The sequence below is a fragment of the Polypterus senegalus genome, chromosome 1 (genome assembly GCF_016835505.1).
Source record: "Polypterus senegalus isolate Bchr_013 chromosome 1, ASM1683550v1, whole genome shotgun sequence".
NCBI classification, from domain to species: domain Eukaryota; kingdom Metazoa; phylum Chordata; class Cladistia; order Polypteriformes; family Polypteridae; genus Polypterus; species Polypterus senegalus.
In genome coordinates this window covers 81627604-81749499 of record NC_053154.1, presented here as the reverse complement: position 1 = coordinate 81749499, position 121896 = coordinate 81627604, and the positions used below count along the sequence as shown (strand labels likewise).

At 39.9% G+C, this 121896-nt stretch overlaps 1 protein-coding gene across 3 annotated transcripts; it reads left to right on the top strand.

Annotated features, from left to right (window-relative positions):
* Nucleotides 1–400: 400 nt before the first annotated feature.
* Nucleotides 401–89824, top strand: chrna11 (cholinergic receptor, nicotinic, alpha 11). 3 transcript variants are annotated; one of them, XM_039752160.1, is made up of 10 exons: nt 402–782; nt 1541–1680; nt 10732–10776; nt 25527–25636; nt 38783–38862; nt 39271–39438; nt 65659–65853; nt 74455–74541; nt 80120–80229; nt 88975–89824. In XM_039752160.1, the coding sequence occupies exons 1-10, from the start codon at nt 731–733 to the stop codon at nt 89752–89754; spliced, it is 1767 nt and encodes a 588-aa protein (XP_039608094.1). In that variant the 5' UTR covers nt 402–730; the 3' UTR covers nt 89755–89824. The 3 variants fall into 3 exon arrangements, with proteins under 3 accessions (XP_039608102.1, XP_039608094.1, XP_039608110.1); XM_039752176.1 differs by lacking the exon at nt 402–782 and adding an exon at nt 1133–1400; XM_039752168.1 differs by lacking the exon at nt 74455–74541 and having other exon boundaries at nt 401–782.
* Nucleotides 89825–121896: the final 32072 nt, after the last annotated feature.

The following is a 121896-nucleotide window of genomic DNA, read 5'->3' as shown; positions in this document are numbered from 1 at the left end:
CTTGGATGGGTTTGCAGTGCTGATAGATGTGGTGCAAATCCATCAACATCGCTCTCGGAATAAACACAACCCTAAACAAGCAGAAGATCTCAAAGAAATACCCGAAAAACGCTGACGGTCGGATCGCTTTCCAAGTAATTCTGCAGACTGATAGGTGTTCATTCGGAAAGGTGATCTATCACAATTAGCAGAAACTTTACTGTTAGATCCTCTTACATGAAATAAGCTAAATGTAAAACACATGCAAAACCCTTCCATTCGCTTCCCATCATCTGGATCCACATAACCCTCCTCCCTATAGCCTCATGTCACGCCACGATGACATCCTTGAGTAACGGATCCAAGCGTGATTAAAACTGACAAGAAAGGCTGCTGAATTGGTTACACCGGGGCTTAAGCCGGGCGTTATAGCGGATCGTTGTGACAGCGCTTTTTCAAGAAGACGAGAAGAGGCAAGAAGTGAAGGAAAGCCGGTCGCTGCACATCTCCGCTCCCAGACCCTCCCCCTCACCCCGCCCCCTCCAGCTCGCAGCCCCTACTCCTCAGCCTGCTGTCAGAGCGAGCACGCGTGAGGGATTATTGGAGTGCCGCTCCGCTCTTCTCGTTTTGCCAGCGCTGTCTTTTTTCAGGACTGATTTTGCACATCATCATCCCTTTGCCTTTCTGTCTTTCTTTCACTTGCCGGACTCCCATTGGGAGCGACCCTCTGCCCGCCTGCTCCCCTGAGACCATGGGGCTCCCCTTGTGCCTCCGCTTGGCTGTCATCGCCGCTTTCCTGCCAGGTACGTGCACCGTTTGCATCAAGCTCTGAAGAAGGGGAGGCGGGAAGGGAGCTCAGGCTGACTGGCAGCCGTTTAGCCGCCTGCCTACTAGAATCATACAACAGTGATGTTGCTATCAACATGGAAGTGAGGAGCTTCTTCAGTAATGGTAGCGGTGGAATCTTGCAGCTGTGGCATGTGTGCCCGTGTAGGCAGAGTGCCATGCTGCACTTAGTCAGGATGCAGCTATCGCGATGTGCAATTTTCAGTCGTGTGCCACCGCAGCTGTTGGAGCTGTCCAGCTTCTTTGCAAAGGATGTCACCAACACTGTCAAGTTCGTAAAGACAAGTCTGAGGGATTCCGAACCTCCATGTTTCTCGAATCTCCCGTAAAACTGATTTCAACGAATTTCTAGTTTATCACTCTTTAGTGCATGACAAGCAGGAGCGGCAGGGTTTACCTGCGGAGTTCCACTTGGATCAGCTGCTGAATCCCCCTATCTGTGACTGTTCCAGCTTTTCTGCTCTAGTAGAATTTGGGCTTCCAAATTTTGCTTCCCAAATATACCTAAAACGAGGACTGCAAAAGTCTAATCTGAAATGAGAAGATCGCCCTCACACTGACTAGTCACTGAAGAGGTGGGCTTCTGTGCTGAAGAGGGGCAGCCATAATACCATTTGCAACTTGCCTGGCTGCTTGATGATCCATTTTTAGAGGGCCCCTCAGTTGAAATTTTTGTATTTTAATGTGCTTTTAATTTTTATTTTCTTTCTTCCAGTAACCCTCCAAGGTCCACACCAGCGCACATTGCTCAAAGAGCTACTCAAGGACTACAACAGGATGGAGAGGCCCGTGGCCAATGACTCACAACCCCTCACAGTACACTTCTCTCTGAGCTTAATGCAGATCATGGATGTGGTAAGACAGCTCGATGCTTACTAATCTGTGGTAACCTAGAGTCTACATTAATGAAACAAATGGATCAGCTGGGTTGAATGGTGGCATGTGCATGTGTATCAGTGACACACATTTGAATAGTTGCAAGTGGGATGTACCCCTTTGTGTGTGTCGCTTATTCTATAGCATGTTTAACTGCATATTTCACCATGGCATAAGTGTTGTACCTCTAGTCATACAAAACACCAAAGCCTACTATTTTCTTTTGCTTCGAAAAGCTGCAAATGCGCATCATGCACTGGGACTCCACATCCTTTTTAGACGCCGTCCAGGGCCAGTAGTTAATGTGGAAAGTCAGGCAGCCGTTAAGAATAGCAGTCTTAGGATGATGGCACAGATCGGTACTGTCCTGTGATAGATAACATATGTTCAGGTACACTTGTAGCTGCGTATGAGTTTTAATATTGCCAGTATGTATTTGTGTTGCTTTACAAGTGTAGAAGTATAGATGAGTGGCAGAGGGAAGTCAAGAGACTTGCAAAGAGCTGAGAGTGAGTCGTAGATGAAATGAAATTCTTGTGGTTATAAATCCAAATGCATTCACCAATAGGCTACAATGCCTAGTCAAAACAGAAAAAAGATGACCGTGGTTAACCAAGTTTTCTCATAAATATCAAAGAAAACTGTCTGAGAGGGGTGGCACGGTAGTCCACTGGTAGCGCTGCTGCCTCGCAGTGAGGAGACCTGGGTTCACTTCCCGGGTCTTCCCTGCATGGAGTTTGCATGTTCTCCCCGTGTCTGCGTAGGTTTCCTCCGGGCACTCCAGTTTCCTCCCACAAGCCAAAGACGTGCAGGTTAGGTGCATTGGTGATTCTACATTGTCCCTAGTGTGTGCTTGGTGTGTAGGGGGGGTTTGTGTGTGACCAGCGGTGGGCTGGCGCCATGCCTGCCTTGTGCCCTGTGCTGGCTGGGATCAGCTCCAGCAGACCCCCGTGACCCTCTGTTAGGATAGAGCGGTTTGGAAAATGACTGACTGACCGATGAACTGTCTGGGAGTTGTAGGAAAATGTAATCACAATTCCAATTCTGGTTGCTATTAACTGTCACAGCTCATTTAAATTAATTTTCTCTTTTCTTTATTTTTTGAAACCCTAACCACAACCCCGTCCCCATTCACAAAACAGCATATGGCAAGATCCCACCTCCATTTGTCAGTTCTCTTTTGAAGCTTGTACCAAGAGGGCAGAGTCCTCAAGTACTTCTTCCCTAACTGCCTCATCTGAGACCTCCTCCTTTCCAGACATCTACTGTATGCTACTCACATGAGATTACTTTTTTATGTCAGACTTTATTTCAATCAAGTTTTTTTTTTGTACAACATTTCAATAGCAGCAGTTAATTTAAACAGTATATGTCCTGTGTTCCAGTAAAAGTAAAACCTTAAAGTGACCCTTGATTTCTCTTACATCTAATCATCTAATCTTATATCAGATATCAGAAGTAAAGCTGAGGCTGAATGTATAAACATGCATAAATTTCAACACATTTTTAAAAGCCACCTTCAAAACTCAATAGCAGCTCGCTAACTGATGGTAAGTCCAGCCAGCACACAGACATGAGAAGAACTTTCTTAGCTCCTGTGAATGAAGTCCGGCTACAGACAGACAACACCAACAACAACAACATAGATAAAATTAGGCAATATTAATTAACAGAGAATAAAAGTAAGGTCCAAAGGCCAGGGAGAACAAAAAAAAAACAGACAAGTGGAGAGAAAAAATAAAATCTGCAGGGGTTCCGAGGCCACAAGACGCCCCAGCACCCTCTAGGCATTCTAACTGACATAAATGACCTCAATCAGTCCTCATGGTATTCAGGCTTCACATGGAAGAACTTGATGATGATGGTCATGTGGACTTCTGGCCTCTAATCCATCAATGTTGCTTTGATTGGTTGGCGGTGGTGCAGATCACGACCACAAAAAAATGGAAAAAGGAACAGCAGAGAAAGTAGGGGTTAGTACAGATTTCCGAGACACCAACGACACACGATGTTCAAATGCACACTCTATTTATTTGGCAGTTCTTTCTTGCACACAACACAGTGCCCAAAACAGTCACTTTCTTTGTTTCTTCTGCTGCCTCTACTCCTCTCAAGCTCCATCCTCTGCCTCCCAACTCCGGCTCCTGAATTGGGGGCTGCTGGCTCCTTTTATAGCCAACCCAGAAGTGCTCCAGGTGTTTGATGACCTATTTCCCGCTGCATTTCAAGGTATGGCAGAATAACTGCCCACACAGGCTCAGGAACAACTGCAGCACACCCTGGCAGCACCCCCAGATCCCAACAGGGTTGTAGAGAACTCCATCTCCCATGGAGCCCTGTGGGAATCTGAGGCACCACTGCCACCCATGGGGGCTGCCATATAGCATCCCGAGGGAGGTATTGTTCTGTCCATGCTTGCTCCCCGGTCCCCTCAGTGAAGAGGCGTCCCATCCAGACAAGGACCCCGGCTGTCTGTGACACTCCACACATATAGTCATCAGGCTGGAATTCAGACCCAGTTTTGTAGAGCTGTGAAGCTACCACAATAAGCACTGTGCCAGTGTGCAGCCTCAGGTACGACTTCTTCCTTTATTAATGATAAATTTAGAAGGCTGAATAGAATTTGATTTTCTCTTTGAAATTATAGATCTTTTCTGTGTGGATCAATGTCTAAATTAGTTCTCAGTTAATTTGATTAGGATTCACAAAGTAACATAATAAAATGTGTAGCTGTAATGGTGGAAGTGAATACTTTTTATTGCCTACATGTTTTCTTTCATATTTTCTCACTGTCCCTTATGTTGGTTTTACAAGGGATCTTCAAAAAGGTCTCACATTTTTGTTTTCAAAAAGGATTTAGTTATGTTGCAGATATTTAAAAAATATTACTTCTTGGGGTATTCTTCTTCTGCTTCCTTTAAAACTTATACTAGCTGCCTACAAGTTCTGAATGCCTTTTTGGTTGGGTGTACTGTTAGTTATGCGTGGCTTCTTTCACTTCATCATCACCAGCAAAATGAGGGCAACTGTTGGTTGTAATGGGATTTTATTTAATGTTACTCAGTTGTGAGCAAGAACATTTTCCCCAGCCTCCTTTTCTCACTTCTCTTCAGTGGTTGAGAATGACTGCTTCCTCAAATGCTCTTCTTCCTTCAGACTTTTTTTTCTATCTTTAAACATTTCTGTCTACTTGTATATATTTAATTTAGATAGTGCTGGGACTGAAAGCATGCCTAGATATAAACTTCTAATTTAACACCATCTACCTTCAAATATCACACAACACTTCTGTGTTCCTTTTAACTGTGAACAGATATATGTGCAGTGATGTTCACGCCTAGTTAGCAACTCACTCAGTGACAACAATGTGAATATCAGCAGGGTACCAGCCTCTCAGACTAAGGGTTACAATTTTGATAAGGCTCAGCAGACGTCCTTCACAAGAATAATATTTAATCAAAAAAAAATGTGGAAACATTTTGAAGAATTCATATACAGTATCAATTGTACTTCATGAATGGATGATGCATTTTACTAGCAAAAATAAATGAAAGAAAAAAATGAATGTTGAAATAGTCATTATATATCATATTTAATTGTAAAATCAACTAGGCGGCTTTGCCCCCTGCTCGCTTCACTCGCCAACCCCCCAACCTGTGCTACACACCAGCCAATTCGTGTCTCTGCTGCGCACATATGTGAATTTCACTTTCACCAAACAACAAATCTTTTAATTCTCACGGATAAGCCTCTTCATCAGAAAGAAACACTACTTTTCCTTTATGACAACACAAATTAGATGATCTACAAGTCTCCAGCTTAAAGGTTAAATCCGAACAATACTGTATATTCAAACTCTTTTTCCTGTTCCGTTATTTCACCGAGTAATAATTTCCGTTTGTTTGTGCTAATGTGATCTTTACTATCATTTTTTTGAGACTTTCGAATTTGAGTTAGAACATTAGAACAATCTAGACGAGAACAGGCCATTCAGCCCAACAAAGCTCGCCAGTCCTATCCACTTGTTTCCTCCAAGAAAACATCAAGTCGAGTTTTGAAAGTCCCTAACGTCTTACTGTCTACCACACTACTTGGTAGCTTATTCCAAGTGTCTATCGTTCTTTGTGTAAAGAAAAACTTGCTAATGTTTGTGCAAAATTTACCCTTAAGAAGTTTCCAACTGTGTCCCCGTGTTCTTGATGAGCTCATTTTAAAATACAAGTCTCGATCCACTGTACTAATTCCCTTCATAATTTTAAACACTTCAATCATGTCACCTCTTAATCTTCTTTTGCTTAAACTGTAAAGGCTCAGCTCTTTTAATCTTTCCTCATAATTCAACCCCTGTAGACCTGGAATCAGCCTAGTCGCTCTTCTCTGGACCTTTTCTAGCGCTGCTATGTCCTTTTTGTAGCCTGGAGAACAAAACTGCACACAGTACTCAAGATGAGGCCTCACCAGTGCATTATAAAGGTTGAGCATAACCTCCTTGGACTTGTACTCCACACATCGTGCTATATAACCTAACATTCTGTTAGCCTTCTTAATGGCTTCTGAACACTGTTGGGAAGTTGATAACTTGGAGTCCACTATGACTCCTAAATCCTTCTCATAAGGTGTACTCTCGATTTTCTGAACCGCCCATTGTGTATTCAAACCTAATATTTTTACTTCCTATGTGTAATACTTTACATTTACTGACATTAAATTTCATCTGCCACAAATCTGCCCAAGCCTGTATGCTATCCAAGTCCTTCTGTAATGATATAACGGATTCCAAATTATCTGCTAATCCACCTATCTTGGTATCATCTGCAAACTTAACCAGCTTGTTACTTATATTCCTATCTAAATCATTTATATATATTAAAAATAGCAGCGCCCTAGCACTGACCCCTGTGGAACACCACTCTTAACATCGCCAGTTCTGATGAGGTTCCTCGCACCATCACCCTCTGCTTCCTGTGTCTGAGCCAATTCTGCACCCATCTAAAAACATCACCCTGAATTCCCACTTCTTTTAACTTGATGCCCAACCTCTCATGTGGCACCTTATCAAATGCTTTCTGAAAGTCCAGATAAATAATATCATAAGCTCCACTTTGATCGTATCCTTTTGTTGCCTCCTCATAGAATTCCAACATGTTAGTAAAACACGACCTCCCTCTTCTGAACCCATGCTGACTGTTCAGAATAACTCCTGTCCTTGTCATGTGTTGCTCAATCTTATCCTTAATAATTCCTTCCATTAATTTTCCTGTGATGCTTGTTAAGCTTACTGGCCTATAGTTGCTTGGATCTGCCCTGTCACCCTTTTTATATAATGGGATGATATTTGCCATTTTCCAGTCCTTTGGAATCTCTCCAGTGCACAGTGACTTCCTAAAAATATGTGTCAAGGGTTTATATATGTACTCACTAGCCTCCTTAAGAACACGAGGATAAATATTATCTGGGCCTGGTGATTTGTTTGATTTCATCTTATTTAATCTGAGCAGCACTTCTCCCTCTACAATTTCCAAATCCCTCAGTACCTCCTTAGTAGTTGTGTTTACCTCTGGCAGGTTATCCACTTGCTCACTTGTAAACACCTCAGAAAAATGTAAGTTTAGGGCATCTGCTATTTCATTGTCTGTATCTTTTAATTCCCTTTACTATTCCTGATGAACTTGACCTCCTCCTTAACTGTTCTTTTACTACTAAAATACTGAAAGAATCTCTTGGGGTCTTCTTTCGCCTTATCTGCTATATTCCTCTCCAACTGTCTTTTAGCCTCTCTGATATCCTTCTTAATGGTTGCCCTCATGTTCTCATACGCACGGTTCTCTTTGCAGTCATTAGTCTTATATGCCTTATACAGCAGTTTTTCCTTTGCAACTTCTTTTTAAATCTTTATTAATCCATCGTGGAGTTTTTTAGTTTCCTATTACTTCCAAATTTAGGTATGTATCTGTCCTGCATTACATGTAAAACATTTTAAACCTGTTCCACTGCTCCTCGACTGTCTCCACATTTAAAAGCTTATCCCAGTCTATCCTACTTAGACTTTGTCGCATCTGCTCAAAATTAGCCCTACTAAAGTTCAACTTAACAATTTTAGTCTTTGCATCTGTACTCTTACAAAATACTGAGAATTGTATTACATTATGGTCACTTGACCCTAGTGGTTCAATCACCTCTACACCCTCAATTCTATCCTGATTATTACAGAATACTAAATCCAGACAGGCTTCACCCCTTGTTGGTGCTTTAACATGCTGTGTTAAAAACAGTCGCTGATTACTTCTAAAACTCCTGCTCTTGTGCTCCTCCATCTGTAAGGTTATCCCAGTTAATATTTGGATAATTAAAGTCCCCATGACTATAATATCCCCTGTAAACTTGCCTTTTGATATTACTAAAAGATGTGTGTTGAAATTACTGTCTGAATTGGGTGGTCTATAACACACTCCTAAAATGAGACCTTTTTCCCTAATATTTTCCAGGCGAAGCCACATGTCCTCACTAAGATGGGGCTCATCATCCAACTGAAGATGACTTACATTTAATTCCTGTTTGGCATAAACAGCAACCCCACCTCCTTTTCTGTTCTGTCTATCCTTCCTAAAAATGTGTATTCCTCTATGTTACACTCATCCCCATCTTTGTTATTTAGCCAGGTTTCCGTTATTGCTATAATATCATAATTATGCTCTGCTACATACAACTCCAACTCACTTACCTTATTTTTGATACTTCTAGCATTAAGGCAAGCTATTTTTAATGTGTTAATCCTTCTATCTTTACGTGTTTGCTTAAAATTTACATTACTATGCATTTTTATTTCTACACCATTGTTTGTTCTTCCATGTATAGATCTAAATCTGGCCTGTCCTAAACTCCCTGCCCCCCCATTCCCTAGTTTAAACAATCCTCGACTAGCCTACACATACGCCTCCCCAATACATTGGTGCCCCTCCGGTTCAGATGTAACCCGTCACGGGAACAGGTCCCATCTGTTCCAAAAGGAGTCCCAATGCCCCATAAACCTATACCCTTCTACCCTGCACCAAGATTTGAGCCACGCGTTAAGCCTTCTAATCTCCTCAATCTTACCTGGACTGGCGCGTGGCACAGGCAGAACTTCGGAGAAGACTACCTTGTCAGTTCTGCTCCTCAGCTTGGTACCTAACTCTTTGAATTTGGATCGCAGAACTGACAGACTACCCTTATGTATGTCATTTGTTCCAACGTGGACAATGACAACTGGATCCAACCCCGCTCTGGCCAAGAGCCTATCCACCCTTCCAGGGAGGTCTCCCACCTGTGCTCCCGGAAGGCAGCACACCGTGCGAGACTCTCTCTCTGGAGCACACCTGTGCTTCAATCCCCCTAATGATTGAGTCCCCAACTATCACTACCTCTCTCTTTTTGGGAACTGGTTTTGAGGTGGCCCGTTGGGGCTCCTCAACCCTGCCTACCACCTCAGAATTATCAGAGTCACCGTCCAGCTCCGCCAGGACATGATAACGGTTAGACACTTCTAATTCTGGGGTTGATGCTCCCGGACAGTGTGCACCCTTTACCTTACGCCTTGTGACCGTGACCCACCTATTCCTACCTGTCTGGTCTGGAATCTCCTCCGCGCCACCTTAGGGGTGCACACTATCTCTCTAAAGGACACCTGGGCCAAGTCCGCCAATTCTCTATTACAACGCAGGTCAGCCAACTCCTCCTCCAGTTCAGCGACCCTGAGCTCGAGGTGCTGGATCAGCTGGCATCTCTTGCAGATGTAGCCCTCATAGACAACTGGCTCTTCCAAACCATCATCTAAAAAGTCCAACATCCAACAGGACTTGCATTGCACTGGCCTCATTATTAAAATTTGACTTGGGATTACTAAGCTGCCTTAACTAATTTTTTTTGTTATCTCTAACCTGCTCTGTATGTGTATTACGCCAAAGTTTTTGCGTTCTTTACGACGTTCTACTTTGTCATCTACTCTTTGTCTTTTATTTCCGGCCCTGGGTGTGGTTAAATCCTTTAGCATAAAGTCTCGTCTCGCAGGATTTGAAACTATCTCTCTGTAAAAGTCGCGTCTCATCCAAGTCTAAAAAGCTTATCTTGTCCAAGGATTTTTTTATATAATGATGAGACATATTGGGTTTCATTGTAAATAGAGGGGCATTGTTTCCAACTCACATCATGTAAATCCTCACTCAGTTTTTATTTAAGGTTGCCATCTGGGTGGAGTGTACATGTTACCTCCCCAAGTCTTTTTGTTTTTTCTTGTGGGAACTCCAGTTTCTTCACAACATACACAAATGGATGAGTGGGTGATTAATAATTTCAAAACTTTAAATCAATTCAGGGTTAGGCTTAGGCTTAGGTTTAGGGATATGAGTGCATCCCGCAATAGGTTAGAACCATCTTTCTGTAAAGTTGTTTGGCACCTCTCGCTGGTATGGTAGGCTTTTATAAACTGGGATGAGAAAACAAGGTGCAGACTGTGGATAAGATTAACATTTTACTGGTAGAGAGCTATTTGATTTTACATTTCCAGTGAGAATTACAACAGACTTGGTGAAAGAATATTCTAGATTTGCATTTCCAGGGAGATTTAAAACATCATCAGTAAAGAAGCCATTCAGTTTTGTATTTCCAGAGAGGGTTGAAACACAACTTTTGACACAACTATTGAAACAGTTGTTTTCAAAGTACTGTTCCAGTGAGAATTAAAACATGTTTAGTGGGAAAGCTTTTTTGAGTGAGAATTATAATAAGAATGGGAAGTGGTTTGAAACAATGTTTCAAAAGTATTGTTACAAAAATATTTGTTTAGGATCTAAACGTTTAGTCTAAAAAAAGAGTAGGTTCCTTAGCTGCTTCTTTTATTTAGGGTAAACATAAGGAGCATTTACAGTAGCATCCACTTTCTGACCCACTTCTTCCAAAGCAAGACATCAAAATTTGTTTAAGGAGCATGCCAGGAAAGATTAAAGAAGCTTTTTGATTTGATGCTGCTGCTTGAATTTATTTATTTTTTTGCAGGATGAAAAAAACCAAGTGCTGACAAGTAATATCTGGCTTCAAATGGTAAGTGCAATACACCATTGAATTATTGTGATCTGTAGCTCTGCTGCCTCTCCCTCTCCTGTTCCTTTGCTCTTCTCTCAGTATGTTAGCCTCATTAAACTGTCCCAGTCACGGATCAATATCAATGGCTGGAAGTCAAAGGCCAATGGCTCCCACTGGGCCTAACACTCTTATTCAGTGGTACATCCCCACATGTCAGACAAATCCAATGTCACATTACTCATGGCTGGCCAGTTCATAGCACAACAAGATCTGGGCTACAAATGACAAGATTTGTACTTTAGATTTTTCTTTTTGAAGTTATTTTCTTTGGTGCTGTTGATCTTTGCATTACATTGAAGAGATGTGGAGAGTGCGTGCTTTTATGTTTTCTGTATACTCTGTCAGTTGTGTTTTTAAGCAGTAAAGCAATTCTGGGGACAGACACACAATACACAAGCATTCTTTCCTATTTTCATTATCTTTCACATGTCTTTTGATCGAGACCTCCACTTTGCAGACACACATATACCATTTTGTAAACAGGCACAGCTATCCATCTTTGGACACCTCTTTTGGATTCACAGCCAGTACTTGAGTGCAAGGCAGGAACCAATTTTGGATGGGATGCCAGTATGTCATGTGGGTAACTTAATGTACACACTTATTCCAGTCCAATTCAGAGTTTCCAACCTTTACACATCGTCACAATGCTGACAAACAGACCAATTTTGTTATAAACACTTATATGCTCAGCTAGGTTTACTGCTGACACATTTACCAGAGCACATCGTTCACACATATGCAGGATGACTTCATTGCTTTCACCAGGTTTAGCATATGTTGCTAATTTTACTTGACTTCTTCCTTGTGCACAAAACCGAAAAAATGGAAATTAGTAAGTGTGACATATGGTAAGCAATATGGCATGCTGAATTAACATTTAGAAATACTGCATCTCAAAATGCATTTTAGATATCTTAAAAGAATACTCCACCCAAAAATGATCATTTGTATCCTCTGTTACCCCATGTTGTTAGTAATGGCCGACAAAAAAATGAACCTCATGCTTTTGTGGAAAATGAAACAGAATTATTGATGCAATAGGCATCATTGGGGACTAATACTGAGCAAACAGGAAACAATATACAAACATCCATGGAAAAAATCTACATTTACATGTGTCACATAATCCAGTCATGTGTGCACAACTTCGCAAACACATGATAACATATTATTGAATAAATCACTTCCAGAGAATTCTCTCGTAAACGGCTGCGTAGTGCATTTGCTTTTGAATTGAAGACTAGCCTCTTCCTGCATCCATTAATAGTTAATCCACAACACCATATTTCTGTGCTTTTCAACAGCAGTCTGTCAAAACTGCACCACCTTCTGTTTGTTGAAACACCGCAAATATGAAGAAATGCAACGCATATGAGGTGGAATCCAAAAAGAACTTTATGGCAAAACTTACTGTAATTCATTTTTAGTGAACTTCAAAATATTACTCCTTGAAATGCAATAATCTTCTCCCAGTGCTTTTCCCATTCCTGGAAACATTTCCTGTACTCATCTTTTATTACTAAGAGCCTCTTGTATATTTTCATGGATTGTTTCTGTGGTAGCAAATCTTCCACCCTTCAGTCTCAATTTTAATTTGAGAAATAAAAGGAAGTTACAGGGAGTGAGATCTGGTAAATACTAGGGTGGCAGAAGCAACAACAACATTGTTTTTGTTCAAAAACTCTTTGACTGACAACACAGTGTGTGTGTATCCGTTTCCATGGTGCAAAATGTCTCTAGACGGTTTTTGATGATGCTTTCCTACAGATGCCACAGCAATTCAATGTAACGTCGCTGATTAACAGTCTGTCCTCTTCTTCTTCTTTCGTCTACTCCCATTAGGGGTTGCCACAGCAGACCATCTTCTTCCATATCTTTCTGTCTTCTGCATCTTGCTCTGTTACACCCACCCAAAGAAGAAGAAGAAGATACTCTTGAAATCCATCAGTAATACCACACAAAATCAAGAAAATGTAGCTGATCTCTTGTAGTTGGGGTATGGAAAAGATTTTAAAATCCTCTAACAAATAAGGCCCTCTTTTCATAGTGGAAAAGTTAGACTTCTGAACAAACTTACAACAGCCAGTTTTGTGTTTTAGGTTTGCTTGGCATGTTTTTCCTTTCCAATTGTCTTTTGTTTCCAGACATAAGCCATTATAGTATTCCGATAATTCTTGTGTTTATCAATAAATTGTGTTGTTGTACTTGTTCTTAAAAAAGTGACTTGGTTTCCTTAAATTAAGTCAAATGACCAGTACTCAAGTTTACTGAGAAATATAAGAAAAGGCATTAAAGTAGTAAATCAGAAATGTCTAATAAGTATTGGCTTGGTCAAAATAATTAATTAAAAAGCAACATTTGTCATTTCCCTTGCCTTTTCTGGCTTTTTCATGCAAGGCACCCCCTTTTCCAACAACAAAGGAAGAGCTAATGGACAATTAAAGACTAAGTAAGCAAATGTAAGGGCATGCTCTTGAAAAGAATAGTTTTCTTTCCTTTTTACTTTATAACACTCGACTTGGCCGGGTGACGATATGGAAATTTGCCATTCTCATCTTCATCACGTGAAGCACTTTGAGCTACGTTATTTGTATGAACATGTGCTATATAAATAAATGTTGTTGTTGTAAAGGGATTAAGAGGAATTTAGTGATAATGCGAATCAGTATGTGCACATTAAAAAAAGTTTGGAAAAGAAGAGACAATTCAAGCAACATAACAACATTTCCCATTCACCCAATTTTCCAAAATATCTTTGAGTTGACACTTGAACATTCCTACAATGCTGCTTTCAACTGGATTATGTCACGTGGTACCTCATTCCAAGTATGTTTAGTTTTCTGCATAAAGATATATTGCCAAACTGTCAGACTGATAACCAGTTTCTTTCTATATCCTTGTCTTCTTGCTGAAGAACAGGTTTTAATACAGTATATCAAGTGGTATAGAGATTATGCTTGCACTGTCTGTATTTTGCTTTTGCAATTATGTATAGGAAAAATGCCAGGACAGTAGAGTCAATTTAAGAATATTGTTTTATAATGATAGCACTGTGGCTAAGTGAATAGCACTTCTGCATCATGGATCCGTTATCCTGGGTTCAAATCACACAACTGGCTTTAGTCTGTATAGAATTTGCACATTTCTTGTATGATGTTTTCTGCTAAAGATGTGTTAATTAGATTAATTGTTGACTTTAAACTGGCTCAATGTGGATGTGTTTGAGGACTAATGTCTTTTTCAGGGTTGTTTACTGCTTTGTGTCAGGTGGTGCCAGAATAAGTTCCAACTGCCAAAACGCCTGAACTGCATAAATTGGGTTTGAGTATTTATGTACTACACGTGTATACAGTACAGTATAAGTGAGGACAAATCAGAATTTCGCAGGCAACCTTTCCTATTAAAAGAGGCAAGGGAGACCAGAGCTGCTACGAGAAGCAAAATGAGCAAGGCCAGAACCAACCCTGTATGTGAAAGCAATTTCTTACTGGGCACACTCATGCACAAACCTCTTTTACTGGGGCCAATATAAATAAATTAAAATGTCTGTAGACTGTGATAGAAAACTGGAGTTGCCAGAAAAAAAGTCATGAGAATCCTAGAAGAATATTCAAACTTGAAGGACCTAGGAACATAACCCGTGCTCAAATACTACAACTTCTAGTGGTATCCAGTTCACCTCCAGACATGATCAATAAAATGTGATAAATCTTCTTGAGGATGTTAGCTGGTAGAGACTTGGATAATAAATGACGGGGCAAATCGAGTTTAGCACATTGTTTATATAACAGATTTCTCCAGAGTCAAACCACAGGTCACTGAATCTTGCAGTCTACGGTCTTTGTGCAGAGTGCAAAATGAAGGAGGAACAGTACTGCTGGGTGAAGGCTTTCCTTACCTTTGACATTGCAGGTGGAGCTATCATCAAACTGATTGTAAAAGTCTCAAACTCACCCTGTTTTGTGTAAAACCAAATTAATATTCGGCGATATCTGAAAATAAATTTTCGATATTTTAAAATGCAGTCCAGATTTTCAAATAATAAAAACTCAGTTTCAGACATCTCAAAATAAGTTCCTCATTTGCAATACATTTTGAGATATCTCAAATGCGTTTTAAGATAACTAAAATACATTTTCAAATATCAAGACATCTCAAATACATGTTGAGATATCTAAAACTCATTTTGTTATAACACAACTCATTTGTGTAAAGTTTACTGTTCTTTAATAGGACTTCATGTTTTCTTTGTGTAGCGTTGAGATATGTGGAAATGCATTTGAGATATCTTTAATTTCATTTCAGATATATGAAAATTGTGTCGAGCTACTACTGTATATATAAAAACAACTTCCTGTCTTTTTAAAGACATCTGAAAATGTATTTCTGATATATTGGAATATATTCTTTTTAAGGTGTCTCTGACCGAGCTGCTGTCCATTTTAAGATATTAGACAATTTATCTCAGATACAGTGTCTAAAACTGTATTGTTAGGATCTCAAATGTGGGTCAATGTGAAAATATTTGAAATGCATTTTAAGATATCTTGATTGCATTTTGAAAAACATTAAAATGCCATCTAGACCATCTTAAGATACCTGAAAAGAATTTCAGTATATTTTAAAATAAATGTTTTGTTCAATTCAAGATATTTACAATTAATTTCAAGGTATCTTTTTGGGATATCTCAAAATACACTGGAAGTGTTTTCAAGATCTCATAAAATCCATTTAAAAGATCTTAAAATACATTTCAGATATCTTGAAATATTTTCTATTTAGCAATTTTAAAATAATATTTCACCCAAAACTTACATATTTTTTGTATTACTCATCCTGTGTTGTTCATAGTAATAGCCGAGAAAATGTTTTAATCTCATTCATTTATAAAGAATGGAGAAGACAAAGTAACTGACACAACAGGCTTCATTTGAGACTAATGATGAACAAGCACTGCATTAAAATCTTAATAAAAAAAAATTAAGTTTACTCCTGTCGCCTAATCTACATACAGATATCCAGTTGTGTGCTCATATTGTCTTAAACATGTTGTGGAGCCCAGACACAGACAGGCGGACATCGTTTTAATCAACCACACACGTTTATTTACACGACTATTATTTACAGTGAAGCACACAACCCCAATCTATATGCCAACCAATATGCCTCTTTCTCTTCAGGCTGCCTCCTTGCCTCTCCTCCTGAGCTTGTCCTTCTCCCACTCCCGACTCAAACCAACGAACGGAGGGAGGCAGCCCCTTTTTATGACCACCCGGGTGTGCTCCAGGTGCCTCCCAATTAGCTTCCGCCGGCACGCCCCAGTGTGGTGGAAGTACCGGCCGTGCACCCAGAAACACTCCAGGTGTCCCCGATCCTCTTCCCCCCAGCACTTCCGGGTGTGGCAGAAGTGCTGAGGTCCAGGGCTCCATAGGCATTGGGGCGCCCTCTGGTGGTGACCACGGGCCCCTACAGGGTTGAGCTTCAAAGCTCTGTACCCATGGTCCCCATAGCCACCAGGGTGGTCGCCCCCATGTGGTCTGGAGTAGACGTAAGAACTCCTCCGGCCTCTCGGCCCCGGCTGGGTCGCCCCAGCCACCTGTGACAATGTGTATATTTACTAAAACATTGTTTATAGTACTAAGGTGTTGTACCGTGATAGCCATTATGAATGTAGAGAAAAGAGTTAGCCAATAAAAGGTGTCATTTTGCTTGGCTTTTCTCTAAAACATTGTTAAAAGATATCACTTTCTGAACATCCTCCTATAATTGGATAGTACATGTCCTCAAGCAAGAATGACCTTTTCAACTAAAAACCTGCCTTCCAACTTCACTGGTCAGTAGTCCTGCCCTGTAGCATCTCATTCATTGACTACCCTTACACTCACATCATATCAGCATTGCAAAGGGTACTTGGAGAGACATTAAAAATGAAATAAAAGCAAGTGAAAAAATTAACAGGTGAAAAGTTCAAAGTGAGACCAAAAAATTCCAAACATTTGGTAATAGCATGGGAGTAGGGTGCAGTCATTGAAAATAGTAGGTATCATATGCCTACAGTCTGGTTAATTAGTCGGCCAATTGGCAGCGTGCAAGGTTGATTGAGTGAGTATTTCTGGTGTTTATTCTAATGTACAATTGTGCACGTGACTTGGATGATTTCTTTCTCCAAGCCACCAAGGCAGATTTCAATGGTCAATGATGATTGCATGTTTCAGTGCTGATAAACTTGTTCATAAAGAGTTGTTCCCTGCAGACAGACTGTTAATCAACCCCGCCACAGGGGATGCACAATCCAGTGTGTTTCTTTATACCAGTACCAAGCCCAGATAAGTGGGGAGGGTTACGTCAGGAAGAGCATCCGGTGTAAAGTTTTGCCAGATCAATATGCAGACAATGAGCCCCGGGTTAACAACGGCTACCACCAGTACTGTTAGCCAACAGGGTGCTGGTGGAAATTGGGCTACTGTTGGCTGAAGAAGTAGAAGAAGAGGGGGAGACGTGTCTGGAGGTAGAAGGATAGGAGGAAGGTTAAGAGAGTAGAACTGAGGGTAGGAACTTTGAATGTTGGCAGTATGATTGGTAAGTGAAGAGAGTTAGCAGATATGATGGAGAGAAGGAAGGTTGATATATTGTGCGTGCAGGAGACTAAATGGAAGGGGAATAAGGCCAGGTGGATCGGAGGTGGATTCAAATTGTTCTATCATGGTGTGAATGGGAGGAGAAATGGGGTAGGGGTTATTCTGAAGGAACAGTATGTCAAGAGTGTTTTGGAGGTAAAAAGAGTGTCAGACAGAGTAATGATTATGAAGCTGGAAACTGAAGGTGTGATGATGAATGTTGTTAGTGCAATGTACTGGATGTTGGATGTTTGATGGATGAGAAAGAAGATTTCTGGAGTGAGTTGGATGATGTGTACCCAAGGAACAGAAAGTGGTGATTGGAGCGGATTTCAATGGACATGTTGGTGAAGGAAACAGAGAAGATGAGGAGGTGATGGGTAGGCATGGTGTCAAGGAGAGGAATGAAGAAGGTCAGAGGATAGTGGATTTTGCAAAAAGGATGAGCATGGCTGTGGTGAATACGTATCTTAAGAAGAGGGAGGAACATAGGGTGACTTACAAGAGTGGAGGAAGATGCACACTGATTATATCCTATGCAGAAGAGCCAATCTGAAGGAGATTAAAGACAGCAAAGTGGTGGCAGGGGAAATTGTAGTCAAGCAGCATAGGATGGTGATCTGTAGGATGACATTGGAGATCAAGAAGAAGAGGAGGAGAAGGAGGGCAGAACAAAGGATAAAATCCTCTTCCCTGGCAGCTGGCCTCCTTCTCCCAATATACTCAGCCTCTCTCCTCTGCACATGTCCAAACCAACGCAATCTCGCCTCTCTGACTTTTTCTCCCAACCGTCCAACTTGAGCTGACCCTATAATGTTCTCATTTCCAATCCTATCCATCCTCGCCACGCCCAATGCAAATCTTAGCATCTTTAACTCTGCCACCTCCAGCTCTGTCTCCTGCTTTCTGGTCATTGCCATCGTCTCCAACCCATATAACATAGCTGGTCTCACTACCGTTCTGTAGACTTTCCCTTACACTATTGCTGATACCCGTCTGTCACAAATTACTCCTGACACTCTTCTCCACCCTGCCTGTACTCTCTTTTTCACCTCTCTTCCACAATCCCCATTACTCTGTACTGTTGATCCCAAGTATTTAAACTCATCCACCTTCACCAACTCTACTCCTTGCATCCTCACCATTCCACTGACCTCCCTCTCATTTACACACATGTATTCTATCTTGTTCCTACTGACCTTCATTCTCCTCTCTAGAGCATATCTCTACCTCTCCAGGGTCTCCTCAACCTGCTCCCTACTCTCGCTACAGATCACAATGTCATGCATTTCAAGAGTAGTAAGAATATCAATATTGTCACATGTACAAAGTACTATGAAATTCTTCCTTGCATATTTCACCAACATACAACACGTCACTTCCCTCCAGCGCCATGGGAAACAAGAACTATTTAAATATGCAACTTCATTTTAATTGACGGTGAACACAAATCAGCTTTCCTGATTTACTCCTTACCCCTGTTTCTATTTTCGTATTACCTGAAATATTACTTCATAATATGACAGTCATTTATATAATGTGCTAAAAGAATTCAGTTTTGAGGAGGCTAGGAATCATTACAGGATACAGTTTACAGTATTGCAGTAAAGATTACAGTATTTGAAAAGATCACTTGGTTTCTTCATATGTAGGTTAAAATCAAAAACCTATACAAGTGAAAACTTTACCTGATACATTTATTATTTATCCTTGCTGAATAGTAGCCTGAAAAAGCCCTACAATGCAATGATTGGCCGGCTGTTGAAGAGTACAGATAAAGCATTTAATGATACCTTGGGTTTCAATGTGATGTTTGGTGTTCAGTTTATTGTCTTCTTGAAGACAGTCCAGATTTTAATGTTTACTGTGATGAATGTGGCAGAGTTTGCACAGGGGCCCTTGTGACCTCTGACTTTTTGTCCTTCTTTCTGGTGTAGTCAGAGATTTTAGCGTTATTCCTCTCACTGCATCTTCTTCTTTTTCTTCTTTCAGCTGCTCCCATTAGGGATGCCACAGTGGATCATCTTTTTCCATATTACTCTCACTGCACCACTCAGTATTTATATCACTGTATCTGAGTGTGAATCACAGCTCTACAGCAGCTGATCGGAAAGAGAATTATCGGTATACAGCATCAAGCACACATTGCCTCAGCCATTTGCTATTTGAACTGCTCTCATCCGACAAATGCTTCAGAGTCTTTCCTGTACTGACCTCGCAGTTCAGAAACAGTTTCATCACAAGAACTCTAAACGCACTCAATTAGTCCATCAACTCTCCTTGTAGTACTGTTTGTACTTATAAGTACAATCACCTCACTGGAAACTTGCGATACAGTTCTAATATTGCACAACCTGAGCCACTTTATAAAGCGCGTATTTACATATGATGACGATATCATTTTTAAGATGAAATGGAGCAAAATATGTTTATTATATTATACAGATAAAACTTTAACTTTAACTACACGGTGCCGCAGCGCTAGCCAGGAGCTGGAACTTCGTTCACGGATTGTTCCTGCCTCATGCTGTATTCTTGCTTTGGCTAGCACGACACTGGAAGGACAGATGGCTAGAATAATTAAACATTATGAAGATATTTCAATGTTCCTTAAAAGTTTTGAAGAATCGGTGTTCTAAGCTTATAGATGGCTTTACAGCTATTACAGAGCTGATTGTGTGGCAATTTGGTATTTGGAGAAAGAAACAAGAAAGGACAAGAATTGGGGGTTAGTACGTTTGAAAGAGGCAGTACTTCTGTAATAAAGTATTTCATCGAAGGTCGCGCATTGTACAGTAATTATGTCACGCTCAGGGGCCTCATGCATAACACCGTGCGTAGAATTCGCACTATAACATGATGTAAGCACAAAAGCAGAAATGTGCTTTCGCACAAAAAAATCCAGTTTCATAAATCTGTATATTCGCCAACTTCCACGTTCTTCCGCTACATAAATCCTGGTCAGCGTGAAAAGTAACGCACATGCACGTGCCTGCTGTCCCGCCCCATCTCCTCCCAGAATTATGCCTTTTTGAATATGCAAATCAATATAAATAGCCCTTAAGATCAGCCTTCTGTGAAAGGACAATGGCAAAAGTATGAGGGAAAATGGAAGAATTTCAGCAAATACCAAGTGGAGGCAAGGAAAAACATACTATTTGTGGGTTTAAATAGTGGTAAAAACAACAAAAGGAAGTTGATCGAGTGACATAGCATGTTGGAGAAACTCGAAAGCTCACGTTCACAAAGTCACACAGTGCCCGAAATAAAAAAGAAGTTGTCAGATATCAAAGTTGCCGTGAAAAGGAGAGTCGCAGCCCACCGTCTGAGTGTCATATGAAAGCTTATTAGGGTACAGAGAAAAAAAAAGGCACACAGTGGGGGGAAAAAAGCATGAAATGTCAACTTTAATCTCGAAATTTCCACTTTAATCGCATAGTTTATTTTGTCATTAAAGTAGAACATCATAAACTTCATCTTAAAATCGTTTAATTAATCAGTTTCTCAAATCACATCGTAACTAAAGTAGCCCGTTAAATGCTTTGTTTTGTATTTGATCTTCTTTGTGCTCTGTGTGTGTGAATCGCTACGTGCTTCTGGGCTTTCTCTTCCTCCGACAGGACACAGAATCCATTACATTCGTGATATTACAGCTCTCTGAATAATTAAAATACTGAGATGTATATGTGATATCATTTTCATGATGATAGAAGTTAAATCATGTTATTAAACATGGGAACACGGTGGCACAGTGATTGTTCATGTCTCACGCAGGATAATTGCTGCGCCATGCATCCGAAGGCTTATCTCCTCATGTTATACATGAAATCAGAATGGCAGCGAAGAGCTGGGCTTCACATGTTAGCAGAGAGTTCTTTTGTAGTGCAGTGCACCACTTGGCTTTGCCTTACCTTAGCACCGTAATGTTGCTTTCTTGACCTATTTACATTTTCCTCTCTGTCACTTATTTCACCCTTTCATCTGCCCTTGTTTTCTGATTTGCAGTTGTAGGTAGACATTATTATCAAGATATGTGCAGTGTGTACAGACACCTCTTTCTTATGATATAATATATTGCAAGTACCTGATTGGTGTATCACAATCATTTTTGTTAAATTATTTTACATATTTTAAGTGTCTATTTTGTATCTTTTCTCCAGGAGTATCATGAAAAAAGGGAAAGCCCAGGGGCTACACTGGGTTATATCCAAATATCATACTAAATACAAGACAATGAAAATGCAATCTGTCTGGTCAGTTTGACACTGGCAGAAACATTTTTCCAGATTCAATAACTCTCCAAAACTTAAATATTTATAATGCCATGAATATTCACAAAGAATTGGATCCAACAACAGCAACATTTATTTATATAGCACATTTTCACACAAATGATGTAGCTCAAAGTGCTTTACACGATGAAGAACGAGAAAAAAGACAAAATAAATCAGAAAATAGAATTAGGGAGCACTAATTAACATAGAATAAAAGAATAAGAAAAAAGAATAAAAATCCCATCACTTTTTCAAACTGTATACTTTAATCTTACTAAAAGATGCTCCTGGCTTAGTGTATTTAGCTTCAGAAGGAACATTGTTTCTCACTTGGTTTCAAGGCCTTATATGATAATGCAGCATTTTAAGCAAACATTAATGATAAATAAACTGCAGCTGGACATAATTAGTTGCACTGTGGGTGACCACAAATGAGAATTCAGACTAATAAACGTCAAAGTTTACTATGTGAAGTGGCTCATTAGGTAAGCGCTATGCTCAGTAACATCTGAATGATTGCTACACTTCATGCAGATGTATTCTTCTTTAATTTATTGTTCATTTACAAGAAAATCCCCAGCTTTTCCTACATCTACACAAATCCATCATCCACCCATTTACCAGACTCACTTAATCCAGTTTTGCAGTCACAACAACATCAAATACAAAGCAGTAGTCTTCTATGCCTAAGTTTATGGTGCGACTCAAACCACCTACAACTGAACACCAGCTAAACCAAGGAGCTGGTGGTGGATTTTAGGAGGCCCAGGCCCCTTATGGACCCTGTGATCATCAGATGTGACTGTGTGTAGAGAGTGCAGACCTATAAATACCTGGGAGTGCAGCTGGATGAGAAATTGGACTGGACTGCCTATACTTATGCTCTGTGCAAGAGAGGACATAGCTGACTATACTTCCTTAGAAGGCTGGCATCCTTCAACATCTGCAATAAGATGCTGCAGATGTTTTATCAGACAGTTGTGGTGAGCGCCCTCTTCTACGTGGTGGTGTGCTGGGGAGGCAGCATAAAAAAGAGGGACGCCTCACGCCTGGACAAACTGGTGAGGAAGGCAGGCTCTACTGTAGGCACGGAGCTGGACAGTTTGACTTCTGTGATGGAGTGACGGGCGCTGAGCAGGCTCCTGTCAATCGTGAAGAATCCACTGCATCCATAAAACAGTATCATCTTCAGACAGAGGAGCAGCTTCAGCGACAGACTGCTGTCACTGTCCTGCTCCACTGACAGACTGAGGAGATCGTTCCTCCTCCACACTATGCAACACTTCAATTCCACCAAGGGGGGTAAACGTTAACAAGTTATTGTCTGTTATACCTGCACTCTTTAATTTAATATTGTTTTTTATCAGTATGCTGCTGCTGGAGTATGTGAATTTCTCCTTGGGATGAATAAAGTATCTATCTATCTATCTATCTATCTATCTATCTATCTATCTATCTATCTATCTATCTATCTATTTTATTGTCTTTGGATTTTAGTAAACACTTTGAGTTGGAGTGTGTATCTCTTGCACAGGGCTTGAACGTCAATTTAAATGAATGAACAATCCTGATTTTAAAAGACTCCTTTCCATAGGTAACATAATCCCAAAGCAATTTACCCATATAAGATACAGTATCGTACAATTATTCACAAATATATTTTTAAATGTGAAGCACAGGCAGGTCAAAAGATTTGATCTGGAGTTACAAGCAATGTCTGATCCTCGTTGTTTATTGTCCAATTCCTTAACCGCTAGGCTACACTGCCCGCAGAATGTAAATTGCAAGAATTTCCTGATGATAAACATGCAACACCCCCATAACTGAGGCACCTTGAGTGTTAAGTTTGTGTATTCATCACTTGATCAGACTAACATAAAATAGTCCAAAGAGAAACTCTTCAAGCCGAATAGCAACTCTTGATTGACCAAATACCAGTGAATAAGTGTGCTACACATTGGTTATGCCAGTGGTTCTCAATCTGTGGGATGGGCTCCCCTAGGGGGGCACAATGTAACAAAAAGGGGGACGCGAAGATGTGAAAAAAGAAAACAAGAATCAAAAATATGAAAAATACATGTATTGAAACCAAAACAAATGAACTTAAACTTCATTCTGATACTAAAAAAATAAATATAGAGGTAGATAAATGTAGATAAAAGTTAAGTAGGTATAATAAAATATGCATCTATGATATATCATTAATTAAAAAAGAACAAATTGGTATTATTGGGATCCTTTCAAAAAACCATTAGGGGAGTGCGATTAAAACTGTTATGAAAACTTGGATCGCGAATACTTAAAGGTTGAGAAGCGCTGGGTTATGCAAACCCACCGAGTGCTAGTTCATGCCTCACGCTGGTCACAGTGCTGATCGTGGCTGTGCCAGATGGAAATCTATGGCATTTCTGTCTTTTTAATCTTAAAGTCTTTAGTGATCTTAAATTCAAATGACCCCTTAGTATTAAACACCAAGTATAGCACTGTTTAAGTGTAATTTTTAAAAGAATATATGTAGTCACCTGGGTGGTGAAAGGACTAAATACATGCAAAAGAAAAAGAAGAATAAAGGTAATGCACTGCTTATATCAGGGGTGGGCAAAGTCATTCCTGGAGGGCCGCAGTGGCTGCAGGTTTTTGCTCCAACCCAATTACTTAATAAGAAGCACTTGTTGCTCAAGTAACACTTCTGCTTCACTTTAGTTGTCTCGCTCGTTAAGATTTAAACCCTTATTGCTTATTTTAGTCTTAAACAGCTGTGTTCTTGGTTTTATTAGCAATAACATACAGATGGCAAAGAGTCCAGCATTTCTCCATTTAGCTGGTTTCCATTTACACCCGTGTGTATTTATCATGCACTATTTGGTTTAACTAAATACTTGGAAGGAAAGCAAAGAGAAAAAGTGAAGGACTGAGAATTAATTATCCATTTTAGACATCAAATCATTTGGATGATATCCTTAGAAAGGGGAAGAAAATGTAGGATATGAGAATGGTCTGACATGGCAGAGTTAAAGCACTAACAAGCCATGAAATGAAATTATGAAATTATCGGCAAGAATTGTTTTCTAATTAAGCACCTGGGTGGGAACAAAAACCTGCAGCCACTGCAGCCCTCCAGAACTGACATTGCCCACCCCTGTCTTATATCATCTAACCATTTTAGCTATGAAGTTTACCCATCCATCCATCATCAACCTGTTTTAATTCAGTTTATGGTGACAGGTGCCAGAGGTTATCATAACAGTGCTGGGCACAAGGCAGAACCTTTGTCTTGGATGGAACACCTGTCCATCACAGGTATAGTGTTAATTAAAAGTGTCACTGATTATCGCAATCAATATACTTTTGAAATCTGAGAGTACCCCAAAAAACTAAAGACAGGCATGGGGTGGCCATGAAAACACCACATCAACAGTACCTCAGCCAGGAATTTGAAACAATGACTCAGGAGTCGTGAGGCAGCAGCATCAACATATGCGTGAACCACATCAATTTTCAACATTGTAAATAATGTCATTAAAGAGTGATCTTAATAATGTAAGTGTTTTAAATCGACACATCTTTTGAGATGCAGTCTTTTCTAGTTTGCTGAAGTTTTATTCTCTCAAGGTATTTTAGCTGTGGTATGTGATACAAATTGGTCCTGTGTTAGTGTGTTGTATACATGAGTGAACCTATGATGAACTGGTTCTTTGTTCAGAGTTGGTTCTTGCCTTGCACCCATTGTGGCCAGAATAGGATCTGGCTCCCCGGGACCCTGAATTAAACGGAAGTTTGTCAATTTCATGTTAATTTATTTTTCTTTTTTTAGTACTGGTATGACCATTACCTACGATGGAATCAGTCTGACTATCCAGGGGTGAAGAATTTGCGTTTTACCACAGACCAAGTGTGGACTCCTGATATCCTGCTCTATAACAGGTAAGAATGAAGAATATTTAGAAATACATAATGCAAAGAATAAACACTGGAAGTTGCTTAAGACATACACTATTTTTCTCCATCCATTTGCAGAACCTTCCTAATACAATTTAGAGTTTTGGGGAGCTAAGGTCTATCCGAACGGTACATGATGCAAGGCTGGAAGCAGCACTGGATAGTTTACTAGTCCATAGCAGAACATCTCACCATTTTGGTCTTCCTTGTTTCACAAAGTGGAATCATCACCTTCTTTAATTTGAAATGTCATGACTCTTCTTAATATTCCCACAATTGTCATTACAGGCTCATCTCCCCACAGATCCACATTTGGATTATGAGGGTTTAGAAAAATCATGGATGTATTAATAGATGTTGCTATAACCTTTGGCATATTTGTGTTCTATTAAGTGCTTCTTCCACTCTTGTGCTTGATACTGAAGGGATAGGTTCTAAATTTCTGCCACCCTATAAAGAAAATTAGCTCACAATTAGCGTGAATCAATGGGTTTTCATATCACATAGATAACAAAATATTAATCATACATTTTACTAAAAAAAACAGAACAACCAGATGGGTAAAACTGAACATATCAATTGATTATGCTTTGATGCTTTCTAATGAACAACAGAAATGCAGCCCAAGCATTTTGTAAAAATGACAGACTTTTTTTCAAAAATTGTTTGAATTACCATAAAATAAAGAATTTAAAGTATTGCCAATATTATAATGTTTTACAAAGTCATTCAAGGATATCATCCACTCGTGGCATCAGATAATTAGATTGGGAGACTTGACTAAGCCGACAGAAGTCATTGCTAAGCCTCCAACTCCCGTTCAGCTTGGGTACCAAAACAATGAGGCTAGACCAAGGACTATAACTTTATTCAATCACACCAAGGTCAAATTCCACCTCTGCTTACTTTGTCTCCAGGAGTTGATACAGGCACTCTCAGATAACCACTCCAGATTCAGTCACAATTTCATGTGCAATCAGAGTGGTCCTAACGAATTTTTCACTCACCACCTCTGGGACAGAAAGGATTACTGCTTTTAATACCATCACAATGATGCCAAAGTTAAGAACTGGTTTGTGAGCAAAGTAGAAATGGGTCTGACTGGAGTGGGTACTCCAGGTCCTGATCCCTCCATGTTTTAGCAGATTGACGTGATACACCCATTTGCTTGCTCTATGATGAGATTGTCACACAAAATTGTCGAGGAGCCCTTTCCTCTCCTTAACTCCGTAAGGGCCCTGCCAATGAGCCAATAATCTGAAATGAGAGGTGGGAATAAGAACCTTAACACAGTCTCAAGAGCAGAACTCATATAGAGACATGCCATGGCTGTAACAACAGGTCTGTTGTGACTGCTCTTTCTCCATGTGCTCTTTCAGAATAGACCAAATTTTCAAGAATCTATCATGTAACTGTGCGATATAATCCAATATATTTGTAGAAGGGAGTACCTCTTGCTTCCAACCTTCTTTAAGTATGCCTAATAGCCACAGGGTTGTCGTCTATACACTAGTTCAAAGGGTGAGAAGCATGTTGTGGCTTGGGGAACTTCCAGATGGGCAAATAATATGAGGGGGAGTAACTGATCCCAATGTCTCCCATCCATGCTGTCCACCTTATAAAGCATCTGTTTGAAGGTGTGGTTGAACTGCTCTACTAGACCATCAGTTTGAGGATAGTATACTGAGGTCTTTAAGTGCTTAATCCTGAATAATTTGACAACTTTTCTGAACATCTCTTAGGTGAATGGTGTCCATTAGTCTGTTAATACTTTCTTAAGGATGCCAACTCATGCAAAAGGTAGGTGTGTGTTAGCTTACGGACTTGATGCTAGAAGGTCCACAGGACAAGTAACAATGACTGCACCTCACCCTCATGTTCAGCTATGTGATATATAGTACCCTATCATTACTAATAACAAAATGCGGTGCCTGTGACATGGGATGTTCAATACATTGACTGTTTACTAGAACAGCTGCATTTTTGGCAAACTGCCTTATTCCCTTTTAAAGGAAGCTGTAGTTGACTGAAATCACATCAGTTATACCAGAGGGTGTGGCATCCAAACCTGACATCCCAGCACCATGCATGGATATGTCACGCTGCGATGCCATGGTGTCAGTCATGTCACACTGAGTGGCCATGTGACTCCTTGATGAAGCCGGCTGTAAGCACAGTGTGGAAACAAATTTGGACAAGTTTTCCCTGTCAATAATAAGGCCCAGAGAACACCCTGGAGTGGATTGGGTTATGCCACTTTTGATGTCTGACCAGTCTTGCCCCTATATCACCGGAATGGATTTCAGAGGACCACAACCCTTACTGACCTTATAGTACCTCTGTAATTGATAATACATGAGGCCAACCTATACCACTGAGTTTTCCCATGTATACTGGTCAGACTGGTCTTCCCACTGTTGTGGGAGCTCACTGTTAACAACAGTCAAAATGTTGCTGCCGGAGTCTATAAGTGCTGTAACCTTATGGTCATTTACTACGAACATTCCTGTACAAGGAAAAGGTTAGCAACTGCACAGTACCTTCTTCCCTTTGCCCAGCTGCAGTCCATCAGCTCATCGAGGTGAGGGCAGTTAGGAATGGTATGCCTGGCCTCTCCACACTTGAAACAGTTGGGGAAGGACATGCGCTTATCCTTAGGTTTCATCATAGGCTCTGTGTTGCTCCAGGGAGGTTCACATCTCATCCGGATGGTTTGGTGAATGGACCGTTCTGCACACTTGTTTTGCGAGGTCACCCTGTTCCACTCATAAGTCTCAATGAGGGCTTCCATGTTCTTAAACTTTTGCAGCTAGGTGAGGAACTCGAGGAGGATGTTGAACAGGATGTCACAAGTGACCTGCTCAATGACTTTCTTTGAGTCGTTCACATCCAGTCTCAGCCAATGCCCTAGTTTTCCCTAGATATCAAAAGCTTGGAAGCCTGATGACCGCTCTTGGTCAAATTTCCACTCCCTGCATGCCCTAGCCTGCTTGTCCAAGGAGATACTGTACCTCTTCAACACCTCAACTTTAAGGCAATTGTAATCAGTGTCAGCCTCCTCATTAAGGTCATAATAGGTCAGTTGCACCTTGCCCTTCAGGAACAGTGCCAGTATGTCAACCCATTTCACTTGCACCCAGTGTTGTTGGGTTCCGGTGCACTTTAAAATAAGAAAATAGGCCTCATTGTCATCATTCTCATGTAATGGTAACAATACCTAGGATGAGCCTGCAACTGGTCTTGGTGGAGACCCACACATGCCTGGTTATACGCCTCACTCTTGGCGAGCTGTGTCCACTGTTCCCCCACCTGGACCAATAAGGACTGGATCTCGGCAGCCATGGTGGTGGTGATCAAGTTGAGGTCTTGCTGTTTTGGCATTTTCCCAGCAAAATTCTGCCAACTATGCCACTGTAAATAAGGATACCACCTTATTAACCCCATATACTTGAAGATTTGGCAAAGAAATAAAACACATCTTTACAGATATAAGTTCAGAACAGAACTGAAGAACAGAAGTCGAATGTTGGTTTATTTGGAGGGTAGACGGGAAGGTGCGGGTCAAGGAGAGTGGAAACCGGAAGTGATGTCATTGGTGGTAGATTCGTCAGTCGGCTGGTTTGCAGAGGGAGAAAGAAAGAGAATTAGAGCATGGCGCCAACCCCTGCTTTGGCGAGTAATCACACTTACTCAAACCTGTAAGCTGTCTCCCATCAGCGTGTGTGTGACATTAGATAGATAGATAGATAGATAGATAGAATTTTATTTGTGCCCAGGTATGCAAATAAATGAATTACACACTTAATAATGAATTGCCTTGGAAGGAGTCTACTGAGGGTTATTGCTTTGGAGGATGTGGGACATTGCCATGAACCCTTTAAAATATTAACCAGGTAAAATAAGGTGATGGTGATGACCACAAGACTTTGCAATGACTTAATAGAAATACATTTTTTTTGTGATCTAGTTTTTGATCAATATATCTATTTTATTAACTTTCACGATCAGCACAATGCAGAGTCCAAATCTGGGGGGTATGCAAAATTATACCAGGACACAGTAATGCACACCCCTACATGCACTCAGACTCATAACAACACAAAGGGAACATATGATACACACAGACAGAAAATCAGGGTAGACATTAAACTATAGTGAGGTAGCAGTGTTAATAACAGACAATTGCTGTGATCATATTTAAAACTAGCTATTATTATTATTATTATTATTATTATTATTATTATTATTACAAAGTATAACACACACAACACAATTGATCTCAGCCCTCTTTTCTATTATTAGTCACATTTTATTACATTTTAAAAGTACAGTACATACAAATACAGTACAAGTTTATCGCTTAAATATCATGTTAAACATTTTTCATTTTTTAGGTGTTGCTTTAATGCAGTATTCATTATGAATTTACGAATTAAACAAAGAGAATATAAAAAGATGTAAAGCACCTTTTTTTTTTACATTTTTTAAATGTTGACCTTATTTAAGAAAAACTGCTTTGCACGGGTGAATAGACCTGTTAGGCCCTGTACAGTAAATTTTAGTTTTGAAAAATGATAAGCCATTCAAAGTAGAGAGTGATATAAGATGCTTCCAGCCGAACAAAATTAGGTAACAAGCTAACCGTATATCAAAGTCAAAGTCAAATATTAAGGAAATGGTTCCTTTCAGCATATACTAAAGAGAGCGACGGGTGTGCGAGGATTTGCTGAAATATCAAGTGCTTTGGGATGTGAGTTAAGGGCAAAGGCAGAGCCTGTGGCCATAGGAGTCCAGCACTAGAGTCTAATCTCGGGTGCATGTGAAATTGTATTAGTCCATGCCTCGCACACATTGACTTGGAGTGAAAATGAGTTACAAATTACTGTTCTTATAACAGTGGTCAGCAGCAATGTCATTTTCTACATCACTCCAACAATAATTTGTGCGCTTCACAGCTCCATATCTTGGTCACAGAAAACATGAAAGTTGTCAGCACTTTGCCAGCATTTACCATTCCTGTAAGCAGACTTATTGTACTGCAGCATTTAATATTTACTTCAGTAATGGGTACCCTCACATACTGTGTACATTTGGAAACTATGTTTTATAACCTAATCTAGCCAGAACCCCATAATATGGTTATGACTTGTAGTGTAAAGATCAGGGAAGCCACAGCAACTGAACCAATATAACAATGTAATATCTTGGGGTGACATCCGGCAGGCTGAAACACAGCATATCAAGTTTATGGTTCAAGCCATGTATGATGTCCTACCCAGCCCTGCAAATCTACATACCTGGGGCAACACTGGGTCTCCAGTAAGAGCTGTCTGAACTGGAAAGAGCTCACTGGAGCACATCCTCAGAAGCTGCGCGGTAGCACTTAGTGAGGGCTGCTGCCGCTAGTGACACAACCAGGTGCTTAAGTCAGTGGCAGAGGCCATCTCTAGAGCCATGGCTAATAACAAGATCATCTGCAGCCGGAGGGGCATCACCTTTGTCAGGACAGGAGAGCAACATCAGCCACAGCCTTCACTAGAAGTGGCCTGCTCACCTCAGTGTTGGACTGGCAACTGTGAATAGACTTGGGCAGACAGCTCAAGTTCCCAGACCACATTACACCAAGTTCTTTGAGGCCAGACATGGTGTTAACATCTGCCTTTTCAAAGCAGGTGCTTATAGTGGAGTTGACAGTCCCTTGGGAGGACCGCATTAAAGAGCTAACGAGTACCATGAAAGTGGCTGGAATGCCCGTTGATGAGGTGTACAAGCTTTGCTGGCCACTCTTTATACAAGATCTATACCCTGCTTGGCATCACAGGAGCTGCAAAAATGATGAGCCATAAAGTCTACCATAGAGGCTGTAGGTGGCTTTGGATCGGGAGGTCTGAATCGTGGGCTGTTGTTGCTGGGACACAAGCCAGGACCTAATCAACCATGGCTGAGTCATTTGAGCGAGGGTATCTGATGTTGCGAGACCTCAAACACCCAATGACCACAGGAAACATCACTGATGATGTGTCCCAGTGCAACCTTGGATGTATCTTTAAAGTATGCACAAATTCAAAACAATGAGGATAAAGGGTAAAGTTCACAAAGACAGGGCAAAATGAGGCATAAAACAAAATAGCTGAACTAAGTACTTTTTGAGGTAAATATATTGATCACATAAAATTAAACACATAAAAGCCTGGAACAACGTATATGGCTGTTTTGAATGCACTGATTGGGACATGTTTTAAGAATCCTGTGGTGACACTGGTGAATAGACAAACACTGTAAGCAGTTATAAAAAATTCTGTGAGGACACCATAACTCCCATTAAATCAATCAAAATACTGTACTGTATATCCTAACAATAAGCCATATAATACCAGAGATTAAAAACTGATAAACACAAGAAGTTAAGCATTACAACATGGAATATTAACTGAACAGAATGAACTACAGAAGGAGGTAAAATAGATCAGGCAAAGCAGAAGTATGAAGACAGAACAGAGAGTGAATTACGGACTGGTTACCTAGATTGATTGTAGAATGGCATGAAGAAGATGGCTGCCATTCACACAAAATGCAATAATCATGTTGAACTGGCAATAGTAAAAACTAACTATGACTTGTATCAAAAATTCAATGAATTCTATTTAAGGTTTGGGACACAGAATTTTACTTCAGAAATTAATCAGCAAAAGAGCAGACTCAGGACTCGAGCCAGGAGTCAGTCCTTCTTTGACCAGAATGATTTCAGATAGGCTCTTAAACAAATTAAAATCAAAAAGAGTTCGAGCCCAGACAGTATAAATGGACATGCAGAGCAGCTTTCTCCAATTTCTCTGAGATATCCGGATTTACAGCAGGTGGCCTGACTCTGAAAACAGGCAAATGTTATTCCAATAGCAAAAACTACACACCCAGAAGTCCTACCTTCTCATATCCATCCATCCATTATCTAACCCGCTATATCCTAACTACAGGGTCACTGGGGTCTGCTGGAGCCAATCTCAGCCAACACAGGGCACAAGGCAGGAAACAAACCCCCGGGCAGGGTGCCAGCCCACCGCAGCCTTCTCATATCATGAAATCTTTTATGAAGTTAATTAATCGACAACTGCTTAACAAAAACAGGTCTATCTGGACCTGCACCAGTTTGCACACAGAGCAAAGAGGAGGGTGGAGGATGCCACAGCAATATTGTGATTTAACTATATGAGCATTTGGAACAACTGAAAAAACATGCTGCTTATTGGATTCTCAACAGCTTTTAATACAATCTACCCTACGTCTTAGTTGGCATACTGATTGATAAGTTCTGTTCGGACCCTAACTTGGTGCGGTGGATTCTGGACTTTTTGACTAACAGAACACAAAGAGTAAGTGTTAATGGCTGTTTTTCTGATAGTCTTACCTCTTCTATGATCCCCCCAAAGCTTCCATCTGTCTCCTCTTCTGTTTATCTTAAACATAAATAGCTGTAGGAGTTCATGGAAGGACAGGCATCCTGAAATTGTGAGTCTTCTACAAGACAAGAAGGACAGCCATGGACCTATTGTTGATGGGTTTGTTCAGTGGTGTGATCGTTTCTTTTTACAGCTAAAGGATATGACTATATGACTATAGATTTTAGATGCTTCCAACCTCTTATATTCTCAGTAATAATAAAAGGGGAGGACAAGGTAGAACAATACAAATATCTAGGGACACTCACTGATAACGGGCTAAACTTTGATCTTAACACAGAACAAATTTGTAAGAAGGGGCAAACATGGCTTTTCTTTCTTAGGGAACTCAGTTGAATTAAAGTGGATAAAAACCATAATGACACTTTTCTTAATAAGATCTTTATTGGGTTTAGTTTTACATTTGCTTTTTAATGTTGGTTTGGCGAACACAGCCTTAAGAATATAAACCATCTTAATATCACTAAAAATTAGCAATTAAATTATTGGCTCACGGGCGGCACGATGGCACAGTGATAGCGCTGCTGCCTCGCAGTTAGGAGACCCAGGTTCACTTCCCGGGTCCCCCCTGCATGGAGTTTACATGTTCTCTCTGTGTCCATGTTTCCTCCCACAGTCCAAAGACATGCAGGTTAGGTGCATTGGCGATCCTAAATTGTCCCACAGTGTGTGTGTGTGTGTGTGAATGCCCTGCGTTGGGCTGGTGCCCTGCCCGGGGTTTGTTTCCTGCCTTGCACCCTGTGTTGGCTGGGATTGGCTCCAGCAGACCCCCGTGACCCTGTAGTTAGGATATAGCGGGTTAGATAATGAATGGATGGATGGATTATTGGTTCACAGCAGACCTCTGTCACTGAGCTGGATTACAAACAGGTTAGAAAGAAGGCCGACTCAATTCTGTCAGACAGTTGCCATCCGGTTTTTCCTAAATTTCAGCTCTTGTGTTCAGACTGCAGATTTAGGTTCCCAAGGGTAAAGAGCAACAGATTAAAGAACACTTATATTCGTAGAGCTATACACATTTTGAATTCTGTTACTTGTAAGGATGATGCTTAATTCTGAATTATAATTATGTGTACTGTTTAAGGTAATCATTCTTCTTGGTACTAATCTTGAGAGCATGTACTCACGATAACACTAGTCCTCAGTTGTTGTGACTTAGCTTACTTGCTTGTCTCTGTGAAACAATGTCTTATGTTTTGTATTTTCTGACTGCAAACAAATTTCCTTCTGAGATAATAATGTCATTGGCTCCAGCAGACCCCTGTAACCTTGTAGTTAGGATATAGCGGGTTGGATAATGGATGGATGAATGGATAATAATGTAAGCCTAACCTTACCTAAGTAGTTCAGCTGAAATAAGAAAGTAGTTTTATTTCAATGACTGCCATGAGTGTCTCTGTTTGTGTGAGTGTGGCAGTATGCACAATTGTCTAACACCCTCGTCAGGGCTATTTCTGTCTGATCCTGAATTACATTTAGCAGGTTTCAGAATGTTATGTTATGAATTGTCCACTAGTAATAACTCAATAATTAACACATCTCCAGAGTTCTGGGGTCAAATCCTGGCCTACACACTGACTGTGCTGAGTACATTTCAGTTCAATTCAATTTTGTTGTCCCAATAGGGAAATTTGGTTTGTCAGCAGGTTTTACAGAGAGACCATGACATAACATTAAAAATACATCAGCAAAGAATGCAACCATCAAACATAAACACAGTACAAATAATTAAAATATTTAAGTCAGCATAATACTTACGGTTGAAAAATTAGATCAAACATATTGGAGACTACCATAGCAAAATGGCTGTTTATTAAAAGAGGTAAAATGGTACAAAGGTAAGCCTCTTTCAGTCATTTAGGAACCTCTGTTCATCAGATATGCTAGGCCTTACACCCATCTATCTCTGCGTGTCTTGTTGCCTTTTTTCTTCAGATATTCTCACCCTTAACATTTGTTTTACTTTGTGGTTTTTGCTTTGTTTGATCATCAGACGTTCTGCCCTTACATTATATACACTCCCAGTCAAATTAGAACGCTTATATTTTTCAATTATAAATATCCTATTTCCTTTTTTTCAGTCTCTGCTAACCTAAATTTTAAATTTATACCTCTGTCAGTTTACTGCTTACATTTTCACCATTTTATGTCATTCATTGCATTTTAATTGATTCAATTTGAAGAAAAACTGGAATGTTCTAAAACATTTGACTGGTAGTGCAAATGGATAAAAATATTCATCTAAATGTAAAGGATTTTATTACTCAGATTTGTTGAACGTAAATCCGTGCAAGGCTGCAGGACCAGACAACATACCTGGCTGAGTGCTCAGGGAATGTGCCATTCAGCTGAGATATTCTTTAAAGACATCTTCAGCTACGTACTATCAGCACATGCTCCCAACCCTCTCTCAACATTTCCCTGAGACAGGCAGTCATCCCCAAATGCTTCAAAACCACTACCACCATACCAGTGCCAAGGATGTCCTCTGTCTCTCTGCTCAATGACTATCACCTTGTACCACTTGTATTTTTATCATGAAGTGCTTTTTGATAGGCTAGTTTTGGAAAGCCGAACTTCCCACATCACATGACCCAGACCAATTTACCTAGTGCCCAAACAGTTCCACTGAAGGTAGCATATCATTTACTTTTCATCCGGATCTGTCCCATTTGGACAGAAGAGATACTTGCGGTATGGTGCCTTACATTGACTTCAGTTCAGCTTTCGACACTATTATCTCTCAGAAGCTGATAGGAAAGTTGAGTATGATTGGCTCCAGCAGACCCCCGTGACCCTGTAGTTAGGATATAGCGGGTTAGATAATGAATGGATGGATGGATTATTGGTTCACAGCAGACCTCTGTCACTGAGCTGGATTACAAACAGGTTAGAAAGAAGGCCGACTCAATTCTGTCAGACAGTTGCCATCCGGTTTTTCCTAAATTTCAGCTCTTGTGTTCAGACTGCAGATTTAGGTTCCCAAGGGTAAAGAGCAACAGATTAAAGAACACTTATATTCGTAGAGCTATACACATTTTGAATTCTGTTACTTGTAAGGATGATGCTTAATTCTGAATTATAATTATGTGTACTGTTTAAGGTAATCATTCTTCTTGGTACTAATCTTGAGAGCATGTACTCACGATAACAGTAGTCCTCAGTTGTTGTGACTTAGCTTACTTGCTTGTCTCTGTGAAACAATGTCTTATGTTTTGTATTTTCTGACTGCAAACAAATTTCCTTCTGAGATAATAATGTCATTGGCTCCAGCAGACCCCTGTAACCCTGTAGTTAGGATATAGCGGGTTGGATAATGGATGGATGGATGGATAATAATGTCAGCCTAACCTTACCTAAGTAGTTCAGCTGAAATAAGAAAGCAGTTTTATTTCAATGACTGCCTAGTTTTGGAAAGCCGAACTTCCCACATCACATGACCCAGACCAATTTACCTAGTGCCCAAACAGTTCCACTGAAGGTAGCATATCATTTACTTTTCATCCGGATCTGTCCCATTTAGACAGAAGAGATACTTGCGGTAGGGTGCCTTACATTGACTTCAGTTCAGCTTTCGACACTATTATCTCTCAGAGGCTGATAGGAAAGTTGAGTATGACAGGTATGAACTTGGTCCTGGACTTCCTTACAGTGAGACACCAGATAGTCTACATTGAAAACACCATCTCCAGTACCATTGTGCTGAGCACTGGTGCCCCAAAGGGCTGTGTACTCAGCCCACTTCTGTTCTAACCAGCTGCATCACTACCTGGTTTGGGAACTGCAGTGTTTCTGACCATAAGGTCCTATAATGGATAATGCACACTACAGAAAAGATTATTAAGTCCTCTCTGCCTTCCATTGAAGCATTGTATCCACAAAGCTTACAGCAGTGTGAAGGACTGTTCCCACCCCTCCCACAGTCTCTTTGTCCCACTGGCAGAATGTATTGTAGTATCCGAACCAGTTCTGCCAGGCAGTACCACAGCACTAAAATCTGTGCTGCCCGCCACCCTCAGATATGCTCCTAGTAGTTTATTTTATGCAGGACATTTGTTACACTTGTCACTACTTTTGTTTTTTGTTATTAGTTTTACTGTTATTATTTATTATTTATTACTATTCTATGTCAAATTATTGCCATCTATTCACTTACTGCTTATTAAATGTTAATTATTTATACATCTATTACACTATACAATAGTTCTTTACCTGTCTTGCCCTTGTCTTCTGTTTGTGTTTATGTTGTACTATGGCCCTTTTTTGTGCCAATTTATGCTGCAATACTGTATATGGATGGTATGACAATAAAGTCATTTGGCTTGAATTAATATCTGGTGGAATTCTGGCACTAGCTGAAAAAATCATCAAAATAGTAAAAATAGTTTGTTGATTTTCTGCAGAACAGCCCTAAGCAGTTATGAGATTTTTGTATGTACTGTTAATCCAGAGAGGCTGCCATCCTGTCAAGGTCATGTATAGGATTCCCAAGTGGTAGAGTTCAAATGTCCCTTCAGTTACATTTATAGTTCTGATTTTGATGTGCTTCCCTTTGCAATATCTTTTCAATAAAATATGCCATGATAACAGTGGTAATGGTATGCCATTATGTACACATAGACCTTGAACATCATGGTGTAATTTACTAAAAATAAAGGATGCTGTACATTTTGCTCAAATCCTCCATTGAAAGCATTTCCCCTGAGAGCTCCCTCTCATTGTTTTTCTGCTCATGTAATTTTTCCATCTAGTAGTTGGTTAATTCCAATTTTATGTGCCTTTGGAAAGGTCTGTGTTTAAACCAAAGCATGTAGCTGAAGGATACATGAGGCTATGTTTTCTTTTCTAAAATCTGGTGTACAAAAACCCATTCTTTTTTCAGCACGTTTAATACAGTTCAGGGGCTTCAGAAACTAGCATCTCTCTGGGCAGACCACACTTGGAGGGGTGCTAATTCAATGTAAGGCACAGTGTACTGCTGCCTTTGTGTAAAAGTGATGAAAAAATGTAATTCACCTCAAAGCCCAGATGCAAAATTCCAAAAATGTTAGAGTTAGGCTTAGGAGTAGGGTTAGGGTAAGACTTTTTTATTGTTATTTTGTTAATGTTTTTATAAGTGATAGTCATTTTACATTTACATTTATTTGCTTAGCAGACTCATTCATCCACTTTGTAAAGGACTTACATATGAGGTCCACATAATTGAGTAAACATCAGTCTGGGGACCGTTTGGGAAATAAGAGTAACAGGACAAGGGCACACAACTAATCATCACATTTTGCCAGTCATGTCACATCCTACACTTCTCAAAATTGTGTGTATAACTTCTGCCTGGGTGATGCGATCTTGAAAGTAAAAAGAAGCACATGTCAGTAATTGTACTGGAATCTACTGTTCTTGAGCAACATTTACAAATATTCTGTTTTGTAGTTTTCTGAATCCAGAATTTACAAATTGGGATTCAGGATCTGACGCCTATCCATGCAGGAATGGGAGCAGAAAGCAAACCTGGACAGAACGCAAATTCACCATATGATGCAGTTTGTAGAAGAATACAGCAGCATCTATTTTAGGACATGATGTGTATCATTGTGGCTGAAAGCTTTATTATATTTGTCCTGACATCAACTTAAACCCTAAAAACTCTGCTTTTGTTTCTGTCCCCCAAATGTAGTGCTGATGACCGTTTTGATGCCTCTTTTAAAACAAATGTACTAGTGAATTCCAGCGGATATTGCCAATACCTTCCTCCTGGTGAGTGTAATTTTGGCCTGCTTCAGTTTGTGTATGCATTTAAAAGTCATCATCTGTCCTTAAATCTGGCTTCATCGTCCTGCTCTGTTTTGCTTCTTCCATTCTTTGTATTCTTTGCTCTGCTTTTTCCAATGACTTATATAAAGTCTGATGCTTCCATCTCTGTCTTGTTATAATTAGCATAACCTTACTGTACAGGTATATTATTTTATTGGGATTCAGATTTCAGCACAGTAGGGAGGTCATTCTCTGACTGAGCTGACAGGTTGCTGCTGAATAAAAATTCCCTTTATTCATGTCTTTTGACATTTCAGTATTTATGCAGCATTTTGTCCTTTTTTACTGTTAAGCCTGTTCAGTGTGCTTTCCTATAGTATATGTCAAGCTCTGTTTTCACTCCATGGACAGGAATCTTTATGAGTACCTGCAATGTGGATGTCCGCTGGTTCCCTTTTGATATCCAGAAATGTGAGTTAAAGTTTGGCTCGTGGACCTACGATGGTTGGCTGCTGGACCTGCAGATGAATGATGCAGATATTTCAGGATACTTACCCAATGGAGAATGGGATCTAATAGGTAAGCAAGCAATAAAGCCTTTTTTTCACTGTCATGAAGGCATTATGATGACTTCTTCAGACTCACACTGTCATTGTCCATCCATCTATTTGATATTTGTAACCCCACTTTCCAAGTACTGTACACAGCATTGCATGTCTGCTAGAGCCTTGTGACAGTATGACAAATGCAGCAATAAATTAATCCACAGGCATAAAAAAGTACAGCAGCAGAAGAAATATAAAATAACATAAAATAATTCAACCCAGTTTTAGTGGCACTGGATGAAAAGCAGTAACCATCCCTGGGTGGGGCAAAAATCTTTTACAGGAGACAAAATAGGACAGTTTGGAATAACCTGTTAACCTAACATCAGGTAAAACCTGTAGACAGAGAGACAGTGGGAAAAAGCATGCAAACAACACACAGCTAACAACCAGGCACAAAACTTGAACCAGTAACACAAGACATCAGCCCTAACAATGGGGGCATCCCACCATCATACATACAAATTCAGTTTAGAACTACCAATTTAAAAAACAAACACAACTCAGTTTGATATTTTTCAGAGGTTTGGTGAATAAGGACTGTCAAGCTATGCTAGGTCCAATAGCCTCTTTACAATAAAATTGTTCTTGTGTGTTTAGGAAATGGGAGAAAGTGTTTGAACCCAGAAGAAACCCACATTGACACATTGAAACTTCGCACAGGCAGTTACCAGGCCATGAGTCAAACTAAGTTTGTACAGCTATGAGTTATGAGCAATTAAGTCAAGTCAAACTTTACTTAAAAAGCACATTTTAAACAGCCTAAGCTGAACCAAAGTGCTGTGCAAGATAAGCTAAAAGAAACAATAAAAAATGTATGTATATATATATATATATATACTAGGGGGCTCAACCCTGGCTCGCTTTGCTCACCCATCCCTGGGTTCAGTTAACCAGATATACAATTTAAAGAGATTATTTTTATTTAATTCATTTCCATTCATTTTTTATTTCTTGATATTTGCCAGTAATACAGCTGTAGTGAATGAGTTATTCCTCTCCCCACCCCTCCTGGCCCCGAAAGGGCGTGTTACACGCCAGTCACTTCACGTCTGTGCCTCTCGCGTTGTGCAGAGGGGGGCTGAATGCACGCTAAGTATATGCAGTCGCTCCTCTGAACCCCCCTCTTAAACAGTGATACAATAGGAAACAAATACAGTTTTTTTTTACCTCCTCTTTGCTTCATCGCCTGTCTTGCTGCTGCTGCTGCTTGTGCCGTGCTGCATGATCTGCATGTCAGCAGCACATCAAACAATGAAAATTCTGTACAGCAGCTGTCCTTTTGTCTCATTTCCTTGTCTTGCGGGATGTTAAAGTGTCTCCGAGAAAATCACTTTTTTTATTATAATAGAGAGATATATATACTAGCTGTGTAAGACCGTGCTGTAAAACTCACGGGGTCCTAGAAACTATTTAAATCATCAGAAAAAAAAACTGAAATGAAGAAATTCTTTTTGCCGACATGCTCGCATCGCTTCAGCATTAACGGTGGGAGGAAAAGTAAAAGGGATACTGATTTGCCGATGTTAGCGGCTAAGCGACTTTATCTTTCTTCTGAGGCTTTGTTTCCCTATTGTGTTGGCTTCGCTTGTGTTATTAGCGGCTAAGCGAGTTTTCTGTTTCCTTGGAGGTGGAGCCATTACCCCGACTACTCCTCTCATTTCCGGGCCAGACAGACACACACACTTCCACGTGTAGACATTTATATATGAGATATATATATAGGGCGGCACGGTGGCGCAGTGGTAGCGCTGCTGCCTTGCAGTTAGGAGACCCGGGTTCGCTTCCCGGGTCCTCCCTGCGTGGAGTTTGCATGTTCTCCCCGTGTCTGCGTGGGTTTCCTCCCACAGTCCAAAGACATGCAGGTTAGGTGGATTGCCGATTCTAAATTGGCCTGCGGTGGGTTGGCACCCTGCCCAGGATTGGTTCCTGCCCTGGGATTGGCTCTAGCAGACCCCCGTGACCCTGTGTTCGGATTCAACGGGTTGGAAAATGGATGGATGGAAATATATATAATTTATATATATATATATATATATGTACAGTACACACATAACAGACCAAAATCATAACAATCCAACATATATAAACATAATATTTAATCCCATATCGAGTCAAAGGCCACCAAATAGAAATAAGTCTTTAATTATGACCCAAAAGTAACTAGGCTGGGGAAGACCTATTATAATAAGGTAAGCTAAGCTTACTAAGCTAATTAAAATTCATTCAGTATAGTAAAATATCTGTTAGCACCAGCTGGTTTTATTGAAGCAACCTCTATTAAGAAGTGAAGCAGGTATAGCGGTAGTAATAGCAGTAGCATTGTTAAATGTCCAGAGTACAGTGAAATTCTTACTTGCACGTTGTGTGACCTCACAAATCTTAGACTGTCCAAGTTGCCACACTATATTCATGACTTTAGAGGAAGAACCCAAATAAAGCCCCGTTCACTATGTATGCTTCTGGATTGCTTTGTAGTCTTTACAGTTTCAGATGGATGTATTATAAAAATGATTTGGGTGATAGACAGTTTTGTTCTCTGTATTAACTGTTTGATTCCATAAGTAACTTTTCAAAGAATGACACTTTTTCATCCACAGACTTCTGAGGATTCTGCAGACATCAAATTAAGGGTCTTGTAATTTCAGCCAGATTTCGTCTAGCAGAACTCTTTTCCACAGTTTGCTGTTGGAGTCACTATAAGAAGTCACACTTCAGTTATTTATTTGCTTCATTTCCTTGGGGCCAAGGAATAGCCATATAAGAATTTTCATTCATGCACAACAAAAGAAAGATGATCTCTTTCATTTCCAATTATTCATAGTCATATACTGTAAATGATAAACTGGATACAGAGAAAGAGAAAAAAATGAGTACCACAAGTAAGAAATGGGTTTAACCATTCAGCTTATTTATTAATACATGCCACTTGCCATAATTATTCAGGCATGCAGGGATATCTGTCTTGAAAAATTCATCCTCAGGAAATTTGATCGTAAGATTTTTCTTCAGAAAAAAACATGCTCAAAAGAGTAAATGCTCACAAAAAGAAGAGCATCAGGTGAATATCTTCATTGACAGAGCCTTGTTGCTATGAATGCTATAAAATGAAGTAATAGTGAATAAAAATTATGCAAAAAATACAGACGAGAAAAGAAAAAAGAGACAATAGAATGCATTGCAATTAGTGAACATAACGCAAAGCACACCAATCCTGAGGATACGACGTGTGGCAGCCTCTTGCCTCGCTCCAGCAAAGCAATGATTAATGGTCCCTGGACGGAGGCTCGTTGTTTTAGTGTCAGTTGATAAAACCTCAGCAGGGCTTTGGTTAATGATGCAGGCCTTCATCGATGAGGCTGAGCAGTTCCTCTCCCATGGGGCCAGTTAATTAGAAAGATAGATCAGCATGTTTTCGAGGCCTCACAGGGGAAGCCTGTGTGTAGCCAGGACAAAAGCGGGTCCACCGATGGAAAATCTAAATTCACCCCAGTGTTGGTGGTTGTCTTAGTGTTATTGGATTTTGTGTCTGTTAAATAAACCAAGGTGTTTCTGTTCAAAATTGTAGGTTTTGAATCATCTTCCATGGGTTTAATGTGGCACTGAAGCCGAAACACTCTTCATATAATGCAGCTAAGCAGGAATCTTAGAAAATATTTCAAATTATATAGGTCTTTTTAATGACTTTAAAAGGATGACAAGTTACAGAGAGTTACAACCCAATAGTCCCTCCAGGGCTATACTCATTGACCAACAGTCAAGTGGAAATGCATCTTTAAATATGTAGGCTGTCACACGCATTTTCACAGTTACAGCCTCTCTCAGTGCTGATGTATAAGTCATAAACATGTAGAAATAAAATTGCTTGAGAAAAATATCTGCTGTAAAACTGATGACCCCTGTAGTAGCTGGCATTTTATAAACCTTCCCCTATAGACTTCCCTATAGTCTATTTTATTGCTCTACCTTCATTCTCAGAATAGAGAAATATCAGTTCATCGGGCCACAACGTCCTTCCTGTAAACAGATTATTTAAATAAATCTCTGCTGGTCTTGTTAACATATAAACCATACTTAATATTTACCATAAATGCATTAATCCATCAGACTTGCTTCCTGCCTTTAGCCCATTGCTGCCAGGTTAAGCTAAGCTTCATACAGTATCTCATACAACCTGACTTATGTGGACTGGATAAATACTTTTTATTTATTACAATGCATTGCAATTGCCGTACTTGCATCCATTAATTTGACTGGTGTTTCTTCTAGTATTGGTACTCACTTTGTTCCAGCTTCTGCCAGCTGTCCACTGGTGATGCAATGTCTTGAATGCTCTTCTGTGCAGCCACTATCACTATTTTCCCTATACATTTGGATTTTTCTGGGTGTTTTTGTTATAATGATTAAACTTTGAACAGATCCTTTAAGAGTGAAAGTTAGTGTGTGGGTAAGTATGCCCTGCGATGGACTGGCAGTCCTCCTAGGTTCCATCTTGCTGTGACACTTTACTGCAGGCTCAGAAAAAAAGATAGACCCATCTTCTCAATTTTTCTGTAATCACATTTTCTTGATCAAGGTCATGGTCATAAATATGTATCAATTATAAATCTTTTCATATTAAAATATGAAACACTCGCTTGAGAATATAGTTATGATTTGATTTTTATGAATTACTAGCTATGTTACCTGTCCTTGACAGAATACATTATAAAATATTTAATACCTCTTGCCCTACATACATCCTCAGAGTTCCTCCTATTCCTTTCCTCAGCATCCTCATGTGCCTCAGCTTCTCTTGTCCGGCATTTCCTCACTGAATCACATTCCTGTAAAGCCTGTTTCTCCGACTCTGTCATTTCGAGGTGCCTTGCTTGCCTCCTGTCTGATTTTTGGCTATCACCAATGGTAGATGGTCACCTATTACCTGCTGTGAAAGCATCATTTGCAATCCTGCAAATGCTTTCCATCTTTGAAGGCAACTCAAGGAGCCTTTAGTGAACCAACTGGGCATGTTATTCACATTGTTGTCGGTGAAATGCTACATTTTAACTCAGTTTCTGGAAAAATAAAAATGATCACAATCAGGAATTCAACTTTGCACCTCTAAAGTATAGTGTCATCATCCCTAACACTGAGCAAACAAAGCCAATCAGACCAAAGTCAAACTGACCACACAGAGTGCTCATGGGGACCACGCACACATATACACAGACTTACAAACACAGAACAGATAGTTACATTTTATTGTATAGTAGATTATCCTTCCATCTCATGTATTCTTGTACTATATACAATGATGAAGGATTGGTATGCCACTCAAAGTAAGAAGAATTCACATGTATCTGTAGGTGGCATTACAATCTAGACAAATTCTCCTTCTCACAAATACATAAACCGACACAGATGTCTATGTTGTGTGTTTGAAGTAAGTTTTAACATGTTAATTATAATATGCAGTAAAAGAAATGCTTTCCCATAAAAATGTTTATAGAAAGTTGGAGATGACACACCACCTTCTTCATTTCACATCACTTGACCCACTTGTGTTGGTCAATGTTTTGATGGCAGCTTATTGAGTTGCACAGACCAGGCTACCCAGTCCTCATTAACTTCCTCCAGCTTACCTTGTAAAACTCTAAGGTGCTCCCAAAACAGTTCCCAGGTTCTGCCATTTTATATTTTTCAATTGGACAATGGAGGGTACCTAGGGCACATCCTAAATACTGTACATGGTCAAGTCATCTCAACTGGCTCATGCAAGAGGAGCAGCACTTTTCTGTTCATCTCCTCATCCTAACACACAGTCGGTCTGACATCCCAGCACAGTAACTTCATATCACTGAATTATGCTAGCAAATGGAGACTTTTGGTCAATAATCTGACTTCTTGACCATAGCTGAGGATTTTAATGTAAGCTGATATGTAAATCAAAATAATCATCTAAAGATTTAAGTCCCACTGTAACACAACAATCTGAAACAAATGTCCACAAAAATTGGTGCTGCTGAACTGATTTTTTGCTTTAGCTCACAATCGCCTGTACCACCACTTATGAAGAAGACCCCCAGGTACTGGATACTGCCGGTCACCTCTTACCTGATAAGAAAAAAGCATACTTTTTTCCAGTTAAAGACCATAACCTTAGAACTGCAAGTGCTAATTTTCATCCCAGCTGCATCACATGTAGGTGAAAATCAAAGGAAATCAAATTTAGTTGTCACATACAAATAATACACACATATGTCGTGAAATGCTTAGTTGCTAAATGACTGTGCCTTTAAGAAGAATATAAAAGGACAATAACAGAGGTGCCGGGGTGACGACCCGGCCGGGATGCCATAAAGGACCGGAAGAGGGCGTGCACCCGCCTTGGATCACGTGGGGGCCGCCACTCTGGTTGCTTTGGGGGCCATGGGTTGAGGGCATGGAAGCCCAACCCTTTAGGGGCCCGTGGTCACTGCCAGGGGGTGCCCCAATACCTTGGGAACCCTGGACCTCACTTCCACTTCCGCCATACCAGGAAGTGCTGGGGGGAAGAGAACCAGGGACACTCGGAATGCTTCCGGGAGTACAGCCGGCACTTCCGCCACACAGGGGCGTGTTGGTGGGTGATTGCCGGGGAGCACCTGGAGCATATCCGGGTGAGGATAAAAGGGGCCGCCTCCCTTCAGGCTGGAGTTGGGTGGAAGAAGGACTAAGCAGAGGAGAGTGGAGGCAGCCTGGAGTGGAGGCATTGCGTGTTGGCCAGGACTTTGGGGACTTAGGGTTTGTGTGCACTTGGACTTTGTAAATAATAGTATTGTAAATAAACGTGTGGTGGGTGAAAAACAACATGTCTGCCTGTCTGTGCCCGGGTGACGTTCACAATGGCTATAAACCTCAACAGTCATTAATAGAATTTTAAATATGAGACAAATAATAACTTAATAACCCAGTGGTTCCCAAACTCGATCCTGGGGACCCACTGTGGCTGCAGGCTTTTGTTCCAACCAACTTCCGTTTTGTGATTCATTATTTCCCAGTTTCTGCGTTTTGGAGTCAATGTAGAAATTATAAATAAGTTTGCTAGATTTTTATTAAAATGTAATAAGCAGTTATATGGGGAATATTTAGGGTTTTTTTAAGTCGTTAACAATATTTTCAACCTAATTTTCATTCTGCTTTTCCAGGTGTTCTGATTATTTAATTGAATATTTACTAATTAGCGGGTATGACACTGAAGTCATTGCAGCTTTCTTCATTCTGGGTGTGTGCTATGCTGGCTGTTGATTGTCACTATTAGGGTTAAATGAAGGGACAAAACTACACAGGAAACGGGGAAAATACTGTAATAGAAAAACAACAAAAGAGAATTAAGCACTTATATAAAAATAGAAATATTTCTAAATGTCTTATAAATATAAAAACCGTACTATTGTGTTTTTCTGAATGCAGAATAAGAGAAAAGTAAAAAAGACCAGCTAATTAAATGAGTTGTTATCGATTATTACCACTGATTGTGAATCTGGTTGGAACAAAAACCTGCAGCCACAGGGGTCCCCTTTACCGAGTTTGGGAAACATTGTAATAATCTAAATGACTTCATGTAAGAGAGGTAACAATAGGGCATCACGTACTGCATTTCTAGCCACTTTCCATATTTAAGACATATATGAACTGTGGAAAGAAGCTCCTCCTCAGTGTCTCTGAACTGAAACGTTAGGCAGCGGTACTGTTTACCTGACTGCAGTACAGGAAAGAAGCTGTTGTTACAATGGCTGATATCAATGATAATTTTCTTTGCCCTGGTCCAACACTGATTGATCTCACAGTTGGAGAGTACACACCCAGTGATGCATTTAGCTAACCAAACCACTGACTGTAGAGCTTGGCTGTCTTGCTGTGTGCTGTTCCTAAACCAGGCATTAATGTCAGGATATTTTCAAAGATGGATGTTTAGAAGGTCTTTAGTAATTGGGAGGGTAGCTTGAAATCCATGAGACGTCTGAGGTGGTAAAAACAGTATGCCTCATTTACTAAGGTGTCGGCCTGCCAAAGTGTTGTTAATACTGAGGAGGTGGTAGTGCCTCTGCCACAATTAGCTCCTTTGCCTTGTTGACATTCAGGAGTAGACTATTGTCCTGACACCAGTTTGGCAATCTCTCTGCTTTATCCACGTAAAACTGTTCATTGTTGTTAGATTATCAGGTCCACCATCAACAAACCTGACAATGATGTCCAAGTCATGTGCAACCATGCAGTCATATGTGTAGAGTGAATACAGCAATGGACTCAGGACACTGCCCTGTGAAGTGCCTGTGTTGAGAGAGAGAGGGGGATGATGACGTGTGGCCACCCACTGGTACCTCTAGGGCCCATAAGCACAATGAAGTACTCAGATGGAGATTTATGAGCTTGGTGATGGTCTTAGAGGGGATTATTGTGCTAAATGTAGAACTATAGTCTATAGTATTCACACATAATTCTCCTTTTTAGCATCCATGTGGGCCAATACAGTATGAATGATCGAGGTGATGGCTTTTTCTATGGATCTTCTAGAGCAATATCTAAACTGTAATGGATCCAGTTCTTTTGTCAGAGAAAAGCATATGTGATTTTTGACTAGCTGTCCAAAGCACACATTGCTGCAGCCGTTAGCACGATGGGACAATTCAGAGAGGCTGGACTTGCTTTCTTTGGTAAAGGGACAATGGTGATCTTTTAAAGCATGTTGGTACAGCAGACAGAGTTAAGGAGAGATTAGATATTTCTATGAACACTGGCACAAGCTGATCAACACAAAATCTTGAAAACCGTCCTGGCATACCGTCCGGATCTGCTCCTTCCTGGTGTTCATGTGCCTGAATGTTCTCTTTAAGTCATGTTCCCACAAAGCGAGCACTGTTTCTTCATTGGGCGGTTCTCACACCACAGATGTAGCAGCATTCACATTAAAGCACATACCGTATACAGTGAAAGTTATTAAGCTCATCTGTCAGAGAGGTGTCTGCGCTCACCATGGTATGAGTAATTACTTTGTAGTCTGTTATTGTCCTGAGACCTTGCTACATTGCGCCTAGGATCGGATATTTAAATTGCTCTTTCACTTTCTCCCCATATCATCGTTTAGAAGCTTTCATGGCTCTCCATAGATTGTACTAGGCGGCTTTGTAATCATCTGTATTACCAGACCCAAGCCCCAAGTTGTACGCAGCATTGCATGTGTTTAGTGCATCATGAATGGTTTTACCCACCTGTAGTCTCAGGTTTGGGTCTGTCCAATGTCCAGCCTCACAGGTGACTGGTGCTTCCTGCATTAACTTTTGTTTATATCTGGGCATAAGAAAGATTGGGGCATGGTCAGATTTGTCCAAAGAAGGAAGCATCATGAAATGGAGTCTAGTTTTAATCTAGTGTCACTGATCCCTTTGGTAGAACATGTAATATGCTGATAAACGTTCGACATTACCCCTTTGAGACTAATCTTTTTGAAACTGCCAGCCGCGATGAGAGCAGCATTCAGGTTATGATTCTGGTGGTGACTGAGTGTCTCATACAGTTCTGTCTGGGCAGCGTCACTGTCTGCTTGAAGTGTAATATTCACAGCCATGACAATGACTGAAATTAACTCCAGGGGCAGATAAAATGGTCTGCCTTTAATCATCAGGCAAGCAGTAGTGTAAAAAAACACTTACATTCAGTGTTTACCAAGCCGAATCGCATGATCCGGTACTGTCGGCATCAGTCATATCTCTGTGAGATAAAAGACGTTGCAGTCCTGAATGTCTCACTGGAACTTTGTCCTCTCTCTGATTTTATCCAGCCTGTTCTCCAGTGACTGGGCATAAGCTAATACAGCGTTTCTCAACCTTTAAGTATTTGCGACCCAAGTTTTCATAACAGTTTTAATCGCGCTCCCTAATGTTTTTTTTGAAAGGAGCCCACTAATACCAATTTGTTCTTTTTTAATTAATGATATATCATAGATGCATATTTTATTATACCTACTTAACTTTTATCGACATTTATCTAACTCTGTATTTGTTTTTCTAGTATCAGAATGTAGTTTAAGTTCATTTGTTTTGGTTTCAATACATGTATTTTTCATATTTTCGATTCTTGTTTTTTTTTTTTTCACATCTTTGCGCCCCCCTTTTTCTTACTTTGCACCCACCTAGGGGCGCCTGCCTCACAGTTTGAGAACCACTGGGCTAATAGGACAAAGGGCAGCGGTGGTGGGTGTGCTCAAGCCCTCAGCCTGTTCCACACTCCAGAATTTTTCTCTTGGTGTTTCTATTGGGTACGTCTGCTGTAATTGTCACCATTTTTCTAAAGGATCTCACTCGGCCTAGCTCATTCAGCAAATATGGAGAGATGGTGAGTGATGACTCTCGATCCTATGTTTACAAGTGAATTGTTTGATTGATTGTCTGGCAATCAAAACTTTTGAAACCCAAAGTAGATGTGTAAAACATGTAATTAAATGAGCACTTAACACAAAGTAAAGGTGCAGTCTGATTGGAGGCAGCACACTGTACTCAGTGGTGCCATCTTGATCATTAAAACGATTCTATTGCCATGTCAGAGGTCACAGTCAAGGATGCAAGAGGGCAGCAGAAACATGACTTTTAGGTTGAAAAACTGGATTATCTCCAAGCCTCAGCTACAAAATCTCTCTGAGAACAGTCTTGTTGATGTCCCATTGGCCGTTCTTGAGTTGTTGCGTGGTGTGCCAGACCCTCTTTAAGGGAATCTAATGGTCTGACTGAACTTCACACACGTGTGGTTCCACTTCACTTACTGCTGTAGCTGTTATCATATTGGTCCTTTAGTACGCCACAGTCAGATTCTTAACAAATTTGTTTAAATCCTCACCCCGGGAGTAAAGCTCAGGGTTTGAGCACATTTCCACTCCATTAATATGCTCCATGGAGGAGTGATCATTTTTATACTGCATTGACTGATTTCACAACAGTTTCATAAACTGAACACAGGAGCAGACACTACACACATTGGCCTGATAACCATCTTAATGTAATGATGGAACCATCACCTACATGTTAATAGTGTGATATAAGCAAAATACTGTAGTTATTAGCATGAACACTATAGAAAAAAAGCAGAATATAAATTTCATCCCAGCAGCTTATTTGCTTTAACTGATCAAAAATTTGAGATACCGGGTGTTAAGGCATGGTGTGCAGACAACTTTAATTAGGATGAGTCTTTCATTTTTTTTTCTCCAGAGACCTCTCTGGAATTCAAGAGCAATATTAAAATCTCATCCAATTTTTCTGGGTTTGATTTCTGTCTAGTGCTTGATGCTGTTAGGTTCTGCTCTGGTGGCTAAGGCAATTTGATCATGGATGGATGGGTGGAATATATTTGCTAAACATTGTTTTGTCGTATAGAGTCCTAGTTGTTCCCTAGGGAAACCCTTTTATACTTTTATGATGTAGATTTTAACAAAATGTCTCAAGTCTCTTATTTTTAGCATTCATACAGTATATTATCTACTTTTTATACTTACTGTATGTCCCCAGGCAACAAGACAGAGCAACAGAACAAACAGGAGAGAGAGTTACACTTTTAATTAAGTATGTATTATTGATAATATGCCCAAATTATTTGAAAGCAGAATACCATGAGTATTGATTACAAACCAATACAACCTGCTAATTCTAGATGTCTAGTTTCATTTAGCTCGATAACTAGTAGTTACATTCAGTTCTTCCTAGTCAGCTCATCATCTGCACAGGCCCAGGCAACCAGCCTGTCTCAATATGGTTGATGAGACAGAGTTGTCTTCTCTTCATGGAGGAAAGGCAAGAGACAGAGGTGCTATTCTCTTCATGGCAAGATGCAGGTCTCCCTCTTTATTGTCCCTCTGTGGCTCCTGATGCACACACATCTGAACACTTCCTGGTGCCATTCACCAATGAAACAGCGCATGCAGAAGTTCCGCCACTTTACAGTGTGGGTGTAATGTTAATTAATGGAACAACTCATCCAAGCTCAAATCCCCACCACTCTAATGTTTTCTGTAGTGCCTAACAACTAAGCAAGAAAGGAAACAATTAACTTGTAAACTTGGTCCAAATGGTGCTTTCCTTATCAATGAAACTCTAGGGGTAGAAAATTGGTTTGTCCAGCTTCCTGACTCTTTGATATTACAAATAAAGACATATAAAATATTTATCAATTTATATGATCAATATCACTCATTTTACACTCAACAACAAAATTGAAATGTATTTCTTGTTTGTAGTCATTTCTGCAAGTCCGGAGTGTGACGAAGCCAACAATTCTGCTTTTAGACACTGATGACATTACAGAGTTGTGATTTGTAGGAATTTTAAATCATCTCTGAGTGATCTTTAAAAATCTAATTGCATCTAATGCTCTCTTTTAAAAAAGGTGCACTGTTAAGTTGTCCACTCAGTTTTATTTTTTTAATTCCAGTCATCATGACTTAATGAATACATGGTATCTTAATAGTTTAAATAAACATACCACTTTAATGAATCTATATATATAAAAGGCAATCAATATGTGTGTGTGTGTGTGTTCCAGCATCACTTCCGAATGGCTGGAGCAATTTTTATGAAACTTGGTACACATTTGTTATTGGTCAACTAAAAATACTGTAGGGTGAAATCAACCCTAACCCACCCCCTTCTGGGTAGGGTGGGGGACGATGTTGCGGTTTTGTAAGCATGTTATCATCCAGTTGACACTCGGAACGACCACCAGAGGGCAACCTGGAGGGGACTGCCAGCATTCTTTATGTTTGAGCGCCATCACCCGCCTGTTGCTTTTGACATAAAATAGAGTCGGCCAGTTCCGAGTGTCAACTGGATGATAACATACATACAAGACCGCAAGACAACCACATTAGTGAGTCTTCATTGTTTGTTCATTTATTTTGTTTTTTAAAGTAATTTTTTTTATTATATTCTTCTCAAACAATTAAAAAAAAAAAACACTTTATTTTCCTCCTGGGCAACTCTGGGTATTTCAGCTAGTTTTAAATAATATTCATTATTACATATGAATAGATAATTATATTGCATAATAGTAAGTAGTGCTCACAGCGTAACATAACATTTTTGTTTACAAGAAAAATCTTTTTTCTCAAGTCACCCTGGACCTTAAAAGAAACACTGCCCAGCACCCCAGATGGCCACTGTCTCCATCTTTTACATAGCATTGATGAGGCATGTTAACCAAGAACAACAGCTGAGCATTTGTTATCACCAGATTATCATTTAAATACAGTAATCCCTCCTCGATCGCGGGGGTTGCGTTCCAGAACCCCCCGCGATAGACGAAAATCCGCGAACTAGAAACCATATGTTTATGTAGTTATTTTTATATATTTTAAGCCCTTATAAACTCTCCCACACTGTTAACATTATTAGAGCCCTCTAGACATGAAATAACACCCTTTAGTCAAAAGTTTAAACTGTCCTCCATGACAAGACAGAGATGACAGTTCTTTCTCACAATTAAAAGAATGCAAATAGATCTTCTCTTCAGGAGCAGAGAATTTCAGAGGGAGAGACAGAGAGAGAGCTCGCAAAGAAAAGCAAACAATCAAAAAATCAATACTTGTGCTTTTAAGTTTGCCACGGCATTTTTAGAGGAGTGTCAGTATCTTCTAAGCAAACAGCCTCTGTGCAAACAGCACCTCTGCTCACATCTCCTCCGTCAGGCGCAGAGAACGTCAGAGAGAGAGAGCGAGATTAAAGCAACAATCAAAAAATCAATACATGTGCTTTTGTGCTTTTAAGTATGCCGAGCACCGCAATAAAGCAGCATTTTTTTAGAGGAGCGTCAGTATCTTTTAAGCAAACAGCACCTCTGCTCACAGCCCTCCGTCAGGCGCATAGAATGTCAGAGAGGGTGAGAGAGAGGCAGAGACAAGCAAACAATCAAGCTCCGCGCGGGATGCATATCTTATAGCATTGAGGAGTTTTAGTTAATATGTAATACATGCTCTGATTGGGTAGCTTCTAAGCCATCCACCAATAGCGTCCCTTGTATGAAATCAACAGGGCAAACAAACTGAGGAAGCGTGTAGCATAAATTAAAAGACCCATTGTCCGCAGAAATCCGCGAACCAGCGAAAAATCTGTGATATATATTTAGATGTGCTTACATTTAAAATCCGCGATAGAGTGAAACCGCGAAAGTCGAAGCGTGATATAGCGAGGGATTACTGTACACATGTCCAAACTACCTTTCTATAATAAATTCTGCACTGTTCACCTTGTACAGTTTCATTCATGAAACATTTGCTTACTCTGGTGTAAATGAGCACCTAGATTTCCACTCTGCAATTGTGCACTGAATTATTTGGACAATATTCAGTAATTTGGGACATGATGATACATCGGTTAGCACTGCAGCCTCACGGGTACTGTTTTTTGAGTTCAAATCCCACACCTGGTTGTTGTCCAAATGGAGTTTGCAAGTTCTGCCCATGTCTTCTCACATTTCCAAAGATTCCTCTTATAGATTGACTAGCCATCCCCCGCGGCTTCATCTGCGTATTAGTGAAACAGGACAGAGAGGAGGGCCCTGCCCAGCTCTCTACTCCTGACGTCACTCTTCCCCCTCCCCTCGGCCCGCATCCTCTGTTACTGATTAGCACAAATATATCATTCCTGCAAGTAAACTATGATTCTTAGCACAATAAAAGAAGTTGCAAAATCAACAGAAATGTTTAAGCAAATTATAGAAAAAAAAAACTCAACTAAATCCGTTAAGTAGTTCTCTCGTTCGCTAACTATGCGGAGTTAAGGTCACGCCCCGAGGCAGACACATGAGTGAGGAGGGCTAGATTTGCAGTAATAAATTGGTACCGCAAGCGAACTATGATACTTAACACGATGAGAAAGAATGTTCAAGCAAATTACAGAAAAAACCCGATCTAAATCCATTAAGTAGTTCTCTCGTGAAAAGTGGAGAGGCATACAAACGGGTCTAAAATACTACAAGAAATTTCACACTTGGAGCACAAACTTTTTAAAACCGTTTCTTAGCAAGCACCTATGGTCCAAGGGTAACTTACATTCAAAATTTCAAGTCCCAAGTCCTCATGGTTCGAGAGATTTCGTGAGTGAGTCAGTGGTATTTGGCTTTTATATGTATAAGATTACCAATTATAAATTGGTCCCACATGAGTGGGTGCTGGGATGGTTGGTATCTGCTTTTGCCAGCCATAACTCTACATTTGAAAATGGTATGTATTATTATTACATATATTTTAGGTGCTAATAATTTAAATAATAGACAGCTGTAATAGAAATACAATCCAAACAGCAACTTATTTTTATTATCTGCATATATAATTGAATAAAAAAAACACAATTTGCAAATTAACAGCAATTGCTTGAAAGTTCTTGAACTTTTTTCTTACGCATGTCTCTAGTTGTGAGATGTGGTTGTTGTTGTTTGTTTAAAATTAGATTCTGCATGTATCAACCTGGGGTGGCACGGTGGCACAGTGGTAGCGCTGCTGCCTCGCAGTTGGGAGACCCGGGTTTGCTTCCCGGGTCCTCCCTGTGTAGAGTTTGCATGTTCTCCCCATGGGTGCGTTCTGGTTTCCTCCCAAAGACATGCCAGTTAGGTGGATTGACGATTCTAAATTGGCCTTGATGTGTGGGTGGGTTTGTGTGTGTCCTGCGGTGGGTTGGCACCCTGCCCGGGATTGGTTCCTGCCTTGTGCCCTGGGATTGGCTCCAGCAGACCCCCGTGACCCTGTGTTTGGATTCAATGGGTTGGAAAATGGATGTTTTTGTTTTTACGTATTATTGATTAGTCTATTGGCTTTTTACTGCTGTATAAAATTAAACTACTGATGTTTTTTATAAGTATAGAATGTTGAAATTCAGTCTGAAATAAACTTTTCTTTCATCAAAAAAAAAATTATGAAACCAATATTTTTTGTGATGGCATAAGTCAATAGTAATCATTTTCACCTCTTCATGCCTCAACCTGTTGTCGTTTTTGTAAAGCACTTTGTAACATTGGCTTAGATAAGTCTTGTATTAAATGGACATTTTCTTAGTTACTTAACTCGATCAGCTGGTCGAAAGCTAGATGGGTGGATGCTCACAAACAAATTTTTGTAGTTACTGTTATTGTCTTTGAGCTTAATTTCCCTTCATAAAAGTGGAAATGCATTGGCCTTCTTCTGCATTGTTTTCGTCTTGTCAAGTTATTTGCCAACCAAGGTTGGTAAGAGGACTCTTCCTGGGTTTTTATTCAGTTTTCCTTCCCTTAGATGAATTGCCAACCAAGACTGATGAGCTCCATCTTCCCATGCTATTTGACCCATAGCTGGGGTTCACAGACACCAGGACATAGCCACACATCTGGGGTCCATACCTCCTCCCACCCTTTGCAGATTTATCCTAGAGCCTTTCAACACCCAGTTACCACCTGTCACCACTTGCAAACACTGCATAGGACTTGTTATAGAGAGGCTAATTTTACTGGCAGAAGACACTCACAGTGCTAGCCATCAGTGAAGGCTGAAAGTGAGAGGTGACAAGTAAACAGACACTACACCAACACATGAAATGCAAGTTGCCTAGCCATTGGTATTCTTTACAGATGCTCCATGAGTCCTGCAGGCCCTACAGTCTGTTAGGGCCAGATAGCTGAGTGCCTTGTCTTCCCAATGCAGAGTACACACAGTCATATTGCAGAGGATTCCTTCCCACTGTAATATACTTGGCAATGACACTGATGACAAATTGGCAAAGGAGGGTTCTATTAAAGTATAACAAGACAGGTCTACTGCTTACCACAAAGCTAATAATAGGAATGACCCATATTATCTGCTGACAAGATCTGAGCAGGTGGCTACCTTCAGACTCCAGACAGGCCACAACTGCCTAAACCACCACCTATACACCAAGTCCTGGATTGGTCAGTTAGACTAGTGCCCGTACGAAATGGGCAACCAGACAACAGAGCATTTACGGCAAGACTGTCTGCCGCATGAGGCCATGAGACGCCAGATCTGGATGGAGGAGACACCAGTGATACAAAAGCTGCATAGAAGCCTAGAGGACCTATAATGTACAACATCATTAATCTGAGAGGCCAGTGTGTCTATTTGAGTAGATGACAAGACGAAAATGAAATTTAATTTCTTAGAGCATTAATTAACAGAGAACTTCAGAAATGCTCAAGCTTCTTGAACTAATGTTCTTGACTGATTATCTGCTCTGCTTCTCTTGTTTTGGTGGTTCTCTGTTTTAATGGTACGATTAATCTTAACACTTAAAAAACTTCCTTAAAAGTCATGACAACTACCTTTTTGTTTTTCCCAGTCGACCTTTGTCTTTATTGGATTTTTTCACACAGTTTTTTAATACACTTTCACATTTCATCTTAGTCCTAATGATCACTAAGTGCTCAAGGCCTATGCGGCAACGTTTTATAGACAGAATATTCTGACCTTAAAGTTCAGTTGCAATTGGCTATGCTTTAGGCATTACTCGTGGTCCTGAAAAAAATATTGCCATCCATGATCCTCCATGAAAATTTAAATATCACAAACATAAATGTTTCAAGGGATTGATACTGTATGGCATTGTCTTTAGCCATCCCCAATTAATTCATTTCAACTAATTCACTCCAGCAACTTCAGCAGGTTTTCAGTCATTTTTAGGTACCCTAACCAAAGGGGCTTTTAGTAACATTGCATTTAGTCCCCAGTTTATGAAGGAAAATTTATTGTACACTGTAGAATGTTGTTAGATGGACATTTAAGTGTGCAGTGTTCAATAAATGCAAGATCCCAATGAAATAGAATTTAAAAAAAAAATCTGTTTTTATCAAATAACTGGCCTGATGGATTAGATTTCCATTTATTTTCTCAACTCACCTACTTGAATCGGGGTCACAGGGAGTCTGTGTCAGCAGAATTAGCCACAAAGCCCTAGATGAGAACCCACTGGAGGACACGGTAACTCTTACTCTCACCTGAGAGAGAGCTCCCTCCTAATCTAGCATACAATCTTTAGAATTATGGAGGAAACCAGAATGCCAGGAGAAACCCCACCTGGAAATGGGAGGAGCATGCATGGTTTATAACAGCAGTGACTAGGCTTGAAATTTGAACCAAGTTTGTGAAGCTATGAGGAAGCAGTACAAAGCCACTGTGCCACCATTACATTACATGTGACTAGAACTGATGTTTCTAATTAGATTTGGTTCAAATCAATAATGAGGTAGTTCATTAATTAATTACTTAATTAGACAATAGCTAGATTGTAAAACACAGATTTTTATGATATTATTCTTCCTTTATCCATGATGGACAGATCAATTAGGATACCAAAATGCTAAATGCTTTATCACTTGTGAAGTAATGAATATATACATTTTTAATTAAGCATTAATTGAAATTGTTAAAATATTGCAGCAATCAATAATAAATTTGTATCACTCAATAGCACCACCTCCATGCTTTAAAAATGTATCCTCTTACATTACATCTACCATACATTTTTTGGTATTAGGTACCACTAATTACATGTTATACTGTAGTTTCTCAAGCTCCATATCCATATACATATATACATACATACTCTGCGTGTATGTGTGTAGATATATACAGTATATATATATATATATATATATATATATATATATATATATATATATATATATATATATATATATATACACAACCCTCAACCCGACAACACCAACACTAACACAAGTCCCAGTCCAAATAATCTATAATAATAAAAGGCAAAGCCCTCACTGACTCACCCACTCACTCACTCATTACTAATTCTCCAACTTCCCATGTAGGTAGAAAGCTGAAATTTGGCAGGCTTATTCCTTACAGCTTACTTACAAAAGTTAAGCAGGTTTCATTTCGAAATTCTGCACGTAAAGGTCATAACGGTCGATAACAGTCGACAACGTCCGGCGTGTTGAACTTTCTTATTTATGGCCCCATCTTCTCGAAATTTGGTAGGCGGCTTCCCTGCGCTAACCGAAACCGATGTACTTACTTATTTCAATAGTATGACGCCACTGTCAGCCGCCATATTGAACTTTCCAACGCCACCAATTTTCAAACTTCCCGTAGGTAGAAGGCTGGCCCCATCTTCTCGAAATTTGGTAGGCGGCTTCCCTGCGCTAACTAAAAACGATGTACTTACTTATTTCAGTGGTATGATGCCACTGTCGGTCGCCATATTGAATTTTCCAAAGTCACTAATTCTCCAACTTCCCGTGTAGGTAGAAGGCTGAAATTTGGCAGACCCATTCCTTACAGCTTACTTATAAAAGTTAAGCAGGTTTCATTTCGAAATTCTAGGCATAATGGTCATAACGATCAACAACGTCCGCCATATTGAACTTTCTTATATATGGCCCCATCTTCACGAAATTTGGTAGGCGACTTCCCTGCGGTAACCGAAACCAATGTACATACTTATTTTGTTGGTATGACGCCACTGTCAGCCGCCATATTGAACTTTCCAACGTCACTAATTCTCCAACTTCCCGTGTAGGTAGAAGGCTGAAATTTGGCAGACCCATTCCTTACAGCTTACTTACAAAAGTTAAGCAGGTTTCATTTTGAAATTCTACGCGTAATGGTCATAACAGCCAACAACGTCCGCCATGTTGAACTTTCTTATTTATGGCCCCATCTTCTCGAAATTTGGTAGGCGGCTTCCCTGCACTAACCAAAACCAATGTACGTACTTATTTTGGTGGTATGATGCCACTGTCGGCCGCCATATTGAACTTTTCAACAGTCTTTGTTACTTATGGGCCCATCTTCAAGAAATTTGGTACACGGGTTCCCAACGCTAACTGAATCCTACTTACGTATTTATATACATCCATAGCCTGCAGCTCAGTCACCGTGTGAGGCGGCGTTGGGTCCCCCATCCCAACGCCTCCCACGTTGTTGGCTGCCTGCCTATATAAGGCCGTCCGTCGCTCCAGTCTCTACATTCCCTTCCTTGCTTCGCCACAGGATTCACGTCTCACTACTGATAACTACAGCCTTTTTGTTTAATCCACGGCTTCTCCGCTGTTTTATTGTTTGTTTATTACAATTATAGTTATTGTATAGGTATTTTACACTTACTTTACATTGTTCAGGTACCCATTTCCTTTATCATTCCAACCCCCATTACCATGTCTATCGAGAAGATCACTATCGATCAAAGAACTATCACTTACCGAATGGTTTCCATGCCCGGAGATACCACCTACCTTTTCCATTCTCTTTGTTACATATTGCACAGCCATATCAGGCTCACTCTTGATATCTGGAGGAACATTGTGTCTTATGTATTGAATGACTGGGACAGGTTCAAGGTGTGGACTGATGACGGTACAGGAGATAATTATACTACACAGGAGCACTAGAAGAGTGAAATGCTTAAGCCCTTCACCTATGGTTCTGCATGTGAGTTGATGGCTGCCGCTGAATTGTTCGGTTGTCGCTTTCAAGTGTACTGAAATGGCCAAATATTTTACACCTTTGGACAACCGCCAATGCCTCTTAAACATCTTAGATTCACAGGTGACGATTTCAGTAGTGAACACTTTGATGTTTATGAATGTTTAAACTCTCAAAAGCTGGATGTGATTTTATCGCTGAAACCGGTTCTGTGCTTACAACGCTTGACAGATGCCGAATGTCACTTCAACACAAGTCCTACAAATACTGTCATAATTGAAACAAACCATGAACCTCAAACCGATTATGACAGCAGCAACCCAAGCTGTGAGATTTGAGACAAGATTACTGTTCACATGGCCAACTGTAAGTTGCATGCTCAAGAGTAAGCTCAGTGCACAGCTTGGTCATATTACAACCGGAGGGCTGAACTGACAACATGGTATACAAAGAGATCCTTAACAAATAATTATTGGCATATTGTCCCACAGTTTAAAAAGGTAAAATTTTCTTCTTAATAAAAATTTTAATGCAGTACTTCGCCGCTGCGAAGCGCTGGTATTTTGCTAGTAATTATATATACTGTATATATTATATAGTACCGGCCAAATTACACAAAAAGTACATCACACGTGTTTCACCCTATTTGGGGCTCATCAGGTGTATGCACTTTTGCTTCCCCTTGGACATCAGGGCCTGAGGTGAAGCCTCAGATAATGCACCACGATAGCTGGTGTAGATTGGAATATTAAATGCATAGGTCTGACCACAATCAGATATTTAGGTGGTTACCTACCAAGTAACGTTTGTGGTTGGTCAGCCATTTGGTAGACATCCACCTAGTCCTCTTAGTTGCAGGAACCTTTAGGTAATGCCTATCAAGTAAGTAATCCAGCCAACATGGTGCAACATCTGAGGCTTTGAGTCAGGCCCCAATGTCCAAGGTTTGATTTCCACAAAAGGAAGCAAATGTGCATACACATGATGAGCCCCAAATAGGGCAAAACATGTGTCATATACTCTTTGTATTATTTATCAGGTACTATATAGCATGTCTATGATCTGCTTCTTGCAAATGAGAAGACATGGCATATGTCTACCAACTGGTTGACCAACCTAAAGCATTACCTGTTAGGTAACCACCCAAATATCAGATTGTGAATAGACCTATTCATTCATATATATATATATCTATGAACCTAATTTAAAGTTAAGCTTTACATCCTGCTTTCCTATTCATTTGCATAAGCACAGTCCTTCACCAGCAATTTTAACTCTGTTACAAAGTGATCAAAAGTCTTGTTTATATCCTGCGTCCTCTCATTAAACTTGTATCCCTCATTACCTGTGGGCATGTGAAACGCCAGCGGTAGCCTGTCTATGAACTTAATGTAAAGTTTAGGTTTACACCTTGCTTTCTTTCCGAGGTAGCAGCAGTCATGAATATGGTAGTATATGTCACTCGCTCGCTTCTTATTGTTTCGCTGCCTTCTCAATTATATAATGCATATTTTCTTAAGCGCTTTTTGGAGGTCTTCCTGGTTTTCTACGCACTGCGTTGACAGTCAGTTCACGTGATTACATGAGAGGCGTGATGATGTCACACGAAACTCCGCCCCCCATGTCATTGCCAGCTCAACTCCATTACAGTTAATGGAGAAAAATACCTTCCAGTTATGACCATTAGGTGTAGAATTTCGAAATGAAACCTGCCCAACTTTTGTAAGTAAGCTGTAAGGAATGAGCCTGCCAAATTTCAGCCTTCTACCTACACGGGAAGTTGGAGAATTAGTGATGAGTGAGTGAGTGAGTGAGTGAGTGAGTGAGTGAGTGAGTGAGTGAGTGAGTGAGTGAGTGAGTGAGGGCTTTGCCTTTTATTAGTATAGATATGTATATATAAACTGCTCAAAAAAATTAAAGGAGCACTTTGAAAACACATCAGATCTCAATGGGAAAAAGAAATCCTCCTGGATATCTATACTGATATAGACTGGGTAATGTGTTAGGAACGAAAGGATGCCACATTGTTTGATGGAAATGAAAATGATCAACCTACAGAGCCCTGAATTCAAAGACGCCCCAAAAATCAGAGTGAAAAAATTATGTGGCAGGCTAGTCCACTTTGCCAAAATTTAATTGCAGCAACTCAAAATTGTACGCAGCAATTTGTATGGCCCCTGTGTTCTTGTATACATGCCTGACAACATCGGTGCATGCTTCTAATGAGATGACAGATGGTGTTGTGGGAGATCTACTCCCAGATCTGGACCAGGGCATCACTGAGCTCCTGGACAGTCTGAGGTGCACCCTGGTGGCATTGGATGGACCAAAACATAATGTCCCAAAGGTGTTCTATTGGATTTAGGTCAGGAAAGTGTGGTGGCCAGTCAATGGTATCAATTCCTTCATCCTCCAGGAACTGCCTGCATACTCTCACCACATGAGGCCAGGAATTGTCGTGCACCAGGAGCCACTGTACCAGCATAGGGTCTGACAAAGGGTCCAAGGATTTCATCCTGATACCTAATGGCAGCCAAGGTGCCTTTGTCAAGCCTGTAGCGGTCTGTGTGACCCTCCATGGATATGCCTCCCCATACAATCATTAACCCACCACCAAACTGCTCATGCTGAATGATGTTACAGGCAGCATAATGTTCTCCATGGCTTCTCCAGACCCTTTCACTTCTGTCACGTGCTCAGGGTGAACCTGCTCTCATCTGTAAAAAGCACAGGGCACCAGTGGTGCATCTGCCAACTCTGGTATTCTATGGCGAATGCCAATCGAGCTGCATGCTGCTGGGTAGTGAGCTCAGGGCCCATTAGAGGACATGGGGCCCTTGGGTCACCCTCATGAAGTCTTTCTGGTTGTTTGGTCAGAGACATTCACACCAGTGGCCTGTTGGAGGTCATTTTGTAGGGCTCTGACAGTGCTCATCCTGTTCTGCTTTTCCCAAAGGAGCAGATACCGGTCCTGCTGATGGGTTATGGACCTTCTATGGCCCTCTCCAGCTCTCCTAGAGTAACTGCTTGTCTTCTAGAATCTCCTCCATGCCCTTAAGACTGTGCAGGGAGACACAGCAAACCTTCTGGCAATGACACGTATTGATGTGCCATCCTGGAGAAGTTGGACTACCTGTGCAACCTCTGTAGGGTCCAGGTATCGCCTCATGCTACCAGTAGTGACACTGACTGTAGCCAAATGTGAAACTAGTGAAGAAACAGTCAGAAAAGATGAGGAGGGAAAAATGTCAGTGGCCTCCACCTGTTAAACCATTCCTGTTTTGGGGGTCCATCTCATTGTTGCCCCTCTAGTGCATCTGTTGTTAATTTCATTAACACCACAGCAGCTGAAACTGATTAACAACCCCCTCTGCTACTCAGATCAGATCAGTATCCCAGAAATTTCATTGACTTGATGCTATACTCTCATTAAAAAGTGTTCCTTTAATTTTTTTGAGCAGTATATATACTTTCAAGTCCTGTGAAATGAGACTTTGTACCAAGAGATTTAACCACACCTGGGGCCGGAAATAAAAGACAAAGAGTAGATGACAAAATAAAACATCGTAAAGAATTCAAAAACTTTGCCTTGATACACATGCAGAGCAGATTAGAGATAATAAATGTACTAAAATTCCAAAGTCTCAAAAAAATTATAGTAAATATCGCATTAGCGCAAACAAATGGAAATTATTACTCGGTGAAATAACAGAACAGCAAAAAGAGAACAAATATATTGTTCGGATTTACATTTTGAGTCGGAGACTTGTAGATCGTTTAATTCGTGTTGCCATCAGGGAAAAGTAGTGTTTCTTCCCAATGAAGAGGCCTAGCCATGATAATTAAAATATTTGTTGTTTAGTGAGCGAAGCCCCCTAGTATATTATATATGTGTGTGTGTATGTGTATTTTATAAAGAGACAATACCACCAGCAACAGCATCCCTTATTCCCTGAACTGGTGGTGCTTACCTCTGTTGAGCCCAGAAGATTGCCCCTCTGACATGCATGCTTGACTATATTTATTTATATATGTCATGGATATATATATATATATATATATATATATATATATATAAATATATGCATGTATGTATGCAGTATATATGTGCAACATATTGGCACTTAGTCAAAAGCTGTATCATTTCTAGTGCCCAGTGTTCAGCCTTTGGACTAAACCAATTTGAGATTATCATGTATTTTATATTTAAAGTCATGAAATTAATACGACTTCTTCTTCTTTCAGCTGCTCCTGTTAATGGTTGCCACAGCGGATCATCTTGTTCTATATCTTCCTGTCCTCTACATTTACTCTGTCACACTCATGACCTTCATGTCCTCTCTCACCACATCCATTAACCTTCTCTTAGGCATTCCTCTTTTCTTCTTTCCTGGCAGCTCTATCCTTAGCATCCTTCTCCCAATATACTCAGCATCTCTCCTCTGCACATGTCCAAAACAATACAATCTCGCCTCTCTGACTTTGTCTCCCAGCCGTCCAACTTGAGCTGACCCTCTAATATACTCATTTCTAATCCTATCCATCCTCGTCACACCCAATGCAAATCTTAACATCTTGGTCAGTGCCACCATCTCCAACCAATATAACAAAGCTGATATTAAAAATAATTTTGTAGAAAAAATTGTTACAATCCTTACATGTGATGGAAGAATTCTTAGAAATTTTCCTTTGTGGTGTTCGTTAGTACATTGACTACAGCTCCTTTGATGTTTTTAATAAGACTCATTAATAGATTATGGAACAGTCTAATACATACTGTATATGATAGATAGATAGATAGATAGATAGATAGATAGATAGATAGATAGATAGATAGATAGATAGATAGATAGATATACTTACCTACATATGAGATTTATTAATGTTCTATTTTTTATTTTTGATTGTTAAGTTGGCCTGGTTATTTAATTTTTTTTAGCAAATTGTCAGTCGCTGAATGATTGACTGAGTTTCTGAGTGGGTTCCAATTATGAAGCAGCTAAGAAGCTGCCCTTTTCTTCCATTTCTTTTCAAGTTTCTGTGAATTGATCTCTTTTTCCTTTTTAAAAACCATGACTTTAAAATGCATGTTTTTTGTGGAACATTTTGGGTTTCTTTGTGTTGATAGACTTAAAAGGATGTAGCAATCTGAAATGGGTTTATTTATCCCTTTGATATATTTCTGTTACTGTAATTGGAGACATTTAATTGCCAAACTTCTTTCTTGTAGTCTTTCATTTCATTTATCTGTCTTTGTAACATCTGTTCAAATTAATTTTGAATTTTGTATTTCTTTGAACAAATTAATTTGAAGGATATTTCTGAATCCAGCTCTATCTCATTGGCAGTGTTTATTGGAACACGGACAAATACGTGTCACTGCAACTTATACTCCTGTGTGATTTTGCATGTGACAAATAAAAATTCTTGAACCTACACAATGTAATTAAAATCAATGGTGATGGTATCAAAACTAAAATGAAAGAAAATGCTTAAATTGAAAATGTCATTAAGATGCTATGTAAGTTATGCACCATCCAAAATGATATTAGCCTTCAATGAGAAGCCATGCTTATTTGCTGTGCTCTGTTTATATTCTGCAGATTGACATTGACACTGCACAGTTTTCTTTGTTTTTTCGGCTTTGTTATCCATATACTGAGCAGAAGCTGCTCATTCAATTCCCTTGAGACTTTTACAGAGTCAATTATAAAAAGCTCCCATAAATCTCTGAACAGTGTCTCATATAATTATTTACAGGAGTGCCTGGTAGCCGCAATGAAATCTTCTATGACTGTTGCAAGGAGCCCTATCCAGACATAACCTTCTATGTTACAATTCGTCGACGCACTCTGTATTATGCACTGAACCTGCTGATACCCTGCGTTCTCCTGTCTTCCATGACACTTCTGGTATTCTTACTACCAGCTGACTCTGGAGAGAAGATATCACTGGGTAAGTACAACATTTGGAAAGAAGGGGAGAGAAGTGAATGATTTTGTGGGGCACCTGTGACTCTCTCTTATCCTCCTATTTTAATTTTCCCTTGGGCTGTCTTGCTGTCTTTCAGCTGGTGAATAGTTTCATTTACTATGCTGCTATAAGTTGAAAAACGGGGCCATTGCAAAATTGGGCAAACAAATTCACTGTGTACTTCACTGCCCCATTGTACAACTGATCAAGTGACAATAATTAGCACAATTAAAGAAGCCACAATTAAATAATAATCCATTATAAAAATCTATGAATAATATGAGTTTGCAAGTGAGCTACAGAATGAGGAAGGAATGAAACTCATGATGCAGAAGGTGTGAATTGCTTAAAAATGCTGAAGGAAATATTGTGACTATAGTAGTGGAATTTAGGACACCTGGAAGAAGTACACAGAGGAACTGCTGAATAAGGAGAAGGAATAGGATAGCGATGATGACTGGGAGAAAACAGAAGGACTAACCTGTAAGTTTACAAAGAGGAGATCTCAAAAACACCATGAAGATGGGGTGAAGCAGCAAGTCCAACTGGAGTAGTGTTGGAAAAGTGCAAGGTAGTGGAAGAACCTGGAATTGAATGGTTGATAGACCTCTGCAACATGATTTTGTGAGAACAGTGGATTTCTGAAGATTGGAAGAGAAATGCGCTTATTGCAGCACGCTAAGAAAAGAGTGCTGTCTCCTGTGTGTTCCTTTGGGTTACATCAGAGCAGAAGGTGACTGAGTGTTCAAGAAAAGAACAAGGCATCAAGTGAAAGTTAGCAAATCAGAGTTTAAGCTTGGCTTCATGCCTTAGAATTGAACAACAGATGTGATCTTTGTTGTCAGTTAAATGCAGAAAAAACTGTAGTGAAGAGAAAGAACCCGTACTGTACAATAGCTGAATGTATACAGAAGTCATATGATGTGTGTCATGACAGCTGAGTAAGCATTCATTGACAAAGATGGCTGTGGATGAAGTAAAGTACATGGCCAATGTAAGAAAAAACAGCAAGAAACAGTGGTCAGAACAGCAGATGGGGATAGTGAACATTTTGAGGAGAAGATGAGAGATCTGTTCTAAGTTATTTGCTTTTTGACTTAGTGATGGATTTGGTGACCAGAAAACTGTTTTTACTTTGATGGCAAAAAAGTGAAGTATAATTGAGAGAGAAACTGGAAATGGGAATGGAAAGCTATTTTGGAAGTGAAAGGCCTCAAAGTAAATATAAGAAATGCCAAGGTGTTGGTTGGAGGCAAAGGGGTAGAAGGAGGTGTGGGAGAGGTGTGTACATGGCTTATGGACTGGGTGCTATAGGCGTTGGGAAAAACTCACGCATGTGGCTACATAAGAGATTTATTGGTGTGAAAGGTAGGTGGCAGGATTGGGATCATTCTTTGTAGAAAGTATGTGAGAGGGTGCAGAAGGTTGATGTAGCTAAGGTAAATTTAGATATCAGCCATGGATTTTCTAGTTTATTCACCTAAGATCAATATTTCTTGAGTTTGGAGAATGAATAATTGCAGGCCTGCATTTAGCTCCAGTCTCCGTGAGATAAATCATCTGTTTTGTCTGATTTAATGCAATTTCCAACCAATTGCATCAACAAAGTTAAGAGATGTTTTGAGATATGACATGCGATTCATCTTCATGTCCTACCATCTCACAACTTGAACATTGCTATTCAGAGGAACTCATTATGGACCTCTGCCTGCAGAAGGTTGTGCACAAATTTGGCTGCTTTGGGTTCCATGGCTTACCAAAAAATTGGCTTAGACTCAAAAAATCGCCATCCTGGAAAGTGTATATTTTGTGTATTGCTTATTCTGTACTCTTCCTGTAGGACTTTAAAAGAAAGTCTTTTTTTTTTTTTTTGGAATTTTGAATTCTACCCAAAGGTTAAGCTTTGAGCTTTTAAAGTTTGAAAAAGTAGTAGTCGCATCATGGAAATTCTAATTACAAAGAAACATTTATTAGATGTTATACCTTTATTAAATTAACAGGATATCATTTAGTTTGTGGCAGGTAGTTGCGTTTTATTTTTCTTTAAAATAGATTTCCTATTTTGAGTTTTTAACTCTGATCCTTTCTATTTATGAGTTGAGTGGTCCTAGCTTGTCCCAAAACCATTTCAGGTGTATAAAGGAAGGTGTGGGTTCTACTTCTTCTTCTCCAATTTTTAACATCTTAAATTAAACAAACCATGAGTGAAAGAATTAATACAAAATTCATATAGTTACAGATGAATCGATTCATTAATTAAATGTTCCAATTTAGAACAAAAAAAATGTAAGTGCACATATCTTACATTTTTAGTAACATGAAGATACTCTTTTTTTTAAAGCAGATTTGCTGTAAATCAGACTAAAATGTGTAAAATAATTTTCAGTGGGATTGCATCTTGCATATACTGTATTTTGATACATTTTCACCAGTATGCTGTACCTGTGATGCAAATATGGAGAGCATCATGTTGTGAACCAAATTACATTTTTTACAGCCTGCATTAAATAAAAATGCAGTGTTAAACTCTGCTTTTTATTTAGTGCTAAATTCTTACACCTTAGACATATCCTTGGTACTCATTTAATTTGCTGCCTACCGACATGAGAAATGTAAAATTATTTTTCTCTGTACCTTGTTTGTCCAATTCATAGTCACAGGAACACTAAGTCAGAACCAACCCAGGAGGAGCCACCAGTCCATTGCAGGCCACTTTTTTTATAAATTAAAATTCAGATTTATTACTAATTCTTTCAGGAATTCTCTTTTAAAATAATTAGTGCAAAATGTTTCATTTTTAGACTCTCACTGTGCTAAAGGGTATCAGTCAGACAAATATTCACAACTTACCCTTTAGGGGTAAAAACTGTTCTGGAGCCGTTTGGCGAGGGCTGTGGCTGTAGACGTTAACACATTTTGGTCTGAACTGAGTGCACAAGACGCCATATTGCTTTTTTTGGAATCGATTAATTACATTAATTAATGTTAAGCCATATCCTACAATGTACTGCGCAAAAGTTACTGCCTAGTGGTGCGACTCTCTCTTTGTGACTGTTACAAGTCACACATTGATGTTGCCATATTATTATCACAGGTCCATCCATATGTGAAGGCAGTCTTGTGCTTTTTTTCATTATGACTTTAGTTTTGGGGGCCCCGTCCAGGGTGGCCCAGTAAAGGACATGGGAGTCTATTTCTAACATTTGGGTGAAATTGAACATTTGCCAGATTCCATATAATTGACATTTCACCTATTTATTCACCTTTTAAACATTTCTATAATGCTTCCTATATTTATTGCCACTTACACAGGGTGATAACTTCTCTGATGTTTTCTTATACCTTTAAGTCCTGAAATAACATTTTCTCATAATCCTAGTGATCCTGTTATCCGATGCTTCTTGTGTTCCTTAGGTCACTGAAAAAGTTATTGAGTTGTTATTCGCAACCTTCATTAAACAAGTAACTTCTCCCATTAGATGAGAATTTTGATTCTGCAGTTATGTGTTCTGGTGCTCAATGTCTCTTGGAAAACTGTGACACTGGAACTGAAGTGTTTTGCCGTCTTTTGTCTGATTTTCTTTGAATTTCTTACCCTTTGTTTACATTTGTTATTTGCTCAGATAACTTCAAATTTGTCCTTGGTGGTGACTTTGAATCTCATATTCAGCTATATTTAATACATTCTTCTTTTTGACTAAAGAATATCTCAAGAGTCTAATAATACTTGTAAATTAATTCGTCAGATTCTGATGTTTTGTGAGTCTTTTATTGACTGTGCATTACATTATTTGTGTTGTGAGTCAATATGCGTGCATTTTAAAATACCAACTACATGCCTGGGAGAATCAGTAATAAAAGATTCAGTGGGAGACTATTAAGTATTAAAATAAATTTAATATTTACTTGTAATTACAGCATTTTACCTTGTGCAGAAAATTCTTGACGCATTTCTTTGACCAAAGCTGAATTTTTGTTGCTTATTGATTTTTTTGATGATTGTATTTTTAAGGTGGCATATGAAACTGCAGGTTGATGTTCTGCTTGTGGATGTTGAGATCTATTTAGGGGTTTCACTGTGCTAGTGACAGGTGCAGGGTACAATGTATAAGACAGTACTGGCCAACTAGCTGGTCAAGATGTGGTCTAGTTTCCCTTAAAATAGTGACCCCAAAAGGACTGAGAGAAGACTAATAATTTCCAATCAATCTACTAAGGATACCTGGCCCCATGTACAAACATATTAGGATTGTGCCCTCCATGGAAGGAAATTAAATACTGAGCGAGTTTCTAATCAGCCTAGCTCCTGGTTTGGTTTGTGGTTATAGGGAAACCAAGGCAGCTCTGAACCCCACAATTTATTGTAGTATTTTAGTAGGATTTACCTCCATGGGCTGTTTAAAGCTGCTTTAGTGTTTTGCACAGGAGTCACGAACATGATGAAAAGGGATGTGATGCTTCTTAATAGTCCCTCAAAGTAGGTAAAGACCTTCAAAGGCCAGCCCAGATGTAACCTTACTTCAGGCAGCCAGCCCTCAGTCACCACATGCAGGCTTCGGCCTACACAGGCCAACAAACAAAACAGGGACTTGGTTTAAAAGTTTAAAATGCACAAAAATGCCTTACAAGAGAGAGGGATCATAAAATATCTGGCTCTGAGACATGTAAATCAAGAATTTATTTAAATAAACATGCAAAAGAACAAAAAGATAAATAGGATTTTCCTAAAAAAAGGTAATTCAACGTGCAGGAGTCCCAATACATAAATCCATAAAAAGTAATCCTTAAACAGAAAAGCAATAGTTACAAAATTCTACAAACAACACTCAACTATCAATTGTTAGGACCCTCTCTGTGACCTTAAAGTAAAAGCAGAGGGAGAATCCAGTAGCAGTAATTCCAGGTTGGACCTGCCTCCTGAGGTTTAACACACAAAACACAAGAAATGGCATAGCATTTAAAGACATAGTACACTAATACCAAATAAGCAAACCTAAAAGAAATACATCTAAACATGAAAAACAATCGTTCAAAATCAACAATAAAGCAGAAAATACACCTAAATCTGAGAATAAGCCCTGGCTAAAACATATCATTCCGAAGGAATATCAATTCCAGAGGCTGCCTGTGAGTTAGAGCATAGGTTCACTGACACAATGAAGAGATGCCAGGAGAAAGATTGACAAACAGGGGTTAAAAACGGGAAGTTCTTTGCAGTATTATATGGTAGACAAGTAGGCTAGTAAGGGTTCAAGAAAGAGGAAGCAGCAATTTGCTTTCATTCTGTTTACTCTGGTGCCTTAATATTCTCTTTTTGTTGATCTCTTCTTTGAATTTATCTTTTAATAAATTCACCACTTTTAGAATAAGTTTGGTTGCTTTACATTCTTTCTGAGCAAGTATGGTGACTATTTAAGCATTTTTTCCTTTTTATATATTTACTAGCTGTGTAGGCCTGTGCTGTAAAAAGCGCGGGCTCCTAGAAACCATGGATTCTGGCACTTCAATCAATCAATCACATTGGTTGTGCATTAGCGAGGTTCTCTTTTCTTGGTTGTTTCGTTTTGCTGATGTGCTCGCCTCCGTTGTCTATCAGCAGCTAAGCGAGTTTCTCTCTCCTCTGAGGTTTTGTTTTGCCAATGTGCTTGCCTCACTTGTGTATTAGCAGCTAAATAAGTTTGCCTTTTCTCGGCGGTGTGACTTTGGCAACAGAGTCACTTTCTTTGAGCTTCATGCCGTAGCCTCGCACTTCTGGGCTGGACAGACAGACACATACACTTCCACGCGTAGACATTAATATATAAGATTTAAATAATATAGGACAGTATTCAAAGCACAGAATTTGGCCAGTTATTGTGCAATGACTTCAAATCGAACTGGGCAATTGTCATTAAGTATTAAGTAGTTTCATTTTATGAGCAATTTTATGTTGTCTTAGATTCCTGCATGGTTGTTTGCAGACTGCAAGTTTGTATTATAATTTAAACTGACAAGGATTTCACATCTATTTCTTGAATTGTTAATATTATATCTCTCTATTATAAAAAAAAAATCCTTGGAGAGGAAGACTCGGGAGACGAGACATGATCTTCACGTGAAGATCACGGAAGACACTTTAAAGACCCACGAGACAAAAGGCCACGGAGCGTCTTGTGGGGACCTTAAACATGAGACTTTGTTCTAAGAGATTGACCCAGGACTGTCTCGCGGGATGTAGAACATGAGATTCTTGCAAGACACGCCCTACTTACAACCAATATCAAATAAGACCACGGGCAGCAAAACACTCAGTTGTGTAAAGTGTTTGAGCACACACAGATCCAGGGCTCTCTGTGCATATAAAGCGTATAAGGACAATACGTTATAGATGACATGTCGACGACTAAGCGAAGAAGAAAGAGCAGTGAGGAGGAAAGATACTCAAAAGCATAGGAGAGAAAAAAATGCAAAAAAGAAAAAGAATAATCTAGGTGCAAATTCAGAAAATAAGGTAATCAGCCCGGAACAAGTGGAAATGAAAAAACAGCGGGTCCAATTGGGCTCAGAATTAAAAGACAAAGAGTAAAAGACAAAGTAGAACTTCATAAAGATGTTCAAAAACATTGGCGCTATACACATGCAGAGCAGGTTAGAGATTATGAAAGCAGTGGAATTTGAAAGGCTCAAAAAAAAATGTTGGCACGATACACATGTGGAGAAAGTTAAATAATATGAAAGTAGGAAAATTAGAAAGTATCAAAAAAAAGAAAGTAAAGATTGCAGTAGTGCAGACAAATGGAAATTATTACTCGAAAAAAGGGAAAATAATCACCACGGACCAGATGTCATTGAAAAAAAAGCAGGACAAAGCGAGGTCAGAAATAGAAGACAAAGAGTAGAAAACAAAGTAAAACGTCATAAAGAGGTTCAAAAACAAGGAGACCAAACACATGCAGAGCAGGTTAGAGATAATGAAAACAGTGGAATTCAAAAGACTCAAAAAAACGTAGGCGCGAAACACATACAGAGCAAGATACAGAATATTAAAGCAGAAAAAAACGACAGTGTCAAAACAAAGAAAGGAAACATCGCATTAGTGCAAAGAAAAAGAAATTATTACTTGTAGAAATAACGAAAAAGGAATAGAGATTGAATATATGGACCCAGGTGATATGTCAGAAGTATGTAAATATTGTAAGGCTTTGAAGTTTAAGTCAAGAGAATTTCAAAAACGGAGTTTACCTCACATGCATTTATTGGTTACTTTGCAAAAAAAAATATTAACTGCTGATGATGAAGATCGTTTTGTCTGTGCTGAAATTCCAAAGAGAGAAACCTATCCTGAATTATGGTACAAAGTCATTAACACGTCTCACTGACCTCATAAAAAAGATTCAGCATATTGGGACTCCAAAGATTCCAAATATTGTTTTTAATGAAGTTCTGAAATAAAAGTGAAACTAATGAAATAGCAACAATTCAAAGAAAAAAAAAATTTTAAAAGTGTATATCCGGAAAACCAAACACGGGGGTTGGCGAGCAAAGCGAGCAGGGGGTGAAGCCCCCTAGTATTTAATATAATTTAATTTTTGGATGTACAATTAATTACATGCATTTAAAAAATTAAAACAGCTCAGACATGGCTTGCGTGTTTCTACTTATATTCAACATTTCCATCAGAGACCTCTTTTTTGTATGAATTGTAAAGTATTTATACATGAAATCTTAAAGTGCCACCTCTTGTGCATGTCAGTAGTCAGTTGAAGTTAAGTGTCTCAGGAGTTTTGGAGTGTGTCTCCAGCTGAAGGTTTCCTTGTTAATTAATTTTCTATTGTGTCCCTAACAGATTTTCTGGCCTGTTGCATTTATGAGATTTCAGTTCCACTCGCCCTTGTGTGTATCATAGCCTTTGCTGCTTTGAGAGCCAGTTAGATGGTGTATTTCATGATTAAAAAAGGTCTGACAGGCCTGCCAACCTCAGCAAAATGAAAATGGTGTTTAAAGAATATAGATACTGGAAGTCATTGCAGTGAATCTGCAAGGCGCTGACTCAGGTCTGGCAAGAAACAGAGATGACAAATGGCGGGGAATCTGGCCGCCCACATCCCTCCACCTTCAGTGCCTGCTGACCCACTGGCAGCTAACTTACAGTGCTCTGTGCTTTCATACATCCCTCTGAGAGATGGTCCTTCCAACATTTGCATATAAGTATGAAATTAGAATTAAGATATATGCTCTCGGACAGTTAATTAATGCTGATGTGGTATAAAGCACAAGTTTAATTACAAGCCCTGGTTGCTGTGCTCAGTTTTTAAGAGCCGTGGTAGAGCTTCATTTGTAACTGTGTCGTGAATCTGTCACAGTTCAGACAGATTAGTCCAGAAACATCTGCAAAGTTCAGTGAACCAGAAATATGCCATTTACAGTTCACAATGTGAACTGTTAGTGCACAGGAAAACTGGTGGGTAGACAAGCAAGGCACCTGCCAGTGCAGAGATGTCCATTACAGATGCTATGAAAATCTGCCTGCATGCAGGAGCTTGACTGACTGCTTCCTTTTCTTTTATTCATGTCATTTTCTTCCTTGTCTCCTTTGCTTCTCAGGCATCACGGTGCTTCTGTCTCTCACTGTCTTTATGCTACTTGTAGCTGAAATAATGCCAGCAACCTCTGACTCCATCCCTCTTATAGGTGAGTGAGGCCCTTTAATATCTTGTAGTTCTTTCAATCACTCCGCCTGCCGTTGTTATGTTTGTCAATCTACATTCTTTCTTGCCCTTCAAGGCATAAACAAAATCCAGATTTTAGGATCTGTACTCTATGCAAAAACATTTTTTATAAATATTAACATTTGCTGGTGGGGAAGTGGTCTTGTGTAGAGTTTATTTAAAATACCCAGATGTTACAAGGTAGGTTGGTACAAAGGTAGCAGCACTTTCTGTCAGGTGACTCTTAAATTCAAGATAAAATGTAATTTTCATGATTTGCTTTTATACTGATGATTTAGTATAATTTTGTACTTACATTGGAGATTTTTGAGGTTAAGGATTCAGTTCCTTTTATTAATTGCTTGACATTTGAAATTGGTTTAGATTTTGTGTTTTGTTTTGCAACGTGTTGGACACCATTTTAGGTCCTCATTCACCACCATTTTCAAATCCCATCGTTCAGTCCACTTCCCCACATTTCTAGGAGCATGGCCTTTAAAGTTGCGACTTGTACTTAAGCGATGCAATGGGATAAAAGAATGGCTAGGAATTCATTTCCGTATCTGATCTGCAGATTCCAAAACTTTCAAAAGGCCTTGAGCAACCTCTACTCTCATGTTACTTTTTGATTTTGATCTCTTTCCTGTTCCCTCAACGTCAAATGTTGTCTGTCATATTGGCTTTGGTTTCCTTTTGTTTGTGAACCATTTTTTGTTTTTCCTACATGCATCTTCCAGTCATGCTCAAAGAGTTTACCTGCCAGTTTGCTGACAGAATAGTAATGTATTTTGACAAAATAACTGTGTGAGAGCCATTTGTTAGTTACCGTATTTACTCGTGTAGCATGCGCCCTCGTGTAAGACGTGCACCCTAATTTTTACAAAGAAAATTGCGAAAATCGTTTTGCATCATGTAAGATGCGCGTTGTGATTGTATAGGAAGCGTTTAGAGAGAGAGCGGGAGAGAGCACGAGAAAGAGAGAGCGGGAGAGAGCGCGAGAAAGAGAGAGAGAGAGAGCGCGAGCAAGAGAGAGCAGGAGAGAGCACGAGAAAGAGAGAGTGCGAGTGCGTGAGCAAGCGAGCGAGAGAGAGAGCAAGCGAGCCCAAGCAGAAAAAGTAAACATTACAGAATTACATTTCCTCGTGTATGAAGCACACCTGATTTTCTAATGCTAATTTTCGGGAAAAAATGTGCACGTGGTACACGTGTAAATACGGTGTTTAAGCTATATTAAATGTTTGCAACAAAATATTTAACTTTATCATAGTTTATTTTGTTTTGGAGAAAAATGTTGGAGATTTCAGTGAATAAAATAAAAACTGTAAATATTGTACATTAACAGTCATAATTTAATTATTTTTAGAAATTTAATAGATTTTCCAAACAAGCAGACAATCACCAGAATAATGCCAAGATCACCATGACCAATCACAAAAGTTTTTATTATTTTCCTGAAACACAGACAAGGTAGAAAATTTAGGAGAAATCAAAGAGTGAACAGAAGTGCAAAAACAACTCAAATCTAGGTGCCGCATAGGGCTTTTGTACACAGGTCTTTGTTCGTAACTATCAGGTGGGCTGATTTCCTCAATACATCCACCCAAAATCTTGCAAATCATTTTTCCTTTCACCTACTGTCTCCATGCTCCACACCCCAATGCATAAACCAAATGTTTGAGTCTCCAGGAAAGTCTGGTGTATCCTTAAAATGATCAGGCCTCACTTGCCTGCTGTCAAAATTAGCAAGACAGTGAACATTTTCCTGCTCAAGAATTATGTATTCCCAGCTGCCACCCTGATGAATCGTTTTGATTCCTTGCCAGGTTTCCTTCTGTTTGCTCTGAAAATGACAATACGTTCTCCTTACTTCCAGATCTTCTGTTGGCCTTAATAGCCTATGTCTATCTTACTGCCTGCCTTTACATTTTCTAATAGAGTTTTGTTGTCAGACACCTGACAAATTATTCTTTAGGGCATCATCTATTGATTCCCTAGGGTACAACCTAAGCTAACAGCCTCTATATTCCCTAGTGATTTCATATTCCCATAATGTAGTGTAGAAATTCTTGTTGACAATTTGAAAAGATTTCCACTGGAAACAAACTTCAAGGTTACTTATGTATCACCACTGGATGCTTTGCTTTTCTCAGTTTCCTAACACAAACTACAGTGATCAAGCTCCCAACCCTTCTACTAACCTTCTCTCTCCTTAACTCTCTCTTTGTCTTTCTACGTCTTTAGCCACTTCAGCTCCCACTCCCTGAGGCAACTCTGCTTCTGACCTCACACTCAGTTGAATTTTAAACCAAATCAGATCACCTGCTTCCCTCAATGAGGTTACATATACCTGTAGCACCAGTCAACCTAGACTATCTCATGCTTTTTTCTTGTTCTTTCTTTTACCCCCCATAGAATTATGATTTTCATAGGCTTCAATAAGATAGCACAAAAAAGACTGACTGCCAAACTGGCAAAAATGACCCAAACGTTTATATTTTTGGAAAGGGAGAAGTGAATCTTTAAAACCCCATGACCCAAGTGATGAAATAATTTTCTTTTCTAATTAAATATTTAATTAACACAAAATTTAATCAAAAGATTGCAAAAAAATTTTCTATAAGAGACAACACTTAATCTAATTAAACTAATCCACAATCCAAATGTCAAACATCAGAAATGAGTGCTAAATAATCCCAAACCAGACAGCTAAAGACAAGAGAAATTACAAAGAATTTAAAGATGGGGGACAATCAACAAAAGTGAAAATAGCCAGTGCCTCAGCAGTGGTGCTAAAATCTTTTGGTACTAAAATAAAGCTGAGGGCATTGCCTCAGCTGCAGCATTGAGGGCCCCACCCCCTTTGGACTCAATATACAAAAAACATGGGACAAAAGAAAAAGAAGAAATAAATACCTACTCTACACAATACAATACAACAAAATAGTCAATAAACAGAACAGAAAGGGGTGTTCGCTCCCTTGGAATGAGTTCTTTTATAATACCAGCGTGTTACATAATCTGAATCTTTATAGATATAATATAAAAAGGCGATAACCCTCCTTTAGTCATATGGCAGTAAGAAATCACATAGGAGAAATGACTTGGCTTTGTTTAACGACGGCTTACGCTGCAAAACAAATGAACGAAGCCAATGGCAAGAACCCAGCTCGGGAGTGGGGGCCCGATGTGCAGAGTCTGCCATTTTTGCCATTGCAGTGGAAGGATTTTCAGGGTCGGATGACGTTATCTCCCATGCGACCGTCGGCTTCAAAGGTGTGTTGGGCAATGCTCCAAGGCTTTATACTCCTTCTTCACGTGCAGGCTCCCACTTACAGCAGGTGAATCATGCAATTCCAAACAAGGCAAAAGAAGACACAGTTTCATGCTGACTTTGACAGACAAAAATAGTAGTTGTCTCAATCTGTCTTGTCTTATATTGTAATGCTTGCCTAGCAGTTCTATATGGTGAACCCCTGTGCTAAATCTGGCTCATATTTCAACTGTGCATGTGAGTAGAAAAAGGTAGATTTATAAGATATACTTGTGCAGAGTACAGTGACATATTAAACTTCCATCCATCCATTTTCCAACCTGCTGAATCTGAACACAGGATCATGGGGGTCTGCTGGAGCCAATCTCAGCCAACACAGGGCACAAGGCAGGAACCAATCCTGGGCAGGGTGCCAACCCACCACAGGACACACACAAACACACCAAGCACACACTAGGGCCAATTTAGAATCGCCAATCCACCTAACCTGCATGTCTTTGGATTGTGGGAGGAAACCGAGCCTCAAGGAAACCCACGCAGACTCGGGGAGAACATGCAAACTCCACGCAGGGAGGACCCGGGAAGCGAACCCAGGTCTCCTAACTATAAGGCAGTAGTGCTACCACTGCGCCACTGTGCCGCCCCATGCTTATTACATCCAGGCCATAATAAACAATTATCCAGTATTGAGAAAAATGTGTAACATCCAGAAAAAAAAGAATAAACATAAGTTAATATAGCACATAGAGTCAAGCTTTTTATTTAGATCATGAGAAAGTCTATGTTCTTCTATGTCCATTGAACTTCTCGGATATGACACATGAGATTGGCAATTGGCCTGATATGGTGGTAATTTTTATCATGAACAAAACTAAATATTATAAACCTTTTCTGCAGATGTATTTAAAATTACTGTAAATCTAGACTGCACTGTAAATCTGTCTGCTAACTCCATTTCTTTTTTCTTAGTATTTCACACAGCTTGTGAAGCTTAATTGTCGGTAGCCCCACTATCATTCTTATTCCTTTCGGGTAACGTAATAACATTTTTGGCATGGCACGGTTGTGCTGTGGATAGCACCGCTGCCTCAAAGCTCTAGAATCATTGGTTTAAATCCCATGCCATTAAGTCTGCATGTTCTCTCCATGTCTGGGTGGGCTCTTCTCCGAGTAGTCAGAATTTGCTCCCACATCCCAAAGATGTACATGTTTTATTCTAAATGTATGCATGAGTGTAGAGGTGAGCATGAAGATGAGTAACACTCCATTCAGGACTACTAACTGCCTTGTGCCAAGTAATGCTGGCATAAGCTGGCAAGATAGCAATTATGAAATAAACCACATGAAAGAGTTCAACAATTGATACATTTACTCTATATACCTAAAAGTGCAAAGATGTGATGTTTTTATGTCACATTTTTTGTCAAGTTTTAAATCAGGCTTATTTTAAAAATTACATATATGTTTGATATCATTCTTTTCAGAATTTATTGAACTTTAATGTGATGTGGTTAGATTTTCCATCCATTCCATTCTCTAACCCGCTGAATCCGAATACAGGGTCACGGGGGTGGTTAGATTTTCAGATACTTATTTTGTTTTTAAATTCTAAACTAAAAAATATCAAGAACTCATGTCCCACGAGACTTTGTACCAAGAGATTTAACTACGACCGGGGCAGGAAAAAAAAGACAAGGAGTAGGACAGCTGCTGTACAGGCTTTTAAATGTCTGAAGCGCTGCGCGAGATGCACATCATGTGGCACGTCAGCAGCAGCAAGCCAGCAGCTGATTGAGCAAAGAGGAGGTAAAAAAAAAAACTGTATTTGTTTCCCATTGTATCACCGTATAAGAGGGAGTTTCGGAGGAGCGACTGCATCTCCTTGGGGTGCGTTCAGCCCCCCTTCTTCACAACACGAGCAGCAGAGACACGAAGTGGCTGGCACGTAGCGCAGGCCAGGGGGGTTGGTGAGTGAAGCAAGCAGGGGGCGAATCCCCTAGTATATATATATATATATATATATATATATATATATATATATATAAAATATATCAGTCAATAGATTGTGAAAAAATGTACAATTAAATAACAGTCCTCTAAATATTATGAAGTGCAATGTCATTGTTTTACTTTGAATCAGTAATGTAATCACTTTACGTTTAGTCATTACAGTTTTTATTTCTTTTAATTTTGGCTCAAATGACATTCCATACAGACTGCCTTAATATTTGTTTATTCATTGGTTGATTTCCTAAACTGATGATAATGGTTACATTTCTGTGTCCTGCAGGTCAGTACTTTGCCAGTACGATGATCATAGTGGGCCTCTCCGTTGTAGCAACAGTAGTCGTCCTGCAGTATCATCATCATGATCCAACTGGGGGCAAGATGCCCAAGTGGGTAAGTGATGAGTGTTGATTTGAACCAAGCAGTTGTGTGATACTTTGAAAAAAGAGAATCTTTTCTATAATTTTTCCACACAACGGCATTTTACCTTCTCTGGTTAAGAGTCCACACATGTCTCTGAATTACAGTGTCCTTTTCTGGCTCCTGTGTAATACTGAAATATTAACCATACCCCAATTTGTGACATATTCCAAGATTTAGAAATCAGCCTGCTGTTTAACTTGATTGTTTTTTTGATTTTTTTTACTGGCATTGCATCTTTTTTGGATTCATCTGGATTGTTGATTCTTTGACCTGCCTTTTATAGTTTAATGTTGAATTTACTCAATAACATTTTATTGCCCATTTGGTTTGCTTTTAGTATCGACTCTGCATTTTGTTCTCCTGCAGTTTACCACCTGCCAAGGCAACTGCCTGAACCTTAGACGAAGCTTTCCTTAAAACTGACAAGTTGCACATCATCTTTCTGGTGAAGAGCATTTTAATGTAAGAAAGCTCTCTTCACAAAAATATTCCCTAACTAATAGCTAATGATTTCGTTTACAACAAAACCAAAAAACACTACACCACATTTCTTCTAAAAATGTTTTCAGCACACAAGCTATAAAAATAAAGTTTGTTTTTCCTTGGAAGTGCTGTTACTTTGATTTTCCATTTTTAATTATGAGTTTATTTTTTGTTATTATGCTTACATCATCTTAATGATGGAATAAAACTGCAAACCCTTTCAATACCAAATAGCTAATGTGTGGGAAGCGTACTGGTGCAAGAATGGCTGCCATCACATCATCCAGGTAGATGGTGGCTGTCTTTTTATAGAGATTTGAGTATGATTAAAAATCCATCCATCCATTATCCAACCCACTATATCCTAATTACAGGGTCACGGGGGTCTGCTGGAGCCAATCCCAGCCAACTCAGGGCACAAGGCAGGAACAAACCCCTGGCAGGGTGCCAGCCCACTGCAGGGCACACACACACAAACACACCAAGCACACACTACAGACAATTTAGAATCACCAATGCACCCAACCTGCATGTCTTTGGACTTTGGGAGGAAACTGGAGCACCCGGAGGAAATCTACGCAGACACGGGGAGAACATGCAAACTCCATGCAGGGAGGACCCGGGAAGTGAGCCCGGGTCTCATAACTGCGAGGCAGCAGCGCTACCCCTGTGCCACCGTGCCGCCCTATCTGTATACAGTACATTTAAATTGAGTTTTGTACCATTTGAATACTGCATACATGCAATTTACTGGTCAATAAAGTTTTGCGATAAATCACATGGTTAACAAAGGATTTTAACACCAAAGTGCGTATGTCCAAATAAGGATCGTTTACCAAGGCTAGTGTGAACAGAGATGGTTTTCATTTAAGAACCATCCATCCATTATCGGGAAGTGAGCCCGGGTCTCATAACTGCGAGGCAGCAGCACTACCCACTGTGCCACCGTGCCACCCATGATTAAAAATCGCTATATAAATTGTAATTAATTATTATTATTGTTATAATGTGGTAGAAAAATTTAAAAGAAATTGACAATCAGTGGTTTGAAGCTTCTTTGTTATCTTTCAACATCAATTTCTTATAACTCTAGGGAGACATTCAACCCCAGATCAGACAAAATTGGGACACTATGGAAAATACAAATAAAAAAAAATGTAGTGATTCTTAAATGTAGTTATTTAGTAGTCTTTTATTTCATTGCAGACAGTGTCAGCCCAAGATATTTCATTTATGGCACTTTGAGCTACATCACTTATATGAAAATGTGCTATATAAATACATATTGTTGTTGTTGGTCAACTTCATTTCATTTGTTAATATACATCCAACCATTTCTAATTTGGGGTCGTAGACCTCATCTGCACTACTATATTTTCAATTAAAACACAAACCTTACTCTACCCAGCCATTTTCAACCCCTTTAACACTCTTCAGAGCTGCATACAGTACTTCTGAAAATGTAGCCTCAGCGTTGTACTGTGCACTCGTGAAAATGCAGCTCTTTGAAAAAGCAGACTCTAAATGCACTCTAATTGGTTTGTGCTGATCATGTGGCCCTTCCCTGATTGGATCCTGCTCATTATAACATCTTATTCCCTGATTGGTCGCCCTTTATGGAAGAAAACCAAATTCACGCATATCAATCACAGAAGAGTTGTTTTCCATGGCACTTCTTGTGCTGCTTACCTACTGTATATGCATCTAAATTATGTTTTGTACAGTTTGAATTGCCACATACATGTGCAAAAGGCAAATCATCTACTGTTCACTACAGATTTGCGGTCAGTCCTGTGGCTGGCAATGCTGCAACTCCTTCAAGGATTTTTCTGCCAATGCATGCATGCCCAGTGTATGCAAACATCTTTGTCTTATGCACTTTTGGTAATTTTAGTTTGGACATTTAGCATGAAACACTTTTGTAAACACTATGAAAATGCTAGCATGGACAGAGATGCTGTTTTTTTAAATGAAAATAATGTAGTGCGAACATAGTCTTAACGTAATTACTACATATGCAGTTTAATCCAGTATAGTCCACATCATTTGTACACCACATTGTTTCTTCATTGCTGTCTTTGATTACGAAAGGAGGTGTGGAGATAAAGTGACTGTTTAAATGGTAAAAGGCAGACAAAATTGGTGTCACTTATGAATTGATGGAAAGGGTTTTCTGTGTAATTTTCGTAATGTTAAAATGTGTTTACCCTCAACCGTATACTGGATAAGTGGGTTAAGGAAACAAATGACCGTGTGTGGGTTTTTTTTTAATATTAATAGAGCTTTTGTGCCCCTATATAACCAACAAAGTAATATGGCATCATATGCTATACATATGCGTGCCGGCAATAGTTATTCTGTAATAACCAGCCATCGTTCATTTTAAGATGTTCTGACTGGCAACAACAACAACAATAACCTTTATTTATATAGCGCATTTTCATACAAATAATGTAGCTCAAAGTGCTTTACATGATGAAGAAAGAGAAAAAAAAGACAAAGTAAGAATTAAAATCAGAGAACACTAATTAACATAGAAATAAAGTAAGGTCCGATGACCAGGGAGGACAGTAAAAACAATAAAAACTCCAGATGGCTGGAGAAAAAATAAAATCTGCAGGGGTTCAAGGCCACGAGACCGCCCAGTCCCCTCTGGGCATTCTACCTAACATAAATGATCAGTCCTCTTTGTATTCAGGGTTCTAATGGAAGGACTTCATGATGATGATGGTTTTGTGGACTTCTGGCCTTTAATCCATCAATGTAGGGACATCGTGGTGCTTTGATTAGGTGGTGGTGGCTCAAGTCGCCACCATAGAAAACCGGAAAAATAACAAAGTAGGGGTTAGTACGGATTTTGGAGCCACCATGAATAGTAATGATAATTAATTGAATATACAGAACATTCTAACAATAACCATGTTTTCTAGTAAGTCATTTGATTCTCAGTGTAAGAACTTGTCAGTTTGATGAACAAAACAGGAAATTTGGCATATTTACTAATGTCCTCAGTGAAGGTAGTCCAGATGTAAATCAGCTGGACGTTAACTAGGTTTCTTTTATACTTTTACAGGTGGTCACTTTCAGCTTCCACCCTGATCTGCTACTGTTTATCTTTTGTTGCTCCTCTTTCACCTTTTTTTGCACTGCAATATTGTTTGCAACCTGCAGATTTCCTTTACTTTTAAACTCATACATGCAAGGGACCATAATCACCTCAATATGAATATCAGTTTAACTGAGGCCTATTTCCTCAAAGTACAGTATGTATGAAAAGTGCATTTCTTTAAAAGAAATTGACTGAAGTCCAGTTCAAGCCACCCAGTGTGCTCAGTGCCACTGGGATAGTCCATTGCCCCTTTTGACCCCTAACAGGATTAAGTTGTTTTGAGAATATTATGTTATGTTAAAGTATAATCATTAGAATACACAAGTTACTTTGGATTACTAAAAGTCAGCAAAATTTGTATGTTGCCATTATAACTAAAATTAGATTGAAAAAAGGTTTGCCTGCCTGGGACTGAAGATTCAGCAGATTTCATAACTGATTGGCTCTGGCGCTAGTGTAGTGTAGTATACATTTGAAAAACAGAATATAAGTGAAAGAGATGGTGACATTTTGTTTTTCCTGTTTAATCATAATTACTTTTTACAGTTAATAGCCAAAAGTCAGGTTGCAAATACAAGGGGAACCACAAAATAACAAGAATTTTTTTTCTGGAAGCTGGAGGAACATTAGTTCTGAGGTTTTGCCGCTAGGTATGTCTACTAGACTGCCCCCCTGAATCATTTGGCCAAGTGGAGTCCTTGAAGTGCTCAAGCGATTGCGTGATACAGTGCAGAGAAACAACCTGAACTGTGGTGATCAGGCAAGTGGCTTCTGCATTACAGCAACACTCCCACCACACAGCATCGAGTGGGCTGCAGTTTCTCACGAAAAACGGGATGACAACAGTTTCCCTACTCCCCGAACCTTGCACCCTGCGATTTTTTCTTATTTCCACAAATGAAGAGAGATAGCATTTCCAGGATGTAAAGGAAGTCAAGAAGCAAACAACGAGGTACTGAAGGCAATCACTTTGCAACAGTTTCAGAACAGTTTTGAATAATGGAGAAAGCGGTGGGAGAAATGTATTGCAAATTTTGGAAATGTTCGATTCTCATTATTTTTGGGCCCCACTTTGTATTATGCTATAGATTAAAGTTCCATGCTGATGTCTGACTTGGTTTCTAACACCCATCTATCTCTAATAATTAGAAAGGGTTACTAATATAATGAAGAGAGTTACAGATTTAGTGTGTGGGAGCTTCGGTTTCATGTGTAAAGTAGAAATATATCTTCTAGATCTTTTGTAATGTTTATTATTTCTTTATATTTAAGTTATTTTCACATCACGTGATGGAAATAGCAATTATTTTTGCCACCTTTTCATATTTATCATAGTAAAACGTTCACTTTAATATCAGTCCAGTCAAATGAGAAGCCCATGTATAAGTCAGCTCTTGAAGCCCGAAAAATCGATCATAAATCAGACCCTGACTTATATGCTCATTCAAAAACGCAATTATTTATTTATTTTTTTTTTTATTTTTTTTTTACATCTTCTTGCCTCCTCCGTTCTCACAGTTTCTCAGAGCCATCAAATTTTATTGCAACAGTGCAGTTACCAATTTCTTTTGCCACTTCAACGATGTTTAATTTAAAACCAGCTTCATATTGTCTTCTAATCGAACACTCCATTGTAGATAAGGGATGCTCTTACAATAAAGGTGTATGAGGGTGTGAGATACAAAAAACACACAACAGTGCAAACATTGGTTGGAGAGAGGAGAAAGAGATGAGGAAAAGAGGACGGAATAGTTTGGGTATTACCGTTGATTTGGATCACGAGCGATTAGGTACAATCGGGAGAGAGAGGCCTTTGGTTGGAAACGTTAGGGGATGCACACCAGGGTTCAGGAGGTGATACAGCGGACTGGGATTGCTAGTTTGACCCACATAGAAAAAATTGATTTTAACCTCCACGGCAGTGTGTTTTGATGGACTCCATGGTTACTAGCGGCATTAGCGGTGGTGGGTTCATATCATAATCTCTTGGACCAATAGTGTGAGTTTTCCGCATTTGACTTATATGACCAACATTATAAAATACCAGAAATTATACAATAAAATCAAGTCCCAAATTATCTGTGGGAGAACTTATTCATGAGTATATATGGTAGTTGCTTTTTAGGTAAGCATGTCCTCACTCTCATCTTTTCTTTTATAAGAAGTAAACTGCTGTCTAAATGGAGAATGATGTCACATAATTAACCAAGTTGTAGTGCCTGAAGAGAGAAATTTGTAAATCTTTGCTCTTAAAAATGCATAAACCTTTTAAGTAGAATAATCATCTACCCTGCCTACCTTCAGTATGGTTTTCAAGCACTTGAGATCTAAATGGATGACACATAGCACTCCACCTGTACTCAAGTGTCACTTAGCTGCTACTGGAGAATGAGGGAAGCACATTATAATTAATGTATCTCTGGATAAATTTAATTATAATGTGCTTCCCTCATTCTCCAGTAGCACTGAATGATGAGTGCATGATCCAGAGAGTAATAATAAATGGAAAATAAGTATTCAAACAAAAAGAACCAGATCAATAAAATAATCCCTCTTTCCTAATAGCTTTTATAATGGAAGTCAAAATTCAGATACTGTATTTGAAAGCCACCAGGGTCGCACAAGCCAGTGAGGTCTTAGTGCCGGTCCCAAGCCCAGGTAAATTGGGGAGGGTTGTGTTAGAAAAAGGGCATCCAACATAAAGCCTGTCCCAAATCAAACATGCAGGTGAGAAACAAAATGTCCATTCCAGATTGGTCGAGATCTAGGCTACCAACGACTGGTACCGATGCTGCTGACCAGCAGAGTTATCGGCAGGAACTATGCTATGGTTAGGTGAAGAAGGTGATGAAGAATAAGAGGGGGAAAATAGGACCAGAAACAACAGAAGAGGAGGAAGGGAAGGAGTGTGGAGTTTAGAGACGAAGCTTTGAATGCTGGCCAACATGATAGAGCATAGAAAAGTAGATATACTGTGTGCACAGGAAACCAATTGGAAAGGGAGTAAGTTCAGGTGGGTTCAAACTGTTCTACCATGGTGTGGACGTGAAAAGAACCCGGGTAGGGGTAATTGTAAAGGAAGAGTAGGTTTGTAGTGTTTTGGAGATGAAGAGAATGTCTGACACAGTAATGAGCATAAAGTTGGAAATCAAAGGGGTAATATTAAATGTTATCAGCACATATGAGTATACCAAAAGAAGAAAGAGTGCTGATCAGAGCGGACCTTAATGGGCATGTAGGCAAAGGGAATAGTGGTGATGTGGTTGTGATGGACAGGTATGGTGTTAAGGAGAAAAATGATGAGCAGGTGGTTTGATTTTGCAAAAAGGATGGAAATGGCAGTGATGAATACATATTTTAAGAAGAAGGACGAATACTGGGTGACGTATAAGAGTGGAGAAAGGTATATTATGTCCTATATAGGAGATGCAATGTGAAAGAGAATAGAAACTGTAAGGTGATGGCAGGGGAAAGTATACTGTAGCTAGAAAGCATCGAACAGTGGTATACAGTTTGAATTTTGAGGTGAAAAAGAGGAAGAGAGTGAGAATGGAACCAAGGATTAGGTGGTGAAAGCTGAAAGAGGAAAACTATTATGTGAAATTCAGAGAGGAAATGAGACAGATGCTGGGTGGTGGTGGTAAAGACAGAATAGACAATTGAAACATGGAAAGAGCGAGGAAGGTGCTTGGTGTGACATCTAAACAGAGAAAGGAAGACAAAGAGACTTGGTGGTGAAATGAGTAAGTAAAGGAAAGCATAAACAGGAATTGGTTAGCGAAAAAGAATTGGGATTACCAGAGGGATGATGAAAGCAGACAGGTGTACAAAGAGATGCAGCGCAAGGTGAAGAGAGAGGTGGAGAAGGCAAAGAAAGAAGCATATGTTCAGCCATATGAGAAGCTGGACATAATATAAGGAGAAAAGCACATGTTCCATTAGGCCAGACAGAGGGACAGAGTAGGGAAGGATGTGCTGCAGGTTAGGGTGATAAACGATTCAAATGGAAATTTGCTGACAACCAAGTGCTTTGAATATATGGAAGGAGTACTTTGAAGAACTTATCATGTCAGATCAGGTCAGGCTGGGGAGTATGCACTGGTACAGGGGGTTCGCCCCCCTGCTCACTTCACTCGCCAACAACCCCCCCCCTAGCCAGCCACTTTGCATCTCTGCCGCTCGCGTTGTGAGGGGGCTGAACACACCACAAGGAGACGCGCTCACTCCTCTGAAACCCTCTCTTAAACGTTGATACAATGGGAAACAAATACAGTTTTTTTTTTTACCTCCTCTTTGCTCGATCAGCTGTTGCTGCTGCCGTGCCGCGTGATCTGCATCTTGCACATCGCTTCAAACATTTAAAAGCCTGTACAGCAGCTGTCCTAATCTTGGCCTTTTATTTCTGGCCCCGGGCATAGTTGAATCTCTTGGCACAGTCTCATCTCGCGGGATGTGAGTTCTTGATATTTTAGTTTATAATTTAAAAACAGAATAAGAATCTGTAAATCAAACAACATCACATTAAAGTTCAATAAATTCTGAAAAGAATGATACCAAACATATATATGTAGATTTTAAAATAAGCCTGATTTAAAGCGTCTTTTCTCATGATGCTTTACATGAACTTTGTGTTCAGTGTTGGGCCTTTGCTTTTTTCCTTTTATCGTTCCTTCCTTTCATCTCTTTGGTAGACTTTCTCCTGTAGACATTAAGAACTCCTGTGCTTTTCCTAATTCACTAAATGGGAGTCTTTATAAATGATCAGAGCACTGTTCTCTTTTAACTGTGGCCAATGCTGTTCTCTATAAAAATCTGACAAATTGAATTTGCAATTAGCTTTCATTCTGGGCAAACAGCTCAGGGGAGATGGCCTGGTGCACTGTGCACATGTATAAAAAGGCTTTTAAGCTTTGAGATTAATTGTATATAGAATCTGCTAGTCAGTGACCTATTCCTTTACCACCTAACAACCTTAAATATGTTTCTGTTCACAAGGAATATCGCCATTTTGTTTTAAATAAATATATAATGTTTTTTCCTGTATTCTCCACCAGTCTTATAATCTGTAAAAACGAGTCTATGCAACTCAATACAAACATCTTGTCATCTTTGTCTCTTCCAAGGTCCAGCTCTTCTTGTTCCATTGGGTTGCCTGGTTTCTCCGAATGAAACGTCCTGGAGAGACTGGAGACCCTGAACGCCCCCCCTGCAGCTCAAACCTCAGAAGATGTTCTTCCACCTCTGGCAGTTTGCATTCTCCTCCAGAACAAAATCACCATGTTCACGTGACATCATCTCACCTGCAGACCCCGTCAACCTTGACCATGGGTGGTATCCATACATCCTCCCTCAATAACAATGGCAACCTCCTCTACATAGGCTTTCAAAACCTGGATGATCCCTCTCAGCTCCATGATTCCCACCAGCTCCCCGGACAGCACTCACGTACCCCATCAGTGCATCAACACCAGCCACCTCTGATCACTCGCAAGGGCAGCCCACCACCTCACCACATTCAGGGCGGGGAGATGACGAGCTTTGGGAGCCCTCCATCCCACAATGCCTTGGGCTCATTGGGAGGCACCAATGGCTTGCCTGGTTTGAGTGTTTTAGCCAGTGTGGAGGGTGGCACCTGTAGCAGCGGACTTGGCGTCGGGACAGCAGGGATTGGCAGCATTGGGGATCCCCAGTTAAACTCCATCTTAGAGGAAGTACGTTTTATTGCTGATCGATTCAGAGAACAAGATGCAGGGGAGACAATCACTGAACAGTGGAAGTTTGCAGCAGCTGTGATCGACCGACTCTGTTTGGTAGCTTTTAGTATCTTCAACATCATCTGCACAATCTCCATCCTCATGTCAGCGCCCAACTTCGTAGAGGCCGTTTCCAAGGACTTCATCTAAGTGGATTGCTTCAAATTGGCCTTAACCTTAAAGCCTTTTCTTACAGATATGCTACTTTATTCAGAGAACGGATGCTTGAAAGCATTCAAAGTCCAGGACTCATTAGCCAGTCTCTGATTTCACTTTCCATGTGTACTCTGTGAACCCATCTACAGCATCGGAGGCAAGGAGTCAAGATCAGTGAATTCTCTTTCTTCAATTTCACAACAAATGCCATTTGCTAGGTGTTACATAATACTGTATATTTTGAGGGGTGTCTGATACAGTATAAGCATGATGATGGGCCACTTGGTATCAAGCAGAATCTACGAACCTCCAATTCTTGATGGTGTTGTCCCTTTGGAATATGAATGTGAGTGTTCTTGGTGATAATGTTCATTTCAAACAAGCCAACAACAGTGCCTGTAAAGCATATTACCAGCCTTCCCTAGTAACTTTATTTTGTTAAATTAAGAATCTTAATGTATTTGTTTATTTTTTACCATTGATTAACATACAGTTCATTTTTTTATTCATGAATTAATTTTAAACCTCCCTTTCGACTTCAGGATCAAGGAGGATTGGAGCCTATCTTAGCAGCGTTAAGCACAGGCAGGAACCCACTACCGCTGGTATGCTTGATCTTCTTAGGGCGTGCTGATGTACACCAATCCTCCCACATACCAGACAAGTGCCAGTCACCAGTCAACTTGAACAGCATGTCTTTGAGATTTGTAATTATCATCCCTGACGAACCCTAGAATCAACTGGGGAAAACACAGAAGTTTTGCCTTCACTCTGCAACGCACTCACAGTACCAGTGTATGTGCCAGCAATGATATCCAGCAACTTTGGCAGTATCACACAGGGCAGCTCAATCAAACTGAGTTGAACATTTTACGAAAATCAACAAAGGCAGCAAAGAAACTCTTGTCACAGAAGGTCTCCCATATCACATTAGGATCGGCAGTCACACCCAAATCCAGAAGTTCCTCACACTGTGTGCAAACTCATTAGAAACAGCTTGATCTTGGAGTTTGGCCAGGTCCAGCCTAATTTTCCTAGCAGGTGGTATTGTACTGGACCTAAGCTGGATCTTCAGAGTAGCAACAACAAGTCTGTGGTCAGAATTCACAAACTGGGCCCTTCTGTAGACCCTGCAGTTCTGTAGGAGCCTCCAGCATCTGTCCACAAGGGTGTGATCGATCTCCTTCACCGCACCACCAGTACTAGAGTACCAAGTCCAATGATGAGGCTCAGGTTGCTAGGAACCAGGATACAGCAATCCACAGCCCCTGACCATTTGCACAGTCAAGGAACATGGTGCCACTTTCAGCACAGTCGCCACACCCATGGGGACTGACACAATTCTCATAGCCAGCCCTGTCAGTGCCAGAGTTTGCATTAAAGTCACTCATGACCAGAGGAGTGTCATATCACAAGCACAAATCAACCACTGAGCAAAGTTGCAAATAAAATGTCTCCTACACCGAGACATCACTCACTGTGGTCGGCGCATACACTGAGACAACCGACAAGACATCCAAAGTGGGCCTTAATCTGAGTTTCATAATACACTTATTGAAAGGAGTGACATTCAACACCATCGGAAAGAGTCGATCTGCTACAGCAACAGCTATTCCTGAGTATGAGAACCATCAGAGCAACCAGACCAATAAAATGTGTACCTACTTAGAGATCTGGCCGGTGCCAGTTCTGTATGTGAAGTTTTATGGTGGCTAGAGTGACAATCCTGCCACCTACCCTAAGTTCTCTCTGTAAGTTGGAGGACCACTTGAAGGGCCAGACACAGTTTCTATGTCATAGCTAGGACCAAGAAGAACTTATAAATTTAGAAAATGAGACACAGTGTAGATTGGATGAATTGGAAATAGTAAATCACAAAGTGTCAGGGGTTCGCAAAGCTGAAGTGAGGAAGCTATGAAGATGATGAAAAGTGGAAAAGCAGTTGGCACGGACAATATACCAATAGAGGAATGGAGATGTTTAGGTGAGATGGCAATAGTTTTAACTTGATTGTGTAACAAAATCTTAAAAAGCAAGAAGATGCCTGAGGATTTGTGAAGTATATTAGTACCAATTTTCAAGAACAAAGAAAATGTGCAGGTCTGTGCTAACTACAGGGGTCTAAAGTTGATCAGCCACACCATGAAAATATGGGAAAGATTGTTGGATGCAAGGCTGAGAGGAGTGGTGGCGATCTACTAGCAGAAATATGGTTTCATGCCAGGAAAAAGTATTAAAGATGCAATATTTGCTTTAAGGAATTACATTGTGTGTTTGTGGACTTAGAGAAAGTATATGACGGTGGAACAAGAGACAGTTATGGTATTGTACAAGGAGGTCGGGATTAGCAGAAAAGTATTTAGGAGTGGTGCAGGATATGTATAAGGACAGTATGACTATGGTGAGGTTTGGGGCGAAATAGCCTGGTTCAAAGTCAGAGTGGGATTACATCAGGGATTAGCTTTAAATCCTTTCCTGTTTGCAATGGTGATGGACAGGTTGACAGATGAGGTCAGATAGGGGTCTCTATGGACTATGGTGTTCACAGATGACATTGTAATTTGTAGTTAGAGTAGACAGCAGGTTGAGACAAACCTAGAGAGGTGGAGGCACGCACTGGACAGAAGGGGAATGAAAGTCAATAGGAGAAAGACGGAGTACATGTGCGTGGTGGAGGAATGTAACTGTAAGGACCAGAGGTGGTGAAGGTAGATGAATTTAGATACTTGGGTTCAACAGTCCAAAGCAACAGGAGAGTGTGGCAGAAAGGTGAAGAAGAGAGTGCAGGCAGGGTGGACTGTGTGAAGAAGAGTGATTTGTGATAGAAGAGTACCTGCAAAAGTGAAAGAGAAGTCTATAAAACAGTAGTGAGACCAGCTATGTTGTATGGTTTTGAGACCAACAGTGAAGAAAAGACGGAGGCAGAGCTGGAAGTTGACGGGTACATCAGGTAAAGAATGTTGAGGATGGAACTGCCAGGCAAAGCAAAAGAGGAAAGGCCAAAGAGGAATTTAATGGATGTGGTGAGGGAGGACATGAAGGCCGTCAGTGTGGCAGAAAATGATGTAAAGACCAGGATAGATGAATACGGATGATCCACTGTGGTGACCCCTAACCGAAAGGAAAAGAAGATGAAGAAGTTAGAATGTGTCATGTTGGCATACAAAGCAAAATGTAGCTGAAAAAATTGGCCAATAGGTATAGTGCTTGTACTAATCTTTCTTGAAATTGCTGGTTTTCTAGCCAAACTAGGGGTTCGCCCCCTGCTCACTTCACTCGCCAACCAACCAAAGCCAGCCACTTTGCATCTCTGCCGCTCGCGTTGTGAGGGGGCTGAACACACCACAAGGAGACGCGCTCACTCCTCTGAAACCCTCTCTTAAACGGTGATACAATGGGAAACAAATACAGTTTTTTTTTTTTTTTACCTCCTCTTTGCTCGATCAGCTGCTGCTGCTGCTGCTGCCGCGTGATCTGCATCTTGCACAGCACTTCAAACATTTAAAAGCCTGTACAGCAGCTGTCCTAATCTTGGCCTTTTATTTCTGGCCCCGGGCATAGTTGAATCTCTTGGCACAGTCTCATCTCGCGGGATGTGAGTTCTTGATATTTTAGTTTATAATTTAAAAACAGAATAAGAATCTGTAAATCAAACAACATCACATTAAAGTTCAATAAATTCTGAAAAGAATGATACCAAACATATATATGTAGATTTTAAAATAAGCCTGATTTAAAGCGTGACAAAACGTCATCCTACACCTTGACCCTGTACACATCTTTTCTCATGATGCTTTACATGAACTTTGTGTTCAGTGTTGGGCCTTTGCTTTTTTCCTTTTATCGTTCCTTCCTTTCATCTCTTTGGTAGACTTTCTCCTGTAGACATTAAGAACTCCTGTGCTTTTCCTAATTCACTAAATGGGAGTCTTTATAAATGATCAGAGCACTGTTCTCTTTTAACTGTGGCCAATGCTGTTCTCTATAAAAATCTGACAAATTGAATTTGCAATTAGCTTTCATTCTGGGCAAACAGCTCAGGGGAGATGGCCTGGTGCACTGTGCACATGTATAAAAAGGCTTTTAAGCTTTGAGATTAATTGTATATAGAATCTGCTAGTCAGTGACCTATTCCTTTACCACCTAACAACCTTAAATATGTTTCTGTTCACAAGGAATATCACCATTTTGTTTTAAATAAATAATGTTTTTCCTGTATTCTCCACCAGTCTTATAATCTGTAAAAACGAGTCTATGCAACTCAATACAAACATCTTGTCATCTTTGTCTCTTCCAAGGTCCAGCTCTTCTTGTTCCATTGGGTTGCCTGGTTTCTCCGAATGAAACGTCCTGGAGAGACTGGAGACCCTGAACGCCCCCCCTGCAGCTCAAACCTCAGAAGATGTTCTTCCACCTCTGGCAGTTTGCATTCTCCTCCAGAACAAAATCACCATGTTCACGTGACATCATCTCACCTGCAGACCCCGTCAACCTTGACCATGGGTGGTATCCATACATCCTCCCTCAATAACAATGGCAACCTCCTCTACATAGGCTTTCAAAACCTGGATGATCCCTCTCAGCTCCATGATTCCCACCAGCTCCCCGGACAGCACTCACGTACCCCATCAGTGCATCAACACCAGCCACCTCTGATCACTCGCAAGGGCAGCCCACCACCTCACCACATTCAGGGCGGGGAGATGACGAGCTTTGGGAGCCCTCCATCCCACAATGCCTTGGGCTCATTGGGAGGCACCAATGGCTTGCCTGGTTTGAGTGTTTTAGCCAGTGTGGAGGGTGGCACCTGTAGCAGCGGACTTGGCGTCGGGACAGCAGGGATTGGCAGCATTGGGGATCCCCAGTTAAACTCCATCTTAGAGGAAGTACGTTTTATTGCTGATCGATTCAGAGAACAAGATGCAGGGGAGACAATCACTGAACAGTGGAAGTTTGCAGCAGCTGTGATCGACCGACTCTGTTTGGTAGCTTTTAGTATCTTCAACATCATCTGCACAATCTCCATCCTCATGTCAGCGCCCAACTTCGTAGAGGCCGTTTCCAAGGACTTCATCTAAGTGGATTGCTTCAAATTGGCCTTAACCTTAAAGCCTTTTCTTACAGATATGCTACTTTATTCAGAGAACGGATGCTTTCTGAAAGCATTCAAAGGCCAGGACTCATTAGCCAGACTCTGAGCTCGTTTCAGTTTCCATGTGTAGTGTGGCTACCCATCTACTACAATGGAGCAAGGAGGCAGACTTTTAATTCTCTTTCTTTAATTTCACAACATATGCCATTTGCTAGGTGTTACATAATACTGTATATTTTGAGGGGTGTCTGATACAGTATAAGCATGATGATGGGCCACTTGGTATCAAGCAGAATCTACGAACCTCCAATTCTTGATGGTGTTGTCCCTTTGGAATATGAATGTGAGTGTTCTTGGTGATAATGTTCATTTCAAACAAGCCAACAACAGTGCCTGTAAAGCATATTACCAGCCTTCCCTAGTAACTTTATTTTGTTAAATTAAGAATCTTAATGTATTTGTTTATTTTTTACCATTGATTAACATACAGTTCATTTTTTTATTCATGAATTAATTTTAAACCTCCCCTTTCGACTTCAGGATCAAGGAGGATTGGAGCCTATCTTAGCAGCGTTAAGCACAAGGCAGGAACCCACTACCGCTGGTATGCTTGATCTTCTTAGGGCGTGCTGATGTACACCAATCCTCTTCCACATACCAGACAAGTGCCGAGTCACCAGTCAACTTGAGCCGCATGTCTTTGAGATTTGTAATTATCACAAAGGGGTCTGTACAGTTCTATTCACGTAGACATTACAGAGAAGGTTATGTTGACTGTCAGCCAAAAGAATCCAAAATTTGAAACGGGCAAGGGGATGAATTGTTTTTACAGACACCATAGGACAGCTTGCGTAATAGATAATCACCATTTCAAGAATTATTTGATTATTTTTGATATCACAAATGTGTAGGACTGGATGTCTTGGCTCAGTATGCAACAACGGTCTGAAAATACAAGTAATTCATTCCAGCATAGCTCATCAATTCCTACTCACCGTGTTTTTTTAAACGATCTCAAGTCAGCACCATCAGGTTTCAAGTGTGCAAACCCGACAACCAGCTTCTTCACTGCACTTCTTCTTTCCTAATTTCTATTTGAAGCATCTGGCTGGTCGAGTTACCACATCAAGCTGTTAGTCTGCAGAGCACCTTTGAGATTACGTATGGCACATGGAAAGTGGTGTATGAATCTGATATAACCCACACTCTAACTGATTTTTTAAAAGAATGATAGTTCTGTTTCCTTTTCAATCCACAATCTAGGGTCGATATTAGGGTCTAGGCAGACACTTTAAAAGCATCAGTGATAAACTATGAAAGGTGCTTATTCTTCTGATTGTAAAAAAATTGTGTTCTTATTGATTAAATGTTACCCCAAGTAAGCATGCACTTGACTGGGAATGCACAACTTTTCAAAATATATTGCAGTGACTGACATGTCTAAAAGGAGGGTTTTCAGCTCATTAATACTGAACAGAAATCTTAAAAATCAAGATTAAGAGGCGTATCTTTGAGACAGTCAAAGGGAAGTGATCTTAAAGATAGTTTCGGAGAGGCATAGCTGGAATTTGGTCATTGAAGGGATGTGATTTTATAATAGCTGTAAGATAAATAATAAAAGGACATGGTCTTAAGATTATTATAAAGAGGTACAGGTGTAAGAGAATTAATGTAGGAATAAAGAATGGTTATTATAATTAGCTAATGGAGTAGCTAGCTTGCTGAAGGCCCCTGTGCAGCGTTCTGAGGTGGGCCCCTCCTGTCCAGCATAACTGTTAGTAATTTATTCACAATTAGATCCTAGGGGTCGGTTTGGCAGTGGCATCTGCGACTGCGTCACTATCTGATCACACACTGGTGACAAACAAACCAGCTCTCTAAATCGAATTTGTAATAACGTTTTTAATTGCTTTACTATAGTTAGCAAAAATAAAAGAAATTGTGGGAATGGAATGTGGAAGGTAGTAGTAGTACATAAATATATGTAAAATGTGGACCGGCTTACTTTTCCAAGTCAACTGTGTGAAGGAAGATGATTAAAATGTAACGTAAGCTAGAAAGTACAAACTGTTCTGTGCTATAAGATGAAGCAATTTCAGTTTGTAACAAATTAAAACGACAACACCAGCTGACAGGACACTACTACACAATCGACCTGTTTTACACAAGTTCTGAGAAAATGGACATCATAAAGTGGTGACGCTCACAAATCCTCACAGTAATGCACAGTAAGCCGTACTAAGATACATAATAAAACAGATTACTGATATGTTAAACCGTTAAAGCTTATAAAATGGAACTGATTGACAAGTCACAAATCATATTACTTATAATATCATTAGCACCTTAAAATACTCGCTTGCTTGCCTTCTGTCGCGCAAAAGTCTCCACGATGTTTGACACGTCAAGTTGTCTGGCACGCTCGTTTACGACTGAAGGTACATCTAAGCCACAGTCTGTCTAGCGACCTAGTACTTCTGATGTCATTTTTGATGAGTTTTGACTTGGAGAGCGGTCATTCACAAGTAGCAACAGTCACTGGTATAGTCAGCAGTAACATGTAAGCCGTGCAAACGTCATTAAAAGTAGGAGTGCACAGTGACCTATCGGCAACAGTTCAGTTACTTCGAAAACAGTCGACTTGGTTGACAGGATGGACTGAAAACCTACATGACAACAATTGAGTGGAAAACACTCCATGTCAGTGCTATAGCGTTCAACGAGAAGATCAGCAGCAGCATACAATTCGCTGTCAGCCATTGAGGTCAGAGTTGATGGTAACAAGCCACTGCATCGAGACTGTGAAACCGCTGTTTTAGTTAAGTCATTCAAATTTCTTTTAAAAATCTATACGCCCCCACGCAGGCCCCCAACTTGTAGGCTTTGCACAATCTGCACAATCCATTGCTACGGTATAGTGTAAGATAAATAATAAAAGGATGTGGTCTTAAGATTATTATAAAGAGTTGTGCGCCTTAAGAGAATTAATAAAGAAGAGTGAATCCTTACATAATTGTAAAGAGTTATGGCTATAAGGTAATTATTAAACGAAAGGGAATCGTAAGATAATTATAAAGTCATGACTATAAGATAATTAATAAAGGAGAATGACCTTTTCATAAATAAAAAGAGATGTATCTTAAGACTTTAATGTAATTAATACAAGATTATGATCTTAAGCTGAGTATAAAGAGGTAAAGCTTTTAAGGGTTCTGAAAGCAAGGGCGTGATGCTAAGATAATTCATAACTGAATATAACTACATAATTAAGAGCACATTTGGAAGGGAAAGCTCTTTAGTTCTTTTACTTGTATATTTAAAAAGTGTTCAAGGGCTAGCAGAGTCCCCTTCATGATTTTTGACTGTAGGTGGGATTCACATCTGGAATACCAGGAGGCTTTACACCTGAAAAAGTGAATGTGTTAACAAGCAGAACGCACCCACGGCATCCTATCACAAATCAGCCATGACTGCATGTCAGCCTCTGCCTCTGGTTGTTTCTCCTTTACCTAGTGTTACTGAATTCACAAAACCTAGCATGGCTTCTGCCCAAATGGCAGCTCTTATTTAATACAGGGTGGCACACATAAAGGTAGTACTACGCAAATTAAACGATTTGGTATTTTAAGTCAAAGTTGTTTCTTCACAAACTTTGGTTTAGATGCATTTGCCATACAAAATTGCATTCCAAAGTTAAGCATTTTCTATACATTTTTAAAAAATAAATAACCTGTCGTGATGTTTTGTAATGGAAGCCATGTAGCATGGGGCACCACTTGAAAATAACAGCCCAAAACCTTTGAAGTGGAAAATGTTTCGATATAAGAATACCTGCCTTCTGTGTTTCTAATACATGTTTGTGACAACAAAGAGATCTGAAATAATCGTTTTATTGCATATTCCTGCTAGCATTTTTCTTGATATTAACGATGCGTTTTCTGTTCGCTGGTATGAAAGCAGTGGCCTTCCGAAAGAATTTCTCATATAAATATGGAAGTGAATCAACACGCCACCAAGCATGTGACAGGAACAGCTCTTTTATAATGTATGTGTAGTCTCAAGATGCAGATTAATGCTTGATAACTTTATCAGCTTACAGTATGCCATGGCCCATGCCCCATGGTTTCCATTATAAAATGCCAGAACAGAATGTGTATTTTTTAAATTTATAGAAAACACTTAACTTTAGAACACAGTTTTGCATTGTAATTGCATATATTCCATGTTTGTGAAGAAATAACTGACTTTAAACATTCTGAACTGATCCTTTAAGGAGACCTGCCTGGTTTCAGCAGCTGCAAATGGAACCAAGATGCATGTCTTTTGTTAGTTCAGCTATCTGTATGTGTGTGTGTGTGTCTGCGCGCTAAAGAAAAGACAAGCTCAATTCATTGAAACAGCGTATTTTAGTTGTGGAGCTGTATGTGAAGGATTGTGGATCAGGATCTCAAGTGCTCCAGCAATACACACAGTTCAGAAATGGGTGACAAAGTGGCATACCACTATGAGCAATGCACCAAAACCAAGAAACCCTCCTGTTTGTACCCCAGAAGCTGTTTCCAGTATTGCTGAAAAGAAGTTCTTATAACAACACAGGAATTATCACAACACAACAAACAGGCATGTCACAAACATCATGCCAGTATGTACTCCATGACTCCATGGGCTTTTTTGTGTTCCACTCTACACTCATTCTACTTACTGCTTCTTATACCAGAGTGAGTCCTCTGAATTTTGGCCTCTTTCAAGTATGCACTTGTATACCGTAGTGTTCGTTTGACACGACTAAATTTCACAGTTCTGTCCTCCTCCCTAAAGACACTCCTTCAACATCAATAACCTGATCAAAGTCACTGAAGTGTAACTGTTATAAAATCCGTTACATTAAGAATGAGCATCCCACACTTGGTCTTATCCAAGCCTCACGCCCTCACATAGCCTGGGTAGCATCCTTTCCAAGAAAGGTCATAATTGCCAATGTTGTGAGAGAAGACTTTAATGGCACAAAGAAACTGCTTTTCATTTTCATTATTCAGAAATAATTGAGAAAATGCTGCGTAATTGACCCATTGAGATTCACTTCATCTCCAGCTTTGGATGTGGAAATGCTAATATCCAATGTTTGTTTGGGGGTCACAATTGTTTATCTGGTGAATATTAAAGATGTATTTTTTTTCTCCATTTAAATGTCTGTCTTTTTATTCTTAATTGAATCAAGTATTCATTAGATTGAACTTTTGAACATAGGGATGCTCCAACCAACTTTGCAAAGATGCCCTTGACAGGTGCCATGATACAACATGATCCCCAGTGCAGTGGTGGTCCTGCACAGAAGGATGAGGCTGAGGGAAAGAACAAACAATAAAAAAAGTAATAGACAATTAAAGAAGATGTAAGAAACATCAGGGAAACAAAAGGAGAAATCATTAAAAATGAGAAGGAAATAGCAAACGAACTGAACAAATATTTTATCCAATAATTGTAGAGGAAGAAACAACTGCAATACCTCATACCAAAGTAAAAACAAACTCTGAGTTCTCTGAATTTAAAATAGGAGAGTCCAATGTGCTTCAAGCCTTCAATATGTTGAGGACTAATTAAACCCCTGGACCTGATGGGATTTCACCAATTGTAGTGAAAAAAGTGAAAGCTAACATTTGTAAACCCTTATTAGCCATATTTCAGCAGTCATTTGAGAATGGAGAATAATCCAAGGCACCAGAAAGTTGCAAACGTGGCTCTCCTCTTCAAGAAAGTAGACAAAATGAATCCTAGTAATTCCACACCAAAAAGTCTTACTTCTATAACCTGTTTTGTCCCGAGCAGAGGGGCTGCGTGGGGATCTAATCCAGGTCTTCCAAATCCTCAAAGGCATTAATAAAGTAGACCCAGTGAAATTCTTTTAGTTTAAGGTTTACTCACATACTCAAGGATGCCAATGAAAATTAAGGACAAGTGCATTTTGGACTGACACCAGGAAGCACTTCTTTACACGAAGAGATTTGGAATCTGGAACAATCTACTGAGACATGTAGTTGAAGCAGAAATCTTGACAGCCTTTATTGGGACAGCTTAGCTATGAACTAAACAAACGAGCCTGATGGGCGAATATTCTTATAAGCCAACACTATCATTTGGAGGGTCTCTCTAGCTATCAGTGTTGGGTATCCAGACATGTCAGGTGTGGAATATGGCCAGCCAGTCATCCCAGCCAATACCCCCACGCCGACAGATGGAGCTCTCCCAGCAACATGGAGGTGCCTCGAATTCCAGCAGGGCATTATGGACCTTGGAGTTTTTCTTCACAGCCCTGCTGGATACCGTGGGCGCCGCCAGGGGATGCTGCAGGAAGGCCCAGCAACTTATATTATCCATATAGCCCAGAAGTATTTTACAATAACGGAAACGGAAGAAATTATATACTTCCGGGCTGAGGAAGAAAAGGAGTTTTCACCTGTGCTGGATAATCACATGGACTGAGGGATCAGAAGCACGTCCGGATCGAGGACTATAAAGGAGTGTGGGAGATCCCTGACAGGTGAGCTGAGCTGGGTGGCAGGGTGGAAACATGCCTGGGAGTAGAGGATTATTTTTTATTGATTAGTGAATTGTTATTGTATGAGTATTGTGGAGTTGAGGGTGCTTTGTGCACTATTTATTAATTAAAAGTCTAATTATTGGACTTTTACCTGGTGGCTGGCATCTAGACTGAGGGTTCAAGAGGATGACAGCGCCCCCTATCTGTCACACAGGTTATCTGGGTATTTGTCTAAATGTGTCAGGGTATCTGCCCTTTACCACTTCTGGTGTTTGCTGAAGTGCACAAGTGTAAGAACAGGAATGAGGAAGTGTGTAACTACAAACTTGAGCTGAGGCAAAAAATGTCAAAGCAAACAGTTGGTTGAAGCAGCATAACAGAACAGTAGAAACTCTGCTTAATGTTTCACCTTTTCCCCTGTGCCCATCGGCACACCACCTGACTAAAAGGTCCACTTGCAGGGTATCATAAACCACATACCAGACTTACCAAGAGGTGTCACAAGACGTTCCTTCAACCTCAAATGGCCTCCCTATTTATTACACTCTTCCATCATGTACCCTCAATTACTAAGACCTAACCTGTCTTCTATAATCATAGTCAAGGTAAAGTCTGTTGTAAATAAAATAGGATTCAATTTATATACACTGAAGCAACAGAGAAAACATATAAAAATGAAAACTTACGGTATTGCAGTTTTTGTGAATGAGAAATAGTGCCACATGCTGGTAGAGTGTGGGTATATAATGTGAATATGGAGCTACTCAGCACTAAACTGTGGCCTACATACCTTTCATACGAGCTTTTACAACCCCAAATTAGAAAATGTTGGGACAGTATGGAAAAAGTAAATAACAAAAAAAAATGCAGTGATTCATAAATTCAAATTAATACTTTTATTTCATTACAGAATGAACCCAAGATATTTCATGTTTTATCTGGTCAGCTTCATTTAATTTGTTAATTTACATCCATTGCTTGAGTCCGTTTGAGCTCTAGTACCCTTTGTCAGGCTGCTGACTGTTCTATTGTGTTAATTGAGAAAACAATTATTTGTCTTTTCAGTGGCAGAGTGTCATAGTTTATTAGATAAGCTATGAAAAATAAAGGAGGTGACCAGAAGAGAAACAGCAGAAGGCACTCAAAGATCGAAACTGAAAGTCTGTTGTATCCTCCATAAGTACTAAAGCGCTAAACAAGAATCAAAATCTAAGAATAAGAGAAAGGGATCAGAAACAATGTAGAAACAAAACAACAAAATGCTGTTTTGAATTCTTTTTAATTATCTTCAAAGTCAGATAGGAAAGGAACGAATACAGATGAACTTTATACATTAGAAGTGTAAACAAGTGACTTCTGGGTCAATTGCCTAGCAAACTAGTCAAGCCAATAGCACACATAGCCAGTGTCAAAATTCCCAAAATGGCATCAAAAAGAAAAATAAAAAAAATACCTAAAATAATAACACAAACATAAACTGTCATTCTTTTGAGATTGTTATCCATAAAGGCACTGCAGGTTCCCACTGGAAAATGCTGGGATGCCAGTATAGTCTTCCTCATTTAATGAAGTCACAAAAAATGAAACAAAAGAAAGAGGCAGCTATGCACAGCACTATAAATAACTATAACAAAAAAAACAAGGCAAGGTAAGCCATTTTCTTATGAAATTCTTCATCAGATTTTAAGGTGCAGTTGGGTTAGAACTGACCGCTTTCTTCCCACAAAGACTGGGTTTTAAAGGTGGGAGGCCAAGAGGGGCAGAGTCAAGTGCCCTTACTGGGCATCTTCTCAGTGCTGCTCAGGGAAAAGAAGAGGAGAAGGAAAAGTGCAAGAGCCTCCTCTCAACCCAGCGTGGTAAAACCTGCTTCAGATGAGCCAAGAGAGTGATCCGCAGACGCACGCACGACTGACAAGATGTTCACAAGATTGCCGTTAAGCAGGCAGAGGTCTGGTACAAGACGTCTTTCACAAAAAACAACATTCTTATTCAATTGCCTAATCTGCTATGCAAAACTCAAGGCCATCAAAGGCCTAAGCCCTCATGGCCCAAAGAAGGGGGAGGCTGTCATAAATAAACAAAACTGTTTAAATATAAATTTAATTTATTAAATTAAATAAAGAAACAACTCCACCAAATTCATAGTTTATAAAGATATCAAATGAAGCAAATTTTAAGAAAATACAAGTTCTAAAACAAAAGCATTTTAAAAAGTGAAAGAATGCAAATTAGCAAATTATATATACTAAATAATCAAAGCAAAAGGTAGCCCAAAATTACCCAAACTAAGCCTGTAACACCAAAAGGCAGGAACTAAAAATAAAAGTCAAAAAGTAGCACTCCAAAACAAAAAAGGTCAAAAAACAACAAACATACAAAGTGGAAATCATTAAAGGGAGCTGAACAACAAAAGCAAGGCAAAATCTAATTTCTCAGCATACAACATACACACACAAATACACAGACACAGCGAAATGGGTGCAGGCCTCAAAAAAAATCGGATCTGGACCCACTGAGCAGGCCTCACCACAGGCTACCTAACCCAAACTCAAAAGCCAGGCTTTAGGCCTGCACAGGACCAAATATGAGGTTACATCTTTTAAAGTTAAAATAAGAATGTCCTTCTAAGGATAGAGGGTAACTGTAAACTTCTAATCAACTGACTCATTTATATTTAAAAATGTACTAAATAATAAAAAAACAGACAAGGCAGAAAAAAGAAGCAAGTCATGTAGTAATCCAATTCCAAAGCCCAGAAAAACAGTAAAATAAAATCTTTCAAACAAACAGAAAGTTCAAATGGTATAAATGGTAATAATGATCATGACTCCACAGCTCTTCCTGCAAGTCTGAAAGAACTTAACACTCAGCAAGAATATGTAGGCTGAGGGCAGTCCTTTAGCAGTGACATCATGGTGGTCCCACCTCCTGAGGTTCCATCCATTGTGACAGATAGGGGGCGCTATCGCTCCCTTGAACCCCTGTCCACGACTCCAGACACCAGGAATAAGTCCAATAAGTGACTTTATTCAAATGCCACAGTGCACAAAGCACCCTCTCCTCCACAATACTCATAAATTAATCACAAATAACAATAATAAACAATCCTCCGACTCCCAGACGCATTGCCACCCTTCCACCCAGCTCAGCTCTCACAGTCCTTTTATTCTCCCTGACCCGGAAGTGTTCCCAATCCCCAGTCCACGTGATTCACTATCACTTCCGGGTCAGGCAGTGGCGTAGCGTGGGTGTCAGCCGCCCGGGTCAGAGGAAAATTTCGCCGCCCACTTATTTAGGTATTTCATTTTGAAAGAATAAAATATACAGTAATTCTTTGCCACCCCCTAAAAGTGCCACTATGCTACGCCACTGGGGTCAGGTACCAGTCCTTTTTCTTCACCCCGGAAGCATGTCGATCTTCCTCTGATGCACTTCCGGGTTATAGGGCACAAAGGAATCTTCAGTCCTCCCTGCAGCTCCCTCTTGTGGCCCCTTTGGTATCCAGCATGGCTAAGGATAAAAACTACAAAGTCCATGACTCCCTGCTGGACTTCGGGGCACCTCCATACTGCAGGGAGGGCTCCATCTGGCGGCCTGGGGGTATTGGCCGGGATGACAAACCGGCCAATACCACACCATGAAACACATACACACACATATGTATATATATTATATATATATATATATATATATATATATACATATATATATATATATCACATATGGATATAATTCACTAATAATCCAATTAAAGAAAACTTCACCAGAGCCAGGGGTGAAACCCCCAACACAAACCCATAATGCAGAGAATAAATGAAAATAGCACGTGAAAACGACAATATTTACAAAGAATAAAAATAAAACTTCTTGATTATTCATTTTTTGTGCATTCATTTTTTCATTTCTGACGATTTGTAAGTTCAGAGAATACTTTTGAATAAGTTAGGGATATTTCTTAAAAGAATACATCAGCCCTTTTATGTGTGAATTCTTAGTTTATCAGGTTAATATTCTTGTTCTTTACTCCTTCATTAGATTTTTGTTCTTTTCTTTCTGTCTTTCTGGGGTTGACCTCTGATCCTCTCTGTTTGCCTTTTGACCTGCCAAGCAGCCTACAATCAAAAGGCAGAACATAACACATAATCTTAACAAAGTCGCAGCCAAACTGCACTTATTCTTTCTTTCATTTTTTTTATTTGTTGTTTTTCTTGCAGTAATGGTAAGTTTCTTCAGGTCTTTTTCTTTGGTGATCAAAAGTTCAGACACAAGGTGATGTGAGCCGCCATCCTTTAAAGTGGTCGCCAATGGACTTCATTGCTGTTGCACGTAGAACTACAGCACCTCTTAAGAGAATTCTAGACAAAATGGCACTGAAATGGCATCAAAAAATAGGGATAAAAATGAATACAAACAAACAGAAAAACAGTAATCATTTTAAAACAAATTGAATCAGGGCATACCTTAATGCAGTTCTGACATATTGGTTATGCCTTTTTTTTCATACTCCCAAGATGGAAACATAGCAGTAAAACTGTGAATGCCGGAATGGTAGAACTTTACAGATAAAAGTTGAAAAAGAGCAGCAGATGGTTGTAACACACTGGAATGATGTCAGCTGGGGCAGACGGAGCACAAAGTCTGTGATGATTAGGAAGTGTTAATTTACAAAAAAAAAAACAACAGAAAAACAAGCTTTCTTAAAGTAGGCTCTCACACACACATCACAGTGTGTTGTACCACACTGATTCAGAAAAAGGATCCATGAATTAATCATGAAGGGGGCCGTAACATAAGCCTCCTGCCATTTACAATTCCAGCGCATGAATGAAGCTCTGTTGTGCATGACAGACATTGACTACAGCCAAAAAAGGGGTTACGCCTGCCCTCTAGTGGCAAAATAAGAGTATTACACAATAAATTCTCTCATTGGTTTCCCTTTTATCTTCACTTGATTTTTTTTCTGCCTTTTTATTAACAGAGTTTGATTCTTTTATGGCACTAAGCTTATTCAATGAGCACACAGATGAAGAGCTAAAATTCAGTAGATAAAAAGCATACAGTCACCACATTTACATGCAAAGACATATTGTGTTAAATAAGCAGTAAAACAAAGATCTATAAATGTTGGTTAAAACATAACTGAAGTTATTCTGAGAGAAGACACATATGACTCTAGAAATGACCAGCTGAATACCAGAGAGTGGTGAACTTCATCTGCACCTGATAATATTCCAGAGAAAGTAAGCCTGTGGAGGTCCATGATCCTTTGGAACAGACAACGTCAAAGTTTTGCTTGACTTTGTTAGATGGAGTTATGTATTTTAATGTGTTTTTCTTATCTTGAAGCTGGAAAGTGGAGACATGTTGGTTAGACACTGAAGTAAGAATTTCACTGTGGACCTCTTGGGGTCCATGGTCAATTATAACACAAAGATATAACAGAGCAAGACACAGCCACAGACATGGAGACCTCAGACAACTGGCCAGACATCTCGTCCTGGACACTGTGACTACCACTAAGGTGATGGCCAAGTGCTATGGCTGACAGTAACCACTAATGGCTGAGCAGCCTTGTCACTCTGGAATATAACCTTGGCTAAACATTGTAGCTTGGTAGGATACTGAGAGAAAATGCAGAATGGCCGGGCGTCAGTTGCAGTTGGAAATGTCTGGCATGTTTTGTTTAAGAAAGACAACTAAAGAGCGCAGTAGCACTTAAATAGGGTAGTCAGTCTGCATTTAAATGCCAGACAAACGCTAATCATCCTGCAGCTTTGAGACCCCCGCAGCTAATGGCTTACTTCCTATGGTAGGTTTATATATCACCGCATTTTTAACAACATCTCGCATTCATAATTTAGCTCTGGGAAGCCTGCATTAACATATTCACTTATGTAAAGCATTAAAAAATCAGCCCGGAACTAAACCATAACCTAGCACAGACACATAAGAATGGCAGTCAAGGAATGCAGAAGGCAGGTCAGCATAAAATAAACACACAAATCTGAGAAACAAGAAGCAACCATCATACTTGCTAGGTTAGCTAATGGCTACACTGTCCCAACATGTCATCCAGATGCTTTTCAAAAGTTGTCAGGTGCCACACAAGCCCTTCACTCACCTCGTAACACTTCTCCATGCTCCATTGTCAGTTAACGCCTTTGATTTCATAGCGTGGATCGGTGTGGAACGCAAAGCCTAAGATGGTAGCTCTCTAAGTTTAAAGTTGTCAGTGTCAGGTCACCATCTGCATCTCTTCTACCAACTGCGTCTTCTGTATTTTAGACACAAGATGTCATTGCTAATGCAAGCTTTTCATTTAATTTAATTTTAATTTGTTAGACACATGGAGTGGGACACCATTGAGCTGGATGGAGCTGAGAGTTGTCATCTTTATGGGTGAAACTGAAAGCCATGTGTGTGAACTTGTCCTCCTAAACATGAAGTCAACTGAGAAAAAAGCAATGGTGGAAGCACTGAATTATGAGAAACACCACATCCAATGGAGTACCACTGTTTCTGAACATTCAGATGAGAATTAGCTGAATGATTTAGCAGCAGACCCCAAGAAACAAATCAACCAAATTTTCATTGCTTTGCCACCGAGTTGTGTGGTCAAAAGATGCCCAAGGCTGTGCAGCATAAGAATTTGAGCGCTTCTGTGAATGCTGCTTCTGTACAGTGGCCAGCCGCTGTTATTAAGGTGGGACTGAACAACTTTAGAAAAAAGTTACACGTAAAATTAGTCTTCAAGAGTAGATCAGGGTACAAATCTGACTACATCAGTAAGAGTCTGAAAATGCATATGACCAGAAAGACGCCTGGACTTTGAAAGGGTGTTGTGTGCAGGACTTTATAAAATAAACGTGTGTGATTCGGGACTTCCTGTGTCTGTCTGTGTTGGTGTCCAGGCTGGTTTACCACAATATATATTATTTTTACCAAACTTTATTTTTCTAATTTCTATATTGTTCCCAAAACACAGAACTTGGGAAATAACACGTCACTTAATTAGTCCAATTAAAAACAGAAGCTGGTTGGAACGAAAACCTGCAGCCACAGGACCGAGGTTGAGAAACACTGAGATAGATAGATAGATAGATAGATAGATAGATAGATAGATAGATAGATAGATAGATAGATAGATAGATAGATAGATAGATAGATGTGAAAAGGACCATACAGTATATGATAGAAAATGGAAAGAAAGATATGAATGGCACCATAATAGATAGATTGATTTGTACTAATATAGCGCCTTTCAGTAAAGCACCTTATCTATAACGCTCAAACAGCAGTGGGTTAACTTTTGGCCTGAAATTCTTTATGATTTATTTTCAACTCATTTAAAACAGCAAAGAAGAAGTTAAAGGTTTGTACACTGCTAAAAAAATTGGACATTAGGTTATTAAGCTGACTTCCCTGTTCCTTGTTTAGTACCTGTCAGATACATTTTACTAAAATGCTGAATAACTTTGTTAGACATCAAGGCTAAAACTGTAACTTAAGTATTCAGTGTCCATGAGCCTTCTATGTGATTGTCACAGGATCTTTTAGTGACCCTGTCTGGAAATAAAAGATGCTTCATGCATGTGCTGCTTGGGATTTTACAAACTGCTGTACGCTCCAAACCAGATCCCAGGGGATTACATTTCATAGGTAAGGCTTAACAATTGTTTTTGTTATATTTGACCATTAGAAAATCCCATTTTTTAATCTTAACTTTAGCTACGCCTGGCTAAGCTAACAAAGCTATGCATTTATGTGCTCAAGTGAGCCTCCAAACAACATTTTGGCTAAACGTATTTAGTCACTAACTATGTAGATTGTTGTTAGCTGTTAACAGCTAAAAAGCTGTCCTGTGATGTGTGCTGTGCTAGTTTGCTGTACCGGCATCATATGATTAAAGCTACCACTTGCTCACATTAAAAAACAAAGGAGGTCTGATGATTCCTTCAGAGGGTACACTCAAGGTGGTTAAAGTAGCTGAGCGTGTTATCCGACAGTCGACATTAGGGCAAGCTGTCGGTGTATCTTTGATCAATCAGTTTGTTCGGGCTGAGGTTGGTTCAGATGATGTGTTTTTTCTCAAGGAGCACATTGAGGAAACACAGTTTGACATTGACAACCATCATTTTAAGCTTGTGTCTTTAGTTGTGTCTGTCTTCCAGAAACTAAGGCTGTACCATATTGCCAGACTGAATACTCTCAAATTACAGGATCTGAGTGAGCGAGAGGAGAGTCAGTCTGTAGGAGATCAGTGAGGTTGTGGAGAGCTTTAAATGTTCAGAGTGGTATTGTGTATTGTATTCAGTAGTTAACAGGGAGCCCGTGAGGCTGAGAGAGAATACGTGTAGTATGTTTTGAATTTTCAAGAAGTTGTAAGCTATGGATACGTTTTTGTGGGATGCCAGATAGAATAACATTACAGTAATCTATACGTGAGGTGACTCAGGCATTAACCAATACATCAGTACTGTGTTGCGTAAGAACAGGATGAAGTCTAGAAATGTTTCGGAGATGGAAGAAGGCAGCCAGAGAAATGTTACTGATATGGGAGGAATTATTTAATAATAATAATAATTATCATTATAATTATTATTATTATTTAATAATTTCCACTATTAGTGTATAAATGGCTATAAATAATTGCATATAAACGATTCGCCAAAATCTGTTGTATGTAAACGATACTGTTTTAAACGTGATTGTTTTTTCATCAGAAAACCCGGTTTCCACGTCTACCTGTATTAGTTTAAATGGCACTTTTACCACTCGCAATAGGGCTGATGCGCTGACATATCGTGTCGACTGGGCAACACAGTGAATGCGGCGTCTATCTATATATGTCTATGGTCCATACACTCTGGCTTTCCGATTTTCAAGGGTGAGATTTGAGACATCTTTTTATTTTTTGGATGGCGCCAACATCAATTTTCCTTCGATCCGTTCGAGTCTGCCTCTTCTCTTCCCACCTTCCTCCTCTCCTCACGGACAATAACACACTAGATTGTTGGGTCAGGACTCATGTGGATATACAGTACTGTACATCTGTCTCAAGTGTAAGTCGTACTGTGGGTGTTGTTTATATTTAAGTATATATATGTGCTTCATCTGAACAGGGGCGTCTTTTGTTCCTTTAGCTCATACTGAGAGTTTTGAGTGTATATGTGTGTATAAGTACAGTATGTGTATATCTATATATATATATATATTATTGGTGGGTTGGCACCCTGCCCTTGATTTGTTCCTGCCTTGTGCCCTATGTTGGCTGGGATTGGCTCCAGCAGACCCCCGTGACCCTGTATTCGGATTCAGCGGGTTAGAAAATGGATGGATGGATGGATATATATTATTTATCTATTTATTTATTTGGGGGCTTACTGGGACTGGCCATCCTTTCTAGTTAAAAGTGGGAATTAGATGTGTTTTGAGGGATTTTCTATGTATATGGAGTGGGAATTTGCTTGAGAGACAGCGAAAGGGGACTTTATTTTGTTGTTGCTGTTGTAGAAAGTAAAAGGGTGTAATTGTTCAGTTAAAATAGACCTACGTATGTAATTTTTTCTCTCATGTTGTTCCATATCTGTTCCTTTTTTTCTGTCTTTGCTTAATAACAAGCTTTGAGAGGAGAAGTGCTAACAAGAACTTAACAGGTTTATCGTCAATGTAGCATTGCCCCTTTGAGTTTCGGGGAATCCTTACTTCTTACTTCTTTCTCACTAGGTGCCTTGCTGCAATATGAATGCAGTGTTTGCTCTGAGAGTTTAACATGCTGCAAATGGTGTTTTTATGTTGGCAAAAGCATGTGACATTTTATTTATGTGCACCCACGCCATACAAAAACTGAACATAGTGCCTTTTCAGTTGGTTAATGGATTCCAGCACAGCTGGCATAATGGAGTGAAGCTTGGCTGGCCTGTCAGCCCATTCCCTGATTAGTGACACTAAATAGCCAAAATAAACTGACAAAACGGCACTAAAGTTCATCGGTGCAAATATGTAGAATTGGTCCTTGTAAACGGAAAGTAAAATGCAGTCTGTCCATCGTATTCATCATTTTTGAGGTTCACTATATTTGTCACGTCAGTGTATATTCTAATAATGACCCAGTGGTGTGAATTATAGATGTGAGTCGTCATTTAGCTGGTTTTTGCTGCATTTCCCTGTTTGGTGAAAAGTATCATCATTTCCCACTTTCTCCAAAATGTTGTGTACACCTGGGGCAGAGTTGGCGTAGATATACACAGCATGCTCCCCTGTCGAGTTTTCTGTCATACGTCCTGACTTTCACATGGAATGCTTTCTGCGCATATTTGAGCTTCTTTTTGTGGGTATGCAAGCTTTATAAATGAAGCCCCACAACAGATTTGCTGCAGGAACGTTCCATCCAAGTGTGGACTGCAAATAAGGATAAAAACAAAATGTCTGATTTGGCAACAATAAACACTGGGGGCCAAGAGGTCACATTATGAATAACACAAGCCTAGTCGGTGCAGAAGCCAGAAAACAAGTAAGAGAAACTCTAGCATATGGGTTGTATTCATTAATCATTGTGTTCTGTCTCACTCTTGTACAATATCAATAGTCATAGACTGGCAGAGCCTGGTAGTGTAGTGTAGTGGTGAAGGCTTTGGACTTCAGATGCTGAGGTTGTGGTCACTGTGTGACCCTGAGCAAGTCACTTGACCTGCCTGTGCTCGAATTGGAAAACCTAAAGATAGGAACCAAAGGTATCATAAATGTTGTAAGTCACGTTGGATGAAGGCGTCAGCCATATAAGTAAATTTAAAGAGACCAAGGTGATTATAGCAAATGAGGACACAACATAGCAAGGGGACATAGAGTACACAGTTCTTTTATTCCTGCAAAGTGTTCAAAAAGTGCACTGTGAAATTCTTCTATCAAATCATATGTATGGTGCGGAAGTTAAAAGCAAAAAATAAATAAGCCGTTACAACCAAGGAAAAAAACAAGAGTGAGAATTGCCATTAAAATCTTGGTCCAATGCAGGGGTGGGCAATGTCAGTCCTGGAGAGCCGCAGTGGCTGCGGGTTTTTGTTCCAACCCAGTTTCTTAATGAGAAGTCAATTGCTGCTGATGAAGCACTTACTGCTCAAGTGACATTTTGATGCTTCATTTTAGTGGTCTCTCTTGTTAAGGTTGCCCACCCTTGACTGCTTATTTCAATCTTAAACAGCTGCATTCACTGTTTTAATGGCTCCTTACTAGCAATAAGATGTAAATGACAAAGCAGCCAGCAGTTCACCTGTATGTGTTCATCATGTACTGTTTGATTTAATGAAACACTTAAAAGAAAAATGTAACAGACTGAAGATTATCCATTTTAGGCTTCAAATCATTTGGAGGATATCCTTGGAAAGGAAAAAAATCTACAATATAAGAACTTAACAATGCAGACTAACAAGCCAAAAAATTAAATAAGGTCTGAGTTTGGCAAGGATTGGTTTCTAATTAAGCAATTGGGTTGGAATGAAAACCTGCAGCCACTGTGGCTCTCCAGGACCGACATTGCCCACCGCTGGTCTAGTGCTTGCTCCCTCTCCAGGGTAAGCTCAGCAGAAGGCAGAGACCCTGGCAAAAACAGTCCTTCAATTCTTGTCTCGACTATCATCCCTTGGTGTCCACTCAGACATGCAGAGCCAAACTCCATCTGCTTGCTACCTCCATTTGATCCCTAGCACTCCCGATCATTTCTGCTCTCAACTGTGCAGCACAAACAAAATGGTTCACCCCTGTAGCACCCATCATACCAATCCACTGCTGGTTTTCCCCTGAGCACTACACCACCTTCTCTCTGTACTGGCTCCCCACTGATTCTGTTCTCTTTTTCCCTTTGTCCCACTTCCTCAATCTTTTCATTCTTTTGTTTTCTCTCCCCTCATTCCTTCCAGGCCCCTGTATACTAATGTGTTAGTGACATCCTAAATACTCTCCATGGAGTGCTGATGTGGATCAGCTGACCTAATCAAGTAATCAATCAAAGTAATCAACTCGCCATCCACACCAAAACCCCCACAGCAGCCCACCCAGCTCTTCACCATGCCCGCACCACCAGTGCCCAAGTCGCACTCCTCCTAGCCTAACAACTTGAACACAACTGCAGACCCCTAATTCACTTCACTAGAACCTTATGGCCATATGTCATAATTGTTTAGTTTCACCTGTAATGATACTGCATGCTGTTAGGGACATTCACACTCCACCTAATGTGACAACTAACATACATCGCTCCATCTTTATGAATGCAAGGCACACATTTAATGTTTGTGGCAAATAAAGTAAAAACTCTTCTGCTCAGGATGGACAATTTCTTTACTGCTTTTAGGTTTTGTTTTTGAAGTTGTTTTGCCAGTTAGTGACTATGAGTTTTGTTGAACCGTTTACTTTGGGTATTGATTTTTTTCTCTATTTGTGTTAGGGCTGGGCAATATATCGAGTTTTTAAGAAATATCGATATATTTTCATACGAGCTATAGGATGAGACAATATCGTTTATATCGAGTCTATGTTGTGTTAAAATTATTCTCATGCAGCCACCAGTTCGCCTTTCTCTTCTCCCTGTTTGTCTCTCGCACAACTTCACCCTGCACCACCTCTTTCCCTCCCTAAACACAACTCAACTGTCCCCCACCGCTTCACTTGGTAAGTCCTGCAAGTACGGTAGTGACAGGATGGAAACACGAAGGAAGCTATCAAAGAAGAGCTGGTTTGTAAAATCAAAAACAATCACTCAATTATTTGGAGATTGTTCGGGTTCAAAGTGTCAGATGAGCAGCAGAATAATTATTCTGTACAGAAGGCCAAAAACAAGTCCCGACAACAGCTTCAAGCGCTACTAATCTTTTCCACCATTTACAACGGCGTCATAAAGTGCAGTACGAAGAGTGTGTGAAAATGCATGCAGTAGCCCAGACCATGAAGCCTTCCTAGCCTCCTGCCCTGAAACAAACCATGTTACAAAACTCTGATACCTGTGCTGTGACTTATGAAAGAAAAAGTGAGAAGTGGGATGACATTACTAAAGCAGTGGCCTATCATATCACTAAAGACATGGACCCCCTCTCAGCTGTGGAACAAGACGGCTTTATACAGCTACTAAAATCTCTTGACCGAAGATACATTACCTAATCGGAATTACTTTGCAAAAGAAGACTGCCAAAAATGTTTACCAAAGCTAGAGGGAGTCTCGCCGCCCAGCTCACCAAAGTGTCTCATTTCAGACTGGCCACCGATATGTGGTCCAGATACTACATTTCGTGAAAGACTAGGAAACTGAAAAGTGCCTGTCTCCAAATCAGCTACTTTCCCCAAGACCACACTGGGGACCATACAGATGAAGCCTTGCAGGATGCCCTCACACGCTGGAAGAGCAACCTGACAGGACAGGTCACTATAACCACTGACAACGGGGCTAATATCGACAACTGAATAAGTGGCTGAGGATGCAGTGTTTTGGTCTCAGATTTTATCTAGACATTAGTGAGTGGAATATTTAATCCATTAATTTGAAATAAAAAAAAAAATATGACAATCATAATGTACTCTTTTAGGGCTGATTTTTTTTTCCCAGGGCTGAATATTTTTTCCAAAAAAACTCAGGTTTCTAAAAAGCACACAAAGCAATAGTTTCTCATATAAATCAACATTAAACATTTGTTGCTGCATGCAGTGTGCTGTCGCTGCAAGTTAAAGATCTGGCAGCTCCACTGGCTGAGCGGGGCGGCGGCAGTGGTGGCATGTCAGCTGGGGATTGATCAGCTGATGCCAGTACCTCACTTTCATTTTAGATTTCCAGATCACTTGCACCAAATCATAGAGTCCAATTCAAAATAATAAAATACACACAAAATGTCATCCACTGAGTATTATGCTTTGCACATAAATATCGAGATATGATTTTTGGTCCCATATAGCCCAGGCCTAATGTGTGTGCAAGACTCCTGTTTTATCTCAGCAATCAATATAAGAACATAAGAAATTTGACAAGTGAGAAGAGACCATTCAGCCCTGTGATGGTGTGGGTCGGCTCCACGCTACCTGTTGCATCCCAGGAGCCTCTTGAACCCGCTACCACCGATAATGTACCCAAGGGATGAGCCAAACAGATGAGGACATTTGCACAGAGCAAGGGGTAGGTGTATAAAGTGCAAAACTGCTTTTATCAAAAACAGCCACAATTAAATAGTGTTCAAAAGTGCAGTGCAAATGTTCAAATAATAAATAAATCCAATAAAAAGTCTGTGATAGTGAAGATTAAAATCAAATAAATTTCCTTGGCTTAACCCTAAGCGGGTCCTTGCAGCCAAGGGGACGCCTAACCAGCAAGTTCAGCCAACCTTCTGCACTGCTCTTGGGCGCGGAACCCTGCAGCTATCTCTGACTCTCGGCAGGGCACCATCCCAGACAATCTGACTTCCACTGCCAGGCTCATGCCCCTATGGTCCATGTCTCCGTCACGGGACGCCTCACTGAGCCTTTCAATTCCTGTGCAGCTGCACTGCCTCTCACCCGGCCTTACGCGCTGGAATCGCTAACATCTGAGCAGTACATCAGTCACTCCAATTCCTAGGATGCTCAGCCAGAGTGAACTCCTTTCAGCTCCTGAGCGTCGGCCGTACACTACCTCTAGGGACTTCCTCTCGGCTGTCTGCCTTCTCTCTCTTTCTCGTTCACTCACTCCAGCTCTCTCTCTCTCTCTCCTCCATTCTCTCTCCATCTTTAAACCTCTTCTCCAAACATCTCTGTTGTATGCTGGCTCATCCTTGTATGCTTCCATGGGTGCAATGTCTCAATCACACACCACAGGAAGCCGATGAAGAGATAGAAAGCACCCTCACATGCAGGTGCACCTCTCCCCAATTACTCCACCAACCCCACGCAGCTACTTGAGCATGCACACCCATGGAAATCAAGCTAGTTTATTTATTTGTTTGTTTGTTTGTTTGTTTGTTTATTAGAACAGCCACCTTTTTTTGAGCCATGGTCCCACTATACCACAAGTCCATCTTGCTTGTTTGTTTAGCTAATAGCTAAGCTGTCCCAGTTTCACCTCCAGATACATTTTAAAGTTTGCCAAGGTCTCTGCTTCAACTTTATGCCTCGGTAGTTTGCTCCAGATTCCCATGGCTCTTTACGTAAAGAAGCACTAAATATACTTCCCTTTAATTTCCAATGGTGTCCTCAAGTACACGAGTCGCCAATAAGTCGAAGGATTTCTACTGGGTCTACTTTATCAATGCCATTGAAAACTGGATTAGATCCCCATTCAGACTCCTCTGCTTGAGACTAAACGGGTTTAATTCTGTGAGTCTGTCAGAGTAGGATGTCATGGACTCCTGGGGTACCCTTGGTAGGATGCTGACCAGAACTGCACTCAATATTCCAGATGTTGTCTCACCAGGGTGTTATACAGTTTAGTCTTCCTTTGAATTATATGCAACAGTTTGCAACCTTTTATTTGCTTTTTTAATTGTTTCTGCACATTGCTTAGATGATGAAAATGTTGTGTCAACGTGGACCCCTAAACCCTTTTCAGAGCTTGCTTCCGTCTTGTGTTTACAACTGACATTCCTGTTGCCCACATGTGCTGTAGAACTTTGCACTTTCTGAAGATTGTGCAGAATGTTTTCACCACCTCCTCAATATCTCCTGTTCCTCCAAATTTCGTATCATCTGCACATTTCACAGGTTTACTAACTATACCGGAATAGATGCCATTAATATAAATCAGAAAAAGTGATGGTCCAAGGACAGACCCCCAAGAGACTCCACTGTTACCTCACTCAATTTGTAGCATTCTCCTCTGATCTGACTTGTCTCCAGTCGGTAAACCAACTTGAGATCCAGTTTGAGATGTTGCCTCCACTACTTCTAAATCATTCTCTGTGTCCAGTCATTCCCATAAATGTAAAGATCTGTTTCCTAAAGCCAGCAGCTCTAGTGACATAACATATTATAGGAATGTAAAGAATGGCCTCTACATTCAGGGTTTTCCAGATGCTTCCAGCTTAGCAGCCATAGTGTTTCACATGTGGTCCCCATTGACGTTTGTATGGTTGGGGTGGACAGGACCTTCTAGACTGTGCATTTAGGCCTCAGTGGGCAAAGTGGAGCATATTACGTCACAAACCTGAAGTCTAAATCTGTGAAAAGTGGAATGCTAGTGTGAACATTTAAAACAGACATGTTGTATGTCATTGACATCATTAACTTATTGTTAAAGAAATTCATTTTGGGCATATCTAGTTAGACACGCAACACGTATATTCTTCTTTTTTTTATTCCAATCACAGATTAGGTACATTGCTGCTTATTTACTGAAATCATACAAGAGGTATATAAAAGATCACCCCCTTTTAAAAATTCACAGCAAACCCATCATGTGTATGCCCTTTCCACACGTTCATGTTTTAGGAAGCCAAGTGGAGCAGGCGAGTGTATCTGGCAATGTGGGCATTCAGGTGGGCAGCACCAGCATGTTACAAGTCTTCATCCAGCCCGTGGTCAGATATTCTCATACACTGTTACTCCCCTTTTAAGTTAATCATTGGCCTTGTTCATCTTTAGTGTGTCTTACCATTGTTAGGGTAATGCATATAAATATTGTATGGTTTAATAACCTACTGATAGCCAATACTCCGTGAAGAGTGTCACACAAAACCAAAGTGAATGTCCTCATGATTCAGACACCTCAATCTACAACATGCAATCTGATGTCCTTGTAACTTCAATGACCAGTTCATACCTAGCCGTCCTTCCAGCAGGATGTCCTGTCAGCATGGATGGCACTGTGTTTAGCACATGATCAGATGTCCCATGACACTAGCATGTCACATTTGTTAGTAACTCCAACACCTACAATTTAATCAGATGTCCATTCTGATGTCCAGCATATGATCCGATGTCCTAGCAGAGGCTTTACTGGAACACAACAACTTTCAGTAAGATGCATTTATTCAACTCATCCTCTTGACCACTGGCATGTCTGTAAAAGAAGAGTCACTCAGTGTGTCAGCCATAAAGAGCGTACCTTATTGGTGAACACATTCTAAGAACTGAACAAAATCTTCTCTGTGCTTAGCTTAGCACAGTGAACATTCAAATGAAAGAGAGAAAAATTTGGCAAGAATGGCAAGAGTGCCATGAGATGAACTAAAAACTGGGAGTTTGAGAATGGCAAAGGGCAAAAGCCAGGAGAATCCAGCAAAGCAAGGTATCAAAACCCCAAAACTGTAATCATAAATTAAAGGTGAAATAAAAGAGAAGAGTCTTAACACCCTGCTGGGACCGATTTCACCTTATGTCAATTCTCAAAATAGATTTGGCAGTTTTAAAAAATTAGTGGGTTATTTGTTTTGGCTCGTAACACTTTATGGTAACTGAAAGGAAAATCCACCACCAGTACCCACTATGCTAAATTTGCGGCCACAGGGACAAACCCTGGAAGTGGTGCCAATACATCACAGGGCCCACTCATGCGCACACCTACCATGACACCTACAATTAGTACCCAGTAAAGTAGCTGGAGAAAAATCCACACATACACAGGGAGAACATGCAAATCCCACATAGACTGTAACTGGGCCAGGATTGGACCCCATTCTTCTAGATCTTAGAGCTGCAGCACTAAAATATAATCTGCTGTGTACATTATTTGAAATATGCAGTCTTCTGAAGTCCCCTGTATCCAAAGGTATGCTGTCATGTACACATAAACTGGCTCTATGTATTTCATTAAGGCCTGTGGTTTGAGTCTTGAATCCTTTCACTTGATAAAGGGTACATATTAGTGGAGCGGCATGGTGACACATGGATCTGACATCCTTACTTCATATCCTGCCCTTCATTGCTTTCTGTGTGTACATGTTGCCCCTGTGCCTGTATGGCTGCCTGGTATTCTGTGTTCATCCAGAAAACTGGCCACTCTTAAATCGATCCTGTGCCAGTGTGAAATGTTAATGAATAGGCACCTCGATGGACCAGCTCCTGGTCTAGGGCTGGAATCAGTCTTACACCCAGTCATGATGGAATGGGGTCTCATCCCAAATTGGATTAGGAATGTTTATGAATGAATGTATGGTTGGGAAGATCCTGAATGCAAAATATCCAAACTGTTTTTAAGTCTGTTTAAATTAAATAAATTATTTTGCAGTAGCTGCTTTGGACTTTCTTATAGTACTAGTTATGCTACCTGTCTTAAATGGGTTGAAATCTAAGTAATCCACGTAGACCTCTGTGTTAATATTTGCAGTGCACCATCTACTGGATTGTATTTTGCAATGCATGCAATAATAAAATGCATGGCTACATTTGTCATTCCAACAGATGGCACAGCACCAACATTCATAGAAATAAAATGCATTACTACAAATGTATGTGATGCACCATCTGCTGGAATGACAAATGCACCACAAATGTCTCAATTATGTGCCATTTGGCATGGGATTCATAAAAGCAGTATGAATGTGTGTGATGCACCATCTGTTTGAATAACCACGTGATGCATTTTATTACTAAAAATGGTTTGTAATGTGCAGTCTCTTGGAATTCAACAAACACACAGACTGACACTGAGACACTTATCCTTTAATTAATTTGGATTTTGTACATTTTGTGGTTTTGTTCTGGTTTATTGTCCCTTATGCTGTTTCCTATATTTATCATTATTTATTTTTTATGTGGATATTATTTGTTTCCGATGATGCACATGCCCCATTGATCACCTTAAATTTCAATTAAGTGCTTTGAGCATGGAAAACGTTCTCTAAAACGTACTATTAACATTAAGTGTAAATTAACATAATTGCTCTGTGTGTCTTTAAGTAAATCCTGAAAAGGTAGTTCTGATGCAAAATGAAAAAATACGAAGTGTGAGTTTTCCAACTTCAGAATTAATTGTAATCTTGAATAAGCCAATGTGGTAGTATACTTGACAATCAGAATTGCAAACCCAACCAGTTTAGCCAACATATTGTTAAACCAACTCACAGCTGTGGGGTGCCAGTGCCTATCATAGCATCATTTGAAAAAAGCAGGAAAGAACCTGACCAGGGTGCCAGTCAATCACTGAATGCACACACTCACATGCGGCCAGTTTAAAAATGCCAGTTAATCTAACCTGTTGGTTTTTGGAGATGTGGGAGGAAAGCCTCCTAAAGACACACAGAGAAAGTACAAACTCTATACTTTCAACAACTGGCTGTGAAATTCAAACTTAGGCTCATGCTGACATTTCATGAAAATGTGCTTTATATACAGTAGCTCCTTTAATAAACGCATCTTCTCGGTTTATTAGTTTAAAGAGGGCATACCAAAAATGATTGAATGATCTTGCAGTCCATCCAGGAAAACAAGCATGATTACCTGCGGGGTGTTCAGTTACCAAAGGCTGATCAGGAAGCTTGGGGCGGCTTGGGCTTCTGGTCTTCATCTCGGAGGTCCACAAGACAACAGACAGAAGGACCGCCACACGAAACCAGCGTAATGGAGGCAAGAATAATCCATGATACTTACTGATCGGAGCAAGGCAGACTTACCTTTCCTGTGTTACTTGAATGGGGAAAAAAAACTCCAAAATAAAACTGAGCGCAACCTGCCAAGCATCCCTTGCTACAAGTAAGTAACTCTGCAGCCAGGCGCTGAGTGTCGAGTAGGAGGAGGCATACTTGATGTGTAGGATGACGTTATCAAAATAAAAGTTTCTCATGAATTCTCGGTTTTCACAGCTTATGCTACGTAGAATAGGAAAAATATGCAATTTCAAAAGAATTGATGGGATACACTGCAAGAACAGTTACGCCATGTTCCCAAAACAGCCAGCCTAAGGGCCTGTTGAATTTAAGCTGTCATTTTATAAACTTTACTTCATGCTGAGAGGTTTTTTTTCAGTCTCCATTGCTTGCTCCATTCAACTTTTAATGATTTCCAGTGCACGCTCTAATGGCAAGTTCATACCCTCAGATTTTATTATTAAATTCCTGTCGTCAAAACCCCCAACAGCTGCTGCCCGATGCACAGCGATAGCAACCGCTTGCTGTTCAAGAGCACTGGGTTCACTTCCCATCCATTTGTTTTAAATTCACATTATGGATTTTGAATGTGATTGCTTCACTTCACATCCTGCATTTTTACTGTTACTTTCAGGCTGTCCCATTTTCCTCATTCCATGCACCCAATGTTTAGTGTTCATTTCATGCATTTACTTTTTCTTCATTCTACCTTCTCACTTACTATTCTTCATTTCGCTCTCCACATTTTTTTTATTCTTCATTTCTGGCCGTCACTGATTTCACCTAAAAAGAATGCAGTGACATTCACCTTCCTATTCTTAATTGCTTGCTGTTTGGCTCGCCTCACCTATCCATTTTTCAGTATTGTCTTCAGTATGTCATGCCATTGGAATATCGAATAGTCCTGATATGTGTGGCAGACAGATCTTCGGATTCATAAGCTGACAGCTGAAATACAGGCCACCCTTCTCATT

What these genes read in the sequence shown, in the direction of transcription:
- chrna11 (XM_039752160.1), top strand. Translation starts at nt 731, where the DNA reads ATGGGGCTCCCCTTGTGCCTCCGCTTGGCTGTCATCGCCGCTTTCCTG. An exon ending in GTAATATCTGGCTTCAAATG is followed by an intron (nt 10,777 to 25,526) that starts GTAAGTGCAATA and finishes TTCTTTTTTTAG; the next exon opens with TACTGGTATGACCATTACCT. An exon ending in GATATCCTGCTCTATAACAG is followed by an intron (nt 25,637 to 38,782) that starts GTAAGAATGAAG and finishes CCCCAAATGTAG; the next exon opens with TGCTGATGACCGTTTTGATG.